This window comes from Crocodylus siamensis, chromosome 1 (genome assembly GCF_052110815.1).
Source record: "Crocodylus siamensis isolate JL-2025a chromosome 1, ASM5211081v1, whole genome shotgun sequence".
NCBI classification, from domain to species: Eukaryota; Metazoa; Chordata; order Crocodylia; family Crocodylidae; genus Crocodylus; species Crocodylus siamensis.
The window spans coordinates 199,353,932-199,497,511 of record NC_143395.1 but is presented as its reverse complement, the minus strand read 5'-3'; the positions used below and the strand labels follow the sequence as shown (position 1 = coordinate 199,497,511).

Genomic DNA, 143,580 nt, shown 5'->3' with positions numbered 1-143,580 from the left:
GTAAACCTCAATGCACCAAAGTCATAATTCCTGCTTTAGAATGAACCACAAACAGGATGTGCATTAACATAGCAAAAACTCATGAAAGCTTGTATCTGGACAGCAAAAACACATAACAAATGAGGACTTATTCAGTTATACTCCAGCCTCTCTCCATCACAACAAAAATGTGTATGTGGGCCTTAAAAGTCTGTTTAAGCTATGGAGGGATTGCTCATAACTAGCAGTGAGAAGACGCCTGGCAGACTTCAGAGAATCATACCGCCAGCCATTTTGCATTGAGCAGAACCACAGCATTGCAGAGACTGGATGAAACTGGGGCCTACAGAAAGGAAGAAACACCTGCAATCATTTAGGCACTGGAACAGCCCAGGATCAAGTAGGCATTCCCCTTTCTCCTTGGGCTGCACCTGTGGTGCTCCTTGTCTTGAAAAAGCAGCAGTTTTGCCTGAAGCATGCATCAGCCGTAAGTGTGCTTAAGCTCTCACCCTTCAGTTACTCAAAGCACACCCATGGCCAATTAGTGTACACACGCCTGAGCGCACGATTGTTATTTTACAGGGGTATAGGTTGTAGCCGTGTTGATCTAAGGACACAGGCAGACAAGGTTATTTGGATATATCTGATATATTTTATTTGACCAACTCAAATAGCTGGAAGAATTCTTCTTTGCAAGCTTGCGGGTATAGATACCCTTCGTCAGGCTGAGAACGCATCTACAGTTGGTGTGTGCACTCACCCACTGACTCCTCAATTTACATTTTCACTGACTGGCTTTCCTGCCTGCATACCAGCCTCTGGCTTCTTTACTACTCATTCCATCCAGGAGGTCCCCCCCCCAACTGCAGATGCTTCATCAGCCTGACAAAGGGTATTTATGCCTGAAAGCTTGCAAAGAAAAATTTTTCCAACTATGAGTTGGTCTAATAAAAACGACATCGGATTTAACCAAAGAACTTTGTTGGTCTATTATTATTTTGGAATTTCCAGGGAGGGAAAGGAGTAGAGGTTGTATAAATGGTTGGAAATAACAAGGTGTGAGTTCTCACTGATACCTTGTCCTCCCAGTATGCAACAAACCTCTACCAAAAAGAGAAAAGTGCACATACAAATGAGGAAGGGCTTCACATGCTGTATCTCCACTACTCTAAACAGAAATTGGTAGCTGGTCAAACCCCTCCGCTTCATGTTAAAGGTTCCTTCAGCTCCTTGGACTCCTTCCCCTCAAAAGCAGCATCCCCAGACACTCAGCTCCCCTTTCACTGCAGTCAGACCACCTGACAATTTCAATTCCCTTCTGTTTGAAACAAATAGGTTTCAACTAGGGCCGGCAAACCAGCTAATTGATCAGTCTAATATCATCAATTGACAGGTCAATGGACTGGATTTTTTGTTACCTATTAAAGATTATAGCAATTCCACAAAAACCACCTTTTTTGTTTTGTCATTTTCTTAACAGAAATACTTGTTTTTATTTTTTGACACATTTCTTAATAGCAAATCTGTGCTTTTGCTGTGTATTATTGGATCCATGGACAATTTCTGACCAATATTTGACCACTCAGTTGACACAACTGTATTTAACCAGTCAAATACCCAACCTTAGTTTCAATTGAACATCCTCCAACCTTGGTTTTGCTGCCTTGCTTCACCCCAAGTGTAGATAAGGCACCTCATCTTTGTTTTCCTCTAACAGTATGCCTCTTCCTCCATTTGAATCACAACCTTAGCTAGCACCCACCCAAGTGAATTCACTCCCACAGACTTGGATAGGTGCTGCAGCAGCCCCAGCTGTGCCCCACAGCTAGGACCAAGCTATGAGGTCATCCAAAAGGTGCAGCGGGCCCATCTGAGTGATCAAAGTCCTCTCCACCTCTTCAACCAGAAGAAGGGTGTGCCCTGCAAGTGAGTCCCTTATCTTAAACGGAGGACAACCTTAGCTAGCACCCACCCAAGTGATTCACTCCCACAGACTTGGATAGGTGCTGCAGCAGCCCCAGCTGTGCCCTACAGCTGGGACCAAGCTATGAGGTCATCCAAAAGGTGCAGCGGGCCCATCTGAGTGATCAAAGTCCTCTCCACCTCTTCAGCCAGAAGAAGGGTGTGCCCTGCAGGTGAGTCCCTTATCTTAAACGGAGGGCAGATCTGCTTGCTCTCCTCCAGCTGCACCGCAGGAAGAGCAGTACCAAGCTGGCAAGCTGGGCATGAGTGCTACACTTGGCCAGAGAGCACAGCCAGATAAGTAGGCAGGCAGACAAGGCCTGGGAGCTTCTGGAAAGTGCTGTAAGAGCTGCTAGGCAAGCTTCTTTAGGTAGATGCAACGTATTTGATGAAAACAACTGAATCCTTGGGAAAAAAAGAACCTGACCACAATTGCCGTTCTTCAGGCACAGGGAGTCTCTGCAGCTTGGAGATACGCCAGGAGGAGCTGCCAGGTGCCCAAGCAAGCCCAGGACCGGCTTGTTTTGGGGCTCCCTGCATATATGGCAGCATCCCCCGGCCCTTCCCAGTATCTCCCCCACAGAGCAGCGGACGCCGCTGCCACCCTGGAGTCCCACGCGCTACCCAGCTCCCTCCCCACCCCCACCCCCGCGCAGGGCAGGGCGCAGCGCGAGGCGGCAGGCGCTGCCGCCAGTCACGCGCGAGTGAGAGGCGGGGCCTCGGGCGGGGCCCAGCCAATCCGGAGGGGGCGAGCCCTGATCGCACCAAAGTAGGTAAAAACCAACAGACCCGCTGACCCCGCCCCTGTCTGGCCCCGCCCCCTGCACCCTTTCCCCCCGCCGCACCTGACGCAGGTAGCCCCGCCCCCTGGCTGCAGCAGGCGCCGCCATTAGCCGGCCCTCGGGCCACTCCCGCCCCTTGAGAGAAGGAAAGAGAGAGGGAAAGAAAGAAAGACACCCCCCCCCCACCTTCCTCGACAGCAAGCCGCCCTGCCATTGGCCGGCCAGCCAGTGGCTCCGCCACCCCTGCCGCCTGATTGGGCAGCGGGGCGGGCCGCGAGAGCGCGCGCGCTGTGTGTCTATATGAGGCGGGCGGGTGGTGCCGGCGGGCTATAGTTAGCGCGCGCGCAGCGGAGGGTACGGGCGTTGCCACGCGGGGCTCCTTCCCTAGCAACCGCTTCCTCCGGGCACGGCGCCGTGACGTCGGCAGCGTTTCCGCCCGGCCCGCGCCTAGCCTCGCCTCGCTCCTTCCTGCTCCCGGAGCCCGCGCCGCGCCCAGCTCAGTCCAGCCCTCCCGCGAGCCCGTCGCCTGCACCGCCCGCCGGACCCAGCCGCCGCTATGGTGAGGAGACGCGTGCGCCCCCCCCCCCCCGACCCCGGTGGGGGGCGATGGACCCGCGTTCCACCCTCCTCCCCGTTGGACTGCCCGCACCCCCCCCCCCCTCCGCCGCGGCAGACGGACGCGGGCGGGTGGGGGAGGTACCATCTGCCTCAAGCGGGGGGGGGCGCCCCCGCCTAGACGCCATCGCTCCGCCGCGCGGCTCCGGATTACAGCCCTTCCCCCCGCAGTGTGGATCTCTTAGCGCCGGCGCTCCCCTCCCTACTCCATCCCGGGGGGAGGGGAGTACGTGTCGTCCCCCTCCGGGGTGTCCCCGCCTTGCCCTGGTGCCACACGTGGTGAGGTTGGGGGGGTTATAAGGTTGGGGAGCTGCCCTAGGAGGGAGGATCCTGCCCCCCCCCCGCATTTGCCCTTACAGGCATAGGGGTGGCCTATGGGCCTACCTCCAAAGGGGCTGGGCAGTGTCTGGCTTCCCTGGAACTGATGGTACCTGGTGGCACCGCCCTTCAGCCACCTGGTGTGTGGCAGAGCAGGAAAGCTGTGGGTGGAGGGCTGAGGGGGCAGGCTGTGCGGTCCCCAGCCTGCAACACCTTGGGTGGAGGGCTGCGGCTGCCCCACGGTGTCTAGGCCCTGTGACTAGCTTTATCCAGCAGTGACGGGGGGGCGCATTGGATGCAGCAACTGAGCATCCCTTGTGTGTAGCTGGTGGTTATGGCTGCCTTGAAGACCTTGCTGTGAAACTCGATCTCTTCCATGCAGTTGAGCATCCCCCTGAAAAAAAAATCTTTTGGTACCTTTCAAGAGTGGCTGGTCTCTCTTAACCAGGACATCTGCAGCCCCTGAATTCCTGTTGTGGAGAGCCTCCTCTCCTGCCCCCGCTCCACCAGGCTTTGTTTTTTCTCTCCTTGTAGCACCCTGTTCATCGTAGCCACAGCACTTGCTGAAGCAGAGCTATGACTCACTGAAAAGCATTTCCTTGTTCTCTAGCAGACTCCCTCCTCTGTCACTGCTACTGTTGTGAGGTAATGCCTCATTTGGTACCATTATGGTCCAGCATTGGGGTCCTGTTGCCTGAGGGGGATGTTCTTAATGGCAAATGCAGTGGTAGAAGGCAATTTACCTGCACAAGCCCAGTCAGTCAGGCATAATAAATACGATTTTCAGGCTGCTGCTCCAGAGCTGTTGACCTTTGCACAGCAGGTGCTTCAGTGGCATTGTACCACAGTGACAAGGCAAGACAGTTTCAAGTATTGAAAAGTAAAAAAACTATAGAGAAGTGTATTAAGTGCCTGGTCTTGCTTATTTTCTCTCTGTTCCTCTTAATCTGCAAACCAGGAAGTACCACATTCTTTGAAGTGTTGGTGGGGGAAGGGCTGCCACACTTGACCTGGTGCTGTACAGCTCTACCTCCTTGGAGCTCATTTTTATCCTAAGCCAAGCTATGGCTGCATTTACAAAGGTATTAGCCAATTCATCTTATCAACCCTGGAGCCAGAAGAGGGCCCTTACCTTCCAGCCTAAACAAACACTTGACAGAAGAAAATCAAGAGTTTCTAGGTGAGAACTGACTTGGCTAGGGAGCACTCGTAAATGCTCAACTAACTTCCACTTGGACCAGTTAAAGTCAAGCCTACACAAAGTGTGTATAAATAGCTTCTGTAAGGCTTGTCTTGTCTAATACGATATCTTCTTGCATACCACGTGCCCCTGAATAAGAAAAATACCTTAATTTGACTTATCTTTTCGGAAGACAGAACAAATGCTCCCCCACCCCAGTAATGGCCACACAAAATGGAAATGGAGCCTGGTCTTCAGCTCACCCATGCTCCCTTTGCTGCACAGGAAAAAGCTTCAGTTTTACCCCTTTTGCAGCTGAACTGTTAGTAGCTCTTGGCTGAGCTGCCAAGAGCTAAAACTAACTGTTGCTGAAGATTGGCCTCTGTTTGTAGATCTAGACTTTAGAAAACAGCTAAGAAGTCTGCAGGGCTGTGAAATAGGAGAGGAGAGGCCAGGAGTTGCTAAATTCCAGATTCTTCAGTAAAGCTAGTCAAGAAAGGCTAACTTGATTTAATGAAACATGGAGACCTATTAAAAAAGGGCAGTGATTGTTAACACTTGTTGAGTGAAGAGCAATTGGCAGGAGTTGGATTATAACCACCCAAGAAGTAAATTGACTACTGTCACACTGTCTGAATAGAATTGCCATTTCTGCTGTTCTGGGCAGAAAATCAGGGTCTCTGCTCAAGACATGCACCCCCAGTTCTGGGAAACTAATTCTTGGTGGAAAGGTGGTAAATATGGTAAACATGTCAGGGAATATGGTTAATATTTCTTTGCTCTGTGTGGACCTGGTGAGGTATTGCTTCCTATAACACCAGAATAGAGAAAATTGCTGGCACTGAACCTCTAAAATAGAATGTAGTTAATGGGAGTGCTGTAAGAAGATACAGAAAGCTTGGGCAAGAGTTGCTTTTAGAAGTTGCAAAACCAAACTTCCCAGTTTCCCTTGGAAACTTCCACTTACTCAAAGCCAAGAGAGACTAGACAAAAATCTGCTAAAACATGGGTCCTTCGCTAATGAACAAAAAATCAGCACAAGCATGTTGGGTCTTGTTTCTTGAGAGAAGTAAGAGAGCTGTCTACTGAAAGTTGGCTTGTTCAGACAGGCCTATACCTAGTCTGAAATGCATAAACCTGGTTTGGAATTGCTGTGGTAAGGCTTCATTTTGCTTCTAGTTAGGCAGTGTCTGAATCACTGAAGGGTCCCAATTTTCTCTTCCCATGCAGCTGGAGACTCATTGGAACAGGATAAAGATTGTCACAGCACAAACATGCCTTCTGCCAAAGGCTATTGATCCTGCTGCAAGCAGGAGAGGACAGTGGAGTATTCTACATGTGATCTCTGTAGTTCCTGCTTTTAAACATTTATGCCTTAGACTAAGGTTTAGTTTGTCATTGGCTTAAACTGTCCTATGGCCTGCAGAGAGCCTGCAGCTCTTTCTCCTCCCACCCCCACCCCCTTTCCTCCCTGCCCCTCAAAGCTATTGGTTAATAGTAATTTAAGCTTATAATTATTGTAATGGCCATCTTTCTGGCTGGAAACTCTTGGCAACTGGTGATGGGGCTGTGTTGGTTTTCTGTTTTTGTGCGCTCTCACAGGAGACAATTAGCCAGGACCCAAGCAGCTCTGAATGTTTCTGATCTACATCTGCAGCTGTCTGCATGAGAAAGGTGTCTTGGTAAACAGTATTTGGATTCATAGAGATCCCAATTGCTCCCGAGAACTCTGAAGGACCAGATCCATTGACCCCTTCAAAAGCAAAGAGGTTCCGTTCTTTGAAGGAACTCTAGAGGAGCACTGGAGTCCTAGAGTAACTATACCTCTGCCAGGAGAGCCTTCAGGTGTTGTGACAAGTCCCAAAGAACTTCTGCTGCATATGGTTTACATGCCCATGCCCTAGAAAGTGACTGCGAGGTAAAGGAAGGTCAGGTCTTTAGAGGGCATCAGCTGGTTTGTGTTAACTGGCTGTCTGCATGCTTTTACCCCAGCAAATGGAAGCTAACCCATGATAACTTTACCTAACCTTTTATCTTCTTTAAATGCCTATGTCCTATAAAGCTATACTTCTGCAAGAACCCAGTACCCTACAACTATCAACATCCTGCAGTGTCCTCTGCATGTCAGCCTTGACTCTGGAGTACATTAGCTCCACAACAGCATTCCTACTTTCAGGTGGCACAGTTCCTGTATTTGTTTTTTTGTGCACGTGTGGGCTGGGGTTAGTAAGCATCAGTGGGTACTAAAGACTACCAAATACTAAACCATGTACTGTATTTACCTGAATCTAAGATGAATTTGATTTTAAGATGACCTCCCACTAAGTATGTTTTCCACATAGAATCGAAATGATAGAAAGTAATTTTGATTTTTCTTTCACTATAATTATACCTTCAGAGGAAAGAACATCTTTTTCTGGTGCTATTTAGTCTTTTTTTTTTTTTTTTCTCTGCCTCTGCTTTTCTATCTCTTGCTGTTGTTTTATTGGTAGACAAAAGGCTGGAATGGAGCCTCGCTTTTCTTCCAAGACACCCAACTAATATAAAATACAACACTTATTCTGTAGACATGTCTTGCAGGCTTGCTGGAGTGATATGCAAATAACTGTACTACTTGCTGCTTTATGATGTGTAAATAATGGCCTCTTACACAACAGCAGTGTTGTCTTGTATCTTGCTCCAGATCTGAATCGGAGTTTATTCTACATTGCTGCAAAAAAAACCAAAAAACAAACAAAAAAAAAAAGCCCTGCCCCAGTCTGCCAAAGGGCCAGCTGTCTGACTCAACAATGCATGTGTAAGGGAAGGAATAGAGGGGTCAATAGGATAGAACTCTGGACTGGTACTTGGTGATCTAAGTACACTATATATGAAATTGAAGTATTTGTTGGCAGTTAATAGTATAGTTGGCAGCAAATGTGCATTGCATGACAACATATGTTAGAAATCTTTAATTTAAATATGTTCTTTCACCTTTATAGAGACAACCTGGCTTCAGACCAAGTTGTCTTCCAAATTAGTTTATCCCAGCATGGATGACCCCTCTGTGTGTCTAACTGGTTGGGTTAGCTGTAAGGACATCCAGAGGTGAGGCAGAGCAGCTTTTGGTGGCATAGAGGCCCAAACTCTCCTAGATGACGTAGGCGTGTGCTGAGTAACGAAAACTTAACAATTGTTAACAAGATTTACTGTACTAGATGAGGGATCATGGGTCAGATAGAAGTATGACATAGCAACTTCCTGTGGTATAAATGAACATCCTATTGGAGTGAGTGGAGGATGACTTAAGGTCCATCTCAATTGCTTTTGCTTCAGATGTTGAGAAGTAAATGTGTTCTGATTAATCTGACTAGCAATCCTGAGCATACAAAGTTCTGGGGCCTCTGTGTGCCTTCTAAATTAAGCCCAGAATGCTTGAGGAATGTAGTCTTGGGCTGTACGTGCAACTGAATTTATGTAAGAGCTGACTTCCAAGAACCAAATGTTTCCACTCATTTGACTAGAGATGGATAGTCTATGCTGTTTGGAGTTTATGTATGCAGTTATTTCCCAAACGAATGCAATTTTAAGACCCAGTTCTTGAGAACTTGAATGTCTAATTAAGCTATTTTACTATATGTAAACATAATGCTGTTATTGGAGAGCTGTCCTTTTCAAACCATGCTGTCTTTAGAGGGAGTGGACCTAAACATTAACCTTGCTATCACTACTTGGACCAGTCTCAACTCTCTAAATCTAGCCTGGTACTCAAACTCCAACTTAGTAATTTAAAGCCTTTCTTGGCTCTTCTGCTGTGGCCAGTGGAACAAAGACAAAGCTTATTCTTGTACCAAAATATTTAAGTATTCAAAATACTGAAGTTCTTGCTAACCAAAGATTGGGCTAATTTCATTGTCAAAGTTGCAGTGGAATTCAAACTTGCTGTAAAACACTCTTGCAGGTGTTGCATGCATCCCATGAATTTGCTTTCCAAACTCTCACTTCCATGCAGGGATGTGTAGATTTTTGCAGCCTTTCAGAACTATTCATGCAAAGAGGAAAAACTCTTTTAAGTTGGACTCGTGCTCAACTTGGGGTACTTGCTTATTATACTTGTAGAAAGTTTACAGTCATGCCATATTGCCTGTCTGCTACCTGCAGTTATCAAGCTAGGGCATTGTTTTCCCTTACGCTTTGGGATCTGCATGGCTCTGGATACCAGCTTTGGTTTGCAGATGTGGGAGAAGTACATAATGCTTGTAATATAGGGAATTTAAAAGTGGCTGTGTCACTGCAGTGATGTGGGTGTGATATTGTCAGCCAGTTTACGTTTGGTTTCCCTCATACCTGCAGCAGTGTACATGGACTGTTATTGCTAGTTTTCTACAACATACAGCTTGCTAGCAGAGCAGTCCGTGAGAGATGCTGGAGGCGTGTTATGCAACTGTCAATGGAAAAAGGCAGCAACTAACTGTTTCATGAAAACCATCACAAAGAAACACCTAGCTCATACAGAGCTTAATAACCTTACGAGAATTCTTCCTACTCTTGACATTTCCTTCTGCTTCTACCACCTTGCCACGTTTCTCTTCCTGATGAGCTGTTGGAGCTTCCACTTGGCTTGGCTTTCTTTGCTTCCCACTTGTAACGCTACTGCCTTGCATTTCACATGCTTGGACAGGCCTCTAAGTGCTCTGGTACTGAAGAGCATGGGCAGTTGTAGAAGCAGATCAGAACCACATGGCCAGGCTGTCCTTTACTGATGTGTTCTGGGAATCATTGAAATGGAGCCTATGAAACAGATCCTTACCTGCTGAATATTATAAGCGTGTTCCAATAGCGGTCTTGCATCCCTCAAGTAGCAGTCTTGCATTCCATTGAGTAGCTGTACTTGCAGTCTAGAAGTTTGTTGCTTTAAAGAATAAAGATGGGCTAAAATAAAAAATGTTCCACTACTTCTTTATGGGCTGTGCAGTGTAAGAATTGAACAAGTAGAGATGAACAGCATAGGTGCAAATGCCATGTTTTGGCAAAGCAAGGAAGTTGTGTTAAATGGAAGTGAGATTATTTGTTTGGTAACTAGTGGATTTTTTTTTTTTTTTTAGGGTTGGCAAGCCAGTTGATTAACAGGTCAGATATGCAGTTAACTGGTCAATTGACAATTTTTTTTTCTTTTTGGACCTGTTGGTCAAAGATTTGTAGCAATTTTAGGAAAAAAATACTTTTTTTTTATAGTTTCCTTTAACACATAAGTTTTTTACATTCTTTTGGTGCACTTAATGGGAATTTGTGCCTTTCCTGTATATTATTTAGATCTGTTGGCAGTTTTTTACAACTTTTGACCAATCTTTGCCTGGTGAATGGACCAAACTTTATTTGACCTGTCAGATATGCAGCCCTAGTGTCTTGGGTTTTTCTTTTAAACTGGATGTGGATTTTGAGTTGTTCTTTTCATTGCCCAGAAAACTAGAGTCTTAAAGTATAAACAAATAATAGTGAGGTTAAAAGGTGGGAAGGATGTGCTGTATGTCAGTTGCTCTGAGGTAGCTGGCCATGTGCCTGCCCTTAACCTGAGATAAGGAAGCAATGGCTATGCTACTCTAGTTTAGCTCCCTGGCACTGTAGGGCAGTGATTATAAACTCTTTTTTTTTGGTGTTGGACCCCCTTGGGAACTGCCTGCTCCTGGATTTTTTTTGACTACTGTACCTAAAAAATAGACTTGTGTTGCAAGTGATTCAAAGACTGCAACAAGTCAGTGATTTTGACCTGTGGATTCCAATTTGAAATCCTCTGGGTTTGCCTTGTGAATAGTATTTGTATACTTAGCAGTATTATCATGGGGTGCCTTGATATCCTATCGAAGGTGTCATGAGGTGCCACACAAAGGTTCTGCGTTACTCTGGCCAAGAATTACCTCTGTAAAGTAAAAGTAGGGGCACAAGCAATTACTGTATGGCACCTGCTCTGCAGTAATTTACTACAATTTTAGTTATTCGTGCTCCCTTGTAATTTGCTGCAGTTTTAGTTATTCATTCCTTGCTGTGGTTAAAATGTGCATTTAGTTAACTGTTGAGATGCGCATTCCTCATTGTAGTGCTGCTGCTTCTCCAGAGCTGCTGATGCGGCCATCTGCTGCTATAGACAAAATTACAGCATCATACTTCAGTTAACTAGCCAGCCAGGTGGGAGTGGGGGGTGTTATTAATTAAAACTTTCCAGTCATCCTAAGCTGTTACAACTCTCCTTCCACTATTCCTTGACATTATAGCCACTTGCTTGTACAGGTGGAAGTCAAACTTGTGCGCGGTTATCAGGCAACTTAAGATTGCCAAATATGGCTTGGTTGTCTTAACGAGTCATCTTAACCAGAGCAAACAAAATGCTGTATCATTATAGCTCTAGGGTGATGAGATCACTGCTAGTATCAGACTGCACAAGGAGTCTTCAAGTGGTTGGTGCACCATAATCAAAGACTTAGCATCATTGGCCACTTTGAAACATTTGCTGTGAAGCACCATCTCATATGACCGAACCTCTGCTTCCAGCACACTGTGTCATACCTCTGGTCAATCTCAATTATCAGTTCCACATTTAAGAGTGAATTTCTGAGTTTCCAGACTGAATGCTCCTAACATTTTTGGAATCTCAAATGACTTTCCAGCAGCACTAGATTTCTTTATAAGGAAGCAACTTGTCTCCCAAATGGCAGGCACATTTCTGGCTCTGTGCAATAATGCAGGAATATACTTTTGGCTGCATAGTTCATACTGAAGCTGTTACAGCTTCTTGCTAAGTTATTAACCTTTTTTTCCAAACTAATAACTATGATGACATAGCTATGAATTGTTTTAGGGTAATGGTTTTCAACTTTTTTTTTCATTTGCGGACCCCTAAAAAAAATTGAATGGAAGTACAGACCCCTTTGGAAATTTTGAATGGAGGTGTCCACCCCTTTGAATTGTGCATGGGTGTTCACATATTTTTGATTATGGTCATCTTTTGATGACCCCTTAGAGATGGTCTGCAGACACCACCACCACCCTCCTCCCTTACCCCAGGTCCATGAACCACAGGTTGAAAATGACTCATTTAGTTTGGAGTAAAGGTAAAGGATTGGCAGTGGAGGATCATGTGGCATTAGTTGTTGCTTCCATAACATGAGGAAATGTTGAATCCTGGTATCCTTCATAAACAACCACAAATTCCAGAACCTAGTATCTTGCTGTCTTAAACATTTGGAAGCTCTGTTGCAGATTTCCTGGAAAGATTGCAGCCAAAGAGTCAGTGCCTTTCAACAAGCACCCTAATTACATTCAGTATGAAGCCACGTGCAGTGTCTTCATAGTTTCTGTTACTCCAGTCTTTGTTTTAAGAGGTTAACTTAAATTCAGAATTGGAGCTTTTCTTCATACTGTAAGGATTTTCAGCTTCTAGTTTTCTGCTACAATAGTATGTCTGGGCACCAAAAGGGAACCAGATCATTAGAAGGAGCTTTGAGCATTGCACCTGATCCTTATTCTGCGGTAAAACTCTCTTGTCTTCTAATATTGCTGGTCTCTGCTGCAACAGACAAACTGTAGACTAAATGGCTGCAGCCCATAAACTGTCAAAAGCAAAATTGCCTCTGTTAGCAGTCCAAAATCTTACTATAAGAACCATGTTTACTTGCAGATGATCCTCCCCCAACACTAGCTGCATCCGGTTGTTTCATGGCATGGGTGTGCTTCCATATTGTAGCCAGCAAAGAACAGGAGTTCCTGAGTTCTAACGCAAGGCATGAACTGCCAAATCTAAGGGCAGCATTACATGAATTGTGATGTTTAAGTTGACTAAGGAAGGGATTGAGAGAGGCTTGAGACAAGAATGTAGCAATCCTGCCACATGTGAACTATATAAAATGCTGCAACCTCAGGTCTGTATTAGTTTCCCTGTGCCCTTTCTCTTGCCTGCTCTAACTTCAGTGTTATCCTCTTGGATATCTGAACTGCCAGTGTGGTCCTCACACATGGAAGTATATCTCAGTGTACAAACCTGATGATGGCATTCAAAGCTGTTGGAGATGCATGGGAAGAAGGCCCAGCTGTTCTTCAGTTCTGAAGAAGCAGTGGACTTGGGAGAGAGTTCAGTCTTTCTTAACTTCCCTTGCTGGCATTTATTCCCAGTTGAGTTTCTTTTAATGTTAGTTCTGGGTTTCCATCTACTCCTGTGTAAAGAACCTCTTGGTGTTTAGGAGAGGAGAGAGCGTTCCATGAGATGATTAAAATAATCCAATGAGGGAATTTCGATCAAGAGCAAAAAGCTCATCAAACTGCATCAAGGTAATGTAAGATTGCAAGTTGGTTGGTTTCTTGTCTGACTAGTTCTTAATAAAAGCATGAAGCTCCTGAGTTACTTACACAAGTTATTTTGTAGCTGTTCAGAGCTGAAGCCCAAATGTTGTACATAGGCTACGTAAACTGTCTGTAGCAAATGGTGCGAACCACAGGTGCTTATGAGGCCAAAATATGCCTATAATTTCTCTTTCCAAGACCCAAAGTTCACCTGAAAGATACTTCAGTGCAAGAAGGGTCTTCCTTCTTTTCCACAGAAACTCAGTTTCAGTAACGGATCTCAAAGCTAACTGTAGTCGGGCATTTTCAAGTTAAACCATCCTCTCCTTCTGTAACTACTGATTCATTATTTCAGATCGTGACAGAACAGTTGCTCCTTTTGTATTATGGCAAGAATGGCTTTTCTTCTGGTCTTAAGCTTGGCTCTTGCACACCAAGTTGTACAATAGCTCCCTAGATTGAGGTGAATGATCAAAATGGTGGACCTGAAGTTCTTTATGGTTCTTTCAACAGGCATCAGGAGTACAAGTGGCTGATGAAGTATGCCGCATTTTCTATGATATGAAAGTTCGGAAATGCTCCACTCCTGAGGAAATCAAGAAAAGGAAGAAGGCTGTTATCTTCTGCCTCAGCCCAGACAAAAAGTGCATTGTTGTGGAAGAAGGCAAAGAGATCCTAGTGGGAGATATTGGTGTCACAGTTACTGATCCTTTCAAGCACTTCGTGCAAATGCTGCCTGAAAAGGATTGCCGCTATGCCTTGTACGATGCAAGCTTTGAAACAAAGGAATCCAAAAAAGAAGAGTTGATGTTTTTCTTGTGGTAAGCTGCAAATGTGGTTTATGTAATTTAGCCTTTTAGTTTAGCATATACACTGTTTTTTGTGGTGCAAAATTAGCTGGCAGCATATTATAGATTTATCAGCCTGCTGCTGAGCTTTGTGATAAGGTGGCTGATCCCTTTATCATAAACCTACATGTAAAAGATTTCTAGGTGTTCATTTTCCACCAGACCACTGCTTATCAGTTCTCTTGAGCTTGTGTGCAGGATATCAAAGGTTGTAACTACTTTCCTTTTGGTCTGTCCAACCCAGGGCACCAGAAATAGCTCCTCTGAAAAGTAAGATGATCTATGCAAGCTCCAAGGATGCTATCAAGAAGAAATTCCAAGGTATGTAACATAGCTAACACTGCCTGACCTGAACTAGATTTCTTTTGCAGTGCAATTGCTAACTGCCTTGTAGGTACCAATAATGGATGAGTACTTCAAGTGACATTACCTGTAATATGGTTAATGTTCCTGATAAGAGAGACTGCAGTTAAAATTGTGTGTGTGCAGTGAAATGGCCCCTGGTGTTGAAGTCTTGGAATTAAAACAGATTGCTCAAACTCTGAAACCATTACGGTGCCAGGCACAGCAATGCTTCCACAGTAGCATAACTTGGAAACAAGGTTTAGATTCTTACTATTAATCTGGACCTTATTGGTAGCTGTCTCTGCATGGCACGGTATCACAGCTCTGCTTACTGAAGTACAAAGCCTTCCAAACCAAATACTACACATTTCAAGAGCACTTGTGTTGACATAGCAAGTGATGCTCCTACATTAGCTTGGCTGAATATAGCCTTTAAAGGAGCATTAATGGACAGGGAGTATAGCAGAAGCAGCTGGATGTATATTACATGTCTCACTTCTCAAGGACTTGATGTAGTCAGAAGGTTATACATCAACTCTTAATCAAAAGGCTATTTGCACCTTCAACCTAAAATTGATTTAGATCTTACTGGTTTGAACTTGGGCACATCTCTGCAACAAGAGAATGTTGGGAGTTGAATTCAGTAGTGCTAAATAACCATAGCAAGGAAGGCTGTTAGACTGAGAGCTGCCCTCCAAAGCAAGAGACAGGGATGCTATCATCCACCTGCTGTCTCCAGCATGGCTGTTGCCCCTTGCACTAGCAAATCATGCTAATTCCTTCTTCCAGTTGTGCTGGACATGGTCTGTTTCCCTGTTGACTTACCCATATCTGAACCTTGCTTTCTAGATCTCCTGTCAGTAATAGGTGGCCCTTCATATATTGCATCAGAACCCTGTACCAAAAAGCTATGGTACTAATGTAAAACTGCTAGCCTCACTCGCAAAGGAGACTAAAACTGGGAAGGGCAAAACTAGCATGCACCCTGGTGAATTGTACATCCCAAAGTTGCACAGCTGCACCATGGATCTGTGCATGAATGCCAAAAAGGTGGTAAATTCAGTAGGACTTGAGCATCTATGGCAATGGTTCTCAATCTTGTTTAGACTCAAGGAACCTCCCTTTGCTGTTCTTAATTCAGTCACACCCTCTGGGCTGGATATAGAGAGCGCTTCTTTCCCAGTTCAAGGGAGACCTGTCTCCCCTGCTTTTGTCTTGGTGAATAAAGTCCAGGGGCTGTGTTTCACTTGGTGGAAAGTGCAGGGGTAGAGGTGGCACTTCCTGTATCCTGTCCAGTAGTGGTGTCACTGGCTTGCTCAAGAGCTGGGACTGATGGGAGTAGCTTCAAGGTGGCCCCTCCCATCAGGCCAGGCTGCAGCAAGGTATCCTCTCTTGCTGTAGCCACTTCCCCATCCAACCAACACAACATTTCCTGGAAAGGGCAGGATGGCACCCTGGCTCAGAATTGCAGACCTTTTGAATTCAGGGCAGGACTGCTATGTGCTTGAAATGACTAGGGTGCCTCCTTTAGCTCTTCATCTGTACATGTTTCTAATAAATTATGATGTATATAGAACAACTGTTGCATCATTGAATTTTTTTGCCTCTCTTTTTAGGCATAAAGCATGAATGCCAAGCAAATGGGCCAGAGGATCTCAACCGAGCTTGTATTGCTGAGAAGCTAGGAGGTTCCCTAGTCGTAGCTTTTGAAGGCTCTCCTGTGTAGATACCAAACAGTGCCACAACTCTACAAGCATTCCACATTTCATATATCCCAAATGTAAAGCAAACATCCTAGGCCAGGGTTTCACTAACTGTAGGGAATCTGTCTTGTAGAATAAAGTAGACTCTTGAGCTGTAGTTCATATATGTACAAATGACCCTAAATAAATCAAGTCTAAGGATTATCTCTGTGTATTAATACTTGCATTGGCTGACCAATTGATAGACATAATCAGGCAGGTTAATAACAGCCTCTAAAGCTTCTGGTTCAGCACCTCAAGGGATGGGGAAGTCTGGTTTCTCTCTCTTTGAAGTTGGAGCAAATTAATGCCTCTTCCTGACTTCTTTTTTTGTGGCTGCCAGCCAGCCAGGTTATGAAATTCTTCTCATCTGTTGTTTCTTAACACAAGATTAAAGCGCCTTTTTAAGTCATACAGTGATGTGAATACATCTGTGTAAGCATGAAGATAGGTATTAATACCATAAATAGCTGACTTACAATTGCTAAACAGTTCCAGTGCTATACTAGTAAATAGCTAATCCTTCAGCTAAATGAAAGTTTAAATAGGCATGCTTTCCTAGAGAAATAGTCCTCAGTCTCTTTGTAAACCCACTGTCTTCTACTCGTGTTTAAAAGCTCCCTTCTGGTACATTCTCTAATTAATGAAGTGACTTAACACCTCTGCTCACATGAGTGCAAACAGTGTTGGTCTTTAACAGATCCTCCAAAGGTGGGGTTTTTGAGGCTTCTTAATTGAGTCTTGTTTCAGGCTCTTCTATTTATTTATAGCACAGCTACTGCAAGCATTTGTTCTAAACACCTGCAGTGAGTTACACTTGTTCTCTGTTCCCTTGTATTAACAAAACCTGGATTGGAACTAGTCTGATTTAGTTTAACTAGGTAAAAAACAAACCATTCTGATCAAAATGGCTTAACCCAGGCTACTCTTCAAAGTTGAGCTTCTAAAAAGCTGTGGAAATGCATAGAAATGTATTTCCATCTGCTTTGAAATTTGACTTGAAGCTGTTTTCCACCAGCAACAAAACACATCTGACCTAATGTAAATGCTGTGAAGCTTCCAAGTATAAATTGTGTATAAAAGGCAGTTTTAACTAGTCTTGCATGGACTTGTTCTGATTTTGTGATGGAAAAACTAGCTTCTGATGCACTATTGCACTCTGTGCTGTGCCAAGCCCTGCCTGTCTCAAAAGGGGGAGTTTACCTTTCTTTAGTTAATGCCTGACCCCCTCTCCAGCTTCCAGGGTGACAGTTCCTGAAAAGCGTACAGCAGATTCTGCACTACAAAGCAGAACAAGCCAAAGACCTTCATACCCAACAAGCTTAAGCAGTTCCTTTCTGTGCCTCCTGCCAGTGATGTGGAAGAGTCGAAAGGTGCAGTGTCAGCAAAGACAATGGTATGCACATATGCATCTCTTGAAGTGCATGGTGCTTCTCTTGGGCCTCGCTCTTGCATAACAAATTTGTTGGCTGTGGTGCAGCTGTTCAGTTAGTGCTGGCTGCTGCTCCCTTTCCTTCATAGCCTTTTCCCTCCAGTAGGCAGCTACCCTAGGCTTAGCAGGGGGATGAGGTACTGGTTGGAGCATAGCCTGGGTTCTTGCAGTCTAACCCATTGTATGCCTCTATTTCCCGACAAGGAATGGGCCTCATAAGCATGAGTTCTTTTTAAACCTCAGTAACTCCCTGTGTGTGATCAGTGTGGATGCAAGGTGTGTCTGACAGGCCTTGTCAGAGCTGCTGTGTGCATGCTAGAAGTGAAGTGGTGTTACTGGCACTAGTTTGATGGAGTAGAACGGAAGCTTGCTCGTTAACATGCCCTTGGGTCCTGCTAATGCTAAAATACCACTGCTGCTGGGGGCTTAGAGGTAGCCAAAGTGTGATGCAACCTTTCAGCTCCCTTAATTCCTTGCTGAGATACAATTTGCTCCTCAGGTTAGGGTAGCCAATCCACACATCTAGTAGGTAAGCACAGCATCTTTTTTGGATATGGGAACAGCAGGAATAGGTACAAAACACCACCTTGCAGAGTTGGCAGTGTAGTCTGCTATAGCTCCTTGGCATGTACCAGAAAAGTAGAAAGTCTGCCTTCTCGCTAAGGGTATAACACCAAACCGTCACTGCTAGTAAAACTTTTGTGAGTGTCTACCCAGCAGCCTGGAATAGTCTTAGCTATTAGCGCTCAGATCTTTCTGGCCATTCAACTTGAAATATTTGCCCACAGGACCTGCAGACTCCTTGAGCTAGGAGAATTGGAGTAAGATTAATACTGAACTGAATTGCTCTTCATTTGTTCATATTGTGTAGGTGGTTACAAGTTGGTAAGTGATGGTAGGGTTTACTGCTAAGATGAGGAAAGCAGCAAGTGAAGAAAGGTTCAGCAGTAAATGCTTGTGTGCAGTGACTACGTATTCTGGTTAAACCTGGTAACAGATTGTTACATATTTATTAGGTAGCCTTTAATGTGCTATCAATATAAATTGTTGCAGTCTGGAATTATCTAGTCTAAGGCACAGATCTGCCAAGTATCAAGTACTCCCTGAAACGGAGAAGGAGAAAGCTATTTTAAAATTGCTGTTACCAATGTTCTAACTTTGCATAATTCTGTGACTAATAGCCTAATAAAAGTTCCTGCTTGCCCTAGGCGGCTGAAATACTTGTATCCGTCTAAAGTCCAGCCTTGAACAGCTGTGGCTTGAGTGACAAACTGGGAGTGGCACTGCCTAACAAACAAAGATTCCAAATGAGGGTTACTGCTGACCTATGTTTCTTAAGAAATGGGTTAACATTTCTAGGAAAAACCCCAGATCAACTGGAGTCTATGATAGTTTTGCCACAATTTTTCTTTCTTGTATCTGAAAGGGTCTAGTGCTGGTGGAGATGAAGTGCAGAGAAATCAGGAACAGATTTGATCTGAAAGATGGTTAGACATTGTCTCCAGCATAAGAGGACTTTAGGTGTATAGAACAAGGATCCTCAAAGGTGGACCACCCCACCCCACGCTCGGAGGAGCTGAGCCGTACTGACTTCATTAGCACTTGCATGTGCTTTAAACTGGATAAAGACCAGACATCCCATCTTCAGTTGATCTGAGTGACTCTTGGCTGCCTTTCTGGAAGCCTTCTCAGGAACAGTACTGTTCTCTAGAACTAGCAAGCAGCAGCTACTTGAATTTGTGGTGCTTTACTAAGTAAATCAGTATCTCTGATCCTGAGGAGAGGGGTGGAGGGTTCTCCATAGGTCCTCTACTTCTGTTCATATGACAGGTTGGAGAAGGGACAGTTTGGTGTCAGGGAAAAGGATTTCTTCTCACCTATGTTTCATTTTCTTCAAGTTAAAATTTTCTTCCTGTCCCCATGGTCTTTCAGGGGACAAAACTTGACACAGGAGATTCATGCAAAGGAAAGTTTCCTATGTCTTTAGGGCTAGTGGGGTTGGACTTCGGGGCAGGAGAGAGGGAAGGAGGAATAACCTAAATTAATCTTGGAGAAGTGAAGAGCAGCCTGAGCAGCTTTCTTTCGCAGCCATGCAGGCATATGTGTTCTTTATTAATTGCATAGAGGGGCCCAAAGCATTCTGAGCACAATGGTTTGAACTTGTAGGCATAGAGTCATTGGAGACTGTACCTTGACTTCAGAAAAAATGATGTGTCTGTCGTTTCTCTGAGCATCAATGGTGGTTGTAGGGGCAGCATCTCTGAAAAGCTCTTTAGGGGTTGACTTTAGACTAGTTAATGCAATCTTTCTCTGTGAGACCAACCTACTGTCCTGTAGGGAGCAGATGGCAGAGGTGGGGATGAAAGGCAGCCCCCTAGACTGTTATGCTGCTATTCCCTAAACTTCACCCCTTTGACCAGATGTGCTGCTGCATGGCCCATCCCTGCCTTCAATATACCTGCCAGTGGTAAGATAAGCTGGGTCCCCATCATGGAGACAGGTTTCTGCTGTGAGTAGGGAGGTCTCACTGTGGTCAGGGTGTATATGTGGTGATACTAAGTCAGCTGGTGGAAGACCATTCCTTGCTCTGATCCCCAAGGAGTGGAAGGAAGTGAAGATCCTCCCCCTTATGAGCCCAGCAAGAAAGGGGGAGCTCAGCATATGCATCTATGCATTTGCAGCAGTAAAGGCGTACATGATCTCAGTGGTAGGTGCCTGTGTGTGAACAGAAAAAGTGTGAACTCAGTTTGGAAGCCACCCAGCTCTGGAAGCAGCAACTGGAGCAAGGCAAGGCGGATTTTTAGCAGCTGAAGTACGGATGTGGGCAAGGGTTGGCTAACATTTTCCATCAATGGGAAGTGGGATGGACAATGGAATCTTTGGTAACCAATTGGTAACATAACTGCAACCTTCTAAATGAGCCTGGCAAAGCAGTGAGTACTGCTGCTTATATTGACTAGAAACCAGGGAAGAACTCTTGGTGTGAGCAATGGCTTGGAGCTGTTTGTCTGCTCCAAGCCTTCATGCTGATGTAGCTACATCAATAGCAACAGTGGAACTGGGTACAAATCTCTGGTGTCGGTGAGGATGTTAGGAGCAGAAGAAAGTGACTGAGAGCTGGTGGAAGGACCTGAAGCAAAAGCATGGCCTACAGGGAAAAGGAAAGCAGAAGTGAGCAAAGTGCAATGCACTAATAGCCTATGGAAGAGGAATTGGCAACAAGGCAATAGAAATTTTGCAGGCAAGAAGAGCTCTCCAGTGTGTGCTTGAGGCAGAAAGACAAGGAGTGAAGGCTGTAACAGAGTGTAGGGTGCCAATGCAGCACTTAATGTAGGTGGCTGAAGGGATGTCAGAGAGAAAGAGGGCTGATAGATATGCTGTACGTGAAAACAAGCTGGTATGGGTTACATTGCTGGACTTAAAGCAGCAGAGGTCGTAGCTGTTATGTGGAGGTTGGCTGCTTGGAAGTTGAAGCAGGTAGATGCATGTCTGTAGTGGGCTGTAACCCCACCCATGCAAACTTATTTCAGCTGAGCACTTGGCCCAGGGAATCTTTTAAAGTCTCTCTTCTTTTATAAGATGGGAGCTTTTACTACAGAAAGTATCTGTGCTGTGGAGGTTGGCTGGACTTGACTGCAAGGCTCTTTTACCCTCATTGTCCACAATGGAGCCCCCCCATGTACAAGGTGGTAGGCTTGACAACAGCAAATTTGTGTGCTGATTAAGGTCTGCACCCACTTGCTAGGTAACAAACTTCCCAATGCAAATGTGGCCAGGGGTGCAGCTAAAGGGGACCAAAACCTATTAAGAACTAGGATGAAGCTAAATAAAACTCACAAGAGGAAGACGGCGTGTCTCTAGCATTTCTCTCCTTTTTCTTATCCACTGTATCACTGCAAGCTTCTGAAAGGTTATAGCAAGTCTTAGCTGTCAAAGGGTCAGATGTAGATTCACACCTTTCTCCAAATGACCTGCTTCTACTGCTGTTTCCAGGGCTTCAGCCTCCCATGACCAGCCCTGACCCATCTTCCCACCCTTAACAAAAAAAAATAATAATAATAAAAAATTCACAGACATTGATGTTGGGTCATTGCATTCCTCACCTTAAAGATGAAAAGCTTTTTCTCACATTTAGTGAAAGTTGTCCCACATACTGTCTCCCTTCCACCTCATTGCCCACCTTTTCAATGCCATGTACCTATTTTGCTGTTCTGCCCTTTCTCTTTGCTCTGTATCTTTGGGTCTCTCTGTTATTGCTATCGTGTTACGTTTTTATTATCTTGGCCTGTTTTACACAATGATCACAATAAAGGAAATGGTTACTGCAAAGAGAGGAGAGAATTGTGTATGGCATTATTGTCCTGTTAATCCTACAACCCAGGGGGACCCTCTTTTTTTCCCCTGCATTTGGACTGCATACAAACAGAAAAGCACTCTTAAGAAAGATGCCCTTTTTGACCCAAATGCAAAAAAAAAAAAAAAAATTGCCTGTTCTTTTTTTACAAGACTAATTTTTTCGAAAGTTCATGTCCTTTGGCACATCAGCACATTGCATTTACTACATTTAACAAGCACAGGCTCTGGATGGCTGGTGTAAAAATCTCTCTCTAGGGAGATGCAAAGAATTGAAGAGAGCTCTGAAGAGTGGGGGGACATACAATGATTAGCTCCCAGGAGCTTTTGCTGCAGATGGGGCAGGACTATCAGGTGCTTCAAATTCTCTGGTGCTTCATTAGATTATGGGGCTAATGCCACTGAAGCATTGCTCCCGTCACTTTGCCTAGTGGAGATAATCCATTGTGGTAATGTTGGGGGTTTCTTTTGCTACCCTAGCTACAGCACCTTCCCAAGCTTAGTCAGCTTCCATTAGCCTAGCTGCATCCAAATGTGAGTGCAGAAGAGTGCATAAACTACATTTTCTACAGCAGTGGTTCCCAACCTTTTTTTTGTACCAGCATCTATTTGTAAACATCAATGGTCAGTCTCTACCCAGTGCCCCTCACTCCCACCCTGCTGCCCCCAGCCCCTCAGAGTGTGGTGCAGGGGGTGGGTGTGTGGGCTTGGGGGAGGAGGGGGCCACAAACATCCCCTTGCAGGCTGGAACTGCAAGGGGAAAAGCCATAGTTTCCCACTTTTTTTTTCAGAGCGAAACCTAGTTTTAGTGTTTTCATGACCTGTGCATATATTTTTGCAACCCACTTCTGGGTTGCAACCCATGGGTTGAGAAACTGCTCTACAGGGTGTGAGCTCCTCTATGACAACTGTGCTGGAAAAGCTTTGTAATGTGGACCAGGCTTGACCATGCATTCAACAAACAAGGAGACTTGCTGGGAGAGAGTATAATAAACTACATGAGGGAGCCAGGTACAGAGCAGAATGTACTTCTCCATGTTAGGTTTTAAAGGCCAGAGGGAGGGCTATGCTGACCCCGACCTCACAGTCATAGTGCATAGGGAAGACCTATGCTATGCAGCCAGAAGAGCCATGAGCAGCTTTCAAAGGGCCCTTTGTGAGGAAGCAAGATAACTGCCACACCTACCCAGTCCAGGAGAGGATACTGCACAGAAAACAGGGAGTGCAGCTTGGCCTTTGGGCAAGTGAACTTTGCTCCCACAGCTGCTGCCTGATCTCCAGTGTACTGAGAGGCATAGCGAAGGGCAAGGCAGGTGGTAGCAGGCATAGAAGGTGCTGTGGGGTGATGTGTGGGCAGAGCAGGTGCCCCACCACTGGGACGATGCTAGGAGGAATAGAAGGATGGCTGTGCCTGGAGCCATGCATTCTCAACACTTGGACTCTGCTCCTGGCCTCAGTCCCAGTTCATCTCTCCTCTGCTATACAAGGACAGCATGTCTTTGTCCTGTACCATGTGCCACATCCCAAGCACAGAGGTGCCTGGGGCAGCATGTCTCAAGGCATCCTTCACACTGGCCCTTGTGCTTATGTTCTTTATCTGCGTGGGCGATTATGGCATAAAGTCGCCTCGGGAACCAAAGGTCATGACACTTCTTCCCCTCGTCTGCCCCCAGAGCTGCACATGCTTGATTTCCTTTCCTAACCAGGGTATTGCTACTTCTGCATTTTTTAAATCCCAAATCTAAACACATTTTCTCCCTGGGGAGAGCAGGCAGTGCAGAGCTGCAGTTACATCACTTGCTGCATTGTTGGAAGGCACTTAGGCATTGTGACAGCTTCTGCTCTGAGGGCTAGGCTCAGCGCAGCACCCTCCCAGCTAGTCAGACACCAAGCCAAGGCACAGAGGTGGATAACCAGGTCCATGTGACAGCCAAATCCCAACAACCTTAATACTCTATTATTTTAGGATGTTCATCCTCCCCATTACTCATTTGGAAGAGGCACTCAGCTCCCTCCAGCCACCCATTTTGCATTTATGTTCAAAACCACATCTAAGGAGATGGGACAGACATGATCTACTAGAAGACCTGCCTTGGTTGGGTCCGTTGAGGGGCAAGTAACTGCAGCCAGGCCCAGTGGCACAAAATTTATGCGGCATAGCTTCTCTCAGACCCCAGGCTGGGCCTAAAGCTCTGCTTATCCGAGGAGCAGCACTGAGCTCCCCCCCCAGGGGACCATCATCAATGTTCTCATTACATTGGAGAGAGACAGAGTGTTTAACAATCTAGGGAGCCAGTTTCACAAGCACCTCAAATATTTTAATCATATTCCACACACCCCCATACTCTCCCCAGCTCCCTCCCACAACCCTTGCTATCCCATGTCACTTGGGTTTCTTCTCATCTTGCAGAAAGAGTTGTGCAGCCTCCAGCCCCCCAGCATGAGCCGGAGCCTGCCAGTCACAGCCCTGCATTCCCATGCTGAGGTGTGCTTCCAAAAAGTCAGAACCAGGAGATGGTTCGGCACTAGGTCAGGGAAGCCCAGTGGGGGGAAGCTGAACTTGGCAGATTGTGAACGGCAGCACAGTCACTCAGGAAACTAGGCCTGCAACAGGACCCCATGCCAGTTCCTGAAGCAAAAACTCAGCTGGCGGAGTTGCAAAAGCATCCAAGGGAACACAGATATGGCAGAAGCTGCAGCCTACAGCTGAGTTATGGCTTGTGGGCAGATGACCAAGAAAAGGAAGTTAATGAATGAAAGGAACTCAGTTCTCCTAATATCTCCTCCCCCCTTCTTCCCCCCCCCCCAGGCTCAGGACTCTCAGGAGAGCTCAGTGCCTGCCAAAAGAGGTCAGATTATATCACCACCACGTTTTGCAGGCAACTATATAGTTCAACTTCCTTCTGCACCAGCTTAAACCAGCCCCTGGCAGGGCTTCCCTGCCATTAGGCTCAGATACTTCAAGGTATTTAAGGCATGCAGACCTGTGTCAAAGCCAGGAGAACCTGGCTTTCCTACCTTGGGATACAAACAGTGGGGCTTTCTAAGTGGCCTAAGGGCATTAGGCACTAGCACATTTTTGGCATTCAGCGGGGAGTAGGCTCCTAACCCTCCTAGACCCCCTGCAAAACAACCTGGCTGACACCCTCCACCAGGATTTCAGTAAGCAAATTAGCCAAGCAGGAGGAAGAGGTGCTGCTAGGCTTCCAGGGATGCACCTTTTCTGTCTGAAAAAAATATAACAGAAGCGTGAAAGCAAGACTATAGCAGGAGAACCCAAAACAAGGGTTAGTCCAAATTAAACAAGGAAGGGTCACTTAGGATCACAGGAACAGGCAGACAGGGGCCAGGCCCCAGGTCCTTTCCATCCAGTGCCATATCTAAGGCACTGCCATATCCAGGTCATGCAGAGAGAGCTGCCAGACCCCCCATAGCAAGCAGGCTGAGGGGCAATTGTGCCTCTCCCTCCCCCGCAACAACCTCTCACCATGATCTTTGTCTTTGGGCTGCAGAACAAAGGTTCTCACATTCTGCCCCCAGGAACCTAGGACTGGAAGGGACAACCAGGGCTATCAAGACCTCTCATTATCCCAGCACTGTCTAGTCACTGATTAGTAATCAGTCCCTTGTTGAATCTTGCTAAGGTCTCAGCCTCAGCATCATGCCCTAGGCCAGAGCTCCTCCCCTTGCAGAACGGAACAGTTTGATGCCTGAGCATGGCATTCATCTATCCTGGAAGGTGAAGCTGTATCTTTTCATGCTGCTTTCTTTCACTGCTGTCTCCCTCCCACATCTGTATGTTAGTGTGATGCACATGGCAGGGGCTGCTCTTTGTCATCCTCTAGAAGCAGACTGAAGAACAAGGTTGGAGTTTTATGCACTTTATGCTTTGTACTGGGATACATATAGAAATGACCCTGATAAAGGGCCTATGTTTACAGGCCTGGTTTGGGGAAACTCAACACCTGTTAGCAGCAATGCAGTTGATAATGTTTTTAGAACCAGCAGCACTAGAGTGGGGCAGTTAGGTAGTCCATGCCATGTATAACCCCAGTCCTCCATGTGCATTGTAGTGACAACTAGGTTCAGACCCCACTGTTGACCCAAGTATGAGTTTTCTCCCTGTAAGTGCTAGAGAAGAATTTCAGAAGTGTCTCAGCGATATAGGCTCCTCACTCTCACTTCCACAAGTGACCTAGGCCCTGAGGCTCCTAATTCCTGCTGACTCTTCATTTTCACACTCTCTCAAATCACTTTGAAATTTAAAAATAAAGTGCCAGCAAGGCTGAGGTGCAAAGTCAGAGTTTTGCATATCATGTAGATTTATGAGCATCTCCAGTGCTCTAGCGGGAGGAGTACACTCCCAAGTACAGCTGCCTCCCCCTCCCCGGCTTCTGCTAACACATGACCCTCCCTTGCCCCCAACAGATGAGAGCCATTTTCAGCATGCTTTAGTGTGCATGGGCAGCACCCCCAAGCAGTTTGACCACTGCATTTTTGGGGTTGGTGCATGCCAGTGACAGCAGGTGGGCAGGGTCTGTCCTTCACTGGCATTAGAGAGGCACTATCTGCACCATACCCACAGCTCCAGGCAGCTGATGAAATTCAGTTTCCAGGGAAAACGAGCTACACGGCCAACACCAACAGCTAGCTGGCAGGCGGTAGATGCTGTAGGGCCCTTGAACACCCACCCAGCCCCTTGTGAGAAGTGATTCAGCTTCAGGCTCAGGTTAGAATTAACCAGGTGACCAGTAACCTTTCCCACCCACTCAAACACCCCCCAGGAAGATTCAGCCAATGGCATCACATGGGGAGGCCAATGCCTGGCTTTCTGCCCAGTCAAAGCATTGGAGGCCTGGTTCCCTCTGCTGGGATGCAGGACTCCGACCCAGTTACGAACTGCTGGCTGCTCTTGGCCCCCATTGCCAAAATCCTCTGGGAAGGAAAGACAATCCCCCATGCAGGATGCACCATATGCCAATGAACGCAAAGCTGGCCATGTGGCAGCTGCCAAGGAAAACACACTGAGCCCTTTCCAGCCCCACGTTCCTCCTTCGCTGAAAGAGAAAGAAGCTAATGGAGGTGGGTGGGGGCAAGCTTTCAACTTGGGATGAGAGCCAAGAGGCCCTGCTCCTCTCAAGCTGAAATTTGGTATCATGCCTGGAGCCAGGAAGGGACATGGTTGTCTGGAAACAGTTTACATCCACATAGCTCATGGTTAGTCATCAGGTAATAACCAGTGAGTCCTGTGCCCAGCTGTAGTCCCAGCAGGGTTCCTGGACCAAGCGAAGCCTGGGGGGTGTTCTCTTGGCAGAACAGCCCCTGGCCCCATGTCGGCCCATCCCCCTTTGCTTGCTCTTTAATCCATGCATACAGGAGGCAGGGAGTGGTGGTGGGTGGGACTGGGCACTACTTTTCCAGAGATGGGACAAATAGAAGGTAGGGAGCATTGCTTCTTCAGTGACACACATCCACTGGCACCATCTGAACATGTAGGAGCCCATTGCTCCAGGGCCTGTCCTTCCTCCTCCCCCACATCAATGGAAGAATAGCACAGTGCCCTTACCCTGCTCACCACCTTGCCCCAGGCATAGGCACAGTGAGCTCATGGGCAGCAGATGAGGAAAGCCTTACCTGCCTGGGCACTCTACAAACTGAAGGCAGCCAATACTGCCCTAGCAGCTTACTCTCCTAAGCACTCACTTATTTTTGCGGGGGGGGGGGGGGGGGCGGGGGTAAGATGATGGACACATGGAAAGTTTTACACATTTCACAGGACAGCCCTCTCTACCTGAGGAGCCCTTGGGCCCCCATCTACTCAGCCGCTCTGGCTCTGGTAGCAGCAGCCCCATGGCAGGGGCTCCGTAGGTCCCTGTTTGCTTCCCCCTTGCCCCAGATGTGCCATCAGGTACAGGTATGCCAACTCAGGCAGAGGCTCCCAAGGTGGGGGGAGAACCACCATCCCACTTGCCACACAGCCTCTCTCCCCCCATATTACTGGTGCCCCCGTTACCCTCACCTAGTTACTACTGGCCCCAGGTCACTATTGTAGGCTTGCAGAGGGTAGCAGGGAACACAGGGAAGTGCTCCAGTTCAGGGTGTTTTGGATCCAGAGGCCCCTGCCCTTCATGTGCACACTATCTTGCTCCAGAAAATACAGTGCCAGAACATTGCACTATGGGAATTAGGCCTTGTCCAACACCTAATTTCATCTTGGCTTTTTTGATAAAAAAAAGTAACAATATCTATAAACAGACGTCTGTATGCCATTTGGACTTGGTTCCAAAACAAACGTTTTCATTAAATGAATGAGTACTGAGTAGCATGCAAGTACACATTAAAAGGATTAAGAATCGACTGATGACAGACTTCAAGCATCTCATCTTGCTAGAGAATCATTATGGGGGGGGGGGGGGGGCCGCAGGGGGAAGAGATTATGGAAGACGTTTCTTCTGAAGTTATATAGATCAATACTAGCCTAATGCTATTCCATGTTTTTATCAGTGATATGCAAGCACATGGGAAGGAAAACAAAAAACAAAAAAACCCAACCAAACAAAAACAAAAACAAAAAAACCCCACACGTTGTGGAGGACAGAAAAACCCAATCAAACAAAAAACTAGTAGAGTATGATAAATAAGAACACGGACAGGGCAATCTCAGAGAGGTCCATATTAGTTAGTTGGCTGGGCCTGTTTGAAAGCAAAATTAATTTAAAAATAGAGCCAAAGACAAAGTTTGGTAGCTGGAGACAAAATATGTACGTCTTGCCTACAGAACATGGGAAGCATATACTGGGAAAGATTTAGGGGTCAGAGTAGACAAGCCACAAAAGCTCCCAGGGTGATGGAGTGGGAACCCTTAGATGCATGAGTAGCACAGCATGGGGAGGATATTTACACTGCTGCGATCTCTCTGAGACCAACACTGAAGTACAGCACCCAGTTTTGGTGTTTGTGTTTTAAAGATGTGGAAAAAACAGAGAAAGGGTAGAAAGGAACAACATTGTTAGGGGGAGTGGGGGAAAATGCATTCAAGGAAGACTGAAGGAGGTAAGTGCTGTTAGCATGACAGAGATGAGCGCATTACATGCGTCTACACAACTTCCTGGGGAGGGGATACAGGTGCTGAAGGGCTCCAAATGCTAACAGAGACGTGTGTCCGGTTTCAATAGGTATCAGACAAAAATCAAAAATTAGTAATAAGAGGTGTAGTTTTACACAAAGAAGGAGGGCTCACGCCTGGGAAGAAGATACCAAGGGGAAGTAGTGGAAGGATTTTATCTGGTCAGCTCAAACCTGGAGGATACAGAAGATGCTTCAGTCAGACACACATTACCAGGCTCATTACAGGAGCTGATGGATGAAGCACTCTGGCCTGTGTTTGACCAGGTGAACAAATGATCCCAGCTGGCCCTAAACTCCAGAAGCCACCCCTCACCCCCCACACACCTCTCAGGCCAAAGGGCTTGGCCCAGGCCAGGTGCCACTTGCTTTGGGGTCAGTTCTATAATGTAGAAGCACTCAGTGCATCTCATCTGCCTTTTCCTAGGCGAGTTGTGGGTGCTGTTGTCTTGGCAGAGTGGCTCTGCTCCCAAGACTGTCGAACAGCCAACTCCAGCAGCTAGGGAACACCGCTACCTTGGGAGCAATGGGCTGGGGAAGCCTATCGGAAGCCCCAACCCCAGCAAAGTAAAAGGAATTAGAGCTTGGGAACTGCTAGGTGGAAAGTTGACATCATGTAAAAGCTCTAGTTATGCCTCAGTGCAGAAAGAAACACCACACGCCAGCTGCCTTGCACACACTGTCTAACAAGCTTGGTTTGAGGCTGGGTATACACATACAGCTGGGACAGTCACAAGTCATGCAGTAGGAACCCATCATCCAGGCAGCTGGCCAGTTGCAGGAGCCAGCTCACTGCTAGCCCTGGCAGCTGCATAGAGCAAGCAGGTGGGACAGGATACTTCCTGAAGGTCCAGATACACCCCACCTAGCCCCCCCAAGGGGCATCCCACCACATAGGCCCCTGTCAGCCAGATCTTGTTCTATTAGGTATCTAAGCACCATTTTGATATGCAAGTCCCTATGTGTACAGGAGCCATCCCATTCCCCCTGCTCACACCAAAGACAGCAGACAGAAGGATCTCCATCCTAGTCCTAAACAATACAGCTGTCCGCAAGGCAGAGCAGCCAGCTTCTCCCCCTTTCCCTGCAGCACATGGTCCTACAACAGTGCCAGAAGGATCACTGCAGAGCTGGGCTCAGATGAGCATCCTGCGCCCCCTGTTGCCTGGCATGCTCACTGCCAAAAAAGCAAGAGCAGCATAGAGCCAAACCAGCTCTGACACTGCCCCTGCACTTCGTATCGCAGGGCTCCTAGCTGCCCTGCTGGTTACTTGCATGTATATGGGGGTGCACACGTAGATGCCAGGCTGTTCTCAATTCTCACTAGGACACTGCCTGCTAAATTAGATGCTAACATGCAAGTCTTCAGTACCCTGCCTAGAGTCCAATTAAGTTTCAGGACTTAACGCCCACGTGTTCTCTTCAGGACATGTGGCACAAAAACAGGAAGGTGAGCTTCTCTAAGCAAAGACTTAGAAATTCTCCCCCCCATCCCCTATCCTGGAAGACTAGTCTTACCCCACATTTACTACTGCAGCCTATACAGTTTTGCCACCAGTTCCAATTAAGTGAAGGTAGTGAGAGTCCGAGCAAGATGACATCTTTTCTAGACCTAGGTCATATTCAGCCTTGGGCTCATGGTTGGATGATTTAAAAATCAGTGGTTTTCAACCTTTCTTCATTTGCAAACTCCTAAAAAATGTCTAATGGAGGTGTGGACCCCTTTGAACTACAAGTGTGGGTATTTGCATATTTTTGATTGATCATAGTCATCTTTCACAGGCACCTTAGACAGTCTTCAGACCCCCAGGGGTCAGTGGACCACAGGTCAAAATAGCTAGTACTGGAGGTGGGGGAAGAAGTGACATACTTTACCCCCTTCCATGAAAAAGCCCAGAGTTTTAAAGGAAACCCAGGACTGTACCAAGCTAAAAAAACCCCACACCTGTCTAGGATCCATCTCTCTTCCTCCTGCAGAGCTCCAGGCTCTAGGGACACTTATACACATACTGTTTTGTTTGGTGACATGCCACAGATCCGCCACTTCCGAGCAGTTAATCGAGTCTGCTCCACACGAGCTGATGCACATTGTGCTGTGCCATGTGCAGTTGTGTAAGTGGTGAAATGCATGTCAGTGTGCAGGAAATGGTGGCGGTGCACTTTTGAACTAAAGCACTCCGTGTTTTAGTTCAAAGTGCATCGCTGCCATTTTTTCAGCGCTGACATGCATTTCGCCACTTATACAACCGCAACCTTTGCAGTGCTGGCTGCTTTTCAATGAGGTTTCAAAGCACCCAGCGCTGTGGCACTTGCACATGGAAAAATGCCCTAGAATCCTAGAAAAGTAAGATTGGGAGGGAACTCAGGAGGTAATCTAAGCCAACCTCCACTCAAGACAGGATCATCTCTAGACTATGCCTATGTCACCTGGTACCTGTCATAAAGGACACAGCCCTACCAGCACCTCATGCACAGGAAGATCTTAGAGCCATGAAACAGTGAGGTAATAACTGCTGGATACAGGGAAGCAGTTTGTAAGGTTTTCACTGATAACTCCTTCCATGGAAGTCCACCCTGAGCCTCTCATACAGAAGACCTCAAGACAAAGATCTCACACCACCTCCCACAAAAGAGCTGGGCACTTTGTGCCGTTCACATATTCCAAGCCATCAGCCAGCTAGAGCAAATGAAGGACCAAATCAACCCTCAGTCAGCTACAACATCTGTTTAATTGCATTAACACCCAGAAATTCATAAGGACAGTTACTGAACAGCCATCTCCCCCAGCAGAGGTGTTTCTCCACTGGGGGTGCGGGCCTTAATTTCAGACTTCCTCTCACTCCCAAAAGTGAGGAAAAGAAATTGCACCGACTGATGTACAAACAATCTTCCCTTTTCACACATTCATGGATTCCGTTGCTACAGAAGGTAAGGCTTGGGGCTGGCTTCCTGATGCAGTCGGAGCTCGGCCAAGGGAACCGTTGTACAAAAGAGTATGAAGATTCCTTTACAAATGCATGTCTGTAGGGTTTACTTGGATTTCTCTCTTTATGTTTTGGGACTAGGAGGTTTTTGGGTCACTAATGGCTTGTATCTTTAGCTACAGTAAATTGAGCGTATATTTTAGGAATGTGTAAGGCATTTTGGTAAGTTGAATAGCAAGTTCTTGATCTCCACCTGATCAGACAGAAGTGCCTTCTTTTGAACCATCATTATCTTCTCCCTGCAGGGGGGTAGGGGGGGGAAGCAAGAGAGGAAGCAGTAAAAAAAAAAAAAGGTTACTGCACTGTGGTTCACACATAGGCACATCTACAAATTCATTAATGTGCTTTTGCTAATACCCATTAAAAACTTTAGTACCTCCATTGTGAAGTACTAAAAAAAAGGCACGCTGGCCAATGTTAATGTACATTTAGCTAAAAGTGTACTTTTGTGATGCTTTAATGCACATTAACATAGGCTAATACACATTAAAGTGCATATGTAGACATGCCAAGGCACACAAAATTGAAGCAACAATTTTTTTGTTGAATAATTACATCATAAAGAGACTTTTTGCAGCACCTGCCTTCGAGAACCTCTAACCCAGGTGTTACGCTAACACTCTTCTGGTCAGATCCTGCCCTCAGCATGGCTTTTCAAGGAAAGCTGTAATTCTAGACAAAATTGAGGAGGAAAAAGAATCTACTCCCCTTCCCAACTCTACAAAAAAGAGATGGCCAAGATTAGCTTAGCTAATATATGGTGTACTCTTGTAGGAGTTCCCATCTGTGTGTGTACGCATGCATAAGCACAATACATTACCTCATCCCTTGCCCAGCATCTGCATCAGCCTGTTGAAAAGTAAGCTCCAAGTTACTGGCTACAGCCCAGGACTGGGCTCAGGAGACCTAGGTCTGCTACAAATCCTCCCACGTGACCATGAGCAAGGTTATTTCCATCTCCAAGCCTTTGTTACATATTATGCAAAATGGAGGACAGAACCCCCACCCTTTGTCTGGTTTGTTCATTTCAGGGGCAGCCTCCCCCGAAGGACTACAAGTGTACATGCTGCCTCCAATCAACCCTCACCTCACGAAAGAGGGACACAGAATCAGGGAAAGAGTAAGGCTGAAAGGGACCTCAGGAGGTCATCTAGTCCAACCCCCTGCTCAAAGCAGGACAGTACCCATTTAATTCATATCAGTCAAACATTTGTGCAACCTGCACTTAAAAAACTTCCAGGAATGGAGATTCTACTACTCTATAGGGAATCCGTTCCAGTGCTGAACCACCTCAGAGGTTTAACAGCCAGCCTAAATCTCCCTTGCAATAATTTAAGCCCATTCCTTCTTGTCCTGTTCCCTTTGGGCACAGAATAGTAGTCCCTCCCCTCTTTATAAACTACCCTTTGTAGGCTTGAGAACCTACCAAATCCTCCACCAGTTTTTTCTTCTCTAAACCAGAGTGGAACTATTCTTCCAGCCTTTGTTCATGTTTTTTAGACTACCACTGCAAACACACACAGTTTTGACACCCAGACAAGGAAGTACCGTTTCCTGAAGCTGCTCTTTCAATTTCTTCACCATTTCTCTTTCCTTGCCCAACTGTTCCTGGGTAACCTTCAACAGCTCTTGGAGCTTGGTCGCAGCTCGTCCCAAGTCCTTTGTTAATTTCTTTTCTTTTTCAAGCCTTTCCTACACACAGTAGATGAAGAAAAGCCATCATCCCAAATTATCATCTACCAACTGGACCCCAATCCCTTTTGAGAGTGCACCAGTGTTCATGAAATCAGCATGGGAGGCTGCGCTCCCCCCCAGGTCTTCCCCATCTCCCTTCTGAAAAGGCTCTCCTGAGCCTCTGCACACAAGGATACAGCATGGAGACCTGCTTTGGCAGCAAACGTCAATGGTAATCTAGGGTGGGGGGGACACACACACTATGTAACTAAATTTTGCTCTGTAATGAGAAGTTTGCTATATCAGGTGCCTGGTCTCTTGGTTGAGCTCACCCAAACAGCTGTTTCTTCAGTGCAGACTGGTTCACATTCCACCTAGCGGCCAGGTGTGGTAGCAGGACCTAGAGACTCAGGGTGCTCAGGGCAGTGGGATGAATGGGGACAGCACACACTTCTGGCTGCTGCTGTACTTCTGGCACGACTATGTGGTCGTGGCAGAAGCTATTATTTTTCCACCATATCCCCCACTGCTCCAAGTCATGCTGCCCTGCCCATGTTAGGTTGATAGCACTTGTTGCAGACAGCCAGCTTGAGAGAATTGGTTGCATGGCTGCTCCTTACTCTGCAGTAAGTTACTGAAGAATAAAGTCTAGGGAAAAATTAAATCTGGAATAAGTGTCATATGTCTACACCTCATGTCTCACCACTAGATGCCGAGTCAGAGCAGCAAGTGGGGGAGGATGGGGTCCATTCCTTTTCTTGCAAGGCTGACAAGGCAGCATAAGAAGGACATCCCAGATGTCCATTTTAAAGGTGTGGAGCTCTCCCTTTCACCCATGTCAGGCCAGAAGGCAGAAGCAGTGTCAGTCTTAATTCCTCCCCACCCTTGTTTAACTCCTGTCCTACCCTTACGAGTTATGGGCCACATCCTAGCTTAGGATGAGCAGAAATTTAAGGACAGCCCTTAACTGGGGGTTAGCAGGCTGTCAGTACAGTACAACATGAGAGATACAATCCTCATCCAGGGCAAGTGCAGCGAGCTTGACTACACCATGTGTTCTGTACCCTGCTCCTGATTAGCTAGACCTCAAACACAGACCCCCTGGCACCACTTTGCCATGCTGTGTGTTAGGTCTGACATGGGCAAGGGGGAGTGGGCGGTGTCACTGCTTTATACCACTTGCAATCTGGGCTGCTGCAGAAGCAAGAAACAAAACAAAAATTACACCCTCTGTGCACTGGGATAACCCAGGAACCCTGTTTACAGTGGCCTTGTCTAGGCTTTATCCAACCCCAGACCTACCCCTTGCCCCATGGCACCTGGCATTAGGGCCACACCTCAAGTCCATCCTGGGGCATGCTTCAAAACATATGGGTTTACAAAATACTAAGTGGTGAAGAGAAAGTAAATAAGAATTTATTATTTACTTTCATGATAAAAGAACTAAGGGTTACAAAATGGAACTAGTAGGTACTAAGTTTTAAATAAAAAGAAGTTCTTTCCACACCATGTGTAATCACAATGTGGAACTCATTGCTACCAGGTGCTGGGAAGCTTACAGTCTAGCCAGATTAAAAAAAAAAAGGGATTGGACAAATTCTTGGATCTAAAGGTGCATCAGTAGCTATTGGGCATGGGAGTTAGGAATATAGCCTCTGGATCAGAATTTCTGAGAGCTTAAATGCTGGAGGCTGGAAGCGAGAAGAACAGTGGATAAAATCCTGGTCATACCCAGTTCACTCTCCCTTGTAGCATCCAATCTCTGCCACTGTAAGACTCAGGATACTGAGAAAGATGTACCGATGGTCTGACCCAGTAAGTGACAAGTCTTATGTTCTCCTGATCAGCTGAGGTACAGGCATGCTGCTTCTGCAGCCAGACAGACCAGAACTAGGCCCTGCCAAGTTGTGACAAGTCATTTGCCTTTCTTGGCTCACAGGTGCCTTTTGCACAGCATTACCTTGAGCTGCTGTGCTTCTTCCATCCCAGAGGATGCCACATTTTCAGCAGACCTCAGCTTCTCGAGTTCAACTTGCAAACAGCATACCGAGTTCTGAGCCTGGAGGGTGAGAATTGCACAGGTTAGGCCTTACCCAGCTGACTGGGAGATGCTAGAATGGCCTAGGTAGTGATCTTGGAAAAGTATAAAAAGTAGGCTATAAATGGCTCTGCCCAGGGAAGGTTAGGTGCTCTGAAGCCTGGACCTGAGGGCTGTAGCTACTTCCAGTTCTGCCATCTACATGTTCATCAGTGCACATTAAAGTGTAAATGTGTCTACACATGCACATGTGCGCGCACACACTTGAGGCAAGGCTGGGGTAACTGGACTTATTTAGTCTGCCGAAGAGAAGGCTGAGGGGGGATTTGACCAAAGCCTTCAAACTACCTGAAGGGTGGGTCCAAAAAGGATGGAGCTAGGCTGTTCTCACTGGTGGCAGATGACAGAACAAGGAGCAGTGGTCTCAAGTTGCAGCATGGGAAGTTTAGGTTGGATATTAGGAAAAACCCTCACTAGGAGGGTGGTGAAGCAGTAGAGCAGGTCACCCAGAGAGGTAGTGAAATCTCCATCCTTGGAGGTTTTTAAGATCCAGCTAGACAAAGCCTTGGGTGAGATGATCTAGCTCAGAACTGTCCTGCTTTGAGAAGGGGGTTAAACCAAATGACCTTCTGAGGTCCCTCCTTACCTGAATTTTCTGATTCTATGGCAGACTGCTCCTAGAAACCAGCTGCTATGGCTAGGCCCTGACGCTGGATTTTGCCTATGGGTTTATGGTCAAAAAACAGACATCTAACTTAAGTATCAGGCATCAGTGTTGGTTGCGTGTTTGCGGGTCGGAGAGGGGGTCAAAGAGCATCCCAAGTCTCACCCCATTCCATGGTGGTCATGTTGGAAAGGAGGAATTTCAGCAACTGCCTTCATTTAAACAAACTTGGGGTAGCTGGCACCTGCTCACAGGGCTGGCTCAGTCCTGCCCCTTCTCTTCCTGTGGTGGTAATACAGGAGAGCTCTCTCTCCAGAGACAGCCAGTCCTCCTTTCCCTCAATACAATAGACTCAGATCCCATTATTCAGGCTCAAGATAAAAAGCTTATTTGAAAGCTATTTGGAAAGCAGTTTTTGTTTGCATTTTTTCTTTTTTTTCCTTCGGGAGGTGGGAATGGGGGAAGCATGCAGGGGGAGAAAAAAAAAAAAATATAGAGAATTCCAAAACTGACAGCCAACACATCCCGACTGTGAGAGTCATTTTCTGCACATCAAATACAGAGAGAAAAAAGTAGGAGTCTTCAGGGCTTCTTTAGTAGGGAAGGGAAAGAATGTGGAGTACAACAGGGTGAGAAAAAAATGCTAAAGAAGGGAACCCTAGCTGTTGGCCTATAGTGTATGTAAAGCATATCTACATTTGAGGCAAGTAGGTATTTTAAGAGCCCAACTGGACACCTTATGAAGGGGCCTCAGCTGTCAGTGTCAAGCACCCAGCCATTAATAAACACCTTAGCTTGGATCCTCAAAAAAAGACTCATTAAGTCACTACTCAGGGGAAAATATAGGACAATTTCCAAATGGTTGCAAAAGAGGACCCGGGAGTAGATATTTGCCTTCAGGCAAATACAACTTGAGGTTTGTTACTGCAGCTTTAGATACTTAAAATATTTTGCCAACAGGAAGATGACAAATATTTTAGGAAGTGGCATACGCATATTATACTCTCCATCATTGTAACCCTAAAAGGAAATTACTTGATGCGCAGAAACAAGCTTCAGAGCAAAGCATTTGATTTGACAAACCATTTTTGCTACCTTTATTACTATATGAGTCTACACAGTATCAACTATTAAGTGTGCACCATGAAGAAGCTAGTCTCAAAGGGGGAGGGAGGGAGGCACTTTTTATAGTATTAACCCATTGGTTCTTTGGCACTGTCAGAAGGGTTAAAAGGTTATGGGCCTTTTTGCTTTGTGTTTTAGACTAAATAACTATAGGATAAGCTCATAACCCCTTAGTCTGATCACCTTCATTTGGAGGCAACAAGGAGAGATTCAGTGGGGAAAGGACACAGAACCCTGCTGTAACTAGGGATTATGTAAGGTCTCACATCTGACCTTTATTTCTGCCACCAGGTTGTGCAGAAACCTGATTCTCTGGGTGCAAGACCTGTTTTTGGCCAACAGCAGTCACCCCTCCTCTCTCTCAGGGGTAGAGACTTACTTCTTCCAGCTCCAGTGCTAGCTTCTGCCTGAGCGCTTGCTCGCTATCCAAGTTTGCTTCTGTTTGCTCCAGTTGAGTTTTCAACTACAAAAAAAGAGAAGGAAAGAGTCCTTAAGTCAGGGACACCAATCAACTGCAAGGATTTAACTTGAAAGCTAGAAGAGAGAGACAAAATCCAGAGCTTTCCCCAAAGCCCTGAGAAGCAGCTGCCAGGCTGCACTTCCCTCAAAGCTTCCCCTTTTGGTAAAGATCAAGATTCAGCTAAAGGAAATGTACAGCTAGTAGTTTTCCATCTTCAGACCATGCCAACTCCTGGTGGGAGGCTGGACACTGGCTCTACCTACAGAGCCCCCATTAAATTTGGGCTGGAGCAGTCAGATCAGACTGGGACATACAGATTTAGCTGGCAGCTCTCCCAACACACAGACAATAAAACAGCACCTTGGGGAAGGCTCCACAGTGAAAAGGGTTAGGGCCTAAGGAGCAGGCAACACAGATCGTGGTGTCAGTAAGCTACAGAAGAGGTGTTAGTGGTGACAGTCTCACCTACTGCCCCTAACCCAACTCTGGTTAAATAAGCATATGGGTATCCTTTCTCCTTTGTGAGCTCTAGCCTCAAACCCAGGAAGCCCCCACCCTTTGGGGTCTCACATGAGGGAAGGGGGTGAGACTATAAAAACTGAAGCAACCAGTAGTATCCAGCCAAAGACAGGAGAAGGGTATGGGGGGGGGGGGATAATGAGTTCTTCTAGTAAGGGGCTGAGTGCACCTCTCCCCTCAGTACTCCCTGCCCGCTTGACTTCCAGTCCCTGATGCCCTAAAGCTACTGGGGGTGGAAACATTGGCTGACAGCAGCCCCTGCCCCCTCCCCTCCCCCCCCCCCCCAAAAAAATTCTCTCTCCAGAACAAAGTCATGATTCCAGTTTCTTTCTCCACCCTCCCCCTTTTAGACAAACAAGAGGGGACACAAATGCCCTTCCTCTCTGCCCTAACTCAAGTAAAGAGCGGTACTTCCTTCCCTCCCTGCTGTCTATTCAGTCCTTGTGACAGAGAGCTGCATCTGTTTTGCTGCATCTGGACAGCCTGTAACACCACCACCCTTATCTGAGAGCTGGAGGTTTTTGGATAGTCTCTTTAACATTAGAGCTGGCCCAGGGTAACATCACTTCTTCCTCTCCTGTTACCCCATTCACAAAGTTAATCACCCCAACAAGAGCACCATGACACTCCTCCCCCCACTTCATTCAATACATTCACAACAGCCATCAGTGAAGCCACGTGCTGTTATCATGCAGGAACAGATGGGGAGACAAGACAGGTGTAATGGTTAATCAGCATCTTGGGATACACAGGGATCTCACCACCCTAACCTCGAGAGGCTTGTGCTCGTTTTGGTCAGCCTGTAACCCAACTACTCCATCTTGCACATGGTTCTTCAATTCACTCAACTGCTGCCTGACCTGAAACAAGGACCAGCAAGTGTGGCTCAGTTACCTGCAGCAGCTGTCAAGGTGCATGCACACTGGGTCTGAAGGACACCTACACTTGAAGGCAAAACAAAAATTTAATGTGTCCTTGCTTCCATTCTGAAGGACAAGGTCACCCCAACCAGCAAGTTAAGCTTCTGCCTGATCAGCAATTCACACCTCATTCATAGAGCATTGCAATTTATGGACACATGGGTACTGAACCTTAAGGTTTGCACTATAAACTGTTCTTCAGCAAGTGTCCTGATCTGCACAAGCTGGAGGGGGGGCGGGGGGAGGAGATGGACAAAGTTGTCGGAGGAAAACACACCTGCTCAATATTCACAATTGCTTCTGCAATTAATTAGATTAATCTAATTGCTTCCCAGAGGCAAGTTCCCTAATGGTATAGATCAGCACCAGCTTGCTTAATGAGCCAGATGACTGTGCTTCAAATGCATGGTGGGAGTTCAGCATTCCAAAGAATAACTCTAGCTAGGCTGCAGATGGCATCTCACTCAGGGAGATCTAATGATTTAGATCTGTCCTGCTTCTGTCCATTTATAAAGAGGTAAATCTGGGTTGTCAAATCACTGTTAGCCAGATTTTTGCCATTTAGTCTTCTCTAAAGCCCCAGCACCTGCAGCCATGCATTTATGGGACCATTTCAGTGTTCCTATGCACTGGAAAGGCCCTTTGGACACCTGAGTACAGTCTCCCGCTTCATTACCCTTAAAGAGCTTCTCAATTTCTACTATGAACTCCTCTTTTTTTAAAAAGACAAAGTCTCCAGTCCTACTTGGGAGAGGGGGACTTTGAAAGGTGTTCCCTTAAAAGTTCTCAACATCTGAAAGCCAGTAATAAGTTAGTGTCCATTCAAGATCATAATTTAAGCCAAATTCATGATTTCTGGAAGTCTGGGACTGACACTACTGCTGGCTCCTTCACAAAAATATCCCCCCTTGGCCATTTCTCCTCACACTGAGGGACTGGGTTCCTAGAAGGTTAGGCATTTGAAAGATGCCCTATCAGCAATTTCCAAACCGAAGAAAATCTTGTGCCACAAGCTGCTGGCTCTGTTTTCATAGCCTATGGACTCCAGATTCACCAGGCATCCGCCTCTTAGGTCTGAAGACAGGGACAGATCAAAAAAAGGACCATACTGATACACATGCAAGAAGACTATTATGGTTGCAGAGTCCAGCCCTCAAGCTAAGAAAGGCCAGTATAATCCTGTCACTTTTTTTTTTTTTTTTTTTTTTAATGCCAGGAGGGGCTATTAGCTAAACTTAGTTTAAATCTGCTAACAGTCCCCAGTGACTTCAAAAAAAATGTACAAGGCTATATTGCCATTTTCCCAACATGTAACCATAAGATTCGTTATAAAGTCAAGTGCGAGTGAGTAACGTACATAGAACCAATTTGCTGCAATTACTTAACCCTGATGTTAAACCTCAAACCCATTCAAGTGACGTGCCACTTGCCCCAAGTCACTTCAAAGGACCACCTGCTATTGCCATTCTGAAGACACCACAGAACAGCTGAAGTTCTGGCTGGGTGTCCTTACAGACCAGCAAGTCTACTCAGCTCTACCTCTCCATCCATAACAGTCACCTCCATGGCAAGCATAAAAGCAAACTTAAGAAGCCAAATCATTTTTCAAAGTAAACATTTAAAGTTGATCCTTGGCTCCAAATCAGGTTTCCACCTTCAAAAAATCTGGTGTGGCTGAAGCACTGAGGAATCCAACTTTGTTACAAAGGTCTGAAGCCCGGCAGAAGAGGATTTGAGGCACAAGTATTTCACACCACCCTCTCTTGTCATTCTGCCTCTCCACCCCACCTAGAGGCTGCCAGATCATGCAAAGAGCACTTCAGTCTGATGCAGGTCTTTAGAAGACCTTATGTTGATTTAAGCAGAGGTTTGTAAGGGTCTTTATAGAAGGAGATTCATCAGCACCATGGGCACATAAGATGTGGTTATTCAAAACACATGGACTTCCCAGCCTGCCCCTCCCAACATTAGACAGCTTTTATATTAAGCCCTGTTTTCACAGTGCAGGCATGTGCAGTTCAATCCTTTCCCCCTCAACCCTTATAAACAAAGGTAAAAGATACTTGTACCAGCATGATCTGCCACCATGCCGGAGGCGGTGGGCAAGAGAACTCTATCAGTTATAGTTCTCTCCCACGCACAGAACTATGTTACTTGAGACTAGCCCTTAAAGTGGTCATTAAAGAAAAAAAGTTAACCATTACCAGTGCCAACTCCTTGCTTTGTTTCTGAGCTTCTGTTTTTGCTGCCTCCAGCTGATCCTGGGATTCTGATAAGAGTTGCCTCAACTGTAGGAAGAGAAAAAAAGCCACAGTAGGAAGCAAGTAGCTGAATGAGCATCTACAGAGATCATCTGTTGGTTTACAACTGTGCTGGTCTCTCCCCCTCCTCCCACCTGCTGTTTCCAAAACTCCTGTTGGTTTGGCACCTTCTCATACTCAAAATTAGTCTAACAAGAGCTCACCTGCACCTCCCCACCCACAATGCTTCCAAGAAAACCTCCTCATGCCATTCTCTACCCCTCCCCTCCTTGCCTGGCTTGAGATACCGGGACCAGGGGTGGCCAGCCTGCAGCACAGGTGCCATAAGAGGCACCGACAGCCTCTGTATGGCATGCACAGATCAAGAAGGGAGCAGGCAGAGCAGTGGCAGATAAGGCAGGATACAGTAAGAACAGCAGATCATGCAGAGAGCAAAAAGCAGAGCAGCAGATAGGGCAAGGAGAGAGGATTGGAGTGGTACTCTGGGAATGTGTGGTACTTTAATTTGGGACACGCTTGCCTTTAAAATTTGGGGCACTACCCTGAGGAGCGGAGTCTCTTGACTAACTTTAAGTAATTTGTATTTACAGTCCCTCACTTTCCCAGAAAGAATTAACCACCACTTACTATTTCAACTTCCTTTGTGTAGTTCTGGCGTTCTGAATTGGCAGTTTCCAAGTGATTTTTCAGTTGTGCTTCCAGAAGAGAAGTATATTCCTTTACCTGATTGAAGCAAATAAATAAAGACATAAGGACTTCATTATTCAAGATGCAGCAGTTCAGGTGTTTGCATACCTAAAGACATCGCTAAAAAAAAGTTCTTTGAAAGCCAGGAGTAGATCTTCCAACCTACTCCAGGGAAAAAAAAAGTTCCAGCCTCCATGCAAAAGACACTGCTCGTAGCAAGTACCCCACACAGGGCAAGACAGACCAGAGTGCACAGCATAAGATGATGCCAGTCAAAGCTCATGAGTCTTTCCTTCAGGCTACAGCAAGATGTCCATACCTGGTCTGCGTTCTGCAGCTCTACTCTCAGCTTCTCCACAGCCTCTTCCAAAGATTGCACTTGGACTCGAGACTGTACCAAGCATTGCCACCCAAAAGAGAAAGGATTGGAAAGAAAGGAAGTGTCAGTAGCTGTCCGTTACAAGGACTGTCTTTTTGCTGTTCTTACAGTGCCTAGGCAAAGGGACCCCAGTCCATGAGGCTGCGTAATTGGAGAAGGCAAAACCCAGCCAGGAATCTGAAACAAGTAAAGTTCCACCCCTCTCTGCTCACCAGGGCACCCCAACGCAAGACAAGGTCTAACAGTCACAAATTCTGGGAAGACCATTTTAGGCTGGACATAAGAAAAAAAAAATTTTACCATACAAGTTCCCAAAGTCTGGAACAGACTCCCCCAAGGAGTGGTGCAAGCACCTACTCTGGACACCTTTAAGGCATGCTTGGATGCTTATCTGGCTGGGATCATTTGACCCCAGCAGACTTCCTGCCCTTTGCGTGGGGGCCTGGACCTGATGATCTTGTAGGGTCCCTTCCAGCCCTAAAGTCTATGAAATCTATGAATTCTAAGGAATGAGCCTCTAGTAAAGTCAGCAGTTCTCAGCTGAGAGTAACCAATTGAACAAAACACAGCTGTTGTTTGAACCCCACCAAAATATCTAAAGCCCAAAAGAGTTTGATTTTTCAAAAATCCTAGACTTCTCACTAGAAAAAAAAAGCACCAAAAGAGGAACTCTTGAAAAAGTGAAATTTAATTTTTTTTTTTGTGGGGCTGAAGGAGCGCAGTGACAAAAGCTGTTAATACATACATCATGCTGCAGCCATGAATTCAATCCCTGCTCTGGACTATCACAAGAGGCAGCTGGTCCACCCAGCTGTAAGTGGGTAGTGTGTCACTCAAGCTAGAGTCAAAAGGCAGCCACATCAAATGGTGCTGTATCACTCCCTCACGCACTAATGTCTATAAACACAGCTGTGCCTTAACTATGCTGGCCTTGAGGGCTGCTAGGCTCAGGGAGACTTCTGACTTTCCATTGGGAGGAAAGTTTGTTTGACCAGCACCAAAAACAGCAGCCATGGCATAGGATGCTCAGCTGCATCTATCTTTATTACATGCAGAGACATAACAGAACACAGTGTGGCTAGCAGGATCCCAGTTTCATGAGCCACCACCACTTGATGAATGCGGCTGGCTCTTCTCAAACTTTGGTGGAAGAGTTCACAGAGCTGGGAATTTAGAGAAGAGCCCAGGACACCTATACTGCTTATCACTGGAGTGAAAGTAAAGACACGCTACCCAGATAATGCACACAGACCCCCAAGTGCTGCACTTAGGTCACTTTCCAGCAACTAACTACTTGAGTGTATATTGTTTAGATCAAGGGGAAGAAAAATTAATGGTCCAAGTTTAGGCCACCCAGCCCAGTTCTCATGAATGCCAACTAAGCCACAAGAGTTTGTTCACTTTCCATCTCCAGCTATTCTTCAGCAGGCAGCAGCTAATACCAAAACAAGCAAAGCCTGCAACTCCAGCCATTGGCCTTGCTGCAGAGGACTGCACACAGAGCATGTGGTTTGGACGTCAGCTCCTCTGGAGTATACCAGCATATGCTCCAACACCAACATCCAGCCAGACTTCAGAAGAGACTGTCTCTCCTGAACATGGTGTTCAAAAAAACAGCAGAGGGAAAAAGCCAGCCTAGCTAAGAGGGGTGTGTACTGTCTGGTTTGACTTAGCCAGTTCTTTCAGCTTCAATCTTCAAACAAAAGGACGGAAGGATTCCAGGCCTTCTAGACTCCAGATTACTGTGTATTCTGGGATCAGAAAGGCAGCTCCTTAAAAACCATGCTCCAATCCAAATGTTGGAGGGTAAATAACAATACGCTTTCACCAGCTCCAGAAACAGGAGTTGCGAGAGCATGATGGAAGACTCTCCATTAAACAAAACCCAGGAATGAGCAGAGGAAGAGATTCTCCACCAACATGGGTGGGAGGGCCAAAGTGAACTGAGCCAGAGACAAAAACTACTTATAGCCTGCAATCAGGAACTCACATTGTTCACCCAGCTGGGACAAGTGGGGTGGTTTGGGTGTGAGCTTCCCTGAAAGAGCTGTCCATGCTGTTTTCAGTATCATCATGAGACTTCTTCATTCTAGGGATCCCCTGTGCCCTACACAGTTCAGCTACTTCAGGAGACTCCAGCTTTGAGGAGACTTTCACAGGTCAAAGAGTCACTGTTACTGCCTCCCTTTCCCAACCCCTGTATTTCAGGCAAAGGCCGGATGGAAACGTGAAGATCACTTGCTCAGTTTACAAAGGAGATACAACAATAACCCAATCTATCCAACTACACTGAGCCAGGTTGCCATGGTCAGCTATACAAGAGAGTCTTCAGATCATACCTTTTGAAGTTCCTCTTCAGACACTGTCAGTTTTACTTTCCACACCTGCTCCTCCTTTTCCACACTCTTCTGTAGGGCTTGGAGCATTCCTTCCTGCCCACAGAGAAGAGGGAGTGTGAAGGAGGAAAGGCTGCTGAGTAGAGAAGGCTTAACAGGGGCAGTGTGAGCTTTTCCTCATAACAGCTCTCAGGGAGGCTCAGGCAATTAGTTATGGGCTCAGCTATTTCCTACTAACATCAATGAGAGCTCACTTGACTTTATGCAGCAAAAGACAGACTTCTACAGGGCAGGCTGTTTAAAGCGGGGAAAGGCGGGACATTCTTACAAGAAATTAAGAAACTGATGATGATGTATTAAACAGCACAGCAGCATTTCCAAAGGCATTTCTAACTAAAAGACAGCTTATAATCAGGTGCTGTCTGAAAGCAGAATAAAGGCACCAACGTTCACAAGTGCTCTGTGCAGCAGCTTCAGACAGCGTGCTGCAAGATGCTGTACACTGCTTGTCTAGTATCTTTGGAGGTGGCATGAAGTTCATCTTGCTTCCTTAGCAGCTTTTTCCTTCGGGGCATTGGGGGAGGGGAGAAAGAAGTAGCATCATGGACCTAGCCTACCGTCTCAGCAAGAGTGGTTCTGTATTGTTCACATTGTACTTGTAAAGTGCTCTGAGCTTCTTCTGCTTCTTGTAATTTAAGTGATGAATCCTGGAAGGAAATAAGAAAAAAAAAAACCCCCAAAACTTAGAACTTTCGCAGGGTTTCCCTCCAACTCCCTCCCCCACACATCCACAGATGGGGGTTCCCCATCTGAGCTTTTCCAGCAGCTACTCAACCTTCCCCGAGCTACCCATAGGACATCAAGGAGTTCCTAGCATGGCTGCCTGGCATTTCTGAGCTTACTCACAACTGATTCTGTCTTTGCCATCTGCTGTTTCAGCATTTCCAGAGTCTTCTCCGTAAACTCTCGCAGCCACTCACTGTAAGTCTAAGGTTTAACAAAGCAGAGATAAAATTACAGCATCTGGGCACAATGCTGCCCATAGATGCCACCAAGAATCTTTAAGTTGTACGAAAACATCAAATCACCTACCTGCTGTGAGGAGACCGTGACCTCTGGGAAAGCAGAAAGCAGTGTCTGCTGTGTGAGAGCCTGAACCGCACCAAGTTGCTGCTCCGACTCTTCCTGGAAGGAGAAAGAGAATTTCATGAACTAAAGTTGTTGAGATGGCACCTCCCTGGCAGCCTGCTTAAGGCCAGATACTCAGCTTAGAGTTCACTGAGGTCCAAAAAAAGCCAACTTGGGGCAAGCCTTCACCTTGGGGATTCACACTTCTACCTTCGAAGGGACAGAGGGGATTTGAACAAGTAGACTATTTCAACTCTGGCACACCATTAAAAAGAGTAAGGAATCAGACTACCATTCTGGGAAGCTTCTTTGCACTCATTCCACAAGATCTTCCCAATCAAGAGCCCAAAGCACAGAAATAAGAGGGTTGTTGGCATCCTCTTACTTCCAGCCCTGAAAAAAAAATTTGCAAGATATACCAATAAATAACCCTGCTATCACCAGGGATACACCAAGATTTGTAAAGGATGTCAGCCTTCAGGTGGTTAAAAGTTATATAAAGCATAAGGTCACATCCAACGTTGCTTCTTTGCATTGTTTGTTCCTCATGTGAAGAAAGAGCTGTTCAAGTAAGTGGGTCACAGAAGCAGGCAAAAGTAAATCATTACAGCAAAGTTTACTGAACGGGCTCAAAGAGGTCAGCACGTTTCAGAAAAGCAGAGGTTACCTAGAATCTGTACAGTCAGAGATACTGCAAAAAATGTTCTCCAAGACCAAGTCAGACCCCAATCCTGCAGCTGATTAGCCCTCATTACTAACAAAAAACCCAAGACTCACCTTTGCTTTGGCAGCAGCAAGCAGCTTTTCTTCACATGCTTTCTCAGCTGTAGCCAATGCTTCCATTGCTTTCCAGTTCTTCTCACGAAGGTCCTGTTGAGACCACAGAACAGTGAGCCACAAAGACTACATAAGATCCCCATAAAAAGCTTACTCAGCTCTATAGTTGCTTAAGACCATGATGTGGCTCTGAAGAGAGTTTTTAATCAAGATACATGCAGAACAGGAGTTCTGTTTTGCTTAAGATCTAGGATGGGGAAAGAGAGTAATCCTTATACTCTAGTTCTCCACTAATTAATCAAGTTATTGCAATAGTCTGATGCACCCAGGCAGGACCCTTGCTTTTGAAATCATTACTGAAATGCAGCCTACCAGGCCTCCTGACAAGCCATTAAGCCAACTCACTGGCCCTGTTGCCCAATAGAAGAAGTATATTTGAAGGGGCATCTGGCTGGTGAATGCATCAGGTCAGTCTTTTGTCAGCAAGGGTGGAGGGAGGGAGAGAATACACAGAAGAAGGCCTTCAGAAGGCCTATTTCAGAGCAGTAGCAAGCGAACCTCTCCTGCATGAGACACCAACCTATGCCCTAACAGGAGCTCAGTGCCTAGCAATAAAGTTCTCACATCCTTCACTACACTGCAAAGTTTTGTTTGTTTGAGGCTAGAGACTGCCCATCATAGGGCTGTAGGGTTAAATAGACCAAGCAGATTCCTAAAATCCAAAGCTTTATTTGCACTAAAACTAAAAGAGGGGATTTGAAAAGCAATGCTCCAACACATTTAGAGTTACTTCAGTGACAGAGGAAGGAGCCAGGTTTGTCATCACTCACATTGTTTTTTGTTTTCTGCTGCTCAGCTATCTCTTTTAGTTCCATGGCTTCCTTTTCCAACAAGGAGACTTGGTCAGCTTTCTCCTGGAGTCTGAAATGAAAGACAGATGGGAGAGAATTAAACAAAGAGACATGCCCTTCTGTTGTTCTCCTAGACAAGATCATGATCTAGTCCACCCAAATCTACTGTGGATCCCAATTGAAGTGCAGTCACATTGCATTAGCGACAATACATTCTTCCCACCTAAGTGAAATAAATTGAAGAAGCAAGGCTCTTTCCCCAAATGAAACTGCAGGGAGGTTATCCTCATTACTGGATAACATGCCACTGCATCCACTGGATGCAATCTGTTGGCTTATTGCAGCGTTTCCTAAACTTTTGATATTTGGGGTGCATTTTCTGGATTAAAACTCATGGCATACTTCACTCACCAGTCTGTGGACCAATTCTGCCATATAGGAGTGGTGGAGCAAGGGTCTGATCCCACCCATTTTTCATGAAATACCCTTTGGGAGATCACTGGCTTACTGCATTTAGGGAATACCAAGTTTTTCTTATACAGATAGAAGTGTACAAAGAAATGTACAATTCAAACAGAAAATAGTCAATAGGAAACGCACACAGTCAAGATACAGGTTTTAAACCGCATGAAATCTATAGAACACCTTGAGGTTAGCGTGCGCTTAGGTCCAGCCCAACTCTCTACCTGACAATTATCTGGGCTAAGATGATTGAGAGCAGCTTCCGAAAAAAATTAAGACCCAAACTTTTCACAGCTAGAGATTGTGGCTGTCTCTTCAATTCCCAAAACAGTGGCAATTCCCTGCCAGAGGTTGCCCCCTGCTGCCCCGTGTGGAAGCTCAACTTGGCTACTCAGGAACTGAGGCATTTGAGGAAGTTCAAAGAATTTGGAGCCAAAGAACTCACTCTGATTATATTTAAGCACTGAAACATTTTCAGAGGTACTGTATTCCCAGAGACTCCTGCTGACTTAAGCAGGGGCTTAACACTTAGCATTTAAAATACTGTTGTTTGTCAGCTGCTCTGTACAAATCTCAGAGAGCTTTGCCTAGGCTTCAAGTTGACTCCAATTTAAGGGACTTGTACCACGTTCTCTCCAAAGACGTGGAAGTCCTGGAAGACCCCTTAATCTGAAACAAATCCAACAGCTTCCAGTGCAGACCAGGCACATGCAGTGGTTTAACATCCCACTTGCCACAATGTTTCCAACAAGCAACCCTAGCCCAAGACCTTATGACAGGATTTGCACATACCCCACATTCTTTCAAAAAACTGACTTGGAAATCACACAATCAGGTCCCTGAATATAGGGTTTCCCTCTCCCATCTCCACAAAAGAGTCTGCAGTCTATTCTAATGTTTTTAAGACTCTCTTACATTACTAAGGGCTCAGACACATGTTAACACTGCCAGCAGAGCAGACACACTACCAGTTCTTTTGGGGTAGCTGGTACAGAGGATGCTATTACAGCATCTTGTCACTAGGTGATGACCTGTTTCAACTGAGTGAACAGCTCCAGGACAGAAAAAGGTGGACACACCATCCAAACCAGGTCAGTTTTATCTGATATTTCCCCAGGAGAAGCCTATACTGGATTCTAGGAAGTTACCCTTTTGTAGGGAAATACACAGCATATCCATTTCTTGTTTACAGTTGTATCATTGCCACAATTAGCATTGTATGTCTAGTTCTTAAACTGCTTTGTTTGGCTGCCAAAAGCTAACTGAACTGTCACAAGCTTAGACACAAACATCCACCTCTATTCCCATATCCTGCAGCTATGCAAAGTCATTAAAAATCAACAGACATCCACCGCCCATTCCAGAGGAACTCTGGGTCTTCTGTATTCATGCTTTCACGTGCACTTGCAATTAAAAAAAACGTCACTTCAGGATGGATTAGCTATTATTTTAGGCTAGCAATGAAGTCAATTCACACTTATAGGCTGGGTTTACCAGAGGGTCACCAAGTGCATGCCTACTTAACAATTTTATTTTGCCTTTTAATGATAGTATGCAGGCTGTCCTTGCTTCAAGAGCGTCAACACATTAACAGCAGCCAGGAAAGCCAGGGAAAAAGGCATTTCAACTCTTTCCTTTTTTAATGGTTTCAAACTTTTTTTTAGCACGCAGAAAGAAAACAGTGCTACTGGTGCACCCACCAGCCTTACCTTAGCTGCAGCTGGCTCACTTCTGCTTGATTAGCTGCCTGAAAGTTTAAAAAAAAAAGGGGGGGGGCTTTTTTAGCCACTGTATACTAACAGTCCCCCCCGAAGTGCAACTGAAGTACAGAGGGTTCTTATGAGAGGGACAACCCCTACCCCCATGTTAAGAGCATGTGACCTGCAAGCCTTTATCTTTTTCTGCCTCCCTTGTCTGGCCTGCTTCCAGGAGGGCTTCAATGGATTTGATCCTCTCTGTGAGCTGCATGTTCTCAGCACTGGCCTCCAGCAGCTTTGTTTTCAGACCGTCAAGCTCCTCGGATTTGCTTTTTGTCTCCATTTCAGAGGAAAGTAGCTTGGCTTGAAGCTCTGTTGGGAGAAGTGGAGGAGGCACACAGAGAAAACAAAACACCAAAAGTTATACACCTCTAAATGCAAAGGCCCCAGACGAGGGCTTGAACTAGAACTTGAAGTGACAAGGATTTGGTCCCCAGCACATGCCCTCACAAATGGAGGTACTAGGTTTGAGATGACAAGCAACCAACAAGGAACAAGGACAGGCACCAAGGGTCAGGAATGCCAGGTACCAGTAACCAGAGGACATTCATCCAGAGGAGGAGATTTGCAACAGTCATGCTTGAAAGGAGCTCTGCAAATACAGCCATGGCCTCTCATTACCACACAGCAAAACACAAGAGTAGGGAGAAGTCAGCCAACCTGAGCACCCAAATGCCCTTCCCTCCCATCTGGCATGTACAGAGAAAGGGACAGTGTATCCACTCACGTACACAGCTGGCAAATGGAGCAAGGGTGGACAGAACCCGTTTCAAGCAAAACAGCCCACAGAGAACATTGTAGGGGAACTGGTAGATGTACAAAGAGAGCTAGACCTCTTGCACTTTCTGATCTCCCTTGCCCCTTGTAATTTGATCTAAGCAAACAGTTTCCAAACATGTCAGGTCCCTGTTCTCTCCCCACACAGATGGGCACTCTTCAGACTGACCATGTTTGTCCAGATAACACAAGTGTAGCTACCACCTACGCTCTTTTTTGTTCTTGTGTTCAAGATGCATCCAGTTCTCCCACCATCACTTCCAGCCTCCTGCACTTCTGAAGTATTTCTGACAACACAAAACTAGACATCCCCAACCTGAGCCTTTGAAAGAGGCTATGAACTAAACTTCTTCTGGCAGAACTGAAGTGCATCTACACCCAAAGTTGTGCAACAGCAGAGCCCTGTGGTCTGCCAATGGAGTTACCAAGCAGAGCAGGGTTTCTGTCATCATCTATCAAAAAGGTGCATGCAGACTTTTCCACGGGCCTTCTGCCAAAAACAGTGGTTCCCCTCAATAGCCAAGACTTCTCCAGGGTACACTTCACATACTGGTGTGATCCCAGTAGAGGGGAACCAGATGCACACTCTGCTTTCTGCCGGCAGAACTTCTGTCAGTAACTGCCTTGGTTTCTGGAAATGCAATACACATCAGTCAAGTACACATACTCCAGATATGTCTCACCAGTGAGGCTCTGCTGCTGCTCTTTTGTCTTTTCTGTGTCGGTCAGCAGGCTTTTGTAGCTGGTCTGGGTTTTGCGCAGCTCTTCACTTACTTCATCCAGCCTCTTCTGCAGCACCGTCTCCGTTTCTTTTTGAGAAGTCTGCCAAGAGGAAGGAAGAGAGATGGTCGCAGATACCAAAGCCAGCTTGGAAAGATCATTCTCTATGTCTAGCACCACACCAACCTTGCATTCAAAAGAAATGAGCAAGTAAGTCTGCCCAGAGAAAGAAAGAGAGCATCCTGGACACCAAGGCCAGCCTGGAGAAATCAATCTTTATGTATCACTCTACATGCCAACCTGGTATTCAAAATACTAGCAAGTCTTCCCTCAGCATCCCCTAGGCAAAAAGAACCTCCTACTTCCAACAGGACAATTTCATTCCTCTGGTTTTAGTTTTGATAAAGCATGGACTAGAGATGTACAAACACCCTCCTGTCTCATTTCTGGGCTACAAGGACTTCTCCCCCCAGCTGAAATCATCAGTTGGCATTAAGTACCCTTACAAGTCTCCCTTTAATGCATAACCCCATCTTCTCCCCTAGGTTGAGTAGGACAGATTACTGGGCCAGATCCAAGTTGGACATACATTTTACCATGGCACAAGTCAAGTACATGAGGATGCAGATATCTAATCAGATTGCTTACTATCATGATAATTCAATGGACAAAACTGGTATGCAGGTGTGCACACTGTTTACCCAATATTTATGGCGGGTATGCACAAGGCGACTGTGCATACACACTTCCTGATGCATCTATTACAAATGGAACATGCCAAAACAATCCTCCTTCCGAGTGTCACTGTCCTTCTCCACGAACTTCTCATTTCAGGAGAGGAAAGGGAAAAACAGGATATCAAAAAAAAAAAACAAGTGTGTTTAAGAAAAGGGATGTGGGGCCAGCCACCCATAACAAGTTCACTCTTTGTACTCCCCAAAACAAGCTACACGCACACACACAGCCTTAGAGCAATGGTTGTTTTTTTCCCCTCAAACTTCCTTAGATCATGGCACACTTTCAAATCGAGTCATAGAGACATCAGGCTGCAAGGGATCTCCAGAGGTCATCTAGTTCAACCCTCTGCCTGAGGCATGATCATTCCTGTCCAAACCATCCTATACAAATCCATGATCTAAACCCCTGTACTGTTAGAGTTGACAGTAATTTTATAAAGACATAATGCCCTAGACATGTCATTTCTGTTGCAAAACGCCCATCCTCAAGGTTGACAGAGCCAGACGACCCAGCCTCACAATGGTGGCAACTGCCTCCCATCCCACTGCCGTTACCCCAGTGACCCTATTGTGGAACCCCAGTTTGAAAACCACTACCTTATAGCAACATATTCCACTATCCCAGCAACCCCCAGAGTGAGTGTCAGCAGCGTGCATGTGAGATCAGCGTGCCATTTAGCATTAGCTTGGAGCATTAGTCCTTCATCTGAGGTAGAGGCTGTTACCAAAGCTGCTGTAAGCTAGAAAGTTTATTTACAATAAAAGGGCAGAGGCAACCCTGCAAGGGCATTCACTTGCCTCTTCACAGAAAGGCTCAGAGACTAAGGGATAGAGCCCAGGCAGTAGACTACTGCTGCCATGATTGTTTATAAAAGGCCCAAAAAGTAGTAATCAGCTCTTTAAAAAAGGCATGGAGGAAAGAAGCCCATAAAGCCAGGATGCGACTTCAAAATATAGCTCCGTTACAGCAGCAGTCAACCCTCTAACCTCCAAGGAGCAGGGAACACAGCTGCTTACTTAGTAAGAGCCTCAGCACACAATGGTCTCAGCTGAAGTGAAGTATATATAGGATTGCCATCGGCTTCCACCATGTGCGAGGGGGTGGACACAGACATTAAAGACCTTGATGACTCAGGATCCAGTTACTACACAACACACCATGCTCTTTCCATCAGTTCTAACCTCTCCAGGACTGAGTTCCCATGGACGAGCATCTGTTCCCTACTGTAAAGCAGTCATGCTTATTTTGCTTGGTATCCGGTGGTAGAAGCACTCAGCTGCTTAGAGTCATTACAGACTTCAGCAGCATAGGGATGGGGAGTTCCTCCCAGCACGTTTCACGCAGTGGAGATTTTCTGCATGGTTTGGGCCAAAAAAAGAGTTTTTCCCATCTTCAAGAGTGGCAGAGGAACAGCATGCTCCTTGGCACACCCCTCAGAGAGACAAAGTAAGGAATGTGATGATTGTGCTGAAAGAGAGGAACTCCGAAAATTAAAAATCGTTTTCTTCCTTTCGGAGCGGCCAGGCAGGCTAGAGTTACAGCACATGGAGCTGCAGTCAGCGCTCCCTCACGTTGGTCCTGTGCTTACAGTGGCTGGTTCCAAGTCAGGATTTAGAGACATTCCTTGTTCTGACTTCAAAAGCTCTTTCAGAGGAAAGGCACCAAAAAAGAAAGCACACCACAAAGAGCTACTGCCCGAGTGGAGGCTAGCAACATATTTATGACTGCTTAAGGAGATTTAGCATCTCAAATCTCTTGAGAATTTCACCCACTTTCTCCTCCACGTAAGAAGTATGGATAAATCTATATTAAATCACGCTTGCAGACTACTTGCACTGCCCCAAGTTGCACCTTCTTTAAAGATGAAGGCCTTTGAAGTACTTCAAATTGAGTACCTGTCACTCAGTGGAACATGGGAGACAGCAGCAGCAGGAAAGCCATGTTGCTGGAACCTCTTTCAGGAGCAGGCTCTAAAGGCCAGGGGTATGTGACAAGAGGTCCTTGCTTACCTGGCATCTGCCTCATCCTCAGTTTGATCTCATGAGGGTCTGTGGTCCTATCCAAATCAGGCCCCTCTGAAATTAGATCTTTTCTCTGACCATACAGCAAACAGTCCCAGCAAGTGCAGATATGTATTCTCATGTGTTGGGACACGCACAATTTGTATTAAGAGCTGTCTAAGACCTCCAACTGCATCTCTACATGTAGAAAGGAGATAATAATTGAGGAATACTAAGGTTTGTAGAAGAGTTAAAACATTCTCCAGGTCACAGAATCCCAGAACTTGGGATCCTATGACCCAGAAAAATATGCTCAAAAGGTCAGGGACCATTGTGTCACAGGGGTAAGAGGCAGTTACCCACTCCCATCATGCAGGGACTCCCTCGTGTCCCTTGTATTTGTGGAATCAAACATCTCAAGATTCCCCTATAGACAAAATATACAGCAAGTACAGTTATCAGGGATATGATTATCACTTTTTAAAATCAAGCCCTCGAAACAGTCCACTTTGATCTGCTTTCTGCTGTGGTAGCAGAAGTTTGTGGGGTCACAGTGGAAAAATAGATGGATATAGATTTTTTTAAAAGGATACAGACTTTCTTGAAACAAAAAGCAACCTACTTCAAAGTTTTGGAAGAACTATAAACCCTCCTGCCATGAGCCACCTAGCAGCCAGGGGCTGAAGAAGAAAGCTTTCCTTTGGAGTATGACCTCCTGCTATCTCTACAGACCTTGCAGGTTCCTCAGCAGCATCCACGAGTTGGCCACTGCCAGGATACTGGGCTAAATGAATGGCCAGTACCATGGCAACTCTTAGATCTGCCACCTCTATGGCGTTACCTCACTGTACACTACTGCAGCCTGCATACAGGCACACCTACAAAAGGCAGGCCATTTACAGCTAAATCCATTATTAGCAGCACAGATATAGACAAGGAAAGACCAAAGCTTGCTTTAAAAACTACCTTGAACAGATACTGTAGCAACCCATCCACAGCAACACCGAGCTCATGCCAAGGTAGGGTAAGTTAGCCCAGGCTGATCTTGGTGCTGCTGCTACCCAAGTGCATCATCACCAGTGGTATAGCAGAGATGCATCCAAGATGGCTGCAGACATGTCCTTAACTGAAGCTACCTCATAGTTTCAACAGCATCTTGAGCCCCAGGTATGCATGCTGGGTTTTTAGTCTGTTCTCCCTCAGGCTAGGTTACTATCCACAAGATAAACTTAAGCTCTTGTGGGGCACACGAAGGGTCATCTATCCATCCATCGCCAGTCTCCATTATGCTAGTAACAGGTTCTGTGAATAGTCTTGGCATTACACCAGAGACTTATGCTCTTAATAGGCCTTAGGACAAACAACTAAAATAGTCTTCTTTGCACCTTTAGAAGTCTCTGCCAGCGATGCAATACGCTCAAAGAAAGCGCTTCCATCCTCCTACCACACATGCTGCCCAAGCCATGATCTGGACCTCATTTAGGAATCTGAAATGTGCAACCTGGGCCTTGTAATTCAGGAATTTACAGAGGAAGAAAGAGGCATGGTATGATTATGTGACAGCTCAAGTTTGCACAAGGATACTGTGCCAGAGGCAGATCTCCAGACATCCAGCCCAGTGCTCACACAGCAAGAAAGATGGTCAGAGCAATGGTAGCAGTTAAGGCAATTTTTTTTCAAAAAAGCAAGAGCTCTTTGAGTAGTAGGGAGGGGAGAAGAGAGCAGCAGTTTATTGGTGCAATGCTGACCTGTAGTTGGTCAATTTGCTTCTCGAAGGCAGCAGCCTTGACCTCCAAGCTCTTTTTCTGCTGTTCTTCCTGCTGCAGCGTCTCTGATTTTTCAGAAAGCTCTTTCGTTAGCTTGCTGCATTCTTGACGGAGCTTGGCCAATTCAGCATTTTGCCTGAATAGTCAGAGCAGAGTAATTTTAGTGTTCAGATTCTTATATCCCTCTCCAAGTCAGCTGCAGATAGCTATACTGCCCAAATCAACACTTCACTGGATTTTTACTGCATAAAGTCTTCAAATGCAAAATTTATCTGCAAACAGGTCATTTTCCCCCTGCTTTCTGGGACGTGCAAGCTCCCCAAGGGAGAGAAGCTTCCTAAAACCAATCATCATCTTTGCTAAATGGTGTTCCAGCCAGGGGCTACACATTTCCATACTTAGAGTTGCACAAGTGTGAGGATACAAGCTTCCAGATCCAAGACTACATTTTTAGAATCCAGGCAATTACTTTACAATGACAGGTTATTGGACACAGCATTAAAAAAAATGTAAAAAATCTGTAAAATGCATAGCATTGGTTCTTGAATCTTAACTGTACTTGGATTAAAAGTTGTACAACTGCTTAAAGAAAAAAAAAGAAATTGGAGTGTGCAAGTTCTCATGCCCATTTTAAAATGAGGATAAAAAAGATACTAGAAAAAGAGTCAAGGAGCAAAGCATGCATTTTGCAAGCCACTACCACGAAGTGTGTGATCAAGTTCATCCACTCTTTGCTCCTCCAACAGCTCATGATTTAGCTGTGCTCTCAACTGTTAGAGCACTCCATTTGACTGCCATTTTAGATTACTATTTCACAGAAGAATTTGTGGAAGTCAAGATGTCAACCACAGTCAACCACAGAGCTATACTAAAAATCAGATGATGGACAGTGACAATAAGGGCCTGGCCACATGTTCAATTAATGGCATGATTAAATCAAGCTACAAAGTTATCTCACATTTTTTTCTGGAATAATGTTGCAGCTTAATGCTCATTTTATCTTGCCATTAATTGGTTGAATGTGTAGCTGTCACAACTTAAGGCATGATTACCTGGTTAATCATGCCTGAAGTGTAACATGTAGAAGGCCTAACCCCTCTGACCTTAATCTAGTCATTTACCCCGTACTTAGAGAGGACATTATACCATAGTGGACTGTCAACTAGCAACCTCCTCCAGAACTAGATTAGCAGGGTGCAAAATGGCAAAGATTCTGCAGCCCATCAGTAGTAAAACAGGTCAATGTGTTTTCCTCTCCACCCCAAAATACACACTTCTTTGAGAATTTAGATCCTGAAAGTTGTAGGTCATGTGATTCATTCCAGTTCTCCTTGATATGCCTTCCTATCTGGGCAGACAGCCTCTTGTGATGCTCCAAGGGCTATGTATTACAACAGCTTCACAGTCTTCAGTACATTATGGGAGATGTAGTCCAACTGCAGATCCTAGTGTCTGGGACATAGGAGTAAGCAGTTCAAGTACCTCCAGTTCCCATTTCTCATTACAGGAGCAGAGCTCTTTTGGCTTGCCGGGGGTACTGGCTGTGCCCAGGTTTGGCTGGATTTCTGTGACGTGTAGGAGAGTTTCCTACACACAATCCAGACTTACTCCTGGCTTCAGCTGCTCTATAGCCACCAGAAAGTGTTCTCTTACTTGCTCTCCGTCTGACTTGTGGCTTGGTTTAGGGCATCCCTCAGAATAGAGTTCTCCTGCTGCAAGCGAGCCAGCTGGGTGTTCGGCCCATTCTCCAGCTGCTCTTGAAGAGACCGGATCTGGAAAGTCAAGGATGGCAGAACACTATTAGCCCTCCTATAACATACAGGCCAAAATACCAACTCCCCCCCCACCCCACCCCTTACCCTCCTAATTAGCCCATAGCAGTTTTCCTTCAGAAGATGTGTATGGTTTCATGCACACAGAGCAGGTGCCTTCTACAAGCCTGTCACATGTTATAATCAGGCATCAAAATCCAATAGGGAGATGGAAGAGAAGCATCTTCCATCTCATCAAGACGATACCTAGAGAAAGAGCTCTCCAGAAGGAGTTAGGCTGGCAGCAGTTAGGATATTCTAACCCCTGCTCCACCCACAACCCACCCCACACCCACATATATACAAAAGCCCTAAGTGGAGGTGCTACTTTCCCTCATTTAAAATCATAAAGCTGCTTTTTGTACAGCCAGAATGCAAAAGCACCCCCAAAAGAAGGATGAGCTGTTCCAAGATCCCAGTTCCACCAGGGCACCCTCCCTTCCATCACAACTCTGAAGTGACACTTCTCTTTCAACCATTTCAATAGCTTAGACATTCCTGGTTCTTTCCAACCACCAGATAAATTTCAGAGAGTAATTCCCATGAAGGGATCTGCGGTTGTTTCCAGCAAGTTACAGTCTTTTGAGCCTGGCTGTTCTTCTGCAAAACATGCTAGCGCTCAACATACAACAGGCTCAATGCCGAAGGTGGGGCAAGCTCTTAGTCTGACATTCTGCCTACGTATCAGAATGGTTTTCCTGGTCTTCAGAAAAAAGCTACAAGTCCTGAAGGCCAAGTGTCAGGTCACCTGTACTCCATGACACGTACAGATGTAAGAAAGTCAGACTAAGGTTGATTGCATTAAAGCTTTAGATGCATGTTCAGAGCCTCAGCCAAACTAAGGTAGAAAGGCATGAAAGTCACCTGGTCCTTATGCCTGCAAGCAAGATCAGCGCTGCACACCAAACCCAGCACAACAAAGGCATCTGTTCTCAACTCCTCCAGATTTTGCCTGGAGCATGCATTCAGAAGTATAGCAAATCCCCCTACCTTTCCTTGTAGCTGCTGAGTTTCATTCACATGATCCTGGTAACTAGCTTGCATACGAGCCTGTATAGCAGCAACCTCTTGCTCACGAGCCAACAGCTGCTCTTTCAGCTTGGTTTCAACAGTGACAGTCTTTGCCTTCTCGGCTGCGAGTTCCTTCAAGGAGATGGAGTTTCACTTAGTTTCCAGCAATTTTTTTTGGAACATGTCTTGTATAACCTGGGACATTTAAACACTCAGCAATTTTATGCACTGCACCATCACATGCTTTCACACCATGGGGAACTAAATTCATCTCCAATAAAACTGTTTGCATTCCTTCTTGCAGGTCTTGTTCTGAGCTGTGGCCACTGGATGTCACTGTTGTGCCATACTGGATTAGTTAAAAGAACAGTGCGAAACCTACAGTTCTCCAGATCAGTAAGCCCTTTGATTACACCCACGTCCAAGGTGGGCAAGCCCTCCCACCTGCTTTTTAAATGAAAGCACACTCTGTCCTATAGCCATCTGATTTCCCATTGTGCTACTTATACTCCCCCAAGAACACATGTTATTTGTAAGCAGGTCTGTAACATTGATAGGATGAGGGTTTGCTGGACAGCTAGCAAAATGAAGAAGACAGATGTACAGAGCGATGCTGAGCCAACACCCCTTTGCTAAGTGTCACTGCACTGGTAGCATTTTCATTTTTCCTGCTCTTACATCAGGCATGCTGAAGCGTGCTCTTGGCCTGTCTTTTTTCAGTCACATGTAAGAGCTTGATGTGGCTATTTCAGGGAATCCTCAGGTAAAGTGGATGCTTTCAAATGCAGGAACTGTACTCATGGCCCAGGAGGCCCAATCCAGTCCCACGTTGCTTGATAAGGTCTAACTTGTGGCTTGAGCTGCATGGTGTGGGGCATGCCGATGTCAGTGTGTAGGATTTCAGCTTTAGAGGAGACATTTAAGTTTGGTTCTTGTGCGCAGAGGGGGCTGGAAAAGTTACAGCATCCAGAGGGATATTTTTGGACACTGGATTGCCTTCAACGCAGGCACTATGCTGAAGTGTGTGTTCACTGTGTACATGGACAGGAAGGAATTTTCATGACTAAGAGGAACACAGGTACATTCAGTTCTTTCCACCTTCCTCCCCCACAAAGTGCCAGTAAACAGCCCGTTCCTGAGCTTTGGTGCCGAGGAGAAAAGATGAGTTTGGAATAATTCCTATCCTCGTGAGACTGCAGGGCTTCATGAAGTCTGTATTTAGAGATCAAAACCAGGGGTAATTATGACTGGTAGCAGTTTGGGGGAGGAGAGGGAAGGAGGGGAGGGGGAGGAAGAAAGATGGCTTTGACCTCTAATTACCAATTCAAGTTAGCACAAAAAGTAGACTCCTTTTGTACAAAAGACACTTCCTTTTCCAGCTGACAAACGGCACGGGGGAGGGGATAAACACCGCACTTAACCCTCACGCTTAGCAAATATGAAATTGTGCTCATCCACCAAATTCTATAGGAAAAGAGAAAAGAATTGTGCACCCTTTTGCCAGCTTTGGCTTGGGGCGGTTTTGCAAATGCCTTACAACCTGCTTTCATAAAGCTGCATTTTACAACTGGAACTAAAACTTAACATAAGCCCTTGGAAAGGCATTATGTTTGTACAGTGCTTAGCACAATGGCACTGTGGGTCCATGACTGCATGGGCTAATGCTTTGACTCTCCACGTGGGCGCCACATACAAGTCACTGTCATACCAGGCAACTGTTTTTCACATAAAAAGGGAGCAAAGAAGTTTAAAAAAAATTAAATAAGAAGACATCAGCTAGACTGTGGAGCCCAGCCCGCTGGGTAAATCATTAACTGCAATTCCTAGCAGACAGGCAGTTATCATACTGTTATCACATCAAAGGGGAGGGAGAAAAGCAGTGTAACCACCTAGGTTAAAAGAAGTATCAGAGACACGTAGAGGGCACAAAGCTCTTACCTTGTTAAGCTCCCTCAGTTTGTTTTTGGCAGCAGAGGCATCTTCCTGTTCAGCAGAGAGTTGCTTCTCTTTCTCTTCTAGTTGACGTTTCAGCACAGTAACTGGGTCACCTTTCTGGGTTGCCTAAGGACAAGAGGTCACACACTGTTTGTACAGGCTCTCTTAGAACCTGCTTATTCATCAGGGCATCGTAGGAACATGTGCTTCCATCTTCAGACCCCAGGGCTGGAAGGGACCTGAAGGCTATCTAGTCCAACCCTCTGCAAAGATGCAGAATGTGCTGTTCCTAGACCATGGATGGGCAAAACGCGGTCCGGGGGCCGGATGTGGCCTGCCAGGCCATTCTATCTGGCCTGCGGGGCCCCTAAAAAATTTAGAAAATAAATATTTATCTTCCCCTGGCTGCCTGTCATGTGGCCCTCGATGGCTTGCCAAAACTCAGTAAGTAGCCCTCCACCTGAAATAACTGCCCGCCCCATCCTAGACCATCCTGTCAAGAATACCTCCTCTTAAGGACCTCATAAGAAAGTGATTCTATAGCTCCCCTGAGCAACATGGTCCATCATCCTACAGTTTTTGCAGTAGAGGAAGTTCCTCCCCGAGATGTAATCTAAATTTGATTTGCTGCACCTATTACTTTGGTTTTCCCTTGCTAGAGAGCAGGAGACAATATCCCAGCCCAAAACTGTATTTGCTTTTTTAGCAGCTGCACCATGCTGCAGAAATACGTCAAGCCTGTGACCCACCACAACTTCTAGCTCTTTCTCAGCTACCTTGCTACCTAGGCAGTCAACTTCCGTTCTGTCTGGGCGTCTGGTTTTCTTTTTAAGCAAGGCACCATTGTTCTCCTCTGTCGAATTCCGTTCTGTTGTCAACTGCCCAACTCTCCATTCCAATCGTATCTTCTGTAGGAGAATCAAGCTCTCCCAGTTTTGGGTCATCTCCAAACTTGAACAGGAAAACTCTCTTCCTGCATCCAAATCGTTAAGTAAGAAGTGTTCAATAGCACTGTGCCCAGACCAGACTCTACAAACCTTTCTCAGTCTACCTATTATTCCAGCAATGGGCCCATTTATAATTATTCTTACTGAAGGTTATTCAGTCACGTATGCAGCCATGTAACAACAACTCTATCTAGTCCACACCTTCAGCATACTTGTGCACACCAGGGGAAGACAGGACGTAGAACAGGGGTAGGCAAAATGCGGCCCACAGGCCAGATGCAGCCCACCAGGCCATTCTATGCAGCCTGTAGAGCCCCTAAAAAAACAAATCTAGAAATTTAATATTTATCTGCCCCTGGCTGCCTGTCATGAGGCCCTTGATGGCTTGCCAAAACTCAGTAAGTGGCCCTCCACCTGAAATAACTGCCTGCCCCAGTGTAGAACCACTGAGAAGGTACACACTTGGCCAGAGCAACTGTGAAAGGAAGTCTTCTGCCAGACCATAGCTTAACACAAGAGCCAAGAGGAAAAGTTTCTTACCACTAGGGATGTAAAAAGACTATGGCATTGGGTTACTACAGCAATGCAAAGTCTCCTAATTTAATGGGGAGCTAGGTCTTTGCATTTTTGATCTGGAGTGGAAGTTCAGAACTAGGCTGTCAGACAAATGCCCCATAAAGCGGGACCAGTTACAGAAGCCTTCCACCCACACAGGTCTGGAAAGTGTACGAAGTACAGAGGGTCTTCAGGACTGCCGACTCCACAACATGACAAAGCATATGTAAGGAACACCAAACAGTTCAGCACAGAGCACTTCATCCACAGATGGCAAAGCACTACAAAGAACCACTGGCTCCATTTTCCACACATGGGGAATTTCAAGCTCTGCTTTGCCATTAGAAGATGGCAGGAACCCAGGTCTTCAGGATGCTTATCCAGTCTCCTCACCACTAGACCCTGCCTCCCCTAGATTGATGCTCTTAGGATTGTTACACATTCAGCATCTGAGTTGCTCAAATGTAGACTGTTGCAAGTACTACCCTGGAGTTGGGAGCAGTCACACTTCGGGGCTAAAACCCTTCTCTGACTGTCCCCCATCTGCACAGCTGTGACTTACTACAAGAGGGCTCGCAAGCAGACACTGGACTATCAGCTATAGCTGTGAGTTGCCACTACAGAGCAGGTGAGCCAGGACAGGCTTCTAACCCTGCACTAGGTAGTGGTGTAGAAGAGATGCGGGGAGCGGGGCAAGGCAGGGGGCGAGAGGGCAGGAGCATGAAGCTAGAAGGTGGAGAGTTAATGGAAGATGGGTGGGTAATGAAGTGTGAGATAGAAATAAAATGGGATGGGGGAAGGATGAAGTCAGCTGCTGAAATATAAAATAAAGAGAAGTAAAAATAAAAGAGAACCTAAAAATAAATAAAAGAGAGAAAAAGTAAATTAAAGAAGGCCTCTTGTTTTAATAAATTGAGACTTGGGTTTAGGGTTGCTTGTCATGCTTCCCAGGGTGGCTAAGAGGTGGGAGCGGTGAGGGAAGGCACTTTTACGGAAGCTACTGCCCCTGTCCAGAGAAGGAATCCACAGCTCATGGGGACCCAATCTGACCCCTTTTGTTCTACCCTCCCCCCAAACCTATCCATAACCTGTGACCTGGCTAGCTCCTATGTGCTCTGCGGGCTGTTTGCATAGGATTGGGGGTGGGAAGGTCCCACACCTAGGGGTGGGAGGCAGAGTTGGGTTGGTGCCAGACTCACCCCCAGGCAAGAGAGTTTAGGGGGTGGAAAGTTTGTCCATGCAGAACAGGAGGGTGGGGGAAGACACTCTGCATTCTGGCATGTGAAGGTCTGCAACTTGGATGGCTTATCTGGGCGGAATGGCCACACATTAATGGAGCACAAGCTGGGTAACACAGATCAGAAACAAAGCTTGCCTTGGAGTGGTGTAACTAAGCTGCCCAAAAATACTACTTTCAGGTGTTAATGTGTGGACAATCCAAGGGTTAAGAGCTCTAGGAGCCACCTAAAATTAAATGTGAAACAAGGTCCTTATAGGCGAGTGTGGAACACCACATTTCCCTTTCACTGCCACCCAAGGTCACATAAGAGCCTTTAGCAAAACAGTGAGCATAATACAAAGTTAAGGCCCAGACTATTCAGTTTCAGCTACGAGATCAGACGTTCCACTGAGCAACCTCCAGTTCCTGCTAGAAGAGACAAGGCGATCCTCTCATTTTAAAAGGCAGCTTATGGAGGAAGTTTGTGAAGTTGGCTTAGCCAAGTACATTGCATGTTATGAAGGTGGGTCAGATCTTTAAATACGAGTATCTCTATAGTTCCATCTGACTGACACCAGCTGAGGTTCTGGCCCGAGACCTCCAGCCCCCGCACTCCTGGAATGGGCCTGTGTCACACTCAGGCCAAGAGGATGTTAGAGAACTACATGAAGCAGCTGCTGGTCACTCTCACTTGACCACAGGGAAGTCAGCAGCCGAGCTGCTCTGACCTAGGGAGTTATACTACCGTGTGCCACGTGTCCTGGACAACACCAGCTCTCTCTGTCAGGATCTCGATGAGTTGCTGGGCCTCTCCCTCACTGAAGATCATGCTACTAATGGTGGAAACCAGGGTCTTGTATGGCAGGTAGAGGGGACCATCAGCATCTGCAGGCACTAGAGGGAAAAACAAGAGTGGGGGAATTATATAAAGCAACAAGGTACTGAACAATAGCAAGTTTGTGACATGGGGATTTGCACCAGTTTATAAAGTTAGCATGGACTCACTCATTTTGGATCAAGGGTCTTAGGATATGCCCAGACAAGCAAGTCATGATGAAGCAAGACTGGCTAGGAATATGATTCATTTAAGTGCCCGCATTCATGTTCCTACCTACTGGTACTTGAGTCACACTGTACCCCTCACCAAAAGCAGGGCAAGGCATTTTATATTTACCACAGGATAAAAGTGTGCACATGGGCCGTTGCCACAGAGCAGCCAAGGAGCCACAAAAGTTCACACCAGGCAAGGCATACATACTTCACAGCTGATACCACCCTCTAGCTTAGCTTAAGCCAATTCCTGAACAAACTCACTAATTTATCAAAATATGCATCTTCAGTTTCTTAGCAGTGGTTTGATTAGAATCGTTTTTAGTTACGCTTTTACACAGGGTAGTACAAAAAACTGGCAGGAAAGATTTCAACAGCATGTGCAGTCATCCAAACACGAGACCAGTTCATAAGACACTTAAAACACTATATATAGAATACAGGACAGCGCAATGAAAGGCATCATTTTTGGTCTATTGTTTAGCAAGGTATGTGTCAAGGTCAAACAATCCTCAGGCAGAGCAATTCCCAGCACACAGCAAAGCATAAGAGTGAATTTTAATAGCTTAGAGGTGAACAAGTGGGGCTCATGTCAAACCTATGAGCATCTAGTTAGAATCCCGTATCAATGGCATGGCATTAAAAACAAAAAACAAAAAAAAAAAACAACTTTAAAATCTTTTGGAAATCTTCACAAGAAGAATCAATATCTTGGTATGGACCAAGTGGTGACAACAGAGCATACGCCATTTCTTCCTATGCACCTTAATTTCTAGAGCTCTGGCAGTTCAAGAAGCATCACCTGCTAACTTGGGTAGTTACAGATTAAATCATTCGGACACAGCAGAGATGGAGAACAGCTGGAGAAACGGCATTTCTCAAGATTAGTCTTCAGGAGTGATGTCACCTCCAGAATCCACTTCTGAAGTGCTACAGCAAGTTGTAAAGAGTCTGCATTTAAAAATTTGCATGTGCACAGGAGCCAAGTGTCAGTGAAAACAGTCAACTTTCCATAATCCAAGTACGTACAAAGTGACCACTGTGAGCAAGATGCAAGCATCCCCTGGCTTGGAGAGCTGGTCCATAAGGTTTGGAGCCTGCCCTGCCTCTCCAAACCACTTCATTAAAAAGAGCTATTTCCTCGCTTGAAGACTGTAGTGCAGAGAACCTGAAGTGATCGCTTATTATCAAGGCACCACGTTCTGCAGGAACTTGGTTTCAAGTTATACCAATGCATCAGATAAGTTTTAGGAGAGGATGCTCTCCTTTGTGATCCTAGCTAATCCAATACTGCCACTGAGAAGATCCATGGCTTTGAATTCACAGTATTCTGTTACCTATGTAGCTCCAGCTCTCAGCGTGCATCTCAGGACTGGTCTACAGACAAAGTCATTCTACAAATAAAAGAGGCAGGGTGTGATCCATTCAGTAATACAGGCAACTGCTGCTTAGCGCTCTTAATTGGTTCTCAAAAAAAAAAACAAACGTTACGCAGAATAGCGTTAAGCAAAACCAATTCTGATGAACCAAGATGGCAACAAACTGGCGCTAAATTGCACAGTGAAGCTGCATGCTGCCAATGCATTGTGGCGCTAGTGTACTGCTGTCAGCTGTATGATGCCCATGAGCGTTATAACAGAACTCACTAAGCACTAAGTGGAATCAGGTATCAATATAAACCGAGGGTTATAGTGAAATAGTGCTAAGCGAAACACTGTTAAGCGGGGGTTGCCTGTACAAGTATACACAAAGAGAACCTATAACAGCTTAAATTCTGGTCCATTTTCCCACGTGCACAAAACCGCAGACAGAATCTGCTTGAGGATTTCCCAGCTAAACAGCCCATTACGAGCTGTAAGCTCCCCAAGGTCACACCATTACTAATGGAAAAAGAGCATCAACCAACAAAGAGGAACCATGTGGTCCTGAAAACAGTTTCTTGGTGGTGTTTCTTTTTCTTATAAAAGGAGTCAAGATTCTAGAGTACTTCAGAATCGCATTCCCCTACTTCAGGTCCTCTTCCGTCCAGAAGAGAAGAAAATTTCATACAGCTTCTAGCTAGCCATCTACCTTAGCTAAGAACAGACACTGCATTTATCCCTGGATACACTGTGCTTCTATTTGTCCCATACACTAAACCTCGATTTAAAAAGGGGAAAATGCAATGCTGCCTATCAGACACTGCATCATTGAATCAATCCTAGAATTAACTATACAAACATACTTTGCAATATTCCCAGGATAAACTATTACTACGTCTTATCTGGGAAACGTTTTTAGGATTTATCCTGGTGCAACAGGCATGGATGTCTATGTTTGCATTCTGTCCTGAAATAGAAGCATTTTATCCCAGGATAATTGTGATGTCTGTTGGCAGCTTTAGTCTTTCTGTTTAGAGCGATGACAACTCACCTTTTTAGCACTCAGGCTATCTACAGATGTGCTGGCTCGCTTTTTAGTTAAAGCACCCCTGCAGGCATTTTAAAACATGGGGAGGGGGGCTTAATACAATATGTCAGTGACCGTTTTTAATTAGAGTGGTTGTCAGGAAACCACGCTAATTAAAACGGCCCCTCCCCACCCTTGAGCATGTGTATAGGCAGCCTTAATGTCTTGTGTTCAAACTACACTGCTGATCCAAAAGGTGCAGACAGAAGGGCAGCTCCTGGGTACAACTCATGGCAATTTATAGAAAGCACCATGAATTAAACTGATCCTCCCAACCCAATGGATGTTAGCTGATGAATCAGGAGGGTGAAGGATCAGCTCTAATTAGGAGCTGAGTCTCTACAGCCTCTTCTAGCTCCATCCTGGCATCTTGCAACTCTGCTTCTGTCTCCGGATGGGAGGGGGAGAAGGCAGAAAAGGGAGGTCTGTTCTGGGCTTCTCAGCCCCACTGGAGTGGGTAGGTTACAGCTGCCTCTACCCCCCAGGTGAGGGGCTCTAATCCCCCCCACACACACTACAGCAGGGCTGAGAAAACCCTATAACAGACCTTCCTTCCCTGCCTTCTCCCCACTCCCATCCAAAGAACAGCAGCTATGGCCAGGCTGCACTGCAGCGGAGGCAGATGGATTAATGAAGGTGCTCCACTTTGGAGCATCTTCATTTGAACCCTCACACAACAAGGGTTAATTTGTCGCGTGACTGGAGCACTCTGCAGCCATGCTCTTCTTTTGGGCATGGCTTTAGAAGCACTTTCAAAGGGCCAATTCCACAACAAATGTCATTTCTGTCTGCTCCCAAAGGGCATTTTTACACGTGTAGTGGAGCGCAGTGCCGGGCACTCTAATTTGCCAGCTGCGATAATTAGAAGCACCCATGAGTCAGGTGCATCAGCACCCCGTGGTGAAAAAAAAATGGTGGCAGGGTGCTCTGAACTAAAGCTCATTGAACATATTTTATTTCAAAGCGCCCTGCCACCATTTCTGCAGTGTGCAGATGTGCAATGATGCAGATACACGTGACGCAGGGCTGCCAGCGCACATCAATTTGTGTGCTCCAGCAGACTCGATTAATTGAGCCTGCTCCGCTGCGCTGGATTTCCAGTACATCAAAGCAGGCTCCACACGCGTATAGGAACCCAAAGAAACCATTTCACACCATTCCTGGGGCCCTGGCTACTACTCCCGTTTACATGGCATCGGCCACTACTTGCCCATCCTGTATTCTAACAGGGCCAAATCTCTGCCAAAACTGGCAAGCAAGGGGTGAATTAAATTTGCGTGTATAATCAAGTAAAACTAAAGGCTATCAAGCCAGAGGACTGCAGCTGGATCAAAAAAAAAAAAAAAAAACATAGCATTTTCAACAAGTGTTAAACAAAACACTACCCCCCACCCCCCAAAGATAAAGTTTGAGATTAGACCAAATGATTTGAAATCATTGAAAACACCTTTGCAACCATAATTGCATTTAAAGGGGGGGGGGGGAAAGAAATCACTCAAGTTGTGTCATCATACAGAAGTCTTTAAAAGGCATACGATTTTAGACCCAGATGTGAAGAACTTAGTTCTAAAATAAGAATCTCTGAAGAGCAGTAGCTCAGCAGGATATCTGTATTCAAAGTCATGGATAAACTAGATTACAACATGCCTGCCACAGAGTGCTAGAATTAAGCTTTAGCCATTTACGAGCAAGGGCAAGATCCAACACAAAGTTTCTTTCGAGTCACAATTTAGGTATGGCATGCAACTGACCATGCAGACCACTGGCTTCCACAGTAAAAATCAGGAGCACCAATGCTACCATTACTCTTGTTCTGTCCACAGAGCTTCAGAATAAGGCAAGAGTCACCTCCACTTCAAATCAAAAAGCACTTATAAGTACACCAGTGTGGGCAGTCTACTGCACATGCCACGTTGCCACCTCTGAAAAACAGTAGATGGGTGTACAGGAGACCTTTTTGCAGCTGCAGCCTGGGAATGCCTTGCCTCCAGCAGCCTCTGCCGGCTGGTAGAGAGTATTCAGACAGGCAGCTCCAGCTGTGCTCAGGGAATACTGTGATGCAATATTTACTGCTTGCTAAAGGCAACTCCCTGCCTTTCCCGCAAGTCACACTACCACCAGCTGGAGGACTCTGCTCAGCTGCTGGCCTGCCTCCTGGGTAGCAAGGACTTAGCAAGGCAGGGAATGAGGACAGCAAGACAGCAGACCCTGCCCTGTTCCCTCACCCTAGCAGCTACAGCAAGAGGAGCAAGCCAAATAGGGATAGGCTGCAAGTCCTTTCCCAAATCACGGCCCCTTCCCTCCCACCTCCCTGTCCACCACAACAGACTTATCAGCTGCATGCGCTCTCCATGCTGCCGGACTGTACTCCTCACTGCCTAAGTGTTGCGCTGTGGCTGCACACATGCATGGACATTTATTGGCCAAATTAATCAGCCACATCAGGCCAATTTCCATTACAATCAAATTTTCTTTATATCGGTGCCGATCAATATATATCACCTCTATTAGCAACATGCTGACAAAGGCAAAACTCCTATCCACCTTGGCAAGGCCAGACTTTAGCTTCTCATATCTAATCAATTGTTGTTGTCCTCTTCTAATACAGACAGATCATAAAACAGGTTGAGTGCGCCCAAATCCTTTATTGAGAAACCATGGGGGGGGGGGGGGGGGGGGTGCAGGGCAGGCCCATCCCAGCCCATGAAAAATTTAAGGGTTATTTTGTCCTAGATGGCTTTAAGTTTAAAGTTAGTCAAATTGATACTTTTATAAATGCTCCACAACCCTGTTTAATCTCCAGAGCTACTGCCAAGCAAGCATCAAGATTTCTTTCAGTAAGGGGAAAAAATATCAAACCCCCAACAAGCTTTAAGGCAGGACTTTAAATACACTTTTGGCCCCCCATCAGCTACAAGACAGTCTCCTTGCCACTGACAGTCCCAGTGTCTCCTAGCAACTCAAATTGGGTCATTCAGGATCCTAAATGTGCCTGGACTTACTGTGACATCTATCTTGAACCCAATACAGATCCTCAAGGTTTTGGGAGCTAGAACCCTTATTTCTGTAGGAGGCATTAGGAAGACCATTACAGGCAAAAGCTGTTGGATAGGCTGCCTTACTGGAAGAAGTGATACTTAAAGTTAGCCTAGTCCTTCATTCAAAGGGAAAGTTGCTGCTGTTGACAAGTGATAGGCATTTTAAAGAAATGCATGACATGGGTTTTCCTTCTTCAAAAAGATGTCAGAAGGTTGCCTGTCAGAAAATTGAGACTGGTTCCACAGATGGGGAAAAATCATGCCTTAAGCGGAGAACTCAAGAGTGACATCCAACTTGGTTCATCTCCATGCAGGAAAGAGCTGAGGAGACTTGATCCATTTACAAATAGCAGAATAAGAAAGAGACTTCTAGTTCTTGCAGAAAAAGAAAATTTAAAATATCTGTAACCTAAGCCAATGCCTAGGAAGCTTGGCAGATAAAGAATTGGTGCCTTACAGGCGAGTTCTTGCAGTACTTTAATAAGAACACCTAGTGCCATAGTCAATTGGATTAGCCACAGGGAGCTCCCAAAGACTACATAGTTGTCCAAACAGTGGGCTCCATCTGAACCAGAAACTCAGGGGTTTCATAGACATCAGGGCTGGAAGGGACCTTGGGAGATCGAGTCCAGCCCCCTGCCCAAAGGGTCATAGGATCCCAGCAAGATAAGCATCCAATTTACTCTTGAAGGTGTTCAATGTAGGTGCTTGAACCACCTCCGATGGCAAGCTGCTCCAGACCTTGGGGGCTCGGACAGTAAAGAAATTCTTCCTTATGTCCAGCCTGAAACGGTCTTGCAGGAGTTTGTGACCGTTCGACCTCGTCATCCCTTGGGGCGCTCTGGTGAACAAATGTTCCCCCAGATCCTGGTGGTCACCCCTGATAAACTTATAGGTGGCCATCAGATCACCCCTGAGCCTACGCTTTTCCAGGCTGAAGAGACCCATGGCTCTCAGCCTGTCATCGTAAGATCTGTTTTCCTGACCTCTGATCATGCGCGTGGCTCTCCTCTGGACTCTCTCAAGCTTCTCCACATCCTTTTTGAATTGTGGAGCCCAAAACTGGATGCAGTACTCCAGCTGCGGCCTCACCAAGGCCGAGTACAAGGGGAGAATGACATCCCAGGATTTGCTCGAGAAGCATCTATGGATGCAAGCCAGCGTTTTGGTCGCTTTACTAGCCACAGCATCGCATTGGAGGCTCATGTTCATCTTGTGGTCAATGATGACCCCCAAGTCTTTCTTCTGTAGTGCTATCCAATGTAGCACTGCTGAGCCTATAAGGATGCTGCAGGTTTTTCCTCCCAAGGTGGAGAACCTTGCATTTTTCGGTGTTAAACACCATCAGGTTCTCGTCCGCCCATTTGCTCAGCCTGTCCAGGTCAGCCTGGATCACCCGCCTATCTTCTGGCATGGATGCTTTGCCCCAAAGTTTGGTGTCATCGGCGAACTTGGCCAGTCTACTCCTGACTCCAATGTCCACATCATTAATGAAGATGTTGAGTGACTGGACTTTTTTTTGGGCCGGGTTTTGTGCAAGAGCTCTAACTCAGTCTCATCTATCCATCTGGACTAAAGTGATGCTGCAGAGAGAAGCTCCAGAAGCAACCTCAGGTGCAAGATGCCTCCAGCAACTTTGACTTCTGGATGAGCAGTCTTTGGACTTCTGGATGAGAACTCATTTACCTTATTCTAAATACTTCCAATAAAGGTCTATGTTCCCACAACCACCTCCAGATCACACCATTTTCCCACTTTCCTTTCTTTTTTTTGTGCCCTTGTGATGAATGTCACTTACTGTAACATCCATCTTGAACAGATGCTTGAGGTTTTGGGAGCTAGAACCTTATTTCTGTAGGAGGCATTAGGACCATTAAGGGCAAAAGCTGCTCAATAGGTACTTAACAGGATTTGTAGATTTGTTGGAATCAGACATGGCCTGTCATACGTACTTCCACTGTGGCCTTGAACTTGCAACCTCAGGGCTGTCAACTGTATGCCTTAGCGCCCACGCAGTCCCAGCCCCCACTGATCCATCTGCACTGCACTTCCAACTTTCCATGCGTTTTGGATCAAGTCCCATACTAACAGACTAGAGTACACAATGTTGTTTACCTAATCCAATTTCAAAGCAGTTGTACTAACAGGCCGGAACAGGACTTTTTTAACCCCCTTTCAAAAACCACACGTCTGTCACAAAGTAGCAGCTTCCTGGAACATTCAACTTTGCGGCTGACATCCAATTCCTCACCTCTACCTCAATTTTTAGGGCTAGAACTTCCTCCACAAGAGGATTTTTTAAAGCCTCATACAATGAGAGTGGAAAGAGGTGGAACACCAGAACATTTATTTAAAAAGCTGTTCATCTCATCTTCGGCTGGCCCTTGCTGCAGACAACTGAAGTCTCGAAGGGGCAATCCAGGTGGTATGAATGAGCCTGAAGAACCAGGTGTTGAAGGGAGTGATGGTTACTTCTGAGCTTGCTCAGCTAATGCTTGCTAGGGCTAAAACTCAAAAGTTGTGTGATATCATGACCAACTGCCCGGTAAGGTAGCTCTGCCAGATCCAAAAGCAAACCAGCCCAAAGCAGAAACTTGAATGCAGTAAAGTTAAGGTCAGAGGAAGAAGCCTCAGTATGGACAGTTCATGCTGTCAGTGGAAGAGAGGGGTGCGTGCATGTATGGGTGGGGGGTGGGAAAAAAGCTACAGGAACTGTTTTGTTTCCTGGAGAAAGTATCTACAGCCCAAAGTCGGGTGTTGTAATGGATCCAGGCCACAGGGGCAGCTGTGACCAGCCAGTCTTGTACTGTTCTGGGTTTAAGGGTCCCTCCCTTTCATCTTCACCTGCCACTCCTTGATAGACTAGGTTGAGCTTAGAAAGGGAAGCTGCTCAAGGGGCCTACAGTGAGCCCCAGCTCATCTTTGATCCTGCTGATCTCAATCTATCCCTCACATTAGGTGGTGCTTTCTTGACCCATACATGCTACCAGGGTACCTGCTGCCTTATGGACTATGCACAGCCTTTGACCTCCCCATAGTCATGCCCATGCCTAGCAGATTTTACTTAATACCGTTCTGTCCCTTGTAGACACCTCAGCCTTCTCAGCTGCAGCTTCCCGTTTCTCTGGTCACAAGCCTTCAGCCCTGGCCCACTGATTCCATCCCATCAGTTGACAGTATTTCTGGGCCCGTGGCCCCAGGATTAGCTTTTCTGGCCAGCTGAGCCCATGGGCTCTGCCCTTCTGGGCTGATCTCACCCATCCTAGGCTACTGGCCCTGACCCTAGTTCATGCCCTGCTCAGGCGCTGGGCCTCTAGTCCTTTCTCCACTACTCTAACTATTGAAGCCTCATTGCTGGCCAGGCTCAAGGCAGGCATGTGCCCCTCAGGCACAGCTAAGACCTCCGCCTCCCCAATAGTCCCAAACCCAAACTACTGGCTAAAAACTCAAAATCAAAACATAAGCACTCTGGCTCTAATAAAAACTTCAAGCCAACTGGTTGTCTAATGTGCTTCTGGCCTACCTTAGGTCCTATCCCCCTTGCAGCAAGCATTCAATGCTTTACTGGTATCATCAGGGCATTCCAGATGCAGCAGAGCCTCCAACTACAGCTTTCCATAGCAAGAGGTCTTCACTCGGTAGCTAGCAGGGCCAGACTGCCTGCCTGGACTCAGGCACTGGCTTATGAGTCTCCTAAGCCCAGTCCCATCTTGTCATGCGACTCTGCAGGCACTTACAGGGGTCTTCGTTCTGTGCCATATGACCCACCTACTTGCCCTGCTAGGACTTAGCTCAGCTGCCTGCAGGCCACTGCTTCTGGGCTGCCTCCCTGCCTGCCCTTGCCACATTTTACTCCGTCTCCATTCCCTAGGTGAATTACCTTCCCATGGCTAGCCCCTACCTGTGACCTCAAAGTCTATCCGTTTGCTAGCAGCCAGCTTATTAGCAGTTAGCTTGTTCCCTAGCTGCCATACTTCAGCTTAGCCAGCTACACTTTCCTCTCAAGGAGACAGGAGTCTTCTGGATCCCTATTACAGGTGCTAACAAGGTAGCCCCACAAAATCCCTTATTTCCAACCATTACATCTGGAAGGACCAAACACTCTCAGGATATGGTGGTTGATGGTAGTGGTAGGATATGTGACTTCTTCCACACCGAGTCTCTTTCCTCTAACCTAAACATTTAGTTTCTTCACAGTCTCCTTCATAATTAATGTCTTCATAAACAAAATAATGGCACCAATATTTGGTATTCCCACTAGAGAATTTCAGTTTTGGGGAGTCTGTCTTGCCACTTTTTATTAAGTAGCATCGGCATCCAGCTTTGATGGAAATGGTTCAGCTTCTTGACAGGATGGCAGCACATTGTCCACACCTCTCCAACAGAGCAATGGAGTCAGGACTACCACCTTGTAGGCTTACAATGCTGTTGGCAAAACTGTACCTTGCCTATCCCAAACGTGTTCTTGTTACCTTCCACAGGGTGTGCCAACCAACCATAGCAATGCTGTTGGAACTTGGCAGGCTCATGCAACCCAGGGAGGTGAATTCATCCACAGCTTGAAGCTACCTCCAATCATGCTACCTTGTACAAGGTACTTTCTAGGAACATGGTGGTATACTGCCTCTTAAAACAACTTAGTCCAGAAATGCCTAGTACAAGTAACAGAATTTTTTGTTTTTAAGTCTTAAGTATGCATTGAGCATTCTTAAATTAAAAAGACTCCCTCCCTCATCTTTCAAAGAGGTCTTGCATAGGACATTATTATAACAGAAGTTCAGATATCAGTGTAATTTTTTAAGTTTCGAACAGAAAGTTGTTTAGAAATGAGGGAGAGAGATTCCAAAGTAAAAAAAAGTCTCTCTAGGTACACATCCAGGACTCTGTCCTGCTTCAGGGAAAAAAGGGGATATTATGTGAGACAGGAAGAGAAGAGAGACACAATTTGCATGCAAAAAAAAAAAAAAAGCACACAGTGAAGGATTTTTGGTGCTAGAACCTTAACTATATTTTTCCTTGCACCCTCATTACAGCTGTTTGCTCAAAGCTTGACTGCAGCCAGGAGCGAGATACCAGAATTCCCGGAATTGTTCTTGCTCGGCGTGGGATCAGCAGACGCTGATCAGCTAGAGGCTGAGCTGGCAATGCTAGAGGCAGTCTGAAGACAGACTGTCCAATAAGCATTTAAAGGATGTTTTTTCCCTTTCCAAATCAAGCCCATATTTCACCCCCTGCCCCACTCCCTACTAATTCTAGCATAACTGGTAGAGTTACTGCAGCATGAACTAAAAGCTACTAAAAAGGCAACACCAAAAAGCTTTGGTCGAAGTCTATCCAAAAAGCAAAATGCAAGAGAAAATACAAGCTTCTTTGACAGACGGGTGTACAGTGTCTGTCATATACTCTCTCTGTAGCCAAATATGGAAATTCACTTTTGTTAGCCAGGGACTGCTCTCCAGCTAACCTGACTGCATTCAGGATCCAGTTTTCCTCTTGAAAGAGCATGCATGGTCAATAGCAAGGGTACAGCACCATTTCCCTGCTTAATTGCAGCATCCAAGCAGTTTTCCTTCTCTCTCTTCTATTCCCAGGAGAAGTAGAGAAGAGTCCCACCTACAAGCCACCCATCCACTCTGCATTTACACACAGTTGCAAGGTGCTTAGATACCCACAAGGAATGTGCTGCCTCGTCCTCTGGCTCTGGAATCAGATCAAGTTATTTAGAACCAGAGCCAAGCAACAAATCAGTTTAGAGCACATGGGAGCATCCAGCACCCGATCCTATAAACAACTGAGTGCCAAATCAAACCAAGAAGTTAAACAAGGGTTAGTTTCACAGAGAACCCCCAAGCCAGCAAGGCTTTCCCAGTCTGACAGAAACCACAAACATGTGGCTGGAATTTCAAACAATGGCATCCCAAGCAACACAGCGCTTCCCAAGAGAAGGTCAGAGCCCTAGGACCGAGCACTTCCTCCCTCTCCTTCACCCCCGCCAATGCAAGGCAAATCCTCCATTTCCCACACCAAGCTGCTTTAGTTACTCATAGAAGAGGGAGGTCAGCAGCAGATTTGACACTTACCTGCCTCACCCTTCTTCTTGGATGTGGCCTTCTTAGCAGCTCCATCTGGCCTCAGCTCCTCTTGGCTCAGAAGAGGATCTGCCTTTTTGACGGCAGAGTTGGCTCTTGGAGCACTCTGCTGTCCCAGTGGGCGGCACTCCACTTCCACCACCTGTGCAGTCTTTTTCAGTGGAGAGGCTTGCAGAACTGGGGAGGGTGGGCTCGCCACCACAGAGCTGGGAGCTGGCTCTACCTTTGGCACCTTCTTTTCCTTTTTCTTCTTCTCTTTTGGAGATGGGACAGGTTTCTCCTTTTCCTGAGGAGCAGCCGAAACCACCACAATGGGTGTCTCCAGGACTGTCAGCTCAGACGCTGGGGCTGGCTCAGGAGCAGCTTCCTTGGAAGCATCGGTTACTTCTTGCCCAGGTTCCTGCTCAGGTATTTTCCCATTAGGCTTCTCCTCCTTTTTCTTGGTCTTCACTTTCTTCTCTACAGGTTTCTCTTTCTTTTTCTTTTCCACTTTGTGCTGCTGGCTTTTCTCAAGCTCCTTCCGTTGCTTGGCCAGGGCTTCTTCATATGAAGTTTCCTTCATGGAAAAGGTGGAGACCAGGAAAATCCCAATGGCTGAAATTACCATGAAGCCTCCAAAGACCATAAAGCCCAGGGTCTGAGGGTCATATAAATCCATCTCCGCTTACTTCCCTGCACCTGCAAGATACCACAGCAAGAACAAGAGTGAGTGCCAGGATACACAGCCAGCTCAGGTTGCTTAGCACAGCATTATTCTTATTGCTAGAACAACAGAAGTCAATGCTCTATTATCTTGTATAGTACAAAGTGCAGAGTTTTGTTGCTCCAGCAAGCCTGAAGTGAGATGAACAGCTGTGGAATAAAAACTGAAGAAGGATGTTGAGGTGGAAAGGAGGAGGGAAGAGAAACTCAGACTTCACCAGATGGTATTAAACTAAAAGCAAACTTTGGAAGGCTGACTTCCATCAGATGTATGATTGCATGTGTATAAACTCTGCAAATGGTATTGTGTGAACAGCTTTGGGCCAAGCCAAGGTATTTTTGTTGGGGTTTTTTTGTTTGTTTGGTTTGTTTTAAACAAAAGTATTAGAGCAGATGAGATAAGGACATAAGAGCCATCAAAATCCCACCCCTTAGTAAAGCCTCAGCCTGAGATACTTCACAGGAAGTGCCATTTGCATCCAAGTACGGTCTTTCAAAGAACACTTTAGCAGAGACTCCCTTTTACTGACACTGGAGACTGAAAGGCTCCATTACCCTCCTTCTAACGAGCTGTGCAAGGTTGTTTGTTCTTTCTGGAACACAGTTTGTGTCCCCAGGACATAGTGCCTCGGCAGGAAACCCATCCCAATCAAGCAGCATACAGTTGCGTCAAGGTTCACAAGGGTCTTTAATGAAAAGCTAGACCAGGCTCCCTCCCTACACCCTACCTCCTCCACCTCCTGCTTACTGGTCACTCTCCTGCTTCAGGAGGTAGGGGAAGAGGGTAGCATGTACTTTGCTATGCACCAGTCCAAGCAGGAAACCCACCCCTCCCATTATTCCTCACAATGGAACGGTGCCCTCCAGGGGCCACACAGGACAGAGGGCCAAATCCAAAGTGGAGCTGTACTCACTTCTGTCAGTCGCAATTATCAAATACAGCCCTCAGTTGTCTCATGACTCTAGACTAGGAATTTCAATTCACCCACTCCCCAGGCCAGATGTGTGCTTAGGATTTTGGTGGCAGGCCTTGTCCTGAATTCTCAGCCCCTCTACAAGGCTGGGGGGCTGTAAGTGGGATACCCCTCCTCTAGATGAGTTCAGTGCAACACAGCCACAGATGATGTGGAGAAGCCTTAGGGTCCCAATCCCCCCATCTCTTTCTAATTCTAAGTCAATGTCCATATCACCACGCAGCCAAAGAGCAAAGATCCAGACTTCTTCATATACTCCCAGTTATAGCCAAGGGAATATTAACTGGTCAACCATGTAGGAACACAGACTTTAAAAAGAATGGACATTTCAGGAGTCCTACGTTAGCACCCAGAAACACTGAGCAAGTCAGAGCTTTTGAGTGCTGGAATACACACCACCATCATCACCCCCTCCACCCCCTCCCCAACCCTGTCAGAAAGGTGTAATGCCAGAAATTGCTGGAATGGGGAGGGGACAGGCAGCACAGTGACAAAAAGCAGAGCAGCAGATGGGGCAGAGGAAGGAGTCTGGAGTGGCAGTCAGGGAGGAGGTTCAGGACTTACCTTGTGATATGCCTGCCACAGAAGGCTGCTCAGACACTACAAATCATAGCCAGGCTCCAAGGTCACTGAGCCCATTTAGAACTGTAGCGGGACTGAATCCTCACTGCTGTATGGAGCTAAAGCTTTTCATTTCACTCTCAAGAACCTTAGAGCCGCAGGTGCACCTCTATGTCCAAGTGGCTGAGCCTTGGGGGTTCCTCCTCCCATCGTGTGTATGTCTGTGTGTCGATTTATCTTCAAGGGAGTTTTGCGTCCAGAAACGCATACAAGTGCTACATCTGAGTCTAGCAGTTACAGAACTTGCAAGAGGAAATTCTGTTGCACTCCAAGGATATAAAGACAGAGACAGGTGAGAAAAGGTCTCAGCGCAAGCTCAAACTGTTGCAAAAAAACCCCACAGCCTTGTGCACCTTCCCCCCACACACACACGGGAGATATCCCCTGACAAAGGACTGGGGCTGAAGAGAAGCAGCAGAGGGACGAAGTGGCTGGCTCAAGTTCACTCAGCAGAATAGGTGAGAAACCCCATCTAGAACCCAACTTCTCCTCTTCCCCTGCCCTGCCGTCCTCACCCACCAGACCATGCTGCTTCTCAAGCAAAAGAAGTGTCTGCATTAGTGGTTAGCTGGTGCGGGCATCAAGCTTGGTCACACTCACATTCAGTACACACTGGAGAGGTTGTCCTGCAGCATGTCTGCCAGTGGAGCTGACCAGGGTCATATAACCCCAGTAAGGATCTGGCTGTGAGGAATATGCAAGCAGGAAACCTCAATGCCAAGGAGGACATGGGGACCTGCTGTCACACAAACCACCCACCTTTATGAAACAGATGAACAGCCCCTTCCCACTCTTCAGTCAGATGTGTTCTGGCCCACTGAGCTGCAACTCCACTTATGGGAAGAGCCTCTCCTCCCAAAATGCACTGTCAGCTGCCCCACAAACCATTAGATAGGCTATACACAAGGGGCTGCCAGATGTGGCAAATAAATAGACTGAGGAAGTTCCCACAGCTATTAGGAGTTACTCACAAGACTAGTAAATTTGACTTTTTCAGAAGGAAGTGTACACTTCTCACATTGCTGGCGTCTCAAGTTTTTGCCAACTCCCATACCAACCTGCCGCGTACTGAAGTGACTGTATTGCAGTGTAGACTATTCGCTTGAAAGTTAGAGCCCATATTTGGAATTCTCTGTTCAGAGCTTTTTATCCCAACTCTTTATTCTTGCCCCCATGGAAGAGCTGGGGCCTCCTTGGGTATTGGGTGGGTGTCTACAAAGTTACTGCATTAGCAGTGGTTTCCAAATGCATGGATGCTCCAGCTTGCTACATAAAAATATACCGGTATTTGCTGTCCTTAGGAGGCCCACCTCAAAACACCTGCTCTTGGCACAAGGTATGGCATCAGTGTTACCTATTAGCACAGATGCAGCTCGCCACCGCACAGGTTAGGAAACTAATACTGGCCAAAGGGCTTCCTTTCTTCTTCCTCTAAAAAGAAAGAGCTGTCACAGAGTTGGAAGAAACAGAACCATGGCAGGCACTAGTATTGAGAAGGTGGAGGGAAAGCAAGCACAGAAGACCAAAAGGACCGTTTGGAAGCAAGTAAGATGGCAGAAGAGGAAGGAGAGCTTAGCTTATCCTACACCTTAGAGCAGAAGTCTGCAAGTGTTATGCAGGAAGACACCCTTGACCAATAAAATAGAACAGACAGGCAGAAAGGCATCCCTTTAACAAGGAGAGGAGCCAGCATTTTCCAGTATTGAGAGACCAGCCAGTCCTCTGCAGACTTACTCAGAGGTCTCAGGCTGGGGTGCCCTTACCTAGGCAAAAGCATGACAAGCCCTTGTGGCTCTAACTTTAGTCACCAGGCACTTGCTACCACTGACACTCCTGGCCAAGGGGTGGTTACCACTGCTGATGTCCTGGCCTTATAGGACTTGGAGAATCAACACCAAGAGTTAAGAAACAAAACTCAAAGACAAATTATTCCAGCATTCATCCAAGGCACAGGCTGACCTGTAGGATAAGTCTCACTGGAACAAAGAGACTGTAGATCAACTTGGGCGTTCCAGAAGATCTAGTTTGTTAATTATAGCTTCCCCACAGTGCACGCAGGGGCAAGAACGTTCACACAGAACAAGTCGTCTTCTCCAGTACCTTTCTGAATACAGAAATAAGTTGGAACATGGCACTTGGAAGTGCCAAACAGGACTTCCCTTTCCACTCCATTATACTAGACAGTGATGATGGGGGTTATGAATTCATTAACTGCTTGCTAGTTGCAGATTTTTTTTGCAAGAACCATGCCCCCTCAACCTATTTCCTTCTCCACCTTTCTTGTAGGAAATATATCAAATACTCTGTGCTCACATTTTGAACTAAGCAGTTTAAAGAGGGAACATACCACCATGCTCCTAGTAAGCCCCATGTACTACAAAGTATTGTTACTGGGACTAGCATCAAGCTGTAGATGAATTCACCTCCCTGGGTTGCTTGAGCCTGCCAAGCTGCAACAGAATTGCCAAAGTTGGCACAGCCTCTGGAAGGTAACATGAACACCTTGGAATAGGCAAGGTATAGTTTTGCTAACAACACTGTAAGTCTACCAGGTGGTAGTCCTGACCCCCTTGCTCTGTGCTTGTGAGTTGTGGACAATCTGCTGCCATTCTGTCAAGAAGTTGAGCCATTTCCAAAGCTGAATGCAAATGCTAATGAACAGAAAGTGGCAAGAGACTCCCAAAGACTGAAAGCCTCTAGTAGCAATGCCATTATTATAAAAGGCACAATTAAAAAAGTGATCTGACCATGTAACTGGGATGTCTAATAACCAGCAGCCCAAGGGAAAAAATATTTTATGGAGAAATGTGCTCTGGCAAATGATCACACATCAGGCAAGGCAAGAGAAAAAAGGACTGTTTGAAACCCCAATCTGAATCAGTGCCATACTGACATTCAAAACTAGGAACAAGCAGCCTATAAACATAATGCAGATTGGTCCACAGTGGCCTAAACTAGCATTCTGCATCCCTTATATCAAGTCTCACATCAGGACCAGTCCCCAAATGCCCATCATCTGTCCAACCGGCAGATGTAATTTTCAGGCAAAACTTCAACTTAGCCACCAGAGAACTCATCCAGGTAAAAGGTATTTGGTCATCTTTGATTACAAGGATGGCATCAAGCATGTTGGCCTCTGTAGCAGTACCTAGAGGTCTTTCATCACTGACATTAGACACTCCACTCCTGTCCAAATCATACAGCTGAGGAAGCTCTGCAATTCCCCTGGCAAGCTGGGCTTTAAGCCTGTTCAGGACCTGAATCCAACCTCTGCCTGACCAAACCCTACCACTGCAAGCATCACTTGTGATGGAGGGGATGCCATGCCTGCCAGCAATGCAAGCTGTAGTGACAAAGTGCTCATTTGCTTGGTTTAGGCCTCACACCATGACCAATCCCCCAGCCCCACCCCCAAATAAGTAAAATATGGAAGGGCCCCAGGTTACACACACGCAGCCACAGCAAGTCACATTCAGATTCTGGTTAGATCGGCTCTACCACACTGACACTCACACCTAGAAGCAATGCAGCTAGAGATGGACCATGGCTCTAGGACAAGCAGAGGAGCCGGGGCTAGGATCAAATCCTGCTATCTCAAGGTCACCCACGTGGCAAGTCACCTTCCCTCTGTTCCCCACCTTTTGCAAATAGAGACAATACCAAACTCATATCTAGAACATGAAGACACCTATAATAATACCTAGCATAAACACATAACAGATAGTTATTTAAGTGTGCTCTATCCTTCTCTCCAAGATGGAAAAAAAACCTATAACTAGTATGTGCCTATATTAAAAATATGCCTGCTAGACTATCTCACACACAGAGAGAGCTAAGAAAAGTAACACTAGCTCTTGTCTTCAATTTAGGAGCTGGAACAAAGAGACTGAGGCCAAAAGGGTCCCTTGGGATCATCTAGCCTGGCCTCCCACATAGACAGAAGCCATACAACTTCACCTGGTAAATTTCTGCATCCTGGCCCTGAACTTCCACACCAAAAAGACAGCCTGTTTCAAGGATCACAAGGCACAGGAAATCTATTACAAGCCTTGGAAAGTCATTCCATAATTAGACTACTCCTCACTGTTTAGTGCAAATGTGGCACTCCCCCCTCCTCATTTGTTTAGATACAGCTTCCAGCTATTAGACTGTATAATGCTGTATAGTCATAGCATGGAGTAATCATCAACATTTCTTCCCTCAACGCAACAGTCAAGTCATGTTTTATCTTTTTGTGACTAAAACCAAAAGATGAAGCTTCTGAAGTTTCCAGCCTCAGGATATTGTTCCTTTTTTTTTTTTTTTTTTTTTTTAAATGAATACTTCCCAATATTTGGGGCATATGTAATTTTTGCTATGTTGACACACCATGTCTGAACTGTTCAAGCAACTATTTCATTCCAATTTGATTCTTCCATGGTACTATTAACATGCATATGGAATACACAGATGTAGCGTTGTATAGTAGTGGGCTGTATGGTGTTTTAGTGCACGCAGAGATGGAGACCCAGGATCCAGATCTGGTGAGAAGGAGGGAGGTTTGCCACACCTGTCAAATGATACCATTACTATGTAGAGCGATGTGCAGGCCTAGAGAGATAGAGAAAGCTCTAAATCAGATATTCCAGCTTCTTTTACCTGGCTCTCAAGGCATCTTCCATGAAGCTGGCAGAGCCTGGCAGCTTGAAGCATGCTGAATGCCAGCTGGAGGAATTTTCCCTGGGGACTGTCCATTTAGACTGCAGAATCTATTCTAGACTGCAGTGAGGTCTGTGGTACAGTCTATTTCAGGTTCAGGAGTGCCAAATCCAAAACTAACATGCACTCTCTCCAAGTCGTATCTATCCTCAGCATGGTTGGCATTAATAAAGAAGTCTGACTGTTTACTTTATCTGTTGCCAAATGGATTCTTCAGGACCTTTTCCATGAGAAGGAATAAGACTATTTCTAACCCTCACACTTAGAAAGAAAACAGGATCCTCTCTCTAAACCACAGAGGCTAAAAAGACAAGGGTTTAGGCTAAAAAGGGTTCAGATACATTTCATGGCATTATTTTTTTTTTCCATGCCTTCTCTCTCCACCCCTACAAGAAAAAGGTCAGCTTTCACCGACTGGTAGGTGGTGCTGTGCTGGCGACCAGAGCACTGAGAAAGCAATCCCAGGACACTTGAAGACAGAGAGACCATCCCCATCTCTGCTGCAGACAGAGGGTCTTAGATAAGCGACTTTCTCTCTGTGCCTCCATTTCCCCATATCCACCGTCTAGTTTATTTAGACTGTAAACTCTTGAAGGAATGGCAATCCTTTGCAAAGTCTTCACTGCTGGCTTGTATGGTTTGCAGAACTATATTACCAGAGGTAAGTTAGTATACACTGCTTTTCTGAATTAGTATTTTACAGCAAATTAAAGTAGAGGTAGTTTTTACCACAGCATAGACAGGAGAGATCAACACTATTTCTACACCTGCGGTGGTCCCTATTTAGCTATATGGTGCTTAAACTTTGCTTCCCACAAGATTTTACAGCATGATAAGGATGCACAGTGGCTCTCTCACTGGTTAACAAAAGCTGCATTACTTTCAACAATGCCAGAGTCCATGTGTCTATACAGTGCCACCCACAACAGAGCCCTGGGCTTGGCAGGGTGCCCAGGATGTTACTGTAACACGAGGTTATTACATCCAGTTCCGTCAGGTGCGTCCCCATCCGCTCCCCCCAGATATTTAAACTTTGATTTAGAGTGACACTCGAAGTCTGCAGATGGACACTAGATAAGCTGGCAGGCTGCATGGGAGGGAACCCCTAGTCTGCGCTGTGAGAAGAAGCACCATGAGATGGTCTCTGCTAGTGTCACAGAACCTACAAAGTCAGTCTGTATGGTCAACCCCTCCTGTCCAGCACATGCATCCTTTATTTGTGCTTTAAGTGAATCACAGACAAGCTTCATCACTAAGTTGCTGCTACTACTGTCTCTAAAACATGCAAATAAAATGTGTTACCTGCATTCACAGCCCTTCAATTATATCCAAGGACTGACAGGCTGCTATTGCTATTATTTAGCAGTCACCATATTTTCCTTTCAAGTCACCTCTTTAAAAAAAAGTCAGCTTTTCCCTCCATCTTTCTATCATCATCTTAGTGATTTCAATTATTTTGCTATGGCTTCAGCGTAAAAAAATGCTGTGTTTTTGGTTGTAGCCATGTTGGTCTAAGGACAAGGTTTGCTGAGTAGATGTGACATCTTTTATTAGACCAACTGAGTAGTTGGGGGGAAAAGTTCTTAGCAAGCTTTCAGGTGCAGACACCCTTCATCAGGCATAGGGAGTCTCTGCTGGTCTGAGACTCCAAGGAAAAAATATGCAACTTCACTATATCAGGGAGAAAAAGTAGCATTTTATAGGCTGGAAAAAGATACTATGATATTAAAATAGCCATTACAGGTTTGCCCTCTTAAGCATATTGAGACCAAGCACCAGGATGTACAAACCCCAAACACTGGCTTGACAAGAATATTCATATGCAGGCAAGTTGCTCACAGAGCTAGTTCTTACAGGCACTTAACCACAAGTCATTAGAGGTAAACGGCACCATTATGACAGTTAAGAAAGAAAGATTACAAGATACCACACACATCTTAAATAGGACTGCAGGGCATAGCAAAGCACTTGAGCAAGGCAGCCTAAATTATGGAATCTCCTCCTTCCCTGCAGGCAGACAAGGTTCTTTGAGTAAATCCAGCATCTTTTATCAGATCAACTGAAAGAGCTGGAACTGACACCCCTACTTCACTGCAATGCATACAAACACATGGATAAAAAAGTTAAAGTTGTGGACACCACTTTGACTCCCGTATTTCTTGACTTGCGCTCGTAGCAAGGCAATCTGAGTATTCTCTTTAACAGTTTAAAGGTCATCTTTCAGTTTATACAAGTTTCCTTTTCTTTCCTAAGGATGAGTCAGAAGAATGAGCTCTGTGCTCTTTAAGAAGCAGGCCTACCACTTCATGCTTGTGTGAGCCCTGGCGTAAGAGGCAGAGAATCCACCTTGCCAAGACTATTCCTACTGGGCGTCTTACTGGACAGGTTAGTTAATGGATTTCTACAGGCTACTTTGAGGTCTTACACTGCAACTCAGCAACCTTCCTGGGGGAAGGGCAATCAGGGTACCAGCCCCAGGCACCAATTCAGAGAGGGCACCAGAATGGCAGCCACTACAGAGCTCACACTGCCACAGCAGCTTGCACTGCCACAACTGCAGCAGCCCCTGCATGAGGTGGCAAGTGCTCACTTCCCTGGCCAGGCCACCAACATTAAGTTACACCTCTGACCTCTGGTACATGCAAGATGCTTGTGAATTCCAGTCCCTTTACATGCATCTTCCCCACCTTCCTACTAAAAGTTCATGTTTAGCCTTTCTTCCAAATGAACAGCCCTGTTCTTGCAGAACATTCTGTACTAACTGGTGGCCTACAGGCCACATGCTGCAGGCAAAGGGTTACTTTATTTACTCAAATCCAAGACAAGGTTTCTTCCCCCATTCAAGATGGGAGAAAAATAACCTTGGATCTGAGCACAGCCCAGGGCAGGCAGTGGCTGCAACCTCAATTCCAGCCCCAATACAGAGGAAACCAAGCAATGCAGGGCTGGGGGGGAGCGGGGGGGGGCCGGGAATTAGGGAAGACCATGCTGTGACAGAGGAGCTGCTGAGGCTCCAGCCCTGACCTGGAGCCAAAGCTGAATCTGGCGCTGCAATCTTGCTGGGCTGAAGCCACAGCATGCTCCACGTCCCAGACTGGAACCGCAGTCAGACCCACCGCATAGAGTAAGCAAAAGCTGGGGGCAAGGGGTGGGAAACAGGGTGTAGTGGTTGCAGAATAAAAGGAAGACTGCCTGGCCCTTGCCACTGCTTTCCCCACCACAGTAGTAACAAGGGACAGAACTTAGAAAATGACACTCTAATAATTAGATTCTACGCATGGAAAAGTAACACCACTTATAAAGCTTTCCACATACAGAAGTGAAGAATTGGGCGATCCTCTTAACTTCAAAGAGATCTTGGATTCAAGTAAATGAACTAAGATGCAGCCCCCCCCAAGCTTCACCGGGGCCACCACTGCCACTACTGCTCCAGCTGCAGCAGCAGCTGGGGTCTCGGGGTTCCCCCCAATCTCTGCTCCATGCCTCCACCACCCCACGGTGCAGGGCAGCCTGGCACAGCTCAACCTGCAGTGCCAGGAGGGCTGGCAGTAGGAAATGCCCATACAGCACGGTGCCACAGAGGAGCTGAAAGCAAGGCAAGGCACCATGCAATGTGGAAGAGTTATGGCCCACATGAGTATGCAGTGCAGCAGAGTAAGGGGCACCCACATGCAGCGGAGGGACCTGAGGTACCACTAATGCTGCCCTTGTGGTTTGTGGCCCTTGGTCCCTTGAAGTTGGACAGCTCTGGTTTGAAGGCATTGCCCCCCGCTGCCCCACAGACACACACACACACCATACACCCAGGATAAAGATAAGCTTTTCCCAAAATATGGGGGAAATGAGACTGGCAGAGTTAATATTTCAACCACGAAGAAAGAGATGTCTATTAAACAGAAGTCAGGAGCAAACTCCCACATTAACCCTTTGGGTTCTGAAGGGAACACAAACATTCATTTGTAATTAAGCAGAGGAATCCTATTTTTCTCTAGTGAACCATCCATTTTCAAAACCAAATATTTAAGGCATTGCGGGGGGGGGGGGGGGGGGGGGGGGGGGGGGGGGGGGGGGGGGGGGGGGACTGCAGAGACTTACCCTAGCCAAGAGGACCAGAACAAATGTACCACCATGTGCAGTGTTTAGCCCAAAACCCTAGTATTCAGAGAACTGCAAATCCTGTTTTGGAAGGCAAAAGCATAATTAGGGAGCTGTTGGAAGCGTTAAGAGCTCAGACTCACTGACTTTTTACATGCCAAAAAAAAAAAAAAAAAAACACAACGCAGATTTCCAGGAGTCACCAACTTTCATAATGAATACACCAACTGTGGGTTAAGTGATCAATTCTTTCAAAACAGGATATGAAATGCTGTCCTTATTAGAAGGAACTGCAGGAAGTTGATACAGCATCACACCATTGGAGCCACTAGCACATGGAATAGTGCCACAGAGGAAGAGGCTGCCATGCCATGTTATAAACCACACACACCCAGAACCCTTTTTAGCTGTTGTAATAACACTGGAAAGCAAGACTCAAGCTGAAACCTACACGGCGTCTTCCAAGTTTATCATCAACCATGATATCTGACAGCAAAAATCAGCAAGATGCTTTCAGCAGAACAGAGCGAAGATGTTAATGCTAACAAAACAGTTAAAAATCAGACCTGATCCTGCAGGGCTCAACTCCCACTAGTAGCTGCTGCTTCTTGACATAAATCTCTAACACCCTGCAGAGACCACACACACATAGTCCTTCTACAAGTTGGACTTTGCTGTAGCAGGTCAAGATGTACCAGTCAAGGAAAACTCGCAACTTGAAAATATATAGGCAGGCGTGACATCTTCCTACGTGAAAGTTAGTCATGCACTCCAACCCCATTCTTAAAAGAAAAGCACCTCATCCACAAAAACATCAATCAGCTTTTCAGATGGAAGCCCCACTCCTTTTAAATAAAAGAAAATCCCTGCAATTTAAGTTTCGGAAGATCTCAAAGTAGCACAAAAAGGGGGAGAAGTCAATTATTACCAAAAGAACTAAAAAAGTCACCTCCTATCCAAACCCACAGGCATTCATGATTATAGTAGAGACATCTCTGGCTCAAGACACCTCTAGACAGTTGAAGAGAGAGACATATTTCACACTGGTTTGTGTAGTTGGAAGGCAGCTGAGTTGGCACGCACAACTTTAGCTGGAATTTCCTTTTCTTTAAAAAAAACAAAAAAAAATGAAAAAGAATGATAGATAGTAGGTGCATCTACACGTGCAATTAATGCAATGCAACAAACTCTGGAGCAGTCTGGGCTCAAGTAAACTGTTCTGAGACACAGCATCTAAACTGAGGCAGAGCAGCCCCCCCACCCCAGTAGCATCTACAGCAATTTGAGCTGGGGTGGAGCAAACCCCCAGCTGGCTGGGAGCAATTTATGTCCCCAGTCACTGCCTACACAGGCATTTCAGTGCAGTAAAGTACCCCACCCTAGGACAATACTGTCCCTGATGGTACTATCTTACAGCAGTTTAATTAGTTTACTGTCCTAATACTGGCGCACACGTAGACTGTGATGCTTTATTGAGGAGCTAACTAGTCTACTTCACAGTAGAAATGTGTAGATGAACCCCATCAGACTAAGTCAAGAGGAGGTACATGTGCATGCTTGCTTTTAACCCTCCCTCCCATGCACACAGCCCTCAAAAATTTGAGGTTAGTGACATCAGTTTGTTAACTGATTCTTGACAAAGTCTAGAGGTCAAAAGAATAATCATCATCTCTCCATTCTGTCCTCAGCACAACCCAATTTGAGGCTCACTATGAAAGCTACTTTAAAGTAATAGTCTTTACTCTCCCATTTTGCTGGTAACTTCCCTGGGAGGCAGCAATAGAGAACGAATCATTGTTCTAGCATTTGGTTACAGGATTGTGTCCTGTGACAGGGCAGCCAGAAAAAGGAAACTGTACAGATGTGTTAACAATACAGAAGAAACATTCAAAATATTCCACCACCACCACCCCCACAAACCACCATCTCCAATAGGAAAAAAGAAAAGAAAATGCAAGACAAATACACACCTAACCCATTTTCCCACTGGCCCTAGTCCCAAATACTCACACTTGTATCTTGATCCCGCTTTCCTTCTGTTCTATACTGAACAATAAAATGCAGCAACTTTGGGTGTTACTTGCCCTCATGTTTTATAAAACACAGTTAAAGCTTAACTTAAATTGCATTCAGCTTAGGCACACAAACCACCACACAAGCTAGGCAACTGCAGCCATGTTTAGTATCATTTTTACCTTTATGAAAGTCAGAAACATGTTGTCAGTGCCTTAGTTTCACACATTTGTCAAGTTTATTATCCACAGATATTGCCCTTCTCCCCAAAACGTAAAAGGAGTTAAGATTAAACACCTCAGGAACACTCACCTACTAGCAATTTTAACAGATTCAAGATGTCTTGCCAACAAGTGACCGTTTTGAAAGAGAGGAAGCTCTTCAAGTCTGCAGTAGACTGTTACTAGTAACAGCCTTCCAAATGCTGAGATATATTCCCTTCACAACACTTGCTCCTACGTGTGACATGCTTGGTGACTGCAGGAGGTCTTACTAACAAAGCCATGTGCAAGCTGAACACCTGGTTACCCTCCCTGTATTGATTAGTCTCAACTTTGTTCAAGCTCTTAAATTTTGTGGTTCTTCAAATCTCACCCCTTCTCCCCAAGAAAAAGCTACCCTATTGTACACTTGAGAGATGGCACTTCATAAAGTGAAGTTGTGCTGTTGTAGGAAAGCTCAGGAAGTCTAGGAGTCAGCCAACATCTGCCAATAGATACCCTCTTTTTTTTTTTCCTCCTCTAGGAGTCAGTGTTTCAAGTACTCACAGCTTTAGGTGAATGCAGAGTACACTATTTCAAGTGAGATGTTAAGCTTACTGTAATACTAGTAAGTACATAGCTGGTCACATAAAAAACAGAAATCACCCCAGAAATTCTGGCTTCTCTCAACTTCTGGACCATTGCAGCTACATCATTTTTACACTCCCTGGTTTTACAGTCAGCCAACCCAAAGCTTCTTCCATATATTGAAAACACCTCTTTCTATTCACGGGTTCCTCTCCCATGTCAAACTTATCAGCTCTGGATGCCTCAAAGAGTGCTGTTCTCTAGACAGTCGCGCTCTTATACAAGATACACATGCACACTAACCACTGGCCTCTCATTGCAAGCTCATGCTTCTTTTCCATAAGCGTTACTCTTAAGGGTGTCACTGGAAGTTTGTTCCACCCATCAGACATCTGGTTCCTCTTGGCTACAACTTGAATGCACCACTTACATTTAAAATAAAAGCACCACTAAAATCATCCACAAATTCTGGGCTTCATCATGCAACTGCCTCTTTGCAAGCATGCTCCAAACCGCTCACCCAGCCCCCCTCCCACAGAAACAGGTCCTAAATCACTACTTCCCTCCTATAATTTCCCTGTCCTTACTGGTTTTCATATGTCTGCCACCATCTTTGGTCTTGTTATGATCACTGGAGTCCATACCAATCCGTGACTCATTCTGTAGATTAGAACTGTTGAAAGCCAGTTTAGAAGAGGGAACAATCTCTTTTTTAAAAGTGCATGTGCGTGGGGGGGGGGAGAAGAGGGAAGAAATCGTGCCATGGCTATAACCTCTTGCAACGGCACTTAATCAGATTACAGACTTTTTTTCACAGGATTGGCTCCAACCATGGTCAGAGGAATGCATTTGGAATATGTGTAACAGATGGGACTGCTGCCATGTGCAGCAGCTGGGTCAGTGAGGCAGGGGCCTGGAGTCCGGGCCCAGCCTGGGAGCTACCGAACCTTGGTGCCTGGCATCAGCCCCTCCAAGGCTCTGCCGCAGCAAGGCGGGGGGAGGGGACGACACATTTCGCTTTGCCCCTTCACCCAGGGCTACACCAAGAGGCCACCCAGAAGCTACCCAATTTGCTGCGGAGCCAACCCTACTTGGGAGGGGAATCCCTTCACATCCTGGCCCAGAGGGAAGTCTTCCTGCCTCCCTCTTCTGCCTGCCCAGGCATTCCTCAGTTTCCCCTCAAGGAAGTGGTGCCAGGCAGTGCAAGTTGGGGTCTGTCCTCCCACAACCCAGCAGAGCCCAGGAGAGGGCAGGACCTCCCAGCCCCCAGGGAAGGGGCAGCAAAGGCAGGCAGGCACTGGCCAGGCTGGCTCCCGGCAGAGCGAGGCCGCTTGCCACTTGACCAGCGCTGGGGCTGCGGGGCTGGGCGGGACAGGAAGCAGAGCTATCCCCGGGCCAGGGGAGGGGACGGAGGGAGGAGACTGCCTCTCTGGATGTGGGGTATGGGGAGGTGCCCCTCCTCCTGCCCCCGGGGGGGCTGAACACGTCGCCCTTCCCGGCTGCCTCTGGCACGACAGCGTCCCATTCATGGGGGGAGGAAAGAGGGGCACTGGCCGGCCCGGGGGAGGAGGAACCCCGCGCTCAGCGGCCCCGGTTGCTCCCTCCCGGCGGCTCGGAGCAGGCGCGGGGCACTCCGGAGCCCCCCGAGGAGCATTTAAACCCGCTGGCCAGCTCCGAGCCCCCGAGCAGAGGGAGGCGATCACCGCCTTCGCCTCCAGCCGGGCACCCAGCACAGGGCTGGGGACAGCCAGGGACCAGCCCCCCCCCACTCGGGGCCGGCGTGCGGCTCACCCAGGGGTGACAGGCAGGGAGCAGCCCACGATCACTGGGACCCAGGGGGGTGCTGCTGCCCCGTCACCCACCCACCCACGCGGGTGACAGGCGGGATGCGGGACGCGGCTGGAGCCCATGGAACACGGGGACAGCGCGGACCGCGGCGGGGGGGTCTAGAGCGCGGCGCTCGAGAAGGGCCGGGGGAGGGGCAGCGCCCTGCTTACCTGCCCCGCTGCGATGCCCCCCGAGAGCCTGGCACGCGCCCGCCCCGCACTCCCGGCCCCGCGCTGCGCGGTGGAGTCGTGGCACTTTTTCCTCCGAGCTGGCGCTGAGCCTTTTTTTTCCAAGGGCTCCCCCTCCGCCCCGCCCCCGCGGCGCAGCATGGCGCCTCTGCCATTGGTCCCCTGCCCTGCCAATCCGCCCAATGAGCGAGGAGGAGGAGGAGGCCCGAGGGCTCCTGCAAATGGACTGGGCGGGCCCGTGACGTCCCGTGCCAGCCGGGCCAATGGTGGGCCGCGAGGGGGGTTGTGGGAGTTGTAGTTCACCGCTGCGGGCTTTGACCCGAGGGAGGGAGCATTGCCTCTAGCAAACGCCCGCCCAGGAGCTGCCTGGACTCTGCCAGACGTTGGGCTGGGCCGGGGGCTGGCCTGGTATTTGTATCAGTGCAGGTGAAGGGAGGGGTTAAAATAACGACATCAAAAATGAATGATACATAGAGGGTCTCCCACTATGGGTCCCTGCAGCACCCAGCACCCTCCTGCCAGCGGTTCTCTCTGGGGCTTTGCTGGTTGCCCACACCTGGCATAATGCAGTTAGTTCCATTAAAGGAAATGAGAGGCCCCTGATTCACACTCTGTATTTATTTTACAAGCCAAAATCCAGCCCGCCTAACAGGATTAAAACACCCCTTCAAACCAGCAGCAGCAGACAGTGTTGCTGCAAAGGCGCTGGATTGGGCAATACATCGGCTCATTCCTTAATGAACCCAAATAGCATCATGGAAATAAGTGGAGCTAATCACATGAATAACCTTAAGCACCAGCTTAAGTGTTTTCAGGACCCAGAGCTAAGAAAGGGCTGAAGGATCCAGCAAGAAGCATTACTGTAAACGGTGTGTTCAATGCTGGTCACACAGTGTAATATTCTCTCTATTTCTGTATTGGCTTTAGGGATCAGGGCCCTTTTTGTGTTGTGTGCGTGTATAATAAAATGGCAGTTCCTGCCACAAAGTGATCATATTCTGTGTTTGTACAAAACAAGACAAGTGAAATAAGTAAGCCACTTGCTGCAGCTTGACTCTGTCTTCTACAGCAGGTAGACATGTAGACACCACAGGGTAATGGTGAAAAAAATGTGAAATAATGAAGTTGTGTGAAAAAGTCTTGGCCGGGTTCAGTTTTGAAGGCATATTCTTCCCACATCCTCCTGTGTCCCCATCTTCTTGTGTTCTGTCCTACTAAGCTGCTCACTAGACTCTTTCTTTAAAAGTTTCCCACCGGAGTACAGTTTTTCTGATCCAGATCACCCTTTGCAGTTAGCCTGCAGCTTTGAAATCCATTGCTGAGCTCACTACGGATTTGAATCGCTTCTTTGCTTTGGTTGTTAGCGGATGGGAACTGTTCTATTATGCTGTATGAGGGTTTTTGTATGAAGATAATAACCTGTATGTAGGCAAAGACCATCAAAAACATTACCGTTTTGGTCTGATAGCTAATGTTTGAAATCTAATAGCATGGCACTGCAACAGCTGGCCATCATGACACGGTTTTATGCTATGATACTTCTTTAAATAATCAATCTAGCTTTGCCTACTTAAGCTTGACTCTCTGCATAGCTGCAGATATCACTTAAGATTCATTTGCATGATTTTTACATTTAATAGAAATTTCCCCATAGGGACTTGGCTCCGAAGAACATTATTGCACATTCCAATGAAACGTCATGCAAATATATACTAATCACAAGTGTCAATCAAATATCTGATTTGTATTACATGGGATAACTCTGTGCACTGTGGCTGGCACTATGCATCATTCCCATGAGAACCATAGTCCTTATTACTATTCAGGTTGCAGGAGATATTAGGGAGCTCATTCAAGATCAGTCCTTTACATGGCACACCGGGCAAACACATAATCAGAAGAATCCCACCTCCAAAATCATCTAAATGGAGAAGGCAGACAGAAATCAAATGGCTGAAGATCATACATCAGGTCAGCTGAAGAGGTGAGACTAAAAGGAAAGTCCCTTGTCTTAGGAGCTGATATCCGAACCACTGGGCCATAATGTCCTTCCAAGAAGTGGTGGTATCCCATCAGCTGACCAGAATCCTTTGCCAACACAATGTCATGCATAGTTGCGAGCAAATTCAGTAGTGACAGATGGCCACATCAATTTATTACTGTGCCCAGGGCTAGAAGCAGCACCTGAGTACCTGCCTATCAGCAGAGCAGGAAAACTGTCTCACTTTGCTAGACCCATTCATGTCCTTTCTCTCCTTGGATCACCTTGTAAGAGACTGCTAGGAGACCTGTCTCCCTGCAGTAGCTCCACACTTCTCCCTGGACCTGTTCATACAGCAGTGATGCTCTTTGAGCTTTGCCCTGAGAATTGGTTCTAGTCTCCAGGGATTGCTGAGGATCATATTTGTCGCTCCCCATCTCTTCACAATCCTTTTGCACTGCTCCTGTATTCAAAGCAAGTCATTTGCAGGAAGCCAGTTGCCAAAGGCCATGTATAATCAGGTCTCCCTTCTGGATAAGCTCTGAGCAGCTCCCATAGGCCCAGCCTACATCCAGTAAAGAAGTCCTAAACCTATGGTCCCTACAGACATGGTGAGATGGGCCTTGCAGAATCCCCTTTGTAGTGGCAACTCAAGCCCCCCTGGCCAATCAAGCTGGTCCAGCCCCACTCATGACTGAAGAATGACATACAAGGTCCAATAAACTACATCTTCTTGGTACGATGACAGGTCTGGCATGCAGAGGCTGGCATGCAAACATTATTCTGAACCTCCCAATCTACCTCCACCTGTTTACAACCTAGATTGTGAGCCCAGAAGCAGGCCAAATTAACTCCTGGATGAGATGCCAGAGTTACATCTCCAATACCAGCATTCAGTCTGTCCCAGTCTAGACCATAGGGCAGGAGAGAAGATGGTCAGGAACAGTGCAGAGGAAGGTAAAACCAGAAGCTCAGGGGACACCTGTGTATTGCTACCTTTGGCAATGGAGCAGTCAGACATCTGTCTGGGCTAAGCATCATTCTGTGAGTGCATGCAGAAGACACAATGACCCTCCAAGTAAGGTCTTCAAGAATCCTTACCTCAGAAATACTAGCAGTCAAGTGCAATCTGCTGTCTTCCAGGCACCAACACGTACTGTCTACTAAGAGGCACAGTGTAGAATTCTGTGTCACCTACTGGACTAACAAAGTGCAAGCTTGCGACCAATTCTGAGTTACCTAACTGAGGACAGAAATAATTGTTATTTCCTCTGGGTACGTTAGTGGGTGTACTTACATGCCCTGAAGAAGTAATGAAATTTAGTTGAGTAACTCAGCATTGGTCTCAATCTGCACTTCAGTCATCCACCAGGTAAAATGAGCTAGGGATAAGTCATTGTTACAGATGATGATTACAGGCTTGTCTACACCCTGTTGTGGCACATCCTAGTAAAGACACGACTGATCCCACTCCACCCAGCCATGCCCTCAGGCCCAATCCAAACATAGTAGTTTGTCAGAGCAGCTGCTCCAGGCTCATTCCTCTGTGCCCACTCTCAAGCCCTTGGTCTCCAGTGGGCCTGAGAGCTGCAGCTGGGGACAAGCCTACTGTGACCTCACTGGCAATTTTTCAATTTGGAGTATGCTTGTAGGCCTCAGTAGGCAGAGCATGCTTTGGCTTCCCCACTCCTGGAGCCACGGCCATAGATGAGCCCTTAGATTGCCAGGGGGCTATGGTGGGCACATTTGGGGTGCACATATCTGGGATTTCACCTGCCTCCTCCATGTCCTACTGACTGTTATATACGTACTTCTTGAGTCCATCTGCTGCCTCTTTATGCTGCTCTTGCAGTGAACAGCAGTCAGACCTGTCCAGCTGAATGCCTCCCATGTGCATGGGAGTCCCATGCTGGCATGTGTATAGACACGGCATAGCTGGCTCCTGCAGCTCAGGACAGGGATGACTTAGAAACTCAGGGTACGTTGATGGTGGGGTGGAGGCAGTGCAGACTTAGGTTGGGAATCACTGCAGTCAATGGTGACTCAGGCCTTGACCCCAAGCCCATTGAAGCAAACAGAAATCTTTCCATTTTCTGCAATGGGCACTGGAGCAAGCGCTTTGGAACTGATGACACTGAAACAATTCCTTTCTGACAGAATGTCAGGCAGGGACCAGAATAGCATAAAGACCACGTTATTCATTGCCCATCAGTGCTGAGGTGTCTTAATAGACTACAGGTAGGGCACAAAATTAACAGAACTGTCAGAGCATGGGTTCATCACTGGATAAGTTTCTGTATATATTTACTGTCTGAGGCCAAAGAGAGAGAAAACGCATGTTGATAATAGATGGAAGAATGCAGAAGAGAAAAACTGAAAAATCAGCTGAAGCCTAAAGCCTTCACCATGCTATACTATAATTAGCTTCACAGGAGCAACTGGAGGTCAGAATCCACTGGGCACAGTCAGTCTCTGCCCCAATGAGTGCACAGCCTCTCAAGATGAAACACAAAAGAGCTCCCCCAACTATGCTTGGATTGCCCCAACATCACACAGAAGATCTGTGCTAGAAGATGAATTTGAACCAAGTGTTCCTACATTTTAGCTCTCTGACCCCAGGCTGTCTTTCCATTTGCTTTTATCGAACAGCTCTAGCCAGGACCTAAGACAGTTGTATGTTATCAAAGCTCTGACACTCAGTTGGACATTGAATCTGTAGCAAAAGTTCATTTGTTATGAAATCAGGACTCAGGATATAATATTTAGACCCAGGATCCTAGGGTTGAACCTCAAGGGTCCATCCCTCTGCACAGATGCAGAATGTTTTCCCTATGCTGTTCCAGCCAGATACCTGTCCAGCCTCTTTAAAACTTCCAGTGAAGGGGATTCTACAGCTTCTCGCAGACAGCTTGTTCCATGGTCCCACTGTTTTAGGAAGTTCTGCCTGGGGTTTGATCTTAGCCTGCTTTGCAGACATTTGAACCCATTCATTTAAGGTAATAGTTTAAACCCCTTGGGAAAGATACTGTGACTCTTGATCTTTTTGGATTTCCCAGTCATCCCACAATCTCACCCCTTCCAGCCAGATGCAGTTGCTTTTTAGGATCATAGGAAAGTAGGGCTGGAAGGTTATCTAAGTCAGCCCTCTGCTCAAGGCAGGATTGTTCCTGACTAAACCACCCCAGCAAAGTGTCCAGCTAACCTATTCTTGAAAATTTCCAGGAATGGAAATTCCACAACTTCTCTGGGCAGCCTGTTACAGTGTTTAACCATCCTCATAGTCAGAAAGTTCCTCTTAATCTCCAATATTAATTTACCCTGCTGCAGCTTAAGGCCACTGCTCCTAGTTCTGTCCCCTGCAACTACAAAGTCCAGTCTATATCCATCCTCTCTATAACTGCCTTTCAGGCATTTGAAGACTGTTAGCAGATCCCCCTCAGTCTTCTCTTCCCCAGACTAAATAATGGTAGTTCTTTCAGCCTTCTACCTTAAGTCATGCTTCCGAGGCCTCTAATCATTTTTGTTGCTCTCTGCTGGACTCTTTCCAATCTGTACACATGTTCCCTGAAGTGTGGGGCCCAAAACTGGACACAGTACTCCAGGTAAGGCCTCACCAATGCTAAACGGAGCAAACAGATAGGTTCCCTTGATTTGCAAGTGGCATTCCTGTTAATACAACCCGGGATGCTGTTGGCTTTTTGCGCAACAAGAGCACACTGTTGGCTCATATTCAGCTTATGGTCCACTATAACCCCCAGGTACTTCTCTACAGCCTAGCCAGTCATCTCCCAGTCTGCATTTGCATTCCATACCAAAGGAGGAACTTTGCACTTGTGGAACAAAAAGGTTAAATATGCAACAAATGCAGAATTTAAGTGGAGTTAATGTGCCAAGATTTCAGGGCAGCTCCTGGGGAGATTCATTATTTTTAAATATATCATTTAATTCTATGGGCTGCAATGGTGTTACACTGATCCACACCAGCTGAAGCTCTGGCCTGAGAACTCTCTACCATACTGCTCAGAAAACAAGTGCTGCTATTGAAGCAGGGCTGAGATAGGTCAATGGGCCTTGTTTATTGCCTGGTACATCTCGCCACAACAGAGATGAGAATGAGTGACTCTTTCATGCAAACAGATGCGATGAAAAAAGTGAACAAATATGCTAATTGACAAACATTTCTGTTAATTATGGTAATGCTGCTGCTGTGTGGGGTCCCAAAATAATCACGTGCACTTCTATTCTCAGCCCTTGCAAATGCTCCAAGGCTTTTTTGACTTTCCAGGATACTTGCAGCCAGCCTGGGTGCCAGGACTCTGTCAGACTGACTGAGCCTTCCACCTCCCCCCACTGTCCCCAAGCAGAAGGGGCCTGATCTCAAAGAACTTGTTAAATCAACTAGGAGTCAGAGAACATCACATGCACTGGCTGTAATGTCAACACTCAGTCATAAAAGCACAGCAGGCAGGAAGGGGGGACTTGGGCTTAACCTGTTAGACTAGGGGCATCTATATATGTGCTGTGGGGTTTTGAGGGGCTCTGAGAGCCGCTCTAATTAAAGCACCCTCAGCATCACATGTATTCAGCTCCTGCGCTTCAAAATGGTGGCAGAGGCGCTCTAACTCAAGTTTGTTCAACAAGTTTTAGTTAAAGCACCCCCGCTGCCATTTTGAAATGCAGGGACACTGAATGCATGTCATGCAGAGTGTGGCAGGGTGTTGTTGGTGCCTGCCACTTTAAGGGCTGAGCCAAGCAGCAGCAGGTGCTTGATTGTGGCAGCCATTTTAAAACTCTGGCCACCCATATAAACAGGGTAGTTTCCTGCTAGCCAAATGCAACATCCTGGCGGTAAGGCAGGAGCTGTAGGGGGTTGGTTGGAGGCTTCTGGTCCTGGGCATCACCTAAAACTGCACCCTGTTGGGAGTGGGTGGCTTTGTGGGGCTTTCAGTGGTGCAGAAGTCCCCAGGAGATACCAGGCCAGTTACCACCCTGGTGAAAGGTGGGTTGGGATATCTTAACTCCTAGCCCCCACAACACTGTGGGTACAAGAGGACTAAGCACAGCTATGGCCACCTGAGCCCCCACTGGGGAGGGAAGCCCTGTGGTCCTGGGGAGGGGTAGAGATGAAGATCCCTGATGAAGTGGAAGCAGAGGGCTTAGAGTCTGGGATGTGTGTGTGAGTATGTATCGAGTTGCCCTGGGAGGGGCCAAGGCAAGCTTGGCCCTGGTCAGATAATTGGCTGGCTACTAACCTGCTGAGGATTGTGGGAGAGACCCAAAAGATGGTACATCTGCCACCCAAGGTATGAGCTGGAAAAGCCTATAGCTGAAGCGGCCTGCTCTGGGAAGGAGCAAGATGGTATAAGTTGCTGATGTGTGGGGGAAAAACCCTGTGACTCCCTAGTATGAGGAGGGTGGTATGAATGTGTGTCTGAGGCCTGACAACAAGGGCCAAGCTTGGTCTGGCTGTAGGCAGGACCATTGTGTCATCTAGATGCCTTCTGCAAGGCTTGGGCTGTGGTGTAGGGGAGGGATGGAGCTCCAGATAGTACCCCCTGACATCACAGCAAGAATGAGCAGCCTCCTGCCTTATTAAAACAAATTAAGAAACCTCAACAGGGTGAGGCAGGTTGCTGGCCCAGAACAGATGGGTGGGTCAATGGCAGACAGGCCCTGAGAGAGCCCCCTGTTGTACAGAGGCTGCTGGAGAATGCTAACTGGCGTGCTTCAGCAGACCTGCAGCAACTCCCCCCCCCCCCCCCCCCCCCCCCCCCCAACTGCAAGGGCTGGAGCTGCAGGCTCAGGCTTATGGAGCAGGACCACACGGAAAAGGCAGGCTCTGCTCCCTCCCCCTGTACAGCACTGGCCAGAGCCTTGCCAGTGCTGGGCATGAGTGCCCTGATAACCTCACCTGCTGCTGCTGTCAGGGAATAGACTGTTCTTAGTGGTGGCAGATGACAGCACAAGGAGCAATGGTCTCAAGTTACAACAAGGTAAGTTTAGGTTAGATATTCAGAAAAACTCTCACGAAGAGGGTGGTAAAGCACTGGAGCAGGTTACCTAGAGGTGGTGGAATCTCCATCCTTGGAGGTTTTTTAAGGCCTGTCTTGTAGGGTTGTACAAAATTTCACAGGGTGTTTTCATTTCAACGCTGTTTCAACTTTTTTCAAGCTCAAAACTGTGCAGTTGAAACGAAATGAAAGGCTTCGAAACTGCCCTCATTTTCATTTTGAGGCTGTTGAAACATTTCGAAAGTTTCGAAGCTGGGCTTAGTTTGTCTTTGGCTGCAAGCAAGGAGATAGAGGGTGAAGAGTGGGGGAAGGACTTCTTTGATATTGTGTAGCTGGTCAGTGACTGTAATCTTTCCCTGAGGTCCTTTCCAATCCCAGTGCTCTGGGGGAGGGATGGAAAAACAGCATAAAAAGCATTGTTTGAATTGAGCGTTCTCTGTGCCTTCACACAAGTGACGCAAGCTTTGCTCTGAACAGTTTGAGGTGTAGTTTCCCAGAAAACCCTGCACCCATCTCCTTGAAACTTGACAGGCTTTGTGGCCTCAGCAGGGGCTACCTTCCCTGCTGTCTTTCATTTCTTTCTGGCAAGAAACGATAGAGTATAGGCATTTTCATGATTCCCCATTATAGCTTATGGACAAAGTCAAAACGTGTTGAAACAGTTTTGACAGCACGAAATAGTGCTTTGAAACTAAACAAAATGTCAAAATGAAATGCTGTCCCTTCGAAACAGGGAAATGGTAGTCGAAATGAAACGGTGCTGTCTTGCACAGCCCTACTACCTTGACAAAGCCCTGGCTGAAATGATCTAGTTGGGGCTGGCCCTGCTTTGAGCAGGGGGTTGGACTAGATGACCCCTTGAGGTCCCTTCCAACCCTAACTTTTGATGACTTGATTGTGTCTGCTCCAGTGTGTTCTAATTGGCATGCATCAGAGCAGAAGTCCATCACTTCTATAGGTGCCCTAGAGTGCTGGTAACCTATGCTTAAGTGCTGCTATTGCCTTCCCTTGAGTCCTACAGCAGCTTTGGAACATGGGGCTCCAAGGGGTCGCTTGGGCCATAAAGTCCAATCTTGGAGTCCAAGTCTGAGTTACTTTAGAATGAACCCACAAAGGGACTTGGGTGCCTATGTTTACCATTTTTACCTGCATACCACATGAATGCTTTCCTCCAAATCAGCCCTCCAAAACTGGGGTTTGTGTCTTAAGGGAAGCTGGTCTTCTTGGTCTTTTTGGGGTTTTTTTTGTTTGTTTGTATTTTTCTTCTTTAGAGTAGAAGCAAGTGGGTGCTGTGCTGTAATGGACACAAAAATGGTTTCTGCTTCTCTCTGGCCTCGGCAAGCAGAAAGGGTAGCGTTGACTTGAAAGGGTAGAGTAACTAAAGAACTTGCAATAAGTATTGCCTAAGTGTTGCTTGCCCTGAACCAGCTCAGTGCTTGCTTCAGGCGTAAGTGAGCTACTGCATGCAGTCAGCAGTATGTGGATGGAACCTGTAGAAAGAAAGAAGCAATGGGTTTGCTACTGCCCTTGCAAGGGTTCATGGCCTAGCCATGTTGATGTCCTGCTATACCAAGAAGTTCCTGTTGCCTTACCCAGACTGTCTCCTGGGAGGCCACACTTCTTGGACATGCTGGGTTTCCAAGAGGACTGACTTTGTCATACAGCCATGACTCCAGAAAACGTTTTTGCTGCATTCTGCCTTACAAAAAACAAGGTGTGTGGTATACACAAAAATGCAGTGTAATTTGAAGCCTCAAAGCCCTGCACAGCTGGTACCTACATTCCTGCCAGTAGAGGCCCTGCATCTCTACCACTGGGCATGTGCACAGACATCTAAACCCAGCATTGCTGACATGGTTGGCAGGTTTAGATATTCTCCCCATCTTGTCTGTGGGGCCTGCTCTATGCCCATCCTAAAAACATACCATATCAGCAAGGAGGAGATGATACTGCCAGGCCCCTGCCTCCTATTCAATTGCTTAATGTTCAGAGCAGTCACCTGGAAGAGAAACTCACCCACCACCTTGGCCTGCTTTGGAGCATAGATCTGAACCAAGCACTTGCCCCTGTAGGGCCTTCTAAACCAACAGCCTGCCTGTCTCTCCTGTTGGTATTTTTCCATGTTGTGTAATGTCCTAGAGACTCATTAGAGCAGACACAAGAGCCTGCTTGTCCAGCTGAGTGCTCTTGCAAGCAAGGCCCTAGCATCACTCTCTTCTTCTCTGACCAAGTGAACATTGAAGTAGTTTATGCACATACCACAGCTTCAACAGGAGAGACTTTGAGGTGGGGGTGGGGGGGAGAGAGGGGGATGATGGCTTCAGAGTACCCACTAGTCTAGGGACTTGGTATACATGTCATGAGATAGAAGCAGAATTGAACCCAAGTCTCACATCTTGGGCAGAGAAGGAATGTGAACCTTGTCTACTTAGCCAATTGCTGAACTAGTAGGCTAAGGAAGCAGGGCTGATGTTGACTGTGCTTCCTAGTAGCTGGGCTCTGTTCAAAAGAAGTGCTGGGAGACTTAGTTAGTCATGTTAGTTTGAAGTCCATTAGAAGGCAGGGAAAAGGTGTGTCTTATCTGTCAAAGTAGATAGATGCACCTAACTCCAGGAGAGATTTCATGGCTTTCTCTTTCAGAATTGACCCTAAATCCTTGTAGCTCAGTTTCTTGCTTGTAAAAGGGGGACTTCTGATTTGGCCTGCTTTGAAACTGTGTGAGCTCTTTGGAGCAAAGACTGTGGAAAAGCAACACTGCTGCTGCTACCCAGTATTTAGCAGGGGGCTGCACTGCAAACAATGGCAGAAGGGGAAGGCAATCACAGTCAGCTGCATCTAGAGAAGGAATTTTAAGCAAGTAGGCTGCATCCTGCTGGAGTTTTGCCTGGTGTTATTTGATCTGTAAATAAAATGCCACGGGATCTTCAGCAGCAACCAGGCCCTCTGAGAAGTACTTCATGGACAAGGAAGTGCTGCCAGCAACAAGGTCCTCCCTCAGAGCACTAAAGTATGGGCCTGGCACTGACACGGGTCTCTTCCCAGAGGCACCACTCAATCCACCCCTTGCAATAGCACTGAAAAGTCTACTCCTATCTTTGCTTGGCTTTTCATCTCTGGTGAGACCAGCCCAGCTCCTGGCCTGGTTCTAGATCAGAACCTCCCATTGGTCTCTGATCCTGTGATGCTAACGTTTCTTTACCCTTTACCCTTCTTATCCTTATTTCTTCTATTTCCTTTCTTCTGCAGGCCATATCTCTGGGGTAGCTCTGAGCAATCACAACCTGGCTACTCTTCCAAGACTGAATTTCCCTGTTGTCAGAATGCAGCACTCTGCCTTGATTATGCTAATTATTTTTGGCACATTAGTTTCTATTAACTTGCAGGGTATTTAAATAGAGGCCAGCTCCTCCATCATCTGGGCTGACACTGCCTGCAGAGTGCACAGCCAATCAGGGGCAGGCTGCAATAGCAAGGTGAGGCTGTCTTCATGGCTGTAGTATTGCTGGCCTCCTGGCTACAAGTCCTTAGAGTGTGTCAGTCCACATATCCCCATGACCTCAATGGAGCTAGCTGACTTGCTTCAATTCTGGGAGACACTGCAGTGACAGAGGAAGCCTTTCATAACCCCTTGTGGTTCATAACTGATTTATTCCATACAAACTTCCCTCACAGTCCCAGATTTATCCTTCCCAACTCTTGCCCAGAAGAAAGCAGAGCCTACCTACTGCTCCTGCTGGGCCTACCTAACCCCTTCCCTGCCCTGGTGGTGTGTACAGCCTGCCTATCCCACCATCTGTCCTCTATAGGGACTTGTTTGGATTGAATTTTCATTAGATTTTTTTTACCTCCTTTATGGATTCTGATGCACAAATCCTAGGGTAGAGTTGATGCTTATCCTTCTCCATTGCCAGACATATTCCCAGTAACAGCAGCTTTTCTTCACAGCTGGGCAAAATTAATGTCTGCCCTGGGGAAAAATCACTTTTAACACCATGCCCAAGGCACCATGACTGCAGGATGTGGCTTAATAGGATTCAAGGAAGGGATTGGACATGTGGATATCAAGAATGTTGTTAACTATAACAAGGAAAAAACAAACAAGAGTCCTCCCACACCAAACAGTTAGTCTGACTGGCATAGATATGGTGTGTCTACTTCTGTCACTAATAGCACACAAGATAATGATGTGGCCAGCATCACACCCAGCTACCCTTAACCTCCAGGCAGAATGACAGCATGCCCACTTAGAGCTGGGTTGATCAGGACTAGGCACTTCAGCACAAGCGCAGAACAAATCTTGCCCCACTACCTTTTAAAGTGCTAGCAAGAGAGATTAACTGTTCTGCTACCACAGCAATTTGCCGTTACACTAGTAAATCTTAACGCAATAGCCAAGAAGCTTGTAAGACCTATAAACCTCTGGCAACTGATGATCATCAAAGCATATTACCCTATTGGGCAGCAGTAGCCCTTAACCCCTGGTATGGACCAGCATTTCATAACATTGTGCTTAGCACTGTATCAACACAGACACAAAAGACAGCACCTAGCCCAAGCAGCCATGTATAAGACCTTTCCTCTTTATATGCGTAGTCTTACTGTGACCGTTACATTACCTATAGAGTAGATAGAATAGGGATAGTCTGCATGAGGGTTTACATTAAAATTTGTGCTTCTCCAAACTTCTGAGCTGGAAGAGCCTCTATAGCCTCCCTCCAGCCTTACTGCTGATGGGATAAATTAGGTGGTGAGCTGACCCTTTCTCTGGTCCTGCAGTCAGAGGACAAAAGCCCCTCCATTCTCAATCTGTGCTGGCTGCAAGGCAAAAGTTGCTGCAGGCTGACTCAGCTGTGGACTTGCAAAGTTTGTTCATGTTCTTGTACAGCAAAAGAGGTGTTCTGTGCTTGGAAAAACAGAACTGCCCAACTAGAAAATGGCCTTGATCTGTGGATTCATGCTGCTTGCAAGCTTAACCAAACAAAAAAAGTGAAAGAGATGGGTATTGTGAATGTTTTTCTGTGGTAAGAGCAGCGCTGGAAGTTCACAACCAGGATCCTGGACTATGTAGGCTAAAGAGCTAGCAGTAACCAACAGGTTGCTGGCGGGTGAGGGTGACCTGGGAAGGGCTTCTCTGAGTGATGATATGAAGAGCAGTGTGGTAGCTTCTGTGAAAGGCAGAAAAGGCTTTGGAGTGGCATACACCTTGTTCATTAGGAAACGCAGACTGCCAGACGGAATGCCACAAATCAATGATCCAAGCTAGCACACATGAAACTGATGCAGCTGATGAGAAAAGGTGAGATTTCGATCCCATAACAAGTTCTGTGGGGAATGATCTTTGCATCTCCAGCAAATTCTGAGTGTGATGCATGGGTAGAGGGGTCTGCTGAGCCAGGGTCATGCACATGGAATGGAGATCTGCCTGCCAGGACAGAATCCTAAGTGAGTGACTGCTGACTAGCAATGCTAATGTGCTTCACCAGCCGTGGTTCTGCTACTAGGGCACTGACCCGCTGAAACCTAAACATGAGAACCTACTTCCTTTCCTTTGAGTGCTATGTGTCAGTCACAGTTCAGTACAGTAGAGGGTTCAACTTTCTGGGCAGGCATGACGCACATTAGCCCTGCATCCTCCCCAGGTGCCACTCCGATTACCTTCCCCTACCCAATCTGCTACTCTGCTTTCTGCATCTTGCCCTGTTTGACCTGCTGCTTTGCTTTTTGCACTTTGCCATATCTGCTGCTGTGCTGCCTGTCCCATCCCCAATCTTCTGTGCGATATGCAAAGGCTGCCCATGACATTTATGACACAACCCCTGGTTTAATACATCCCTTATCCAAACACAGGATTCATAGGCAGTAAAGATGGATCTTCCACCAATTCTCAAGCTGCACCTGGAAGTCCAGACCCCCTTTAACTAAGTTTCCTAGCAGCACTTTGGAGAGGTCCTTTTAATGAATGAGCATGTGAACAGTTGAAATTTCACCCCACCTAAAATGTTGATCTGGGTGTCACTCTTGGGAGTGAACTCAACATGCATACCCCTCTCATACAAGCAGCTATGAAATCCTCATTGCAGCATAGTCATTGACCACACAGTTCAAGCTGCCAGCTCAAAGAGGCCACTGTTGGTTCATAAACAGCTGCGCTGGCAGAGCCTGTGCGTGTATGCCTGCAACTGAGCTGCAATTCAGAGGCCACATCTGGTAGGAAAGGAAGGAATAGCACTAGGTGAGCTACAAGGACAAACAAGGCATTACAAAATTATGAGATTAAAGCAAATGACATGTGATAGGCTTGGGCTGCTGGTCTCCAGAAAGCAAGACCTTGGTGAACACGTGGTGTTTGGAACAGGTACATTTCCACTTGTTTCATCTCTTTCCCAAGATCACCTACACCACATGGTTTTTAGGCACCTCTCAATGGCTTCCAAAGCGCTCCAGAGAGCACTAGTGAGAAGCATGCCTCACCACCCCCTCTTGCTGTACAATGTTCCAAGCTCAGAAGTGAGCTTGGGGAGCCATCCTGATGGCATCCTCTGCCACTGGCCTGGAGCTCCCTGGGTCTGGCATGCTTGATGGCAGCATTATAGGGACACCTTTAATATCTCCTTGGTACAGATGGGCAGGGGTTGCTTCTGAAGAAGTAGTCCTGCTATTACACTGAGCTTCATTGAGGTGTAGTTTTGGCCAGTTGTGCCCGGCTGTGGGGGTTTGTCCTCATGACATTCCCAGTTAAGTATTTGCACCCAGACTGTCAGGTTTACATAATGTGTTTGCTGGGATTTGTATTTAGCTACGCAAAAAAAATGGCAAGCATTTGTGTGTGCCTGCATGGAACAACATTTTGCTCAGCATGGAAGCACATGTGGGGCAGGGACCTACTTTTTCTGCTAAGGTTATAAAGCACTTGCTATACTTTTGCAGCTAACTAATGAGCTAACTAACCAAATAGTGTAAGTTATTGGAAATTTTAATAAGTAAACAAAGCTAGATTTGAACATGCAAACCTAACTACATACAGGCAACTGCTCTACCTGCAAAGCTATTGCAGATCAGGACTTGTGTGGTACCATATATGCTACCTGACCTTTCTAGTTTGTCCCATTTGAGCTCCTGTAGCCATCTGGCTCCTTCCAGCTTATAAAAGGAGGAGCTTGAGCTGTTTTTTCCCCACTTTTACTCTTTTGCTGCCTTTCTGTAAATTTATTTTTGTCCAGGGAGCCACACTACTGGAGCCATACAAACAGGCGTGCTTGTCTGCCAGCACGTGAGTTAGCACGGAGTTCACACAGGAGGGTGTGCAGGAGGGCCCAAGGCCCTGCCTGCAAACCCCCTAGGGTAGAAAGTCCCAGCCATAGCCAGCCTACCAGAGGCATGACACGGAGGGGCACATGCCGCACCCCGAGGGTCCCCTCGGGCTCTGCAGCCCCCCCTCTGGCACCTCAGAGACGGCCACCCAGATGGAGCCCATGGTTCTGGGCTCCACGCAGATGGAGCCCCTGGCTCTCGGCTGCAGGGGCTGCCTGTCCCTTTTTTCAGGTTCTGGAGCCTGGGAGTCACCTCCCCTTGTGGGGTCTGCTCTCTTTTGGGTCTCTAGCGTGCCAGTTGGAGGAGCTCCAGGACACAGTCCAGAGACTTCCAAGCCCAAAGGGTGGTAATTCCAACACAGATCAAAGGGAGCAGGAGGGCACAAAAGCCCCCATGGCTCACCAAAAGCATCCAGGAATGTCTCCTAGCTAAAAGGGAGGCGTACACCCAATGGAAGGGAGGGACCATCACCAGGGAGGACTAGACTGCGGTTGCTCAGGGATCCAGGGGGGCGGTCAGGAAGGCCAAGGCGGAGATGGAACTGGGACTAGCTTCCCGGATTAAGGACAAGAAGAAGTCCTTTTTTAAATACATAGCGGGTAAAAAGAAGATACCGGGTACCGTGGGACGCCTGCAAGACAAGCTAGGGAATTTGGTCGCCACGCTAGACAACAAAGCTAACCTATTTAATGACTTCTTTGCCTCCATTTTCCTGAGCAGGGATCAGATCAGCCCTGACACTGGGCCCCCCTCAGGCCCCAGGGGAGGTACACTTAGGCCAAGGGTCAGTGAGGATCTAGTCAGGGAACTTCTGGAGGGACTGGATGTATTTAAATCAGCTGGTCCGGACAATCTCCACCCCAGAGTGCTGGGGGAATTAGCTGGGGTCATTGCAGGACCCCTGGCACAGCTTTACGAGCACTCGTGGTGCTCTGGCAAGGTGCCAGAGGACTGGAAGAGGGCAAGTGTGGTTCCCATCTTCAAAAAAGGGAGGAAGGAGGACCCGGGGAACTATAGGCCAGTTAGTCATACCTCGATCCTGGGTAAGCTTTTTGAGATGATTATTCTGGCACATGTTCAGGAGGGGCCAGCAGGGGAGATTAAGCTTAGAGGCCACCAACACAGGTTCATTAGAGGCAGGTCCTGTCAGACCAACCTGGTGGGCTTCTATGACTAGTCACCAAATCTTTAGATGCAGGGGTAGCAGTGGACATAGTCTTTCTGGACTTTCGGAAGGTCTTCGACACTGTCTCTCACCCCACTCTCATTAAGAAACTGGCAGACTGTGGTGTCGACATCCACACAGTCACTTGGGTCGCCAACTGGCTGGAGGGCCGCACCCAGAGGGTGGTGGTGGACGGGTCATTTTCAGCCTGGAGGGATATGGGCAGTTCGGTCCCCCAGGGCTTGGTCCTCAGGCCCGCACTGTTCAACATCTTCATCAGCGACTTGGACGAGGGGGTAAATAGCACCCTGTTCAGATTTGCTGATGATACTAAGATGTGGGGGGATGTGGGCACACTAGAAGGAAGGAATAGGCTGCAATTGGACCTAGACAGGTTACGAGGGTGGGCGAACGAGAATAGGATGGGTTTCAACACCAACAAGTGCAAGGTGATGCACCTGGGGAGGAAGAACCAGCAGCATACCTACAGGCTGGGGAACTCCCTTCTCATCAGTGCAGAGGCAGAAAAGGATCTTGGAGTCTTCATTGATGCCAAGATGAACATGGGCCGGCAGTGTGGGGAAGCAGTCAGGAAGGCCAACCGCACCTTGTCATGCATCCAGAGATGCATCTCAAGCAGGTCCAAGGTGATACTCCCCCTCTATGCAACACTGGTCAGGCCACAATTGGAGTACTGTGTCCAGTTCTGGGCACCGCACTTCAGGAGGGATGTGGACAACATGGAGAGGGTCCAGAGGAGAGCCACTTGCAAGATCGGGGGCAGCAGGGCAGGCCCTATGAGGAGAGGCTATGGGACCTGAATCTTTTCAGCCTCCACAAGAGAAGGTTGAGGGAGGATCTAGTGGCCTGTTACAAACTAGTCCTCCTGCTCAATGCAAATAATTATGACGTCATCAAGATAACGGAGACCTGGTGGGACGCCACCCGTGACTGGACCTTAGGTATAGATGGCAATACCCTGTACAGGAGGGACTGGGTAGATAAAAGGAGTGGTGGTGTAGCTCTCTATGTTAAGGAAAGCTACGCGTCCCTGCAAGCTGATATTGGCGACCAGGGTGAACGACTGGAGACCCTCTGGGTTAAAATCCGTGGGGAACACAGCACAGGGGACACAACGGTGGGAGTCTACTACAGACCTCCCACCTAAAGTCCTGAGCTTGACCAGGAGTTCTCCTGGGAACTGGCTGAGGCCACATGCTTCAGGACCATGGTTGTCATGAGTGGCTTCAACTACTTGGACATCTCATGGGAGGATCACTCAGCAAAATCTGAGCGGTCGCAAAGCTTCCTCTCGTGAGTGGATGACCTCTACCTGACTCAGGAAGTCTATGGGCCAACGAGAGGCAAAGCGCTGCTCAACCTGGTACTGGCTACAGATGACCTAATCGGTAACCTAGTGATTGATGGGAAGCTGGGTGACAGCGAGCATGAGCTGATCACCTTCACCATCCACCGTAAAGCTGGGAAGTCAGTCAGCAACACAGAAGTCCCTGACTTCAGGAAAGCTGACTTTGACAAGCTCAGAACACTTGTCAGTGAGGCCCTAAGGGACCATGACCCCAGGGAGAGGGGAGTTCAAGAAGAGTGGTTGCTCCTCAATGCACAAGCTAAGTCTATTCCATCTCAGAGGAAAGGCAGCAAGAGGGGACAGCAGCTCCCCTGGCTCTCCAGGGACCTAGCAGACCTCCTAAGGCTAAATAGAAAAGCCTACGAAGGATGGAGGACGGGATTCACTTCCATGGAGGATTATTCTGCACTGGTCCGGTCCTGCAGGGAGCAAACCAGGAAAGCCAAAGCTGCAACTGAATTCCAACTAGCTTCAAGCATCAAGGACAACAAAAAGTCCTTTTTCAGATATGTGGGGAGCTGGAAAAAAGCAAGGGCAACGTTGGACTCCTGCTGAACCAGATAGGGCAACTGATGCCCAGGAAAAAGCCAACCTATTAAATGGGTACTTTGCATCGGTCTTTCATCAGTCCCATGGGATGCCCATGCCCGCTACGGGCCAGGGAGGTCCGGGTGAGGGAGATCCCCTGCCCTCCATTAATGCTGATCTCATGAAGGAACACCTTGAGAAGCTGGATACCTTCAAGTCAGCCGGCTTTGACAGTCTACACCCCAGAGTACTCAAGGAGCTGGTGAGCATCATAGCCCAGCCTCTGGCACAGATCTTTGAAAACTCCTAGCGCTCAGGTGTAGTGCCCAAAGACTGGAAGAAGGCCCTTCAAGAAAGGGAGGAAAGTGGATCCGGCTAACTATAGGCCCACCAGCCTGACTTCTATCCCAGGGAAGATCTTAGAAAAGTTTATTAAAGAGGCCATCCTTAATGGACTGGCCAACACCAACATCCTATGGGATACCCAGCACGGGTTTGTTGTGGGTAGCTCTTGCCTGACCAATCTCATTTCCTTCTACGACCAGGTGACCCATCACCTGGACAAGGGAGAAAAGATTGATGTCATTTATCTTGACTTCAAAAAAGCCTTCGATTTGGTATCCCATGATCACCTCTTGGTGAAACTGGCCAATTGTGGCCTTGGGTCCACCACGATCCACTGGCTGGAAAATTGGCTCCGTGGTTGGACCCAGAGGGTAGTAATTGATGGCAGTCACTCATCATGGTGTCCTGTGACCAGTGGGGTCCCCCAAGGCTCTGTCCTTGGACCCATATTGTTCAGCATCTTCATTAGTAATGTGGGCCTTGGAGTAAAGGAACGGACTGGCCAAGTTTGCTGATGACACCAAACTTTGGGGCAAAGCATCCACACCAGAAGACAGGTGCATGATCCAGGCTGACCTGGACAGGCTCAGCAAATGGGTGGGCAAGAACCTGATGGTGTTTAACACCAAAAAATGCAAGGTTCTCCACCTTGGGAGGAAAAACCTGCAGCATCCTTATAGGCTCGGCAGTGCTACGCTGGCTAGCACTATGGAAGATAGAGACTTGGGGGTCATCATTGACCACAAGATGAACATGAGACTGCAATGCGATGCTGCAGCTAGTAAAGTGACCAAAACACTGGCTTGCATCCATAGATGCTTCTCAAGCAAATCCCAGAATGTCCTTCTCCCCCTGTACTCGGCCTTGGTGAGGCCGCAGCTGGAGTACTGCATCCAGTTTTGGGCTCCACAATTCCAAAAGGATGTGGAGAAGCTTGAGAGTCCAGAGAAGAGCCACACGGATGATCAGAGGTCAGGAAAGCAGACCTTATGACAACAGGCTGAGAGCCATGGGGCTCTTTAGCCCGCAAAAACGCAGGCTCAGGGGTGATCTGATGGCCACCTATAAGCTTATCAGGGGTCACCACCAGGATCTGGGGGAACGTTTGTTCACCAGAGCGCCCCAAGGGATGACGAGGTTGAACAGTTATAAAGTACTGCAAGACCGTTTCAGGCTGGACATAAGGAAGAATTTCTTTACTGTCCGAGCCCCCAAGGTCTGGAACAGCCTGCCATCGGAGGTGGTTCAAGCACCTACATTGAACACCTTCAAGAGTAAATTGGATGCTTATCTTGCTGGGATCCTATGACCCCAGCTGATTTCCTGCCCTTTGGGCAGGGGGCTGGACTCGATGATCTCCCAAGGTCCCTTCCAGCCCTAATGTCTATGAAATCTATGAAATCTTCCGAGGTCCCTTCCAGCCCTAATGTCTATGAAATCTTCTGGTGTGTTTTGACAGGTGCTTTTGTTGTTTGAGATCTGATTAAACAGCTCTTTTGCTGGGACAGTGCAAATGCCTAGTCTGTGCGGCAGCTGAGCATGGTGTGGAGTGTCATGAAAAAAAGTTAGGAGGGATTATAAACATAGCCCCTGTACTGGATAGCTTGTGGCTTGGGTGTGTTGGTGCCTATGGATCTTAATGAAATTATTGATTTCAGCCTCTGTGGCTTGTCCTGTTTCTCTTCCTCTTCAGAAAACATGCTTTGTCTGTTGTGTTGTAAATGTCCTCAGCAGTAGCCATGGGTCATGTCATGTCTCCTCTGATGGCAAAGTCTAGGGAAGGTTTTGGAGGAGGAAAAACCCATGTCTTTCCCCTTTCAAATGTTCCTCTCTCTGTCCCTCTGTGCTTGAAGGGCCATCAGGGAAGTTGACTCCTTCCTCAAGAAAGTTGATGGGGAAGTGGAAGAGTAGACCCTTCTCTGGTGTCCCAATACTGTAGGCCCCGCATGTCTTTGTGAGGTGGAGAAGGGTCTCCAGTGAGTGGGTGGGTCAGCAGCTTGTCACTACAGTGACTTTTCAATGGAGTGCCTGCTGGGTGTTGAGAATAGCTTGCTCCACTGCCCTGCTGGCACAGGCTGCCAATGGGGTCCCGGGCAAGTAAGGATGAAGCTATAGCGATGCCACTCTTTCACCTAATGGGCTAGGGGCACAACCCCATCCTATTTAATGCTAAACTATGTGTCCTTGTTTCAGCACTTAGCTAGTGCTCAGGCTCTCGGGAACGGAGGTTCTGGTGAGTCAAACAGGCTAATGGAGTCCATGAGTACCTTCATGCCCTCTTTTCCCTGGGACACGGCAGCTCTTCCCACTCTGTTCTCACCCCAGGGCTTCTAGTGAGTCACCTCCACTCCACACGAGTCCCAGAGCTGCCTGCCCCTTGCATACTACAATGAGGATGCTGGCTGAGACTCTCCAAGGTATTGCTAATTTGAAATGAAGAAACAAACACATTTCTCGCTCCCTTGTCTACTTCCCCAGTACCCACCAGAATTACCACCTCTTCCTCTTGTGGCTCACGGGTCCCATGGCAGGTGCCTCAGCTGCTCACATTGTAGATCTGTTTCCCTTTTATGCCACGATTTGCTTTCCTGTTGAGAGAACCAAGGTTGCACTGGTTTTTGTGGATATGCTGATATCAGGCCTGATCTTCCAGGTGTCCTGAAGGTCAGGAAGTCAAGACTGAGCCCTTAAAACTTCCACAGCTGTGGCCAGATTTCCAAGGAGCTCCTTCCCCGAGTCCCCTTCCCCACGGATGCTCCTGGATACTGAGCACTCTGACACCGGCTGCTGATCAAGGGGCTACAACTGGAGCTGAGCTCCCTTGAAAACCTGGCCCTGACTACAGATATGAGCCCTTTCCTTTCTAAAGTGCTAGAACTCAGCTACCTGCACTGAAGTCATTAGATGCATGAGATGCTCCGTATCTCTCGAATCAGGCCTACGAACACTACGGGCTAAAACCTTTTGGTGACTTTAAAATATCCCTCTTCTGTGGGTAGGGCTGTGGCATGACATGCATTGTTTCTCCCTGAGCTGCATTTGTGTGCTAGATTTGTTTTTTTGCTGCTCTGTAAAATATTTATGACTGCGTGGTTGTAGCTGACAAGCGTGAGTACTGGGAGCCTGCAGGCATTTTTCCTGCCAAAATCTCCAGTTGGCTTTGATCAGGACTTTCTGAATGGGAAAACATGAAGAGTCCAGCACCTTGCAGGGCAGATAATGTATTTGGCACAGTGGGCACTGTCCTGCAAAAAAAGAGGAATGATGTCACAGTGCAAGAAGGTTCCAGAAGCTCGTGATTCTTGGTGTCAGCAGGGGAGCAGATCTCCAAACCAAGTCACAGTGGCAAGGGAGCTTGTAAGGCCCATGTCTGAGTGTCATGCTGCTTGCAGACCTAGGATAGACTCAGTCTTCTTGGCCCTTCTAAGTCAAAGTCTGTGAGAAGGTGCAGGCGTGTCCTCCATCTCTTTGACCTGTATCAGCAAGGATCTCTGCCATCTCCTTTCTGCCAAGAGTTTGTCTCCATCATCCCACATGGCTGAGGTGAGCATATGAGGGGCTGACAGACAGGCAAGGAAAGACAAGTGATGTCTGTGCTGTGGAGGAATCTGGAGTTAAGAGCTGTACATGGTGGGGGAGGACTCTGCTTCTCCCCTCTGCAGGCCCATGCAGAGTCATTAAACACTGACTTCACCTACGCAGGGGAAATCCGTGTCTCAGCAGCAGCAGAGGTCCACCAGCAATATCAAGTTGGATACATGTTAACCTTGTCTACACTGTTGGTAGCAAGGCACTACTGCATCATTGCCAGAAAACACTTGCTCGTTTCCCAGCGTAAACCTACCGGAGGCATGAGGCAGCATTGACAATGAAGCCAAAATTCTCCAGCTTTGCAGGTTTCTATTCCTGGGTATCATCTTGACAACTTGCATCTGATCTTTGGATCAGCTGCTGAGACAAAGTAGCACTAAAGTCTAGCAAGTAAGAAATCAAGTGAAGATGAACTAGAACCTCCTTTATGGCATAGAAAATGATATCTACGTGGGAATACAATTGCTGAGCTCAAGTGAGGCCAGTTGCCAGATTTGGGGCATCATCAATATGGAAAAGGGTCAGAATACCATGCGAGAAACACTGGATGGCCTTGAGTAGTAGAAACCACGTGGTCATGCACTTAGGAACCAATAACAGGAATGGCTGCAACAAGCGGGGAGCTCTGCAGTTGGAAATGGCTGAGATGGGGAAGGACTTGGGTGTACTAGCTGGTAAGGAGATGGCTGAGCCACCAGTATTAGGCAGCCACGAAAAACTAAACGTGAGCCCAGGAACGTATCAGACAAGGTATTTCCAGTTCTGTCAGAAAAATACCCTTGTACCCAGATCTGGTGAGACTTTGTCTAGAGTATTGTGTATGCTTCTGGTCAGCTGATGCACTCAGACTAGAGCAAGTGCAGAGAAGGACTCCTAGGATTATTAGGGAAATAGAGAGAAAAACTAGAAGAGATGGGCTTGTTTAGCTTATCAATAGGAAGTCTGAGAGGGGGTATCTGTAAATACATCTGGGTTTAAACACCAGGGAAGCAGAAGGGCTCTTTGAGCTGTCGGGTAATGTTGGTACCAGAACAAATCGGTATAAAACTCAGCAGGAACAGCTTTAGTCTGGAAATTAGAAGCAGGTTTCTGATCCTCAGAGCAGAGAGATTCTGAAGCACCCTGCTTGTGGGAGAATTGGGGGCAAAAAAGCTGTTTCCAGATCAGCACTTAATTGGCTTATGTCAGGGATCATGTGAGATGGTTTATGATGGCAGGAGACAGGACCACGTGACCTATGAGGCAGGGCTAAGGTTAGCTCCAGGCTTCCAAATGAAAGCTACCCATCTTGGCTATGTATGAGTTATGTCTAACCCTCCAAATTCACATTTGCTGTTCTTAATTTCTGACATCAATCATCAACAGCAAATACGATGGGCTGGGGGAGATGCTGAACTGGTGTGCTATGTAGGTAGCTTTGAGATTAAAAGGAGAGACATTTGGCTAGGAGTAAATGGGCTACATGGGTGGTTCTTGTCTTCCAAGACGACCCCGAGAATTGTAATCTCATTGTAAGCCATTTATAGATTCATATTCACCTGACTTTTCCTCTTCCTGCTGCTGTTCCAGGTGATGGCCATCAGCACCCAAAAGTTCGATGTGTTTGTATCTGAGCCAATGGGTGACAAGGATATTACAAAAGTAGATGGGATTAATGATGAGCTTGGAATGAAATTAGCTGCAAAAGGCTTTAACAAGGTAATCTCCCTTCTTCCTTACCAGGCTCTTTTTTTTTCCCCCCCTTTTTTCTTTCTTTCCTTTTTTTTTTTTTTTACTCAGTGAATACCATGGGATTATTTCATTAAAGAGGTGTTGTCTGTAATTTGTGATCTAGCGTCTCCTGCTAAGAGTATTTCAGCACAATATATTAATCTGAAATGTGGAGTGCAGTTCCACTGAATTATTCAAAGGCATTGATGCTAAATGTTACACAAAGGGACAAAGTCAAATACCTTGGGTCCTAAAATTGATGCAGTTTGACAGTTACTCCATCTTCAAGGTCTACCCAGTAATGTTCCAACCATGCCTTTCGGGCGTTTTCAACCACTTGTCATTGTTGTTGCAGAATTTGTTTGTTTAAAGGCCAAGAGGACTTCCCATGGGGGAGAAGGAGGTGGTTTGGAAGCTGTGTTTATGGAATTGAAAATTCACAGCCTACAGTTCTTGTGATGAGGCTGGCAGCAGCCACAGTAAAGAGGGTTAAGCTACTAAAGTTACAGGACCAGCTTGGGAAATTCCACTGACGGATAAGCTGGACCCTGTGAGGCAGCGCAGGCTTTTACTGTCCTACTGCCCATAAGCCATCCCCCACATGGAAAACAATTATATCACTCCTACTCCCATTTATCTTGGGTGTTGAAAGGCTGGTCAATAGAAAGGGACATGGGAAGCTCTCTGCCAGGGTTTTAAGAGCAGAGTCATTTCCACCTACCTGTATTTGTGATCATTTGAGTGGTTAATAGGTACTGTGGACACAACCGTATGTGTGGTGAGCTGGGTGGTTAATACAAAACAGACTGTAGTCACCATGTGCAGGCCATGTCTCTTCCTAGTACATGCTGCTACCGTGTACTATTCTGAGCTCCTCCTGCTCAGTCTGCACTGAACTGGAGTACTAATGGGCAGGTGGCAGAATCCTTGAAAAAGTCTTTTAGGTGACAATGTCAGTCAAGGCAGGTCAGTGTGTAAACACCACAGCTGCAAGTCTCTCACAAACTAGAATTTCAAGTGACAATCCATTCACAACACAGCAAACTGAATGAGGAATTATTTCTAGCTTTGACTCATGCCCTGCATAAAGTCACAGCAGAAACTGGCCCAGTGCTTCTTGGAGTATTGCAAGGACGGTGTTAATTTGCAGAAGTTTGGCATCATGAAACAAGCCCCTTTCAAGGGAATCGGGGCATGAAGTTGCATGAAACTTAGTAACTTCATGGATGCTTATGGAGCTGGGAAATAAAAGGAGAAGCTTTTGGCACTGTGGAAAGGGAATCTGTTGTCAGCTCGTACCAGAGGAGACTAAACACTTTGACTACTAAGTCTTGGTGATCTTGTTCCTCTTGGTCTACAGATCTCAGCCCCATTTTATAAATGGACAATGCTCTTTACACAGGCAATGCCCAGCAAAATAGTTGCTCCTTTTGACCCGCACAGTGAGCAGAAATGAAGGGTCTCATGGGCTCTTCTGGTATGGAGAAGAACGTCACAGTGGAGTTGGGTTCTTTCTGATGCAACCCTGTCTTGTTACAAAGCATATGTGAAGTCCCATTTCCTTGAGCCACAGGAGTAAAAATGCAGATGAGACCTTCCTTGACTGCAGTGAGCACCTTTCAAAGCAGCCAGCCGCTGTGTGTCGTACAGGTTAATTGGGTGCCTGGCTCAGTGGTTGGGATCAGGGGGCAAAAATACTAGCTTGTGCTGTTCCCTTCTTCCTTGCAGGCATACATTCTTCTGGGCCAGTTCCTCTTGTTGAAAAAGGACTCTGCAGTTTTCCAGAGATGGCTGAAAGGGACTTATGGAGCCAGTCCCACTGAGGCTCAGCGGTGTGCTTCCTGCCTGTTGGAGTGGTGCGGTTCCTTCCTGTAAAGACGAGCCCACTAAGCCTTGATGGTAGACTTAGTAGGGCTCTTCCAAGTGCTGAAATAAAGCAGCTCTTGAATGAACTGTACAGCCCAAATGGCTTCTATGTGGATAGTTTCTGCTGTCCCCAATCCTGTAAATGCTTGTGTGCAGGGACTGAGCTTGTTCTTGGACAAAGCAGATCACATGCTGCCTTTAGGGAGCTCTGTGAATCCTCACTGTACCTATGACAAGAGTCCTAGCATGGCACAAATAGGGAAAGCTGGAACTTCCTGATTTTAGGTGAACTGTTAACTAAAATCCTGGTTCAGCAAGGTACATAAGCAGATGCTTAACTTGGAACTGCAGGACTGGTGCTGCTGCCCTCGGGCATCTAGGCCTCATGCTTTAAATTAGAGAAGTGTTTTAATTCCCTGCAAATCTGGGCTTAAAAGGCAGGATGTTTTTCTGGTTCAGGCACTAGGGTGGGACTCAAGACATGGGTTTTGTTCCTAGTTCTGCCCTGGATTTCTTGTATGACCTTGGACATACCACTTAGCCTGACACTGTCCAAAATGACAACCAACTGTGGCTCCTGATACATAGGACTTGCTTTTGTAGAGGTGCTGAGTATTTATGACTATTGCTGGCCTCTTCTGCAAATAAGATGCAGAACAGTCCTCTGGTAGCCTGGGCTTTAATCTGTTTGCATCTTGGCTTTCTCCACTGTAGGAGGGTGGGTATTCCCTGCTGCTGAGGAAGGTGCTATGTAGTTTCATTCTTATAAATGTTTGTCAAGGGATTTCAGATCTGCCCATGCAAACCAGAGGAAATACATCCTCTAAGCACCCTGGCCCTGATTAACCAAACTTTATACTGCTCCTGTACTGGTGAAGAATGGGAAAACAGGAGGGTGGCTTGAGCGGCATAATAGCCCTACGTCACACCAGCACTAGGCATGCAAGAGTAACGGAAGCCAGAGTATGCTGCATTCCAGCTAGCCTGGGCTGGCAGAGCAGTCCATATCCAGCTGGAATGCCACGGAAAAACGTGGATTTTCTCCTTTAAAGAGCTGCAGTAGAGCTGTGGCATGATGAACAAGCAGGTGGCAGAGAGAGGAGGCAAGGGCAGTGCAACTGCTGCACCCCTGCCCCTGTCCGTTACTCCTCATGCTGCTGGTGGTGCAGCTGGTGTGGGGTTCTGGGTGGCAGCAGCGGCGGCAGCAGCAGCAATAAGTCTCTCTGCTCTGCTCTGCCTTCCCATACCAGCTGGGCCATGGAGGTAGCTCCTGTCCATGCCAGGACCAGCCAGGCTGCAGCCCCATGCCCACTGTGGGCACACAAATCTGGGAGAGCATGTGCCCCCCTCCCATGCCCCCTCTCCCCCTGCCCCACACACTGTGGGGGCTGGGGCCTAGGGAAAACAGATTGGTAGTGAAGGGCACCAGCAGAGCTGGGGAATCGGGGGTTGTGGTTTGGATGGGAGTGAGGGGCACTGATAAGGCCAGCAGGCTCTTTTCTAGCTAAACTATTTACTGGGCTTGGACTAGCCCTCTGTTTACAAATGGGTCCTGGTACAAAAAACGGTTGACACCCACTGGTCTAGATCAGCCTCAAGGCTTTACACTAGTTGAGCCCAGAATTTTGAGGTATTCTAATTTTCTTTACCCACAGCTCTGCCATTTGTGGGTGAAGAGGGGATTCCCGAAAGATTTCGGGATTCCCTCTCTCCCTCTCATGTATTCACTCAACCATACTTATGTGCTTTGTTTCCCTCTGGCATCCTTTCCCATACTGGTTCATGGGACAAATGACTGGCATTCTGGAGTGACTCAATAAAAAAAAACCCCATCATTGTGATTCCACATTGTGTGTCTGCCTGCAGTTCAGCTGTGTTCACTTCGCATGTAAAAAACTGAGGTGTGTTTTCCCACGTGTCATTCCACCAAACTCTGCTTGGGCTCAGAATATAACTGGATTACTTCCTGTGTTGGTGATGTGTACTAAAGATTGTAGTGTATAGGGATGTCAGTGAGAGGGTGTCATCAACTACCATCCTGGAATATTGTGTTCTTAATCGGCTCAGGCATGCTGTGAGTGAGTCTGCTATGAACACTTACACTTTTTTGCCATCATATTCTGCCCAGGAAGGCACATAAATAAATCTGTGGGTGTCCCTGAAATGTAATGTATTAGGCTGCTGCTGCTGCTGCTGCGTAAAAACTAACATATTCCAGCTGGTTCCCTGGTAGAGTTAGCAAGACCCTGAATGCAGGTAATCAGGTGGGTAAAGATGATGCTATTTTTTACATCCACGGACTCTCAGGTCCTTGTTCCTGAAAATGTGGCAAGTTGCATGTCCATTTTGCATAGACAGTATTAGAAGTTTGAAATCCCACAAGAGGGAAGAGCCTTTTAACCTTTGCCAGAAAACCCATCACCAAAGTGCAGATGCCTGGCCTCTTTCCACTAGGCTAGGGACAGACTTTACACATAAACCAGTTTAAGTGATCAGAAACTGGTTTAAGCCTGTAACAGAACAGAGATTCAGTGCACATAAAGCAGTTTGAAAATTACTGAAACCGATTTGAGATAAACCTGGTTAAATGTAGTATCAGACTTAACTGATTTGGGTCAAACTGGTTTATGTAATGTCTGTCCCAGACCCCTTCCTGGTTAAACTTAAACCAGAGTCCTTCAGCATCCCGGATGCTTTGCAGCCATGGGAAAGGCTCTCAACTCCACAGCAGAGCTGGCCCCTCCCTTCTGCTCCCTGGCTGGAGCTCCAGCAGAGACTTGCAGTCACAGCAGGGTCTGCCTGGCTTCCCCCTGCCCCATGCCCACCTTCACCACTTGCTGCTTAAGTAGGGATTTCCCCCTCCCCTCTCCCAGAGCACAGACCATAGCCAGCAGGCAGTATGCTAGCTAATGCTGAGAGGTATCTGTAAGGCAGACAGGACCATGCCAGCTTAGGGTTTTTTGGAGCTAATCAACAGGTAGCTGGTAGTGTTCCTCCATTCCTTCCTTGGAAAAAATGTTTAAGAAGAGCCGGAACTAATGAGAGAGACTTTTGTTTTGCTGATGGGCTGATAAATGGGCTGTGTTAACTCCCTGATGTGTAAATAAATGCTGTGTAACTCCCTGCTGGCTCTGTCACTGATCAGAGGAGCAGTGGGGGGGGGGAACCCCTCCCTAATCAGAGCATCCTGCCGTGGCCTGGCCACGCCCTGCCCCCACCACTCAGCACTGTGGAAGGGTAGGAAGGGCTGCTCTAGCACCCCCCAGCTTCTAGTCCAACCCACTGCAGACACGTGCCTGCATTTCTTCAGCCCAGAGGGGAAGTCTGTGTGGTTACAAACTGGTTCAGCCTAGCCAGGTTAGACTAACCTGCAAAAATTGAATCAATTCAGGCTCAAGCTTTTTGAATGTCTGTCTTTAGCCTTACTGTGCACGTCCCTGGAGCACTGACCCAGGTCAATGATCCTGGCTTCTGTGAAGTGGAATAGCTGCGATAGCCTAGCCTGTTTTCGTAGAGGACACAGCTTTAAACATCTTGAACTAAAAGTAGGTTTCCTTGCCAGACATCTCAGGTATTGACGCAAGCTCTGCTCCATGCATAAATAAAAAGCAAGATTCTGGCTTTGTCTTCAGTAACTCTATATCCCAGTAGCGTCTGTGTGAAAGAAAATAGCCAAGAATCATTGGGCTTCATCTCAGAACACCTCTTCCTTTTAAAAGACATCTTCATTTCATGTGTCCTTACTGGGTTACAGCAGGACTTCCAGATTTGAGGTTTCCTTTGAAAATTCTGTGCTCAGAGGCCAGAGGAAAGTAAGACAATTGTCCACTGGAGAACTCATTTTTCCAGAAGGATAATAACGCAGCTCTATGGCCTGGACAGTGGCAGCCCACAGTGCAGGGCTGGCTACCACCAGCGGTGGTGTAAACAGCTGCCAGCTGTGGTGGCAGTTATTTTTTCCTCTCCCTTTCTCCCCACGATAGCAGCGTCTGGGGCTGCTGCCCTGGTCAGCTTCCTCCTCCCCCTTCCCCCCCTCCCCCTGCAATTTGGCTACTGCATTTTTCTCTATAACTTGCATCACTGGTGCATTTCCAAGAGGAAAAAGCAAAAGCCTGGAGCTTACGGGTGACTAGCAGAAAAAACTTTTGCCATCCTGAATGCCAGAACCTAGGTTTTTTGGGGCAATGGACATCTTTTCAGGAGGGTGACCTGACTGTTTTTTGCAAGTCTACCATAGACTGTGTGATAACTGGTCTATTCCTTCATGGTATCATTTTATGCCGTTGCAACAGAAAAGTGGCTAAGCGTCAGCGGCCACTGCAGTTAATAAACCCGCCGAGGGCAAATCTGGCCTCATTCTAAGCAGGCCTAGTTCTGAAAGCCCTAGTTTTGTGGCCGCTTGTGCCAGGGATGAATCTGGCCTCGGAAGGCCAAATACAGCAGGGACAAATATGAAGACAAGTCTTGTAATGAAAGCATTTAGCAGAAACACAGGAGACCCATTTCCAGCTCCAATACAGACTCTGTGACTTGGGACTTCATCTCTTTGTGCCTTCATTCCCTGTCTGTAAAAGGAGGTTGTAGAGATTTCCTTTCTTCTATGCTTTGCCTTCAAACTTAGACATCATAGCATCCCCAAGGAGAAGAATTTAGGCTGCTTTGCTAAAGGAGTGATGAGGAGGGAGACAAAAAAAAGTAGGCGCAAATCTAACTGCTTCTGTAGGTGGGTAAATAACACTTGTGTGGCTAATATTAGCCACACAGGTGGCATTTAAGGCAATTACACAGATTCTAGGTCCTGCTTTCCCCATGTACAACTCTGTACATGCTTTGACCTGTTCTCGGCACTTATGCTCTATTGTGATGCTATTACCCCTGCTCCACCCTCCCAGAGGTTAGCCACAGGAAAACCACAGCTAGCAACTGAACGGAGGAGGATCTGCTCCTGCCCCAGTATTGTCCCTCCATTTTCTCTCATCAGTATTTAATGCAAAATGCAGAAACACTCTTGGGAGCAGGAGCTGGGCCCCAGAGTGAAGATCCCTTTCTTCCAGGACTGTGCCCTACTTACTGGCTGTGTCTACATGAGATGCTTTACTGCAGAGTAAACTAATCTACTCTGCAGTAAAGCTTAACTGTCTACACCTGCAGGTGCTTACTGTGCAGTAAATTAGTCTACTGCACAGTAAATTTACTATCTTAATATGTAGGTACTAAATTTACTGCACAGTAAAATCAAATAGCAGTAATTGCATGTGTAGACATGACCCTGAGTCACAGAGCCAGGCTCCCTTTTTACTTGTTGTCTTTCTGGTTCCACAAATTGTTGTTTTGCCTAGCCCATAGCCTGGTAGTTAGGGCACTGTTCTGGAAAGCAGGAAATGTAGGTTCAAAGCTCCTCTAGGGAAAGGGGACCTAAAGTCTGGGTCCCCTGCTCCCTAGGCAAGTGCCCGAACCACTCAGCTCTTGGGCTAAAGGTGGTATGGCATCTTCTCTATCAAAGCCATTGCTACTTGCGTTTTTTTCTGAGACTAATATTTCAGGGACTTGTTTGGAGTTTACATGTTTTCTAGGAGCACCAGGATGGCCACAGAGCATAAATGGCCAGAGTCAGTTCCTTCTGCACATACTCAGAGGGACAAGTCAATTTGTATAGGGAAAACATAATCCAAAGGCCACCTACTCAGTTAACATTAACCTTACAAGTGCTACTTACCTGGGAGCTGGATCCTGACAGGGAAGAGAGAGATTTGCGAGAGAATTTTCTTCTTCTACAATGAGAACAGAGAGGAAAATGCCAGAAAGGCAGCGTCTCGCTACAAAACATGAGGCACAAGGCAGCGCGATTTGTTTTTACATATTTATTTTATAACCAGTAAGCAATCCTGGTGCATTGCAAATAACTCACAGGCATTTCTCCTGCTTCAGGCTATCTTTTGTGAGGACTAGTTAGGAGACCAAACAACATGCTTTAAAGTAATCCTTCCAGGCCTGGCCAGCAATAGGTGGATTAAAAGCCTTTTGATATAAATGGGAATCTTTCCAGTGATTTCCAAAGGCTTTGGATCAGGTCTTTATAAACACTGTTTATAATAAATTCCTAGGTCTTGCACCGCACTTCTCATCAGTAGATTGCAACATGCTTTAGAAAGGAAGCCACTCTCTTTAGCTCCATTTTACAGCTGGGGAAACTAAAGGACAGAGTGGTTAATTGAAAACTTGCCCATGGTCACCCAGCTGGTCAGTGGCAAAACCCAGATCGCCGGAGTCCCAGTCAAATACATTAACTACTACCACCTTCATTTTCCAGGGATACATTCATGCCGCAGGGGTAAACTCATGTCTGCACTTGCAAAGCAGTTCAGCCATGAAAATACGTTTCCTGGCTGATTTTGTTTAAAAAATTTAAGGGGTTATTTTGGTAGAAAAAGCCTTTTTTCCCCAAGAAAAATAGTTGTTTTTAAGCAAACTTGTACAGAGATTTTTAACTGAAATTTCCCTTGGCCTTTTTCTTTTAGCATTTCCAAAATTTTAAAATTTTAGTTGTTGAAATTTGCAAATATTAAAAAAAGGGCCCACCATGTGACTGAATGGAGCAGGAAGTTTGGGTGGAGGGGGAGGGAATCACACCAAGGGCCCTGGTAGGGAGAAGAGAATAGAATGCACAGAATCTCTGTCCTGGTATGGAAAGAGGAATGACGGACACAAGGAGCCCTTGGTGTGAGGGAAGCATCACACCTTGGGGAGCAACAAGTCCCTGAAGCCGGGGAGGACGAGAGCTTGTGGAGTGAGGCAAAGGGATGCAAAAGACTTCTGGTGGATGCTGGGAGCTGAGTGTATAGGAGCTCTTACTCATAAGATGACACTATTCCCCTGATCTGCACCACTTCCCATATGAAGTCATCTTTCTTGGACACAGGCAACCAGAGTTGTATGCAGTGTTGCAAGAGACATCTCAGAACATTAACATTTCCTTCTCTCTACTGGAAACACCTTGCCCAGTGACTTTGTAGGATTATGTTACCTTTCTCTATGGCTGCCTTGATAAGTAATATATACACATCTGGAAGCAGATGTTCACCCAGTTGAGCAGAATGGTCACAAAGGCATCATTACAAATGTAGCAAATACATAATAGATTTAATGCACTTAAGCTGGAGTCAATCCTTGTAGCCCTGTCAAAGTCCAGCCAAGCTCAACTAACGTGTCAGCTGGGGATCCAACCCACTGATGTCAGAGACACCAGAGAGCTCCATTCCAGTCCCTTGTTGATCAAGAACAGACTCCTTCTAAACCTCCAGCCTTCAATTGTTTTCCTCTCAAGAAAATAATATAGGAACTTCAGTGTATAAAGTGCTTTCTAGAAAAATGTCCATCTGTGTCATAAAGGGATGCAACAATTAAAGGGCAAATTGGTATTATTGTTGTTATTACTATTATTATTACTAAATAACAATAATAATAATAGTAATAATTAGTACTGTCATGGAAACACATCCTGGAACAAGACCCCACTGTGCCAGGTGCTGTCCAAACACAAGAGAATGCTCCCTGCCCCAGGAACTAAGTAGGCATTTGAAACCCCACACAGTGATGGCAGTTCTGGTCTGGCACTACACTTATTTTAGATGCCTACCTTCTAGCACCTCACATCACAGCATTTGAGTAAGTCACATTCATGAAAAAGTTAATCTCTCCCAAGTTACTGGGTCACAGTGCTCTAGGATCAGGGATCAGCCAGTGGGGTTGACGCTGATGTCATCATGCATTTATAGTGTTTTATTGACTGCACTGTCAGCCCATATCCAGCAGGGCCATTGCATATATATCGGTGATGTTGCAATAGGTCCGGCTGTTCTCACAGGAGCCCTTCCCTTTCACCAATATATTTAGCAGGACTGAGATGGAATGCAGCAGAAATGTGGGTAATAAAATCAGCTTTTTTCTACTCTGCCTCTATTTCCAGCACTGTTCCTCCAAGAAATAATGCTGGACAAACTTCGGGAGACCTGGAGGTCTAGTTCTAAAAGGCAACCAAAAGATCAGATGCTTGTTTTGGGATTTTTGAGGCTCCTGACACAGAAGTAAATGATGATATGCAGAAAATCGTGATTGCAAGCAAAATCTGATCAGTCCACTCATTGCATGGGTATAATTATTTGGTTGAAGGGCATGGGTTTTTCTTTCAATGAAACAGTTATATTGGTACAACACCCAGTGTGGATGTGGTTATACAAAAATACATGTGATCTGCAAGTATGATAAAGTTCATTCTTTTTCCCACGTGGGAACAGCTGTGCCGTTATAAAGTACCGTTCCCAGAGTCCCAAATAATCACGCAGATTGGTATAGTACCCCCGACACCACAAAGCTGTGTCCATTTACCCACATCCAGGTTCTGGCCCAGTCTTTTTCAAAGGCAGCCAACAACAGAAAACCGGTAAAGCAGACATGAGATGAAACTGGACTTTAGTGATATCACACCAACGCTACACTTGGCACCCACACAGATTTAAAGGAAAAGAAACATGGTGCTACTTAGTGTTTGCAAACCCCTGCTTGGCTCTGGAATGTTATAATGCTTTGCCATCATTTCTGCCTGCTTTGCCTTTGGGGCAGGAGCTGTCTCCTACTAGCTGTCAGTACAGGGCCTAGCACAATGGAGCCCAGACCTGGCTTGACCCCCTAGGCACTACCATGACAATCCTAATCACTGAGACTGGACACATCCTTCTGCACTGAGACAAATGAAACTGGTTCTGTCTGACCTGCCAAATGACTTATGTTAGGGGATGGATTCAGCTCGCCAAGCAACATTATTTGGTCCACAGAGCCAGAACATCAGCACCAATTCGGCAGTAGAGAAAGTGACTGCAGCAGGCAGGTCACGGGTGGTGGCCTGCTGTTGGACCAAGCCCTGTTTACATATCCCACCACTGCTAAAATGTTGCCAAACCCTAACTCAGGCCATGTCTCCAGTCCCCTGGTCTGATAAGCAGCTCCATTACAGCAGCTGCACCACCAGAATTACATACACGCTGGGAAAGCACCAGCTGCTGAAGGGACCTCAGCAATCAGCAAAAGACATGGAAATATCTTCATGCAACTTCAGTTATCTGCCAGGAAAACAGAAGCCTCACTCTGCTCAGTGGAGGTGCAGTGACTGTGGGCAGGGGGGAAAGCTCTGCTGCTGCTACGAAGTTCACAGGGGCTCATAGTTTTACTAGAAGAATAGGAACAGAGGTCTGGAGAGCAGGTCATACCGGGAGAGGCTGAAAGACATGGGACTGTTCAGCCTGAAAAAAGACAACTTAGAGGGGACTGGGTGGCAGCCAATAAGTATATTAGGGGCATACATCAGGGCCTGGGGGAGCATCTGTTCACCAACACACCCCAAGAGAAGACAAGAAACAATGGGCACAAACTAACAGAAGATCACTTCAGACTGGACATAAGGAAAATCCTCCTTACAAGTCAAGTGCCAAGGGTCTAGAACAGGCTCCCCCAGGGGTGGTACAGTCATCCACCCCTGGCAATCTTCAAAAAGTGTCTTGACGCCCACCTTGCAGGCGTCATCTGATCCCAGCAGTCTTTCCTGCCCAAGTGCCCTTTTATAAGGTCCCTTCCAGCCCCTAACATCTATGAATCTACGAATATGTAAGATGCTAGCAAGCAGGACCCCAGTGAGTGCCACGAGGAGGTGTGAACAGTATCACTCATGCTGTGAGAACACAGCCTATGTGTATTGTCTCTTTGGAGTAAGAGCAATTCAGAATAAAAGCAACTCTTGGCCTGTCATGGCACAGGCCAAAGGGAAGATTTTTTGGAGCTGTGACAAGTTCTTTAAAAATAAAAAATAAAAACTGCAAAGAGACTGACTAAGGGAAAGCGGGGAGGGTGGGAAGGGGGAGGGTGCAACAAAAGAAATGAGGTTATCATGACCTTTGTCGATGAAGCACCGTGACATGATGCGACTGAGTCTCCACTGTATATTGGCAATGGCCTGTTACGTGTTCACACCCTCTTTGGAAACTGAAAGCCAAGAGTCTTGTGAAGCCAAACAGTACTAACAAGCAAAACCAAGAGATTTGGCTGGGCACAGGCAGGACAGATATCCTGGTGGGAGGGCTAAGACAGCTATTGACAAAAGCAAAACTTCTTTCTCAGTGAAACACAAGGAGCTATATGTTGTCATCTCCAGCCCACAGAAGCCCCGGAGAGCTCTGTAAGCTCTGTTCTGACAATTAAATGGTCATGGTAGCTTACATGTGCATATTCAGATCTCAGAAACCGCTGAATAAACATGGAGGACCAAATTATTTCATGATATAAATTGCTGCAATTGCAAGATGCTCAATGCAGCCTCTCCTGTTTACATCACCTGTGCATTTGACCCTCAAATACCATGTAGCACATTCTTTATTTATTCAAGATTAGCATGGATCCTGGTTTTCTCTGATAAAAAAAACTCCCAAATTTTCTGATTTAAAAAAATAACCCAAAATCCATTTTTCTGTAACTAAAATGACAATATGTGTGTGTGTGTGTGTGTTAGCAGTGTTTCATTTTAATCACAGATAACTGTGGATTTTGAGTTATTTTTTTAAATCAGAAAATTTGGGATTTTTTTATCAGAGAAAACGAAGATACCTGGTGATTAGGAACCATAGGCAACTGGCAGGGGGTGCACGTGCCCCTCCCCGAAAGTGACAGGGCCCTGCCTGACGGTTGACACTGATGCTGTCCGTAGGGCTGGTGCCATTTCTGCAGGTGCCCCCCCAGATTCAGGAGGCACCAGTCACTCATGTTACGGACCTACCTAATTCACGGATGCTGACCCCCAATTTCACGGGCAGAATGGAGGGTGGCCATTTCCTGGGCAGAGCTCCTCCCCTTGCTGCTGATTGGCTGTGGAGGCTTCCTGTTGTTCAGCCCCCACCCCTTTCCACTGACTGGCTGTGGGGGTTGTCCGTCATGCAGCCCCACCCCTTACTGCCAATTGGTGAAGAGGGGTGGGCCACATGACAGGCAGCCCCTGCAGCCAATCAGCAGCAAGGGGCAGGGATGGCGGCCATCTTGCCAGCAGCCCCTTTAGCAGAAAGACTCCCCTCACTTTCGTCTGTGGTGAGCTGTCACAATGCTCAGTAATTTTTGTTGCAGATTTCACGGATTCTGCAGATTTTGGGTTATTTTTTAAAATCGGCTCTCCACGCTTCCCAGCTGCATTCATGCCCATGTGCATGCTGCAGCTGTGCATGCACACACAGCATCCAGGGCCCCCAGCACAGAAGCCACAAATGTATTTGTCAGTGACATTATCAGCTACACCGGCCAAAAAAAGCTGATAGCCAGTAATGTTAATTTTCCTCTTATTGGTGCCAATCCAATACACGACCGATATATTAGTGTACTTCTAACATATACTGTATTTTTCATATACAAGACATACATTTTCCCCAAAAGTCAGTCCCTCAAAATTTGATCTATTAAGCAGGGAAGCTGATTTTCTGCCTGGCAAAGAAACACTCTGCTTTGATTCCTGCTCCACAGTGCAGCAGCTGTGATATTATTATTCAGGCAGCTGAGTGACTCAACTGAGTTAATGAATGGCACATTGTTCTCCACTGCACTGTGTTTTTAATGATCTTGATGTTCCACTAATCAAACTAACCTTTCTTTAGACAATTTTGCTGTTTGCTAGCTGCTCTTGGTCTCCGTTCTTGTATTTCATAGTCTCAGCAAGAAAAGGAGGGTAAGTAAACTGATTATAAGGCCCTGTCCCTGCAGCCATAACTCTGAAAAAAAATCTTTTTCTTCATTCGGCGTTTCAAAAACAAGGTGTGTATTATATTCCAGGGTGTGATCAAACACAGTAATTAATCCTGGGACAGTAAAGGACAGTATAAATGGCAGCACTGCTAACCCTAAAAATAAGAAGTCAGGGCCCAAAAATCATAAGATTGACCCCCCAGAATTGTTTAAAAAATAATAAATTCAAAGAATATTTTATTTGCGTTACAGCATTTGAGCTTTTAGGGGTCATATTTTCCAAGTCAGCAAACCTTCCACAGCTCATCCCAAGGGACACATAGCCAGTCTGTACTTTGACTTAATGGACCTGAATGAACTGTTTACCTGGATAGCTGCATGGGTCCTGGCTTTCATATCAGTTGATACTCCAAACTGAAGACTAGTTCATAGAGCCTTTGGAAATACAAATCTACAAGTAAAAAAAATATAATGCAACAAACCCCAAATCAGCAGGTATCCTGGTTTTCTCAGATAACAAAAAAACAAACAACCCAAGTTTTAGATTTAAAAAAGTAGCCCAAAACCCACATTTTTCCATGATTAAAATGGAAAGCCATAGTGGTGTTTCATTTTAATAATGGTAAACTGTGGATTTTGGGTTACTAACTTTAATCCAGAAATCGGGGATTTTTTTTATAATCAGAGAAAACCAGGATTCCTAAAAATCAGACTCTAGAATAAGGGATCAAAGCCTGTCAGTGGACACATCCTCCCACACAAGCATCGCTCTCTCAGATATCTGGTTGCTGCTAGTTCAGAATGAGCCCAGAGTGCTCCACAAGCATCTATCACCCTCTGGCAGCCTGGGAAAGGGTCTTAAAGAGACAGCGTCTTAACAATCCACTCCTGCTGTACAATTAGTGTAAGTTGCTTTCACTAAACATCTGCTTGTTAAGTGCAGTGGTAACTGCACTATTCTTACATTTAGGCACCCAGGATGTGCAATCTCGTTTGTAGGCCCAGGAGCTACACATTACAGCAAGGGAACTTTGAGACTGTCAAAGTGTGCTATTAGGAGTGTGGGTAAGGTGTCTTACTGCAGTTTTGGAGGTCTGAGTTCAAGCCCAACTCTGGACTCACCATGGAAGCTGCCCCCTATCAACCCTGCTATAAGTGGGTACCTAACATCTGAGCTGAGGAGCAAAGGCAGCTGGAGATAGTACTGCCAAATCCACATCACTCCCATGAGTGCTCTTAGATTGGAAAACCCTTCTGCAGTTTGCCTGTGTGTGCACATATTTTGCAGAAGAAAATTAGGTGGATTTCCAGCTCCTCAAGCAGCATATGCAGTATTCTCCATGGGAAAGCAAAGGGCTGGCTCCCAGTCGCTCCCAAAATTACAGAGCCATCTCCTGATCTGTGGAACAAGATTAGAAACTCAAACTCAGTCTCCCATAGGACAGGAAGTTCACGGCCCTACATTATGTCAAAATGGATTGAAGAGCCAACACCAGCCTGATCCAGACCAAATGGAAAAGCAACCTCTTTGCTTGTTTATGTGTATGTAACCCCTTATGTGTAAGGGGATTTTCCATAAATAATAGACTAAGGACTTTGGGAAGCCTTTCTGGATTAAAAACCAGACTTCGGCAAGCTGTAAAACTGTATTCGTTAATCAGTACCTGCATTCTAAGCCAGAGAAATCAAAGGGAAAACAAGTGTTGTACAATCCTCTCAAGCTGATCCTTCGGAGGAGGGACAACCGGATGGGGTTATTGCTTGGGACTCATGTTATTAAAAAGGCACCATGTCCAAAATTTGCAAAAGAAACTTTCATGATTTAGGGTGGCATGGATTTTTGGACACCTGGATGGGGATGCCTCAAGGGTGCTCAATTTTCAAAAGGTGATAAGTCTTCTTACTCTCAGGGAGTCAGGCCCCATTTAGAGTCTTCTTCTCTAAAGTCACTATTTTGAAAATATCACCCATAAACTTTGGAAGCCCAATAGCAAAGTATAATTCAGACATAATTTGCAAGACCGTAATTTTATAAGAAGCTGCCATTTCAGAACAGCAACTCTGATGGTTTTTAAATAACATCTTCCTCTGCCCCCCAAATGTCATTTCTAATTATTTATTCACTTAGATCCACACTATTTCATACACAATATTTTTACAACATACTTATAATTCACAGTTAACAATAACCAGGCAGAAGACTGATCACGTAATCTGCCCTGTGCTTTCAAGAAGCCAAGATGTCAAAATAGCCACACCAAGAGATGTATAATGTTAGACTTGCTGTTTGCACCCTAACAATCACAGCTGAAATGGTTCAGTGGGACTGAATGTTATCCCAGACACTGAATAAACAGCAGACTTTCTCCAACTGCACTTGCTAGACTGGCCCACAGCCAAGGAGGTATTTTCATTTCAGCCATATGCCGGCACCCCCTCCCCTTCTCCAGCTGGTTTGTTAACTTCTCAGTGTGCCTCTGCTCTGGGAAGAGACTTGGCCACAGCTGCTTGTTTTTAGGTCAAGGTCCGTATTTTAAGAATGCCTTGTGATTGGGGTGGTTTCCTCCTTTTTCAGGTGCCTAACTCAGAGCACCTGAGAGGGACCCAGTAGACTAGATAGGTTATCACAGAGTTGGGTCACCCCTTTGTCTCCTATATGAGGAGCCTGCTGCAGACAGCCCTACTACAGGAATACCAAATGGTGGCTTTGAGCAATTGTTCTTCTTGCCCTCTCTCCAATACCCATGCCCTTAGAAGGACCTAACTTTGAGAAAGACTTGAGTACCTCTCCTGAAAAAGCCCTGGCCCTTTAAGGCATCACAGACTGAGCACCAAATATCACTTTTAACTGTTGTAATTTATACATATGACATTTATGCCTGTTATAGAGACAAGGATCACTTTGTGTTATGCACTGTGTAGATCTGTAGCAAGAAGCAGCACCTGCCTTAAAGGAGCTCATGTTTTAGGTAAAGAATGGGACATTTTCCCCATTTGATAGATGGGTGGCTGAGGCAGAAGCTCATACAGGGCAGAGAGAGAGAGCTGGGAACTGAAGCAACATCTTCTAATTCTTAACCCTCTCTCTTAACCAGAAAACTAAACTTTCTCATTGGCTATTTTTCCTTCTTTCAACCCTCTTGTGAATTTAGTCCCAAATCAAGTTCAGGACTTGACCAAAAAAATGCTATTTATCTGGAGGTGGAGAGGGGGCTCACAGCAAGACAACTTTTATAGCTCTTTTCACAGCAGGATGCACACTGCAAAAATATATTTTGTCACTATTTGCTCAGATTTATTTGGACGGCCTGCAGAATTCAAGCAAACAACCTCTCTGCCTCAGTGCTTACAATGTTCTATTAATTCACATTCATTAATTTACTCAATTAATTCAACTGAGTTCATTCATTCAAGCAATTAAATATTTCTCCTAATGTACATTCCAGTGGTGTTGATGCTTCAGGGCAGTAAGTTTTATGCTTACATGGTTGTGTTTTCCAACAAGAAAGCAGTAACGCCTTACACAGATGGAGAAGGAATTATATAAAGTAAGGGAAGGTCAGACTGCAAATAGGACTGCATGTGCCTACACTATTATAAGAGGCTATTATATGATATTGCACAATAATAATTACACACCGTTGTTAATCACCTTGTCAAGTTCATAGCTTAAAGGAAGTTAATGTTTTTAAGAGTGAGGCCTTAAGCTGGATTTCTAAATGTCAGCAAGAAAAGCTTTAACATCTTTCTAGAGGTTCCTAGTTCTGGACCTGACCATCCAGATTGCTTTCTTCCCCTCAGAGACTCAAACCCCCAGTGATTTCTTCAAGCCTTCTTAGTGATTATAAGGGAGATACTCAGCCAATCTGGGGACAAACCCACCGTGTAATTTATATGACCAATCACCACTCACCAGCACAGCTCCAAAGTGTGGTTGCTGCTGGGAATGATCTTCAGTCCATTGGTGGAGTATAAATACTAAAGCTGGTAGGCCTATGCTTAGTAACTTTAAGGAGTGAACACGTTACAGGAAACTGTGATAACCAGGGAGGCACAAAGGTCCTTACCCAAAGCCTCTTGAAGTCAATGGGAAAATAATCCCTGGTAACATTAATAGGTTTTGGACAAAACCCAAAGAGAAGGCATATCTGTCAAACAAATGACTCAGTATCACTTATTCCGTTATTTCTATTCTTCTGAATTAGTTTATTTTGAAACAAAAATCAACTCCTTGATCTATTCAATTTATTTTAATTTTGTCTTTCATTCCCTTTCCCTCTTGCATTCTTTCAGAGAATTTACACACACGGCTGCAGATTAAGGGCCTACAAAAGACTCATTGAAATATACTCTTGTGCAATGTTGCCAACTCCCGTGATTTTATTGCAGGCCTCACAATATTCAGCATTTCTTAAACTGCTTCCTGGAACACCAAGCATATGAACCTTAGTTTACACTGCAAAAAAAGAAAGGTGGGGTATATGTAGACCTCACGGTTGCAAAGAAAACCTTCAACATGTGATCCCACTGTACCCCAGAGGCCCAGAAACCGGAAAGCAAATAAAAAGAACCTTAAATTTACCCTTACTAAAATGTACCTCAGGATTGCGGTGGGCCTGACTCATGATTTCTGAATGCTTAGGGTTGGCAATATTGCTTTGTAATGTGCTACAGGAAGCCAGCAATTCTCAGCCAGAACCTGGAAGAAGCCACACATATCCAGAAAGGAGCTACAATCCAGTATGGTGCTTAATGAATGAGGTCAATCACCCCATGGCTCTGTTACCCCTGGCCCCTGAAAAAGAGCGAACAACCACAGCACTGTGAACCTTCTTCCTGTTTCTTACCTCATTTGCCCTGCCCACTACATTAGGGGATGGGAGCAGCGCTGAGGCAGGACTTTATCTGGATTCTAGCCAGGAAGAGTTCTTGCGAAGGAAATATTCTCAGAGGAGCCTTTCCACCCTTTCTAAGGCTATTTCAAACCTCGAGAGCAACTGTAACTGAGAATCAGGCTCTCCATGTCTGCAGCAGTCAGAGGGTAATCTTCTAAAGCCCTTCTGATCTCATTCTTTTTTACCAACGTCAATGAAGACCTCATAAAGGCATTCCCAGTAACTCATTTTCCAGTGTCACTGAGTGGATGTTGCTTCCTCATTTCCTGTTCAAGCTGCAAAGGCTTAAAGTGTTGCAGTGCTCTGAGCGAAATACCTAGAATGAAGCACTAGCCGGACCTTTTGTGTTGTTCCAATGTGTACTGTGAAAAGTCCTCTCCTTTGAACTCAGTTTCTCTCTATGCTGTATTTTCTCACCAGCACACACCAAAGTATATTAATTCTGTGTGTTTGTTTTGGAAATGCCCAGTGTGCAAACATCTCTTTTCTAGGCCAGTGGTTTTCAGCATCCTGTTTGCAAATGTGGATTGTACAGATGAGATACGAACTGGGAGAAATTATTGCACTTGATTATTTCATTCTTTTCCTCAAAAACTGCTAGGGAGAGGTAAAAAGACCAAACTCCAGAGAGTGCAATCAGTGCTGCGCTACTGGAAATCAGCAAAGCTCCACTGGTTGCACCAAAGTTAAAAACAGATGTGGGTGCAGACAGGAATGCTTGCAAACAAGCGGAGCCCTAGGCAGTGCAGGGTGCAACACTCACCCCAGCCCGCGCTGGAGCGGCCCCAGGAGCAGCCAACACCAGCTGCCTGTACCAGGGCATAGTGCAGCTCGGGAGCAGAGGTGAGTGGGGGCAAGCAGAGCCCAAGTGCAGGGGGACAGGCAGAGCACTGTGCAGCCCAGCAGCTGCAGGCAGCTGACACTGGCCACTGCCAGGGCCACTGCACTACAGCCTGGGGTGAGTGATGTGCCCTGTACCACCCAGGGCTCCGCTTGTCTGCACTCACGCCAGCCCATCCTGGAGCGACCCTGGGAGCAGCCAACACCAGTACCTGCACCATGGCGCAGCACAGCCCAGGAGCTGGGGTGATCCCAGGTGTGGGGGGACAGGTGGAGCACAGTGCAGCCCAGCGGCTGCAGGCAACCGGCACTGGCCGCTCCTGGGGCTGCTGCAGCCGGGACTGGGGTGAGTGGGGCCATGCCCCTTTCTCCTCCCACTACAAACTTACCTGCTTGGGCGGGAGGGTGTCTATGTTGACCACATAAGAGCAAATTTATCTCACAGATAATGAATTATGGTTCTAAATATCCTCATTGCATAAGAGCGAATTCGCATATAAAGAAACCGCATAAATTGAGGGAAACCTGTACAATATGTATTTGACTATCTGAAATCAAGGTGGGGGAATGCTTTTCTTCTTTAGCAAACTCATTTATGTTTTTAAGCTGGTTTAAAACAGTGACTGAATTTGTAACCTGTTCAGAATGGCTGAAAGTTGTACCCACCCACAGCACAAGTTCCTTATGCAATTCACCTGGTGAAACCTCCATCATTTCCCATTGCCTCCTGCCCATTCTTGAGAAGACTGAACCAGCTCTCTAACAATTTGTGGACATTATTCCTAGTAACCTCGGGTGGTGCCCAGGAGAACAGAGCCTCCCCCAGTTCCTGCTGGTCGCCCCTGGTGAGTTTGTAAACAGCCACCAGATCCCCTCTCAGCCTTCTCTTGTGGAGGCTGAATAGGTCCAGGCCCTTTAGCCTCTCTTCATATGGCCTGCCCCGCTGCCCCTTGACCATGCAAGTGGCCCTCCTCTGGACCCTGTCAATGCTAGCCACATCCCTCTTGAGGTGCGGTGCCCAGAACTGGACTCAGTACTCCAACTGTGGCCTGACCAATGCTGCATAGTGGGGAAGGATCACTTCCCTGGACCTGCTTGTGATGCATCTGTAAATGCACAGCAAGGTGTGGTTATCCTTACTGACCACTTCCTTGCATTTGTGTCATGTCCCTCCTGGAGTCAACAATGACTCCAAGATCCCTTTCTGCCACCGTGTTGACAAGAAGGGAGTTCCCCAGCCTATAGGTGTCTTGCTGGTTCCTTCTCGCTAGATGCACACCTTGCACTTGTCTGCGTTGAATTCCATCCTATTCTCATCTGCCCATCTCTGTAATTTGTCTAGATCTGGGTTCTGTCCCTCTCCTCCACCTTGCCCCACAACTTGGTGTCATTAGTGAATTTGGACAGTGTGCATTCCACACCCACATCCAGATCACTGATAAAGATGTAGAACAGTACAGGTCCCAGGACCGAGCCCTGGGGGACTCCATTGCCCATGTCCTCCCCAGTCGAAAATGACCCATCCACCACCACTCTCTGGGTGCGACCATCTAGCCAATTTGCTACTCATCTGACTGTGTAGGCATCAATGATAGGATCTCATGGGAAACAGGATCAAAGACCTTGCCAAAGTCTAGATAAATTATATCAACCTCATACTCCTTGTCTAGCTAATTAGTTACCTGGTCATAAAAGGACACTAGGTTTGTTAGGCATGACCTGCCCTCGACAAATCCATGGTTACTTCTTAATACCCCACCATTTATAAGCTTGTGGTTGATGGCCTTGTTGACAATTTTTTCAAAGATTTTTCTCAGGGCCGAGATTAGACTGACTGGTCTGTAATTTGCAGGATTGTCCCTTTTCCCTTTCTTAAAGATGGGTACCAAGTTAGCCCTCTTCCACCTGTTCAGGATCACTCCCAAATTCCACGACTCTTTGAACAGCTTCGCCAGAGGCTCTGCTATGAGCTCAAATAAATTAAAAGACAAATAATGGGTTACATGTTCCAAGGAACTAGTGATTGGGATTTTATTCATTTGAGGACATCTAATTAGAAACACTTTACAGGGATTCCATTATCTAGAATGTTAATGCTCAGTATTTTGCATAAGCTGGACCCTTTACTGCATTTGAAGTAAGGCTGCAAAAAACAGGCATCAGGAATCAGTAAGTTACCACAATCCCTCATTCATTTCTCAGACATGTAGGGGGGTATGGGGGGCACGTGCCCCCCCCCCAAGATTGGCCCTCTCCAGCCAAGGAGTGGAGGGCAATGGCCGGTGTCCACCCTAAGGCTGTGGGGGCGCCAAGAGAAGCACTGGCGGCATTTCTGGGTTTGCCACCGGCACTTCCGATTTGCTACTGGCATTTCTGCTGGCGGTGGCAATCAGCTGCTGCCTGCCCCCCCCACCTGTTGGTGATCAGCCACTGGTGCCCTCCCAGGATAAGGAGGCACTAGTCGCCTGTGGATCCAGAATAGCTATGGGTGGCAACCATTTTTAATCACCAGGCTTGATCCTAACCCCCTAGAGCTAGAACCCCTATCCTCTCAACAAGCAAAGATGAATAATGTTTCATTACATGCAGTCCAAGAAGAAGGAAAAAAAGAGAGATTAGTTGGGAAGATTTTTCTGGAGCTAGATTCAAAGTTCAGCTGTCAGTCCTAACTATTCTCCCATCACTTTGTCATAGAATTGTAGAATCATAGAAAATTAGGGTTGGAAGGGCCCTCAGGAGGTTATCTCATCCAACCTCCTGCTCAAAGCAGGACCATCCCAAACTTTATCATCCCAGCCAAAGCTTTGTCTAGTCAGGTACTAAAAACCTCCAAGGATGGTGCTTCTATCACCTCTCTAAGTCACCTGTTCCAGTGTTTTACTACCCTCCTCATGAGAAAAATCTTCCTAATATGTCACCTAAACTTCCCTTGCTCCAACTTGAGGCCATTGCTCCTTGTTCTGTCATCTGCCACCACTGAGAACAGTCTAGCTCCAGCCTCTTTCAAACCCTCCTTCAGGTAGTTGAAGGCTGCTATTAAATCCCCTCTCAGTCTTTTCTTCTCTAGAATAAATAAACCCAGTTCCCTCAGTCTTTCCTTATAAGTCATGTCCCCCATCTCCCTCACCATTTTTGTTGCCCTCTGTTGGATTCTCTCTAATATCTCCACATCCTTTCTATAATGGGAGGCGGGGGGTGCCAAAACTGAACACAGCACTTTAGATGTGGCCTCACCAGTGCAGAATAGAGAGGAATAATCACTTCCCTTGACCCGCTGGCAATGCACCTACCAATGCAGCCCAGTATGCTGTTAGACTTCTTGGCAAGTAGGGCACACTACTGGCTCATATTAAGCTTGTTGTCCAATGTAACCCCCAGGTCCTTTTCTGCAGAGTTGCTGCCCAGCCAGTCAGACCACAGCCTGTCCTGGTGCATGGGATTGTTCTGTCCTAAGTGCAGGATTTTGTACTTGTTGAACCTCCTGAGTTTTCTGTTGGCCCAATCCTTCAATTTGTCTAAGTCACTATGTCTCTAATTCCATTCCAATATTCAGTTACTTAAGCGCACCATTAGTAGACTTCAGATCAAGTTTTCTTTGGCAAAGTTTTTTTATTTGACCAACTATATAGTAGGGATGACAAGTTTATATAGTTGGACAAGTTTATGGGCACAAAATGCTCCAAATCTTGCTATTCACATATTCAATAGACTGTCAAGGCCACAACAGATATCGCTAATGCATCATGCAGAGCCAGCCTTAGGGGGTGAGTAGCATGGGCAACCACTCAGGGCACTCTTGTCTGGGAGCACCACAGAAACATACACCCATACCCTGCCCTGCCCCACTGCTTGTGCCAGGTGGAAGCTATTGGGAGATTCTGGTGGCAATTAATCCTGAGGGCTGGGCAGCGGGGCCTGACCCCCCTTCTAGCTGCACCCAAAATTAATTGGAGCCATCCAACCAGAGCACACAGGATAAAAAGCCATCGGGCAGTAGCAGGTACTGCCAGGCAGCATGAAGGGCCAGGAGGAGGGTGCTGAGGACCAAGTCAAGGGCAAGGCAGCAGTGCCTAGCAAGAAGGCAGCACAACTAGGTGGCCCTCACTTGCACTCCAAGGGCTTCATCATCACTGACCTGCTGGGGCTGGAGCATGAGCTGCAGCACTCCCCTGGCCACTGCTACCACCACAACTGCCTAGGGCACAGGTGGCAACACCCTACCACAGGCTGGGCTCTCCACAGGGTCCCCTGCCACCCACAGCCACTGGGGCACGTGTGCCCCTCATGCACACCCCCCACACACCCCTTGCATACACTTCTGCTCACCTTCCAACACACATACCCCCTCACACATACCCCTCCCCTGCACCCCCCCACCCACCCAGACTCCTCCCATACTCCCTTCACACACATGCCATGCACACACTCTTTACACACCACCAGTGACTTGGGAGGATGCTGGGGAGGCAGGGTTGGCACCAAAATACAAGTTCACCCAGGATGCCATTTTCCCTAAGGCCCGCTCTGACATCAGGGCATCTGCTCTCTACTGTACAGCTGTCATTTTCCCAGCAGAGCAAGGCAGCTATGCCTCTATGACTCAGAACTTGAATTTCCAGGCTAACATCTTCAGAGCTAAGAAAGTTCATGCAGCCACTGCTGTCTTTATCCTAAAAGCAAAGGTCAATACATTACAATAGCACTGTGACGAAAAGAAACTAGTTTCCAATCGCAGGTAGGATGCAAAAAAAACCTTGACCATATGGAAAGGGAAATCAACAATATAAAATAAAATGCAGGCACTTGAAGGTGTTGGCTTGTCTCTAGCCCTCCAAATATTAGAAAGGTCTATGGATTTTAGGTAGGAATTATCTCATTTCATATCTGTAGGCACATGAATCAGAAAGGATTAGAAGGAAACATACTTCTTTTTTCTGCAACCACAAAACACTTCCCTCCCTCCCCACTAAAAGGATCATGCATATATATCATGTCTGGAACTGGCCTTGAATTTTACAGGTCTACATAAAAGAAACTAAACTGTTCATATTATTCTTGATGCAAAGACCCTTGCAATTAATGGCAAGTTGCTCCCTGACTTCATTGGGCTTTGAATCAGGCCCTAAAAATGCAAGGCAGCCTATCCCAAGCCATTCGCATAAGCAATTTCACAGTGAAAATTAAGTTCAAGTATCCTAGAAATCCACTGAAGGCAGCCAAAAAGCCAGCGGCAACACCTAGAAAAATGCATTCCAGATTTCTGTGTCTGGGCTTTGCAACGACATTAGAGCTTCAAAACTTGTCTACATAGAAGAAAACTGATGGGTATTGCTAGAGAAAAACTACAGAAGAATAATGAACAACAACCCTATCATTAATATTAGCAATTTGTCATAATATTGTTGACAGTATGGATAGTTATTAATTATACATTACACATTATTGTGCATTATGGTATATGCACTGCACATTACAATTTTCATGGCATTGTAGATTAATTATATATGAATAATTATTCCACCCTAGCAGTGCCTATTTCTCTATGTTCACAAGCCCTTATTTCATGACTGTTTCATCTGAGACCTGCCTTAAGATAAAGCCAATCAATATGTTTTCGACCAGTCCTTTTTTTACAGCTGTTACACCTTTTTTTCCAACTTTTTCCTAGACTGATTTTTTTAATGAAAAAATGTCAATATCTTTTAATGTTCTGGTGAAAAATGTAATCATTCCTCATTTTCCTCCTCTTCCCACAATTTATTTTTTACCAAAAGCATTATTCAAATGGATGGAAAAAATATCTATGAATAAAAGGGGAGGGGAAAGGTGGGATTGTGGGCCAAGTTTATTAATAAAAATGCTTTTGGCGAATGTAAAGTGCTGATTTCCTTTTGATACTGAATGCGTCATTCAACAGGCAGTAGTACTTTTTGCTTGCTATATAGCCCTTCAGCGTGCCAAACACTGACCAACAAAGGCATCCTTCTAACACCCCCATGCAGCAGGACAGTATCATTAAGCCTGAATTCCAGATGAGGAATCTGAATTCCCACACAGGGTGTGGGAGGGGGAAGAGTGGGGGTCAATTAATTGTGGGGTGAGAGGAGCTGCTGCTCTGCAGATTCTCCTGTCTGCTACTGAGTAGCTCGCTGGGTTCCTCCCTCACCCCAGCCCACACAGACAGGCATGTCTACTGCTGTGCCCAGCTTCACCAAGCCAGATCCACTGTGGCAAGGTACTCCACTACATTCAAGGGGATCCTCCCATCTGTGGATGATACAAAGCCAACATAAGAAATGCCATTAAATGGATCAAACCACAGAGCCATCTATCCCAGTATCCTGCCATCCGTAGAGCGGCTGCTGAAGGAAAGGGTAAATAGGGCATGTTCGGCATTTTCCACTCCCTATTTCTCTCCCCCTCCATTGCCAGCATTCAACTCCTCTCCTACTGCAGCTTCCAGCATTCACAAATGCCATGAATTACGACCTTGCGTCTGTCCACCAATGGGTCTGTCTGACCTAACAATAAAGCCTCCTGGTTTTGACCTTCCATGATAAACATGGATCCAAACTGGGCATGGCTGCTGCAGTCACTTGATGCACAGGTGGTGTATTACAGGGATGGGCAAAATGCGGCCATATGTGGCCTGCCAGGCCATCTATCTGTCCCACAGGGCCCCTAAAAAATTGAAAAAAATAGTATTTATCTGCCCTTGGCTGCCTGTCATGTGGCCCTCAATGGCTTGTCAGAACTCAATAAGCGGCCCTCTGCCCAAAATAGTTGCCTACCCCTGGTGTATTAGGACTTCTGCAGAATGTGACTGGCAACACTGATCAAATGATGGACCACACAACGACACTCTGCCCTCTATACAAATTTGATGGTGACTATGCGGGGCTGCATTCCCTGTCCTCAAGAGCATTAGACTAGCTAACTAACCCTAAACTGGATTTGTAATTGTTGCTCCAAGTCAGCCATACAAAAGATGTCCACAAATGTCTTTTGAGATACTGTACCCTCTGTGGAAAAGGTATGCAGTTCCTGCAGTGCTATGTGCTACAGGGAACCAGCCCAGGGGCCTACAGCAAAGCAGTAGAAGAACACCCCTTTATCATGCTTGGCCAGTGCATTGGTGTGGCTGCCTCACAAAGGAAAACCACAGCAGAAGGCATGGGTCCACACTTTCGCCTTGGTGTGTCACTTCCTAGGAGGGTGAGTCACTTCCTTGTGACACATGAATCCCTGTTACAATTATTCATCATGGAAACTACCAGCTGACAGGGCAGAAGGCCCTATGTGGTGAGCTAGGCCAGGCAGTGCTGCACGTTCTATCAATAGAAGATGTAGTAGACATGATAGAGGCCCTGAAGCCATGACCTGAACAGGCCTCTCTGCTGGTGGTCTCAAAAGTACCATAAATGGGCTGCTACATTTCAGTGGGATATCCTGGTTACCGGCTTTGAACCACTCAGTAGCCTTTTAGCTTCCTTCCTTCACTATTTTCTTTTGCAGCAAATCAGACTTTTTTTAATGTTTTAAATAATGGCAGCCAAGTGGTCAGATCTTCAAGAGGTGGTAAAATGGTACAGCTTTGCAGCAGTCATCAGAGCTGCCCTGACATAGGCCAGCTGAGGCTCTGGCTGAGTGTGTTCACATCTGCACCACCCTCCATCCCAGGTCAGAACCTGCCATTCTGCCTTCTGGCTCTAAACTGGTCTTGCTCTGGATTTGAACTGGTGTCAGTGAGTTCTAGGTCTGCACCTACGAGAATTGATTCATAGTCACAGAACTACCATAAAGTCTTCTGCAGCGAAGAGTTTTTCCCCACACACACACAGTGTTGTGACCTGCTGAGCGTAGCATAATGTGCGAACTTCAGTGTAACACATCATGCATAGCATTCCCCATCTTGTTCTTTATTCTCTCCCCTGGCATAGCCTGATCCTACGCACAATGAAGCCAATGTCTGTCTTTCCAATGAGTTCTATAGAAACTGGAGGGCCCATTAAGAATTGTTGTCTTGCCTATGTTCCTACAAACTCAACCAAAGCTAGCAAAATAAAGATCTTGCTGGGGAAAGAAGCTTGTTTGTTGGTTCTTTATAACTTATAGGATTCATCTAGAGGAATGATGAACTGCGCTGGATATTCAGGGCTGGATCTAGTGTCTGTTG

At 46.5% G+C, this 143,580-nt stretch overlaps 3 protein-coding genes across 4 annotated transcripts; 2 read left to right on the top strand and 1 right to left on the bottom strand.

Moving 5' to 3' along the window:
- The first annotated feature begins 3,086 nt into the window (after window positions 1-3,086).
- Window positions 3,087-16,246, top strand: DSTN (destrin, actin depolymerizing factor). The gene is made up of 4 exons (XM_090052345.1): window positions 3,087-3,282; window positions 13,660-13,967; window positions 14,239-14,315; window positions 15,956-16,246. Exons 1-4 carry the CDS (start codon window positions 3,280-3,282, stop codon window positions 16,063-16,065), a joined length of 498 nt encoding a protein of 165 aa, XP_089908471.1. The 5' UTR covers window positions 3,087-3,279; the 3' UTR covers window positions 16,066-16,246.
- A 15,455-nt stretch (window positions 16,247-31,701) lies between these two features.
- On the bottom strand, window positions 31,702-92,138 carry RRBP1 (ribosome binding protein 1). 2 transcript variants are annotated; one of them, XM_090052307.1, is made up of 24 exons: window positions 92,006-92,138; window positions 76,109-76,795; window positions 64,238-64,386; window positions 60,775-60,897; window positions 58,816-58,968; window positions 57,668-57,786; window positions 55,997-56,150; window positions 51,474-51,612; window positions 50,138-50,325; window positions 49,966-50,003; window positions 47,774-47,864; window positions 46,944-47,036; window positions 46,131-46,223; window positions 45,945-46,025; window positions 45,656-45,745; window positions 45,042-45,134; window positions 42,643-42,714; window positions 42,264-42,359; window positions 41,580-41,663; window positions 39,226-39,315; window positions 37,856-37,939; window positions 35,610-35,708; window positions 33,524-33,667; window positions 31,702-32,214 (listed from the first exon to the last, which is right to left on the bottom strand). In XM_090052307.1, exons 2-24 carry the CDS (start codon window positions 76,773-76,775, stop codon window positions 32,173-32,175), a joined length of 2,982 nt encoding a protein of 993 aa, XP_089908433.1. In that variant the 5' UTR covers window positions 76,776-76,795; window positions 92,006-92,138; the 3' UTR covers window positions 31,702-32,172. The 2 variants fall into 2 exon arrangements, with proteins under 2 accessions (XP_089908433.1, XP_089908443.1); XM_090052317.1 differs by lacking the exon at window positions 92,006-92,138 and adding an exon at window positions 78,358-78,664.
- Window positions 92,139-115,896: 23,758 nt separating this feature from the next.
- On the top strand, window positions 115,897-117,909 carry BANF2 (BANF family member 2). Its single transcript, XM_090031562.1, has 2 exons — window positions 115,897-116,022; window positions 117,763-117,909. The coding sequence occupies exons 1-2, from the start codon at window positions 115,897-115,899 to the stop codon at window positions 117,907-117,909; spliced, it is 273 nt and encodes a 90-aa protein (XP_089887688.1).
- Window positions 117,910-143,580: the final 25,671 nt, after the last annotated feature.

Coding starts and splice junctions, on each gene's coding strand:
- DSTN (XM_090052345.1), top strand. Junction 13,968..14,238: donor GAGTTGATGTTTTTCTTGTG/GTAAGCTGCAAA, acceptor TGTCCAACCCAG/GGCACCAGAAATAGCTCCTC. Junction 14,316..15,955: donor TATCAAGAAGAAATTCCAAG/GTATGTAACATA, acceptor CTCTCTTTTTAG/GCATAAAGCATGAATGCCAA.
- RRBP1 (XM_090052307.1), bottom strand. CDS start 76,775: ATGGATTTATATGACCCTCAGACCCTGGGCTTTATGGTCTTTGGAGGC. Junction 64,387..76,108: donor CAAGAAGAAGGGTGAGGCAG/GTAAGTGTCAAA, acceptor TTTTCCCTCTAG/TGCCTGCAGATGCTGATGGT. Junction 47,037..47,773: donor AGCAGAAAACAAAAAACAAT/GTGAGTGATGAC, acceptor TGGTCTCAACAG/GACCTTCGTGAGAAGAACTG.
- BANF2 (XM_090031562.1), top strand. CDS start 115,897: ATGGCCATCAGCACCCAAAAGTTCGATGTGTTTGTATCTGAGCCAATG. Junction 116,023..117,762: donor CTGCAAAAGGCTTTAACAAG/GTAATCTCCCTT, acceptor TCTTCCTTGCAG/GCATACATTCTTCTGGGCCA.